The sequence below is a fragment of the Ranitomeya variabilis genome, chromosome 4 (assembly GCF_051348905.1).
Source record: "Ranitomeya variabilis isolate aRanVar5 chromosome 4, aRanVar5.hap1, whole genome shotgun sequence".
NCBI lineage: Eukaryota > Metazoa > Chordata > Amphibia > Anura > Dendrobatidae > Ranitomeya > Ranitomeya variabilis.
Window position 1 is genome coordinate 404,611,915 of NC_135235.1, and position 144,179 is coordinate 404,756,093.

Below are 144,179 nucleotides of genomic sequence, written 5' to 3' on the forward strand. Positions count from 1 at the left end.
TCCCCCCCCGTATGCATGGCTCATATTCACTCCCTTCCTATATGCATGGCTCATATTCCCCCCCCTGTACGCATGGCGCGGCTTACCGTCCTCCTTCATCCCCCCTCCCCTGTCCCCCTGTCCCTCTTACTCACCTGTCCCTCACCGCTCGGCCGCGCCGACGTCCCTCTGGCTCTGTCCCGACTCCCGGCGCAGCACCTTCTTCCTGCATGAGCGGTCATGTGATACCGCTCATTAAGGTAATGAATATGCACATATTCATGACCTTAATGAGCGGTACCACGTGACCGCTCATTCAGGAGCGCAGTAGAAGCCGAGACCAGGCATCGCTGGAGCAGGGTGAGTATCGTCTTCAAGGAGGGTGGGTGGGAGGCGGGCGGGGGTGAGCGGGGGGCGTGGTCGGTCGGGGGGTGACCCAGCTTTGATAAAAAAACAAAATAAAAAACAAACCTTGCTCAGGTTAAGCCCCATGCATTGTCCCCGCCCTAGGCACCTGCCCTCACGTGCCTAGTGGCAAATACGGCCCTGCCTGTTATGTCCCCACATGCTATTACTCTGCACTGCAAATATAGGGTTAATCTGCAGGTTAATTATGTTAAAATGCTGTGCACCTGTCTTACTGAAAGTGCGGCTACCGGCATAAAAAAAATAGCCACTCCCTCTCCTATATATTCTCGTCTCTGGCAATCTGGATTGCCAGTATTAAATCTTGTACTGCCGGGTGAAGGAGTGGAGTTTTTGCTGTTCGGTAGAGGCGTTTTTGGAGAATAGTTCTGTGACTGCTGGATGTTTTGGCTGTTTGCAATCCCTTGTCCTCTCCTATTTAGTTTCCCTACCTTTTCTACCTGGTGTGGGCTCTGTGGTCTGTGAGTCCACATTTGTGTGATTGCTATATTAAGATATCCCTGTATGTCCTTCCTTGTTTGACTGGTTTGTGTCTATACATACACTGTTCCTCACCACTTCCCTGGGAGGAGGAGGGGACAGATGGGGGGGTGATTCAGGAATACAGCAAGGTAGATGGCCCCAGCATCTTCACCATCAGAAGTAACCTTGGGAGCAGGGTTAGCTAGGGTACTCCTAGTATCAGGGAAAGGGTAGGAGCCCCTGGTCAGATCAGACAACAGAATCGTGACAACAAGTTTCCAAAAAGGAATTGTGATTGTCAGAACCCGACCAGGTGAGCACACTCTGCTTTTATCTCATCCTTTGTTAATTGGATAAGACCCTATTGCGCTTTTTGTCTTTCCAAATTTTTATTTCATTTGAGTAGGCAACAGAGCAGAATCCCGACAGTTGTAGTGCAGCGGGGTTGGTGCAGTGTGACAGATAGGCAGTGACCACAGGACCGTTCAAAACAAATGTCTTTTAATGTCCAAAGAAACTTACAACTGGAACACAAAAGGTATCCTCCAGATCGCTCCTGGAAATCAAGAACGTCCGTATCCGAGACTGGTTGCCATGAATGACTGCACTGCCGGGTCACGCTGGGGGGTGCCAGGCCTTTTGGCTCCATGTTGCTTCACACAGGCTAAGCTTTGCAGAGCCTACTGCTCTGCGAGTTTGCAAACCAAGACTGACAAACCCAATCCTTTGCTACAGGGTTTTTACAAGGAATTTGTGGCCATAGGCCACTTGTAAGACCTGGCCGGGAGGAAGCAGACCGCCCCAATACCATCCTGTAGTTTGCTCCAAAAATAAAAGCTCATGGTGGGTTTTCTTAAATCTGCCTTGGGCAAATAGCTTGCCCAAGACCAAAACTTACTTTTATTTTGCATTGCAATCACAGCTGTGCCTGTGACTGCAATCCACTCCAGAAGCCTCAATATGCTTTTATGCACATCCTGGGGGACACATAGCCACCCTCGCATAGGATCTCGCTCACTGCCTCACACAGTGTACATGTTGCACACAAACAGAATTAATCAATCTGCACAGTGACTCGGTGGTTAGCACTGCGCTGGGGGTCCTAGGTTCAAATCCCACCAGGAACAACATCTGCAAGGAGTTTGTATGTTCTTCTTGTTTGCTTGGGTTTCCTTCAGATTCTCTGGTTTTCTCCGACACTGAAAAGACATACTGATAGGGAATCTTGATTGTGAGCCCCAATGGGGATGGGAATGATAATGCCTATAAAACGCCGTGGAATTAATGTTGCTATATAAGTAAGTTAATAAACAATACCGAATCTGCAGTCGTAGAGTGAATGCAAAAAAAAAAACCCTTTAAAGCCTAAAATGTGCCTGAACCTCATTGAGATGAATGGCACTGATTTTTCATCTCCGAAATGTTTGCAAGAGATTCTTCATAATGGGAATTAATGCTTAATGTGCAGAACATCTATTTGAGATAACTTTTTAAGGTGCCGCTTTGTTGTGCATAATTTATGTCCAACCTCAGATAGCAGCATGCAAATCTACACTTTGCAATAGTGCAAATAATCATGGAGACCCTCATGTGATCTGAGTATGGAAATCAGCAGAAAAAGTAGTCTTGTCTTTCAGCATTGAGTACATGCTGTATAATCGTCTCCCCTCAGGGATGACCTTTGTCCACAGTAAAAATTACACATTTCCCCTCCCTCCAAAGCCAAATCCTGCCTGTCTGTCAGTGAGTGGCTCCCTGTGAAGGAGTGTGCAGGGAAGGAGCCTATAGAGGAGCAGAGCACATACACAGCCCATACCCCTATAGGTGTCCCAGCATATAAAACTGTGTGATGTGGCTGTGCCCACCCCGCCTCTCACCAGTCTGCCTGCCACCCTAGAGCCACCACACCAGTAAGTGCAATCTGTAGGGATTCCTATACTGTATGATTGATTGATTCTATATTCTATATACTGGCTGCATTAATACATATATCTAGAAGAAGCGCAGTGATGCTCCGCAGTTGGATATAAACAGATCAACCATATTGACGTGTATATATGTATGTAATGGGTGCGGTGACGTGCTCTACAGGGTGAGCTGTATCAGTGTAGAAGTTCTTGGTGCAGAGATCTGCAGGAATCATATTAGGGAGATGTATTTATTTTGGGGGAGGGGGTTCCTGGTAGACATCACACCTACACCCTGCTCTGCAGCCGGATGGTGTCTGGCGTGTTTTTGTAATGTTCCTGTTTCCCTTTTCATACAGACGTCGTGTTATTGGAAAGATGTGCCATGATCAGTGGGGTACAACCTCCAACTATTTTTGATCACCTAGATGGCTTTTTCATGGCGCAGTTTTGCACTGATTAATTTTAAGGATTGGTGATAGACCAGAATCTGCACTCTCCCCAATTGATCGGACGGTGATTGCATATCCTATAACTTTTAGTAGTGGGGAACCCTTTTTATGCAGCTAACCAGGATTAGAAAAGAAGTCTACTTGTCTAAAAACAGTGCCACTTTAATCCATGGATGTGACTGGTACTGCAGCTCAGCCCAATTTATTTGTGTGGGGTTGATCTATAGGCACCAAATTACAAAAATAGTGACTTACCTGGAGGCAATTGAATGTAGGCTACTGTTTGCCATTTAACACCAGGGAGAAGCTAACTGTTCTGTAATTATGTGCGTCTGGTCACAGTTCTTATTGGAGGCTGTATATAGAAATATAAGTCTTTTTCTACCATTCAGCTGTTTATTGTAGATACCGGGAAAGATGGACCCCCACATAACAAATGGGTGAAGTGACGGGACAAAACAGGAGCGGAGACTGTATATGGGTCAAAGCCCTTTTGGAATTGTATGGCAGCCACATTCATTGCCAGACAGCTACTTATATTATATAAAATAATAGCATTAAAGGGCCACTGTCACCCCCTCCAGCCGTTATAAACTAAAAGAGCCACCTTGTGCAGCAGTAAGGCTGCATTCTAACAAGGTGGCTCTTTTAGTTTTAGGTTCAAGTATACCCAAAACAAAGCGTTTTGATACTTAGCCACAATACCTGTCTCTAGCCAGGGAGGCGGGTCCTCACTCCCCAGCTTGAACCGTTACTCTGCCGTCACTCCAATCTTCATGGGCTTTCGGCGCCGCCCCCTCAGCGCTGTTTACGCTTCAAAACCGGCGCCTGCGCTGTGTACTACTGTGCTGCGCAGGCACAGTCTGCAAGCCTGGCTGGGACATCAGACGGCCAGAGCTTACTGCGCCTGCGCAGCACAGTATTACACAGCGCAGGCGCCGGTTTTGAAATGTAAACAGCGCTGAGGGGGCAGCGCCGAAAGCCCCTGAAGATTGGAGTGACGGCAGAGTAGCGGTTCAAGCTGCGGAGTGAGGACCCGCCTCCCTGGCTAGAGACAGGTATTGTGGCTAAGTATCAAAACGCTTTATTTTGGGTATACTTGAACCTAAAACTAAAAGAGCCACCTTGTTAGAATGCAGCATTACTGCTGCACAAGGTGGCTCTTTTAGTTTATAACGACTGGAGGGGGGTGACAGTGGCCCTTTAAAGGACTCAAAAAAACATCTCCATATGCCCTAAGGCGTCCCTTCCCTCGCCTAGAACAGAGTTTGTCCCTGCAATCAGCTTACATTGAGGTGGTCTCAAATCTTTCTTACTCTGACCATACCCATTAGATCAATCTATGTGCAAGCCTGAAATTGGAAACCCAGCAAACACAACCTAAACATAAAAAAACTCCATGCAGACATTTTTGTCTGGTCAGACTCAAACCCAGGACCCCATCTCATAATACTAAGTATCAAACTAATATTATTTCAATGTAGTTACCTGATCGAATAATCATGTTCCCAAAACATCATAAAATCTATGTATCGTAACCTCCTTGGGTGGCTCCTAGGTGGGTTGTAACCTCAAAGTGGTTGTGACATATAAAGTCTGGATGCTGAATACTTCATTCATGACGCTGGTGATAGATTTCATATTTTATATGGAGCTCATATTTAATACTTGATGAATCCCTTGTATTTAACAGATCACCAAACATGGCCCACCAATTTGCAGCACTCACTCCTGAACAGAAGAAGGAACTCTCAGAGATTGCTCAGCGTATTGTTAAAGGTGGCTGTGGGATTTTGGCAGCAGATGAGTCTACGGGTAAGTGTTTGTGATAGCAATAATGCCCTCCAGTGTAAAATAAAAAATAAAGGTCTGGCGCAAATCTCTTTAAAGAGGACCTGTTGCTTGCTAAAAAAAAATTAAGTTCTACTCTTTGTAAAAATTCTTGAGCTTCACTGATTCCGCTGTTCTATTCCATTTTAAACTGCATAACTTCACTGCACAGACATTCAAAATTTTTGCTTTTGGAGTGCACTATGTGAAATCTCTGCTTGTAGTGGAATTGGGCGTTTCTTCAGAGTCTTTTCTGGGGGAGTGCACTTTCATTCCTTCCTCCCAGACTTTGACAGTCACAACTCTGCAGCTAATCAGTCTCAGATTCTATTGAGCTGTGTCTGGGAGGAAGGGGTGAAAGTGAACGCCCCCAGTGAGGACTCAGAAGAAATGCCAGTTGAATTACAAGCAGATATTTCACATACTGTGATTTAAGGGCGCACCGAGATCGGACTACAGTGCTCGGACTGGCCGTTGGTTCTCTCAACTCGAGCATGACAGCTGCATAGAAATACATGAAGCTGTCACGCTTGGGTTAGGGAGAGTTGACTGCTAGTCCATGCACTGTGTTGCGATCTCCATCCGATTTTTACAGCCGTCTGAGGGCGCCCTATAAGCAACAAATGTGAATATCTCTGCAAAGGAACAAAGAAGCACAAAATAGAGAGCAGCAGAATATGGAGAGGTCATGGATTTGAATTTATTTTAGAAAGTGACAGATCTTCCTTAAGGACCTACTGGACGTGCCTTCAAAACTAGCTGAATGATCAGAGCAGAGCTTCTCTGTAGTGTGTTTCCACTAGGCGCCATTATTCACTTCATGCATTCCATCTAATGGAGAGGCTTTTTAATCTATTCTGTGACTTGACCTTGTAGTGAAATATCTCCACTCCTGATAGGACATAATAATAACAACCAACCTTTCCTCTCAGGGACCATGGGCAGCCGCTTAAAGCGCATCAACGTAGAAAATACAGAAGAAAATAGACGCCTGTTCCGTAATATTCTCTTTACATCTGATGCCAAGTTGAATGACAGCATTGGTGGAGTCATTCTTTTCCATGAAACACTATACCAAAAGTCCAACAGTGGTGTCCCATTCCCCAAACTTCTGAAGGATCTTGGCATTGTCGTAGGAATCAAGGTCCATCTTCTACCACTTCTTTCTTCTGTTGAGTGATGATAAGTGATGCCATCTGTCTGAACTATCTTGTCTGCCCTGTCTTTCACAGGTAGATAAAGGCACAGCTGTCCTCGCTGGGACTGATGGAGAGACTACCACTCAGGGTCAGTACCTAGATCTCTAAATAACTCTTCCGATCTGGTTTTTGCCAACATTCCTCCAAACTCTTGGTTGCTATAATTTCAGGTCTGGATGGACTTGGAGAGAGATGTGCTCAGTATAAAAAGGATGGTGCTGATTTTGCCAAGTGGCGATGTGTGCTGAAAATCACAGACCATGCACCCTCAAGCCTTGCCATCTATGAAAATGCTAATGTGTTGGCACGCTACGCAAGCATTTGCCAACAGGTAAGTCTTTTTTTTTTCCTTTTCTTACTTTTGCATCTCTTTTTTTTTTTCTATCTAGTGGCTCCTTATATTGGCTTCTGGTCTTATCTGTATTTCATCTGGCACAATTTCAGAAGATCACTCCTCTTGAACTCTGGCACGTATGTGCTGTACACGAGAGAAAGTGCTGATTAAGCAGCAATAGTGGCAGTTATTAACCCAACCAGACCTTGCATCTAATAGATAAAATGTGGCAAGCTCAGGGTTCTGATGGAGAAAGCATAGCTTATTGTGACAGGTTTGTGGGAGCTTGGTTTATACCTGTGTTCCCTATGAAATACCAATTTTGAAGCATCTTTCATTTTTAACACTACTTTGCTCTGTACCTTGGTTATACCGCCTAGGAAAGTAATAAAGAAATAACTATATGTTGCCATTCCATATGACAAACTGGTTGTGTTTGTATACACACAGTGTGTGGCTATGGCATCTTTGGAAACCATGTTTAGCCTATGCGGTTATTATGCTTTGGACAATCCCTGTTTGTTAACAGTACATGGTACCTCAATGCTGTAACCTCCAGCAATCAGCTATGATTAGTGAAGGAACTTAGAAGGAAGTATTCATTTTCCCAGCAGTGCCTCCGCAGGTGAAATGAAGCAGGGACCCGGCTTTGGTCCTCCTTGTAGTCTTTCTCTGATCTGGCTAATAAATGAGTAAACTTCTTTTTGTACAAATAAAAATTGCAACTTTTTGTCATATTACACCTTTATAAAGTTATTAAAGTATTATCAGCTGTGCCTACAAGGGTTAAGCCAGATTTACGAATTGCAACTTTCTAAAAAGTCACAAACTCCAGTACAGCAAGTGGGAAAATCAGCTTTTAGATAGAAGTGTTACATTTATCACATTGTGCAATACTTTGCGAAATTTGGCGCAAAACACCCACAAGTAAAACTAACTTCCTGTCGAATATGGTGGTGCTACATAAATAAAATTGTTATTATTAATATGATTATTCTTCCTAATTCTACATGTGTCTTTCAGAATGGTCTGGTGCCAATTGTTGAACCTGAAATTTTGTCCGATGGGTCACATGACCTACAGAGGTGCCAATATGAGACAGAAAAGGTAAGCCTGATCACATTTCCAGTTCCTTTCTTAACCATGTTGGGTGTTGTAGTTCATGGACAGTCTACATTCTTGTTAAACATTAACGTGTTTTTTACACATTCAAGGTGTAAGTCTGGGAACGATGCCAATGAGACTTTAGCCTAATGATCATGTTGGCAGAAAGTAGAGATTAATTCTAGCTTGTTATTGTCCAGAACACTAGCATTAATAATCTAAAGCCTTATTCACACATCTACGAAATACGGACCATGGTCAGATTGCCTCAGATGAGCTAACTGCTTCATATCATGGTCATAATCAGATCATGTCCGGTGACCTGCTGGCATGCCAGGTATTACAATCCAAGTATGGTTTGTTTCAAGGACATGTGAATTCGACCTAAATCATATAGTCAGTGGAAGACTCTCATTACGGCAACAATGAGGCCAATGACCTTTCACAGACAAATGGGTGTATTTACAGGGTCATCTGTAAGTTGTTTAAAAGTTGTCCGGCCGCTGGAACCCCAAGAATAACCTGCAATCTATAGGGTTCTTCAACAGCAAGTGGTCAATTATTCAGCAGCACCACAACAGGGAAAATAAAATATTACAGTGTCCATTGAAATCCAAGGGTTGTCCATGAAATGCATGGATGTGCCAGGCCCTCCAGTTTGAGAAATGTGCACTAGATCTACATGTGACATGTCAGATGATGGTGTCCAACTATCACATGTATGTAAGTATATGATCAATAAGTGGAGTAACCTCTTCATTCTGCTGATCATCAGGAGTCTCAGGGTTATGGATGCTGAATCAGTAGACATTCAAAAGTCTGTCACCCCTAGAATGTAAATTAATTAAAAAAAAAACGTTATATAGGGGACTTAGCCCCTATAAAGAACATATTAGCAGTGTACATTTCACTGTTGTAATTGGTTTGAAAACTAATTTATATGCAAATGAGGGGGCTTCAGTTCACCCTTGGTGTGGCCATGAGCTTGGTCCTTTTATATGCCCCCTCAATTTGCTTACTGAGCAGGCCCCTGACACAGACAGTGCAAGCTTGGCCAGTGTGAGCGCTGCCTAAACCCTAACCGCGGTGCTGCACATGCACACTGACGATGAAGGAGTCGCCAGCGAGCACACAGTGTCTCCCTTTCATTATTGCTTCCTGACAGCAGACACCGTTCACTACACTTCAACATTAGCAATTGAATGTGATTGATTGGGCTTATTGGCATAAGGCTGGGTGACCCTCTAATATTCTTGTCACTGATGTATGCGTTCTGGGAGTCGTGTAAATGAATGTACATCTCTTGGCACAGGTGCTGTCTGCCGTGTACGCTGCCCTCATCCAACATCACGTATATCTTGAGGGAACACTCTTAAAACCAAATATGGTTACAGGAGGACAATCCTGTCCCCAAAAATTCACCCCAGAGCAAGTCGCTATGGCAACTGTTACAGCTCTGAGACGAACCGTTCCTGCTGCAGTACCCGGTAATGAAGCCCCTCTGTCTCTTACTGAGTTTCCTAGATCATACTCTTGGACTACTTTCCAAATTCCATCTTTTTCTCTAAAAAACAATAAAAGTCTGTTATTAAGGGATCGGCTCAGGTGACCTATAGGGCAAAAGCCTTTTATATCAAGCCACGACATTGGGTTGATGAATCTGCCCCAATGTTTCTGAACATGTCTCTATAGGAATTTTGTGTTCCTACATCATCTTATAAAAATAATGTATTATGTCTCAAGAGCCAAGGAGCAGGTTCCTTCCTTCCAAAGAGTCACACTGACTGGCCCATTAAAAGGGATGTTCGCTTTGGATAATTAAGGTCCTCAGTGGTGAGTTGTGCCGCAGTAGACCTCCCACTAATCAGCTGTAATCTGTGGAAGAGTCTGGCTGCGTGGGTAGTCAAACAGATGGGCTTAGATGTGTCAGATCCTCAAGTGCAAGAGATGTTGTAACCACTTTGGGGGTCTACGTACGGGAGCATATTAATTAGGCAACTATCTGAATATGGCTTTTTTTAGCAGTAGAATAAAACCTACACAGGACTCTTTTACTTCTTCCTTCCTATTCTTTTATATTTCCTATCCTCTGATGTAAAATTTTATTCCTTCTGCTTTCCTCCTTGGTAATTATTTTTACATTGACTTTTTTCCAGGTATTTGCTTCCTGTCTGGAGGTCAAAGTGAAGAAGAGGCATCCCTCAACCTGAATGCCATGAATCGCTGCAATCTTCTACGCCCCTGGCGTGTGTCATTCTCGTACGGTCGTGCTTTGCAGGCTTCAGCACTTTCTGCCTGGCTTGGGAAGGTAGAAAATGAGAAGGCATCCCAGGAGGCCTTCCTCAAGAGGGCTAAGGTTTGTATCACTCCTTGCCCATTGGATGTGATGACACGATGATTTCGTGTCAGTTTGTACAATGTGATTGTTATTTACACACCACAATATTAACCCCTTTCTGCTACCGGACGGAATAGTACGTCCGATGACAGAACCCCCGCTTTGATGCGGGCTCCGTCGGTGAGCCCGCATCAAAGCCAGGACATGTCAACTGTTTTGAACAGCTGACATGTGCCCGCAATAGTCGTGGGCGGAATCGCGATCCGCTCACGCCTATTAACTAGTCAAATGCCGCTGTCAAACTCTGACAGCGGCATTTAACAAGCACTTCCGACCATTCAGCTGGAAATGTGCGCACCGCTGACCCTCGTCCCGTGATCGGGGGTCATCGGTGCGTCGGCATAACAACCAGAGGTCTTCAGCACACCTCTCTGGTTGTTAATGACAGGTTGCTATGAGCGCCACCCAGTGGTCGGCGCTCATAGCAATGCAGTAATTTTGCTACATAGGGGCGATCTGAGCATCGCCCCTATGTAGCAGAGCCGATCAGGCTATGCTAGCTTCTAGCCTCCCATGGAGGCTATTGAAGCATGGCAAAAGTAAAAAAAATGTTTTTAAAAATATGAAAAAAATAAAAAAAATATAAAAGTTTAAATCACCCTCCTTTCGCCCCATTCAAAATAAATCAATAAAAAAATCAAACATACACATATTTGGTATCGCCGCCTTCAGAATTGCCTGATCTATCAATAAAAAAGTATTAACCTGATCGCTAAACAGCGTAGCGAGAAAAAATTCAAAACACCAGAATTACGTTTTTTTGGTCACCGCAACGTTGCATTAAAATGCAATAACGAGTGATCAAAACAACAGATCTGTACCAAAATTGTATAATTAAAAACGTCAGCTCGGCTCCCAAAAAAATAAGCCCTCGTCTAACCTGAGATCATGAAAAATGGAGATGGGTATCAGAAAATTGCCCAATATATTTTTTTTTTTAGTAATGTTTGGAATTTTTTTTCACCACTAAGATAAAAAAATAACCTAGACATGTTTAGTGTCTATGAACTCATAATGACCTGGAGAATCATAATGGCAGGACAGTTTTAGCATTTAGTGAACATAGCAAAAAAGCCAAACAAAAAACAAGTGTGGGATTGCACTTTTTTTGCAATTTCACCGCACTTGGAATTTTATTCCCGTTTTCTAGTACACGACATGGTAAAACCAATGGTATCACTCACAAGTACAACTAGTCTCGCAAAAAATAAGCCCTCACATGACCATATTGATGGAAAAATAAAAAAGTTATGACTCTGGGAACGAGGGGAGCGAAAAACAAAAACGCAAAACCGAAAAAAGCTCCAGTCATTACGGGGTTAACACGTCTTATTAAGGGCAAGTTGTCCAGTTTTGTAGGTCTTCTAAGGCAATTTTCTATCCATGCCAAATATAATTGTTAGGATCATCATTATAGTAGAAAAGCTGATCAGGAGGCCATAGGTGACTAGAGGTTCCTTTTTTGCACAGTCTTGAAATGACTATAACACTTGACCGAGCTGTATGATTCAACCACTGACATTACCTTCCCACATCTAGATTCACCAGGGAATGACTGTTTCTTATGTGTATTGCAGATTAATGGCCTGGCATCTCTCGGGAAGTATTCTCCATCTGGATCTTCTGACACTGCCTCCTCCCAGTCTCTCTTCCAACCAAGCTATACCTATTAATCTTCCCTAGCTAGCTTTCTTTATCTAAGGGACTCTCTCCAAGTCCAAACACTGAGCCATTAATGTAGGTCGTCCCAAGCTAAATCATATCCCTTACAGTAAAAAGGTATTTCGGGTGCTATGTCCAAATCTTTAAAATTCCATGTAGTAATGGTATTTGGTGCCGCATCTTAATGATTTCCATACTGGAAGCAATGATAGCACCTTTATAGGTGAGAGGGGTGTGTAAGAGGCAGTGTTTCTGTATAAGACCCAAAGACACTGTATATTCAACCATCTCGGACTTTCGCATGGCTGCTATTTAAAGAATCACCAAAATGAATTGGGAACATGAAGCCATTAAAAACTTTTGTTAATAAACTCTAGTGTGTCTCATTGTTCCTGTAACAAAAGATCAGATATTGGAATTAATTGTATGATATGTACACCCAGTGTAATATATAGAACTCTTCTAGCATAGGGTATTCACATCTGAGCCTTTCATGGGTGAGACAGAAATACCTGTCTCTATGCACTGGCCACAAACAGTAGGAGCTCCGGAAACAGCTCAGTGGGTTGTGCTATACTGATTGCACTCTCATAGAAGTCAATGTAGTAACAGAAACAAAGTAGCACAGTGACATCTTGTGGCCAGTGCATAGAGGCAGATATGAATGACTAGGGGGTCTTTTTCTGTGGGATGCTGTTTCAAGTATTGCAAGTAACAATGACTTCTACTACTTGCAGTAACGTTAACGCTGCTCTGTTGGTGGTCGCTTAGCAGCTCTGCCACTACGAACAGGCTTGGTGCAATTACTCAGTTTCCCAGAGCCTTGGTGTTGCCCTAGTCTTCACTTTTAGCCCATATACAGGGATCTGGACTTAAACAAGGGTCCCTGGGAAAGCTCCACAGAGCCAGCTGCTGTTTGGAGCGCAAGCTGGCAGGAAGGATGGGCTGCACGGTGGCTCAGTGGTTAGCACTGCAGCCTTGCAGCGCTGGGGTCCTGGGTTGAAATCCCACCAAGGGCAACATCTGCAAGGAGTTTGTATGTTCTCCCCGTGTTTGCGTGGGTTTCCTCTGGGTTCTCCGGTTTCCTCACACATTCCAAAGACATACTGATAGGGAATTTAGAGTGTGAGGCCCATCGGGGACAGCGATGATAATGTATGTAAAGCGCTGCGGAATAAGATTGTGCTGTATAAGTAAAGCATAATAAATAATACATTAAAGGATAGTTAGGTATCAGAGGGCCGCAAAGGTGCAAAATTGTCAGACAGGAGGAATGTCAAGAACAAGTGGAGGTCAAAACAGGAGCAGACATCACAGACCTAATCCAGGGAAGCACAAAGCTATATCTAACAGCTTCTAGTAGCAAACTGAAAACTTTAGAAGTGTGTTGTACCCTCCACTTGGTAGGAGCAGGGAGCTGATAACTTCAGCTGGACAGCACACACATCCAAACTGTCAGACTGGACAGCATAGGAGGTCCCAGCTGCCCTAACCTTAGTGGCTGGACATAGCCTACGTCATCTAGAACTTCTGGTTCTGACATCTCCTCAATCACCAGCGCCACCCACAGAGTGAATATGGCGGCGCCTGGCAACAAATGCAGAAGACGTAGGTTCTGGAAGATGTGACAAACACTTGCACCATTGCCAAGGGCAAAAACTTGACATTGACACCAATGAAAGACAGCCAAGTCTCATCTTTCTAACATTTGCTTTAATTGAAACACTGATCATTACAGAATGTTGTTGTCTACTGGACAACCTGTGCTTAAAGGGAACCTGTCACCCCCCCCCCCCCAGGCAGTTTTAACTAAAAGAGCCACCTTGTGCAGCACTAATGCTGCATTCTGTCAAGGTGGCTCTTATACAAGCTGTACACTGACTACTTTACATTGTATCAAAGTGTCAGATCTTCAGCGTTGTGGGCAGGGGTGTACTCACTTTTGTTATATTCCGTATCATTAAAGGATTAATCATTCTTCACTCATTTCTACATAGAGAGGAGACAGGAGCAGGTAGGTACGGACTGGGACTGAAATTCAGCCCTGGCATTTGAAGTCACACCGGCCCATGCTGTCCCCGTCCCCAAGCACCAGATGGGATATATTAATAATATTACCCTGGATGGAGGAAAGCAAGATTTTCTACAAGACCAATATTTCTAATGATGCCAGAGGCCTGCTGGGGTAAATGACGGAGTCAGCAACTTTGTGCTTCATCATAACTCTTAACAGTGTGGGTGTCTTGAGAACACCGATTCTGTTAAGAACGTAGCAGACAAGGCGGCCCATCACCAGACAGGCCCTTCTGGCATTTCCCAGAATTTCCAGATGGCCAGTCCGGCCCTGGGAGCAGGTTATGTCACATCTACTGATTCATGCCGGGATCCATGTGTGATCGGTAGGTTGTGCGCACCTGTCCCATTCTAACAAGTGGGACAAGTGCACGATGCCTACAAGTCTCGCAGGTGTGAAAAGACAAGACACTACCTGTCCCGATCATTTCTTGATGCAAGTGAGTGGAATAGGACTGATATTTTAATAAATGAAAAGGGATTAGTTGTGTAAAATAATCTACTACAAAGTTGTGCGTCACCAGGTCCTTGATCATTGAGTCTCAACAGATATAAAAAAATTGAAGAGTGGCAGAACTTCAAACACGCAGAAAATATGTTTTTATGCTAAATCTACCTGTAGATCCCGTGATAAAATTATCACATTCTTGGAAACTTTATTCAGCATCTTGCCATCTGTTCTTGGGCAAAATTTTTGGGATGGTCGATTCAGGCAAGTTGTAAATTGTCAATAGTTGTGTGCAGTGATGAAGTTATGGCGGTCAGTACAGGTAATGGCTGCATGGAACTGTATGACATAAAGGAAGTTCAGTGCTGCTCTCCCTGAAAAGTACACTGCAGGACAAATTATGCCCTTAGAAAACAATTGAGTTACAAAGAATACTAGGATATATTTATTGATCAAGTTTTCACCAATAGACAACAATAGGGCAGTAACTACTCCAGTAATACAGTATGGAAAGGGCAGATGCTGGGATGATTGACTTCATGCTACAACACCTACAAGGTTTAAGGGAATCTCTCACCAGGTTTTTGCTAATCTGAGAGCAGCATAATGTACGGTCACAGATCCTGATTCCAGTGATGTGTCAATTACAGGTCTGCTTGGTGTAGTTCTGATAATCTGCTGATAAAACAGTGATTTTAGCACTTGAGGACTAGTAAACCCGATGCCAAGTAGTCCACTATATTCCGGAGCTGTGCATAAGCCCACCCCAACCACTGATTCCCTGCTGTTTATGCAAAGTGTACATAGAAAGCTGCCAATCAGTGGGGTGGAAGGAGTTTTACAGAGCTCAGCATTCAGAGAACTGGTAGATCTGCAGCAGAGAAAACAGAGATATTATCAAAACTACAGCAAGCAGCCCAGTTAGTGACATAATGCTGGAAACTGTCTCTCCGTCTACATTATTAAACTCTCACATGTAGGTAGCAAAAACCTGGTGACAAATCCACTCAAATGGGTTTCTCCAGGCATACAATATTGATTGTCTGTCCCTTGATAAGGAGTGCACAACATTTTTCGGTCCAAGGGTCATAATGCCATACTGAACCAATCCCAAGGGCTGCAAATTATTTTTGAAGAGGTAGTTACATGAATACAGGACCAAAACCATCATGAGTGCATTAATAGATGGCCGGAAACAAATTAAGTATTTGAGAAGGATTTGGACAGTTTCTGCTCAGTTTCTTCTCCAAAAAATCAGTGTGAACACACACTAACTTAAACTCAAAGTCTCAAATCTCTAGGTTTTGACGCCTCTTAAATTTTAACATGAAACAAGTTATGGATTGCTACATGTGTACAAGATAAGAAACACTGTCAACACATGAGTGCATTACCAGAACCACCATCAGTACATGAATTCAGCACCAGAACCACCATCAGTACATGAATGCAGTGTCAGTACATGAATACGGCATCAGAACCACCATCAGTACAGGAATGCATCATTATTTTACAACTTTGGAAAACTTCCAATCAAAGCACCACTCTAGCATTTTTTTATTTCAGTGCTGGTGTGGTGCTACTAATGAGAGATCCCTGCACCTAGTGTTATACTTCCCCTCACCTCTCCTCCTTTCAGCTACCCCCAGCACTCTGGTCCCGTGGAACCATCATGTGAATGTAACTTCTGACTAACCGGAAGTCAGAGATAATGGTCACAAGCTCTCTGTCACAATATAGCAGTTGGATTTCAAGAAACAATGGACTTTTACCATGTCCTTTAAGCCAGGGGAACCCTAGATTATAAATATTTATGAAAGATTTATGCTAAAAAAACAGAAGATGAAGGGGAAATTATTTACATAATCCTAAAACAGACAAACATTTAGTAGGTAACACCTGATAATTGCAACTAGCCCAAAAATGATGACATGATAATGGCTGAGGAGAAAAAGGTGATTATTATATCTGGTTAATAGTATTGCAGCTCGCCCGGTGCAAGGCTGTGAAAGAAATAGTTAGTGCACAGGTTAAAAAGAAGTAGGTAAAACTATTAATCTAGCCAGGGAAAAAAGACATGTAAACAAATGGTTACATTTTTTATTTTTTTGCCCTTAAATCAGAGCGTTATGTCACACAAAATACTTAATAAATAACATTTCTCATTGTTATGGAACACCCCAGCACCCAGAATATGTTGTGCAGTTATATGTATGTATAATAGGTTCCATGTTAGATGAATGTCCCTAATGCATCAGCCCACAGGCTGCGCCCCTGGGCAGAGGGGACAAGATATCCCCCTTCTGACCTCCCCCACCTTTGTAATTCCCACAGTAAATATCGGCAGACTCCGGCCACCTGCGGCTATTGTAATGTATGTCTGGCCTGCCGCTTTTCAATTGGCCTGCTCTCTGTATCTGTGTGATATATTCTGTGTCCTGTGAGTAAAGTGTGGTTACACTGGAAATACGTGGAGAAGCAGTGATCTTTTATACAGTATGCGCCCATGTAACCAAGCAATTCCAGCCAGCATCCTTCATTCAGACTCCAGCCAAAGCAGAGTGGACCTCCTCAAACACGGGGTGGTACTGAAAGAGGTACTCCAGCATGGTAGACCCCGTTACACTGGTGGCAGACAGCGGGATATGATACCCTGTCTACAGGAGGAAAGGAATGAATGGAAAACAACTACCAGAAGTTAAAGAGGACTACATTAAAAGATCTGGTGGAAGCCCGAGGGTTAATCGCAAGCAACAAATCAAAAGCGGATTTGATAGCAGCCATCATGGAACACGACAGTGCAGCGCCCCCCAATGTGAACATGGAGGAGACTGAATTCCAGAGGGAGGTAAAGAACCGACTGGCGTTCTATGGCCCAAACCCTGCAGTAGAGATCATACGAGAGGTGATGGCTGATGTGCGTACTGATCTGAAAGAAAAGATGGCCGTGTGGACCAGGATAGAGCTAGCCAAGATGGAGACGGCAGAGCGGACCAAAGTGGAGCTGGCCAAGATGGAGATGACAGAGCGGAGAGAGGAGAGTCAGCGAGCAGGGGGAGCTCTGGCCTCCGCCCAGGTACCTTCAACAGTAAGCCACAAAAAGATCCAGTCTAATGCCTTCTGACAGTTGGGGGAGGCAGAGGAAGACATTGATGGCTTTCTGCAGGACTTTGAGCGGCAGTGTGCCCTTCATCAAGTGAAGCCGGAGGAACGGGTTCAGATTCTGGCCAGCAAGCTGACAGGCCGGGCAGCGGACGCCTATCGCACGGTACCTGATGAGGACTGTATGGACTATGAGCGGATCAAAGTGATCTTGGCCCGGTATGCGCTGACACCAGAGGCATACCGCCAAAAGTTCAGCGGACTTATAAAACGCGTAACTGATACCCACGCTGAATGGGCCTGTAAATTACGGCGGTCACTGCTACAGTGGGTACAAGGGAGCCAAGCAACCACTAAGGAGGACGTCCTCCAGCTCTTCTTGTTAGAACGATTCTTTAATGGACTAACCCCCGAGACACAGGAATGGCTTCGGGACAGGCGGCCAACGACTCTTGAGGAGGCCGCTCGTCTGGCCCATGAACATCATGATGCCAGGAGGCCTTAGTTGTCCGGATCAAAAATAGTCACTAGGGGTCCGCCCATGGACCTGGAGGCCCCCAAACCACAGAAGATTGTCGGGGGACCAGCTACAAACCCGGCCTACCACAGTCCCCCTGGGGCGCGATGCCACACCTGCCATCAGCTGGGCCACCTGCAAAGACAATGTCCCAACCGGACTCAGCATTCCCAGTGGCCAAAGGCGGGAACAGCTACCTTCAGCCGGGCCACTGTACACTGCTACCAAGGCGAAGCTGACCCGGCATTGGGGGCTACGACTAACCAGGGGGTGGAAGAGATGGAGGAAGTGCTGCATGAAGTAGACCCCGTGCAGGCAGCCTGGGCAGACAATCGACAACAGCATTGACAGGTCGTGTGGGTTAATGGGAAACGTATGCAGGGACTAAGAGATTCCGGGGCAACTTTGACCCTTGTGAAGCCTCATCTCGTCCGGGACCAAGAGAAGACGGATCGGACAGTGGCAGTCCGTGTAGCAGGGGGAGCCATACATCGACTGCCCACTGCCAGGATTCACCTGAACTGGGGGGTCGGGGATGGCCTTGTTGAGGTCGGCTTTGCCTGCAGACGTCTTGCTGGGAAATGACTTGGGGCCCATGTTGTCTGCCTTCTCGGTTGCCCCTCTGGCTGAGACATATCCTGTGACCACCCGGAGACAAGCTTGAGCTGCGGAGGCGGAATCACACTCAGAGGAGGCCCAGGTAAGACATCCCAGCCCTACACGTATTCCCATAGCCAGACACATCTCTTGGGCCACCCCAGCTGAATTTAAGAGGGAGTTACTTGAGGATCCTTCATTGGAGGGATATCGTGGGAAGGCACAGGAGGGGAGAGGGGTACTGGAAGGGGAACAGTTTGTATGGAGGCAGGGACTCCTTTACCGGATCACAGAGCAGCACCACACAGGGACGAGCCCCACTATAAAACGACAGCTGGTAGTTCCCAAGAAGTATAGGCAGGAGTTACTGCGAATCTCTCATGACATACCCTTGGTCTGGCACTTCGGCGTCAGTCGCACCAGGCATTGTCTGACACAAAACTTCTTTTGGCCGGGGGTAACCTATGATGTTCGTCAGTACTGCCAGACCTGTGACAGTTGCCAGCGCATTGGCAAGAGGGGAGATCGATGCAAGGCCAAATTACGCCCCCTCCCCATTGTGGAGGAACCCTTTAGCTGAGTAGCGGTCAATCTGATAGGGCTGTTAGCCAAACCCAGTCCGTCAGGGAAAAGGTATATATTGACAGTGGTAGATTATGCCACACGGTATCCAGAGGCAGTTGCGTTACCTAACATACTGGCAGAGACGGTGGCGGCTGCCCTGCTCCAGGTTTTCTCACGGGTTGGATTTCCCCGGGAGATTATCTCGGACCAGGGTACCCAGTTTACAGCAGAGGTGACCAACCAACTGTGGAAGCTGTGCGGCGTAAAGTCCATTAGAAGCTCCACGTACCACCCCCAAACCAATGGGTTGTGTGAACGCTTTAACGGGACGTTAAAACAACTCATTGGGACTTTTACCAGGACCTACAGGGACTGGGAGAAATTCTTGCCACACCTCCTGTTTGCCTATCGGGAGGTGCCCCAAGAATCCACGGGGTTCTCCCCGTACGAACTGGTATACGGGAGGCGGGTAAGGGGACCCCTAGACTTAGTGCTAGAACACTGGGAAGGGGAGGGCATCATAGAAGGGGTACCTATTGTACCCTATGTGCTGGAATTCCGGGACCGCCTACAGGAGCTGACCCAGGCTGTACGTGGGAACATGCAGGTGACCCAGCGGCGCCAGCGCGTATGGTACGATCGGAGGGCCAGAGAACGCACCTTGGAAATAGGACAGAAGGTCCTGGTGTTAGAGCCCACTAGGCAGAACAAGTTCCAAGCTGCATGGCAGGGGCCCTACCAGGTAGTGGGGAAAAATAGCCGACACCACCTATAATGTCGCCGATTGTGACGACCCCAGGGTTATCCGCATGTTCCACGTGAATATGCTGAAGCCCTACCGGGAGCGCCCTGAAGAGGTAGTGGCCATCTGTGCACCTGAAGCAGAGGATTTAGCTGGACTTCCCTTGCCTCATGTCTTAGGCGAAAGGACTCAGTCCAAAACATGGGACCAGGTACACTTGGGTGAAGACCTATGTCCCCGGGAGAGACAGCAGGCGGAGGCGTTGTTGAGGCAGAGACAGAGGATGTTTTCGGGGAGACCAGGGTACACTCGCCTGGCACAATACAAGGTTGAGACCCAGGATCAGACCCCCCTGCGACAACTCCCCTTCCGCGTTCCGGAGTCTGTACGAGAAGGGATGCGACAAGAGATACAAGAGATGTTGCGTTTAGGGGTCATTGAAGAGTCAGATAGTCCCTGGGCATCCCCCGTAGTGTTAGTGCCCAAGAAGGATGGGACTACACGGTTTTGTGTAGACTATCGTAAGCTCAATGAGAAAACGGTGACGGATGCGTATCCCATGCCGCGTGTGGATGAGTTGTTTGACCGGCTGGCGGGGGCAAAGTATTTGACCACCATCGATCTATGCAAAGGCTACTGGCAGATTCCCCTTAGTCCTGACGCTATTCCCAAGTCTGCATTTGTCACCCCGTTCGGCTTATTCCAGTTTCGAGTTATGCCATTTGGGATGAAGAATGCCCCGGCGACATTCCAGAGGCTGGCTGACCTGGCTTCTGGATGGTCTCTAGGACTATGCTTGTGCCTACCTGGATGACATCGCCATCTACTGGTGCGACATGGGAAGAGCACCTAAATCACCTAGAGACAGTATTGGTCAGGATCCACAAGGCCGGAATCACCCTGAACCCAAACAAGTGTCACGTGGGCAAAGCAGAGGTTCAGTATTTAGGGCATTGGGTGGGAAGTGGGAAACAGCGACCAGAACCAGCCAAGATTGAGGCCATAGCCAAATGGCCCACCCCACGCACTAAAACCCAGGTCATGGCGTTTCTAGGGACAGCGGGGTATTACAGGAAATTCGTTCCCAATTACAGCAGCGTAGCCAAGCCCCTCACTGATCTGACCCGTAAGAACCAACCCCGCCAGGTAACCTGGACCCCAGAATGTGAGGAAGCCTTCCGCCAGCTAAAGGACGCCCTCACCAATACCCCTGTATTGGCCGCACCCTATCCAACTAAATGTTTCCTTGTTCACACAGACACTTCTATGTTTGGATTGGGGGCAGTACCGAGCCAAGTCGGGCCGGACGGCCAAGAACACCCGGTAGCATACCTGAGTCGGAAACTACTGCCCCGTGAAGTAAGCTATGCGGCCATTGAGAAGGAGTGCCTGGCGGTAGTATGGGCACTCAAAAAGTTGCAACCATATTTGTATGGACGACAGTGTTCCCTCTTAACGGACCTTAATCCCCTAGTCTGGCTTAATCGGTTCTCCGGAGACAACGCCAGATTACTGCGGTGGAGTTTAGCCCTACAACCTCTGGACTTCACCATCCACTACAGACCCGGCAAACAAAACGGTAACGCCGATGGACTAAGTCGACAAACGGAACTTGTACCAACCCCATAAACTTCCCATAAACGGTCATCCCCAAACCGATCTGTTAAGGATCAGACTGTGTATGCCGATCGCATCGCTGAAAAGGGGAGCTGTGTTACGGAACCTCCCAGCACCCAGAATATGTTGTGCAGTTATATGTATGTATAATAGGTTCCATGTGAGATGCATGTCCCTAATGCATCAGCCCACAGGCTGCGCCCCTGGGCAGAGGGGACAAGATATCCCCCCTTCTGACCTCCCCCACCTTTGTAATTCCCACAGTAAATATCGGCAGGCTCCGGCCACCTGCGGCTATTGTAATGTATATGTGGCCTGCCGCTTTTCAATTGGCCTGCCCTCTATACCTGTGTGATATATTCTGTGTCCTGTGAGTAAAGTGTGGTCACACTGGAAATACGTGGAGAAGCAGTGATTTTTTATATGCACCCATGTAACCAAGCAATTCCAGCCAGCGTCCTTCATTCAGACTCCAGCCAAAGCAGAGTGGACCTCCTGAAACACGGGGTGGTACTGAAAGAGGTACTCCAGCACGGTAGACCCCGTTACACCCATATGTCTAGTTTACATCAGCACAATTTTTGAAACAATTTCTTTTTGTTAGGAAGTTATAAGGGTAAAAAGTTGATCTCTAATTTTTCCAACAAAATTTACAAAACAATTTTCTTTAGGGTAAAAAAGTTGAAGAAAAAACATCTCACAGTGGCATTTGGCGTGCTGAAGCCCGGAACTTGTGTGGACACACGTGCAAACAATATAGGAAAAAAAAGAGTTGTTCCAGCATTATAAAATTCTATAGTTTAGTAGAACATCCGTAACTTAATCAAGTCCCAAGGTTCACATGACAGTTCCTGAAGTAACGCGTTTCAAACGCTCACAAGCATCCTTTATCAAAGCTACATATGGTGTGTCTCCCAATATACTTTAAAACTAATGTCACTAATGAGAACCATTTCTCGTGTCACATGATAAAGTAGAACAATACGCCATGAAAAATGGTTCTCGTTGGTGACATTATTGTTTAAGTATATTGGGAGACACACCATATGTAGCTTTGATAAAGGATACTTAATACAAAACTGTATGTCTGAGAAATGGAAGCCTAAACATTTTTTAAAAGGTTTTGTTCACTTTTAGAAATCACAGAAATGTTCACAGACCTCGTAACACTGTATGTCTGAGAAATGGAAGCCTACAAAATTTTTAAAAGCTTTTCAGCAGTTTTAGAGATCACAGAAATTTACTTCACACTACAGAATAGTGTATGGCTGAGAAATGTAGCCCAGCAAAATGTTTCAACGATTTTTGGGTGTGTTATATTACACAAAAGAGGACCTCAAAGCCCATAATACATGATGGATCAAAATATTTTTTCAAAAAAGGAAAAAAAATCTAAATTTTTTTCAGCCTCCACAAAAATCCGGCAAGTTGTGTTAGATTGCTGTTACATAAGTTTGGGGAGCCTTTGATGCAGTTTCAGAATTATTTTAAACAAGTGCCTGGGTAACTGAGACCCATTCAAACTAAGAGCTCATACACACATCAGTTTTTCATGGATAGCACTCGTACCTATGGCAGTCTATGGGGGTGTTCACATGTCAGATTTTTTCTTCAGATGGAGAAGTCGGTGCAGAATCGTGGAGACATGTTGGATATTGATCCAAGTGTCGGCTCACAATCGGCAAAGCAAATTTATGGGTCCGTTTTCACTGACTGTCTGTTTTCGCTGTATGCACATAATGTTTTTTTTTTATAGTTTCTGGAGACTTCAGCATGGATCCTGCCTGACAAAGCACTTAAAAGGAAAGAAAACAGAAAAGAATGAAGATATGCACAGCAATATCTAAGAGACATTGCTGTGCATGTTCCATCTTTTGACACTTCATTTGACTGGTTCAGGCTTCAAAATGGTGCCTCTGATGACAAAATGGTCCATCTGATGACTACAACTCATCGTGCAACAAACAAGCCCTCATACGTTTACATCGAGGGAAGAATAAAAGCGTAATGCCACTTTGAATGCAACAGTCAAAAAAAAGAAAGAAAAAGAACCAATGCTTTGTCATGAAGGCCAAAAATTGGTCAGTCCCGAAGGGTTTAAATATTAAACTAAATGGTGCTTTGATCATGTTTACTAAAGTATGGCCAAAGAGTCCTCAGCTGGCCTTGTTCCCGGCTGTTTTTCCACTTCTCTGGTCCATTATATGCGTTCGTGAAAACGTACTATTTTTTCTCAGTGTGCTGGATCCATTTTGGTCTGTGTCATCCATTTTTCTCGTATAATTAAAAAAGTGCTCTACAATAGCTTTTAATATCAAATGCTGGGTGATACACAGACAACACTGGGCTGATAAGTTATTTATTTTTTTTGCATGGACCCATTTAATTGAATGAGGGTGAATTTGATCCACAAATTGGTTCGAAAAATAGACAAGTCTCCACTTTTTTGTTAATGTGGACAATCGAACATATGAACATGCACATTACTAGGCCATAATGGGGATTGGTTCTGTCCGTGAAAACCTCAGATAGACGACTGAGGCCATATTCACATGTTCAGCATTTGGTCAGTATTTTACCTCAGTATTTGTAAGCGAAAACCAGGAGTGGCACAATCAGAGGAAAAGTATAATAGAAACCCGTCACCACTTCTGTATTATCACCAGCTCCTGTTTTTTCTTACAGATACTGAGGTAAAATACTGACCAAATACTCAACGTGTGCACGTGGCCTTGTGAGGAAAGCGGTTGTTATTTGAGAGATGCAATGGAAACCAGAATGGCCCCCTTGTCCATAATAGGGCTCCTGCCATTTTCTTTGTTCAGAAAGCCAACAACTAATGGTATTTAAGCAGACCTCATTATAGTCAATGAGGCCTTTCTGTTTATTACACACAAAATCACTTTCTAGAACATAACAGAGAACCTGAAGTCAGGAACGTGAACAGCGCTGTAAAGGATCAATATATTTGGTTGCAAATAGGACATAAATGAGACATAAATTATTCGGTGGTGGAATCGATGCGTGACGCTCTGCCCCTAAGTAACTGCACTGGACATAAAATACACGGCTATAGTGGAATATGAGCAGGATTATTGCAGCTTACATTTGCAAACCTGCTCTGAATACCTAATAGCTGAAATCTATTGGTTACTATGGTCAGCAGCAGCCCTTCTTCCTGCTTTGTGACTGGCTCTAAACATCTCCCTAGTTGCCATAGCTTTAGTTTTCAGTACAACCCTGTCAGAATGACTCCTCTGGTGTCAGGTAGGTTCTGCAGCTTCTCAAAGGTGTACTAAGATGGCCGACTCTAAGCACATGCTATGGGTATAGTGGGTGTATAAAGATGGCAGATAGGACTACGTTTCCCAGCATACACTGCATTCTTGTACTTCCTGTTTCCCCGGATGTAGTTTTATGCGACTGCAGGGGAATTGACTTTCGTGCTGACAGGGAGAAGTGGGAAATAGAAGTGTAATATTGTTATTGCATAGCTGTGTGGGGGAAATGAGCATTGTGCACGGGGTGGAGCGCGGGACTACAAGTCCCAGCATGCAGCGAGCTCTATGATCAGGAAACTGGAAGGGATTATTACATAGAGAGAGGGTTAATAATGTGCTATAGGGTACTTATAGGGGAGGATTACACTACAAGTCGCATCATGCTTACACCAATATCAGTAAGCCAGATTTTTTTTGGCATCATTAGTATTGACATAGTCTTAGTGAGGGATAAGAACTACAAGTCTCAGCATTACGTGACACTAGAACAGACAGCCAGGGCATCTATTGGATTGGACAGTGATGATACAGTGTGTGTATATAAATGTATATAGATATGTTGGAGAACTACAAGTGCCAGGTCATCTTGTGTAATAGAAGAGGGGCAGACGCTAATGTTTCCTTCCCCGCAGTGCACGATTACCTTTGGTTTCACATTGTACAATGTTTTTTTTGCAGAGATTATTACTGTAGAACGGCATCCCTTTCCCCTGTGGAGAAGGAGGAGGCGTCCATGAGGAGGCGCTATGGAGCATGGGGGCATCACCGCAATCTGATGATGGTGAGACTTATGTAGGAGCATTTATTGTGAATGGGGGGTGACACATGCTGGTGACAGGGTGGTCACCTGCGACACTATTTTGTTGCCATCTTTCACTAATGAAAAACCAGTGTCTTGTCTAGAAAACTAACTTTTGAGCAAGGTGGGGGAGAGGGTGGATTGTAACTTTGGATTACTATATATATATATATATATATATATATATATATATATATATATATATATACATACACACACACACACACACACACACACACACACACACACACACACACACACACACACACACACACACACACACACACACGAAGGGATATCTGGCTTTCAGGGGAAATTTATGGAAAATGTATAAACTTCACACTGCATTGATATTTTATCATGAAAGTAGGGCATTTAAAGGGAACTTGCACCAAGTCTGACTGGTATGAGATACGGCCACCACCTTTCAGGCCTGATATGCATTATTCTATAATGCTGTATATCTGCCCTCAAACCGACCTGCCAGACAAGAAAAAGACCTTTTATTGTGCTCACTTGCGGGGCTTTCCGGTCCGAGGGGTGTAGCAGGTCTTGTCCGGCGCCTCCCTTCTTGCGATGCCATTCTCCTTCTTGGTTCGTGTGGATGACGCGCCCTATGTCATCCTCACAATCTCCCCGGCATTGCGCTCCTGTACAGGCGTACTTATCTGTCCTGTTGAGGGCAGAGCAAAGTACTGCAGTGCGCAGGCGCTGGGAAAGGTCAGAGAGGCCCACGCCTGCGCACTTCAGTACTTTGCTCTGCTCTAGTCAGGGCAGATAAGTACGCCTGTACAGGAGCGCAATGCCGGGGAGACTGTGTGGATGATGCAGGGATGCGTCATCCACACAAAGCATGAAGGAGGACGACATCACAAGAAGTGAGGTGCCAGACCAAGAAGAGTGACACCCCTAGGACCACTCCGCAGGTGAGTATAATAAAAGCTCTTTTACTTATCTTTCAGATCGGGTTGGGGGTCAGATATACAGGATTATGGAATATATATTATACCTGAAAAGTGGTGGCTGTGTCTCGTATGAGTCAATCCTGGTGACAGGTTAGATTAAGTAGAAGCATGCATTGGTGATTTCCTCATATGAAACAATTTTTGAGACAAAAGCCAACAAGAGTGGTGAATATATCCCCCCAAATGTCAGTGTCTGAATAACTTGTCATGTGGCCTTGAGCATCAATTACAGGTTGACAACGATGTCTTGTGGTGTTCACAAGTCGAGTTGTTGTGTGTTGAGGGATGCCACTCTTATTGAAGGGCAGCCCTGAGATCATCGAGGTTCTTGGGTAGAGTGATAGGCCTCTACACAGCAACTCAGCTGATCCCATAGGTTTTCTATGGGATTCAGGTCTGGAGAAGGTGCAGGCCACTCCATTTGAGGTGGTCTCCAGAAGTCATTCCCTAGTGATGTGAACTCTATGAACTGGAGCATTGTCATCCATGAAGATGAAATCAGACCTGTGTTATTCATGCAGAGGCACAAAGACTGGATGAATGATGTTATTCAAGTAGTAGGAGCTTGTCTCTGTAACATTCACAAAGTGTAGGGCAGTTGTGTATGAGCTAGATACTCTTGCCCACACTGTAATGCCACCACCAGATGTTTCTCTGGTGACAACAAACAGTGGCTGATGCATAGCACTCAACGTGAATCGACTTTCATCAGTGAACAGCACTGAGGTTCACTGGCCCCATATCCAACACAGATGCTCCCTGGCCCAAGCAAGACGCGCGATGACGCCTGTGCCTGGTAGTGCAGTCAGGTACCCTTGTGGGTCGTCTAGCACGCAGACCACACCGATATATGGTCTGACATGACACTTGGGTGCCTCTCACCTCCCTTAAATGTGCCTGGAGTTGTGTGGCATTCATCATCTGGTTCTGAAGGGCACAATACAGCGGTCATCAGTGTGGGATGTGACCAAAGGACATCCACTTCTCTGCTTTCTGTGACTCTTCCAGTCTCTGTATTTCTGTTGCAACCTGCTGATGACTCTCTAAGCTCAGTGGCCACTACCGTCTGAGAACTTCCTGCTTGAAGCAATGGCGAGGTACTGTTGATCAATTGTTAGGTGTCGTCTTGGTCTCATGATGTCAAAATGTGAACAGCATGATGAGGACGACTGTATTATCACCAATTCTAATTGAACCCAGAAATTTATTGAGCGATTCATGGATCAAACTCCTGTTGTGAATTTTGTCATTAAGCTCCTTGTTAGAGAACAATAAGTTGTGGTAAAACTACTGAAACATTTAACAGTTGGACATGTGCATTCAAAAATTTTGAGAAGGTCACATTAAGTTCACCTGAAAAGGTTAAAGTGCATTTTAGGATCATCCTATATCTTAACCCAGTGAACCATTTTACACTTGCTGTCCCCCTGGCTAATAGAATATGCTGACCCATCGATTATATCCTGTTAGGTCATAGAACATAGATTATTGTAATGAGGACACCTTTAACATAAGGCGGTCCCTTATTTTACTATCTATTAGTCAGAGCAGAGAATAGGTATATAGAACATCTCTCTTTGGAGAGGAAACCTGAATGGCAATTAAAGGGTTGGTCCACTATAATGATCTTGATGACTGGTCCTTAATATGGGTCATTAATACCAGATCTGCGGGGGTCGAACACACCCACCAATCACCTGTTCAAATACTTTGGTGTGGATTTGCAGAACTTGGCAGCGGCCACTAAACAGTAGACAGAGCTGTGCTGTTAAGCTTCGCAACTACTGACAGCTGATTGGTGGGGGACCCTGGTATCATACTCCCACCAAGTTGATTTTTCTAACACTTCATTGGAGGACACAGGAAACCATGGGGTGTATACTGCTGCAACTAGGAAGCTGACACTATACACAAAAATAGCTCCTCCTCTGCAGTGTACACCCCACTGACTGGTACTAAGTTAGTCGGAACCCAAAGTACCACAGATCTAGTTAGGTGGCACTTCCATTAATGAATATAGTCCTACAGATAGAGGGCAGTCAATGCCAATTATGGAAAAAAATACACGTGTATTAAACACATAACATGATTACAAATCTTTTTCAATGGAGACAGCATATTGCCTGTAGGAAAGGTGTGCTGGATGGATGAATAATAGCAAAAATACAGGGCTCTGTATTTTTCTGGTACATACAATGAATATCACATCAGTCATCCGTTATGATAGGCGTTATATGTTGAACCTGATACTTAGTCTGTGTTTTCAGGTTTTTAGATACTGGGAAACACCGATCAACCAGCCTGAAGATGGAAATCCCGAGAGAAGACACTAAGTCCGCAGAAGGAGAACACAAACGATTCATTATTCCTTCTCAGGAACCTGAAGGACGCCCGGTGAGAAGATATCTTCACTATGATTGAATGTTAAATACATATATACAGTAAAGTGCCCAATTAATAGGTAGGTATCACTACCTACAGGGCAGTACGGTGGCTCAGTGGATAGCACAGCAGCCTTGCAGCGCTGGAGACCTGGGTTCTAATCCCACCTTGGACAACATCTGCAAAGAGTTTGTATGTTCTCTCCGTGTTTGCGTGGGTTTCCTCCGGGTACTCCGGTTTCCTCCCACATTCCAAAGACATACTGATAGGGAATGTAGATTGTGAGCCCCATTGGGGACAGCGATGATAATGTGTACAAACTGTAAAGCGCTGCGTAATATGTTAGCGCTATATAAAAATAAAGATTATTATTATTATTATCACTACTAGTCTGGTATTTAACTGCCTATAGACTTTTAATTAATGAAGTTGTAACATAAGGTAGGGATATGCAAATATCCTCTTCAGAGAGGACAAGGACAGCAACTCTGGCAATTCTAAAAGTCAATATAGACCCATGACTTAAGGTACCGTTACACTAAGCGACGCTCCAGCGATATAGACAACGATCCGACCTAAACTAGATCGCTGGAGCGTCGCTGTTAGGTCGCTGTAGAGACGTCAAACACAGCAGCTCCAGAACGATGCAGGAGCGATCCTGTGACGTAACGGCGACTCACTTATTGTTCACGCTCCATGTAAAAACATTGCTGGCATCGTTGCTTTTGCTGTCAAACATGACGATACACGCCGATCTAGCGACCAAATAAAGTTCTGGACTTCTAGCTCTGACCAGCGATATAACAGAGGGATCCAGATCGCTGCTGCGTGTCAAACACAACGAGATCGCTATCCAGGACGCTGCAACGTCACAGATCGTTGTCGTTCTCGTTGGAAAGTTGTTTAGTGTGAAGGTACCTTAAGGGTACCGTCTCACAGTGGCACTTTTGTCGCTACGACGGCACGATCCGTGACGTTCCAGCGATATCCATACGATATCGCTGTGTCTGACACGCAGCAGCGATCAGGGACCCTGCTGAGAATCGTACGTCGTAGCAGATCGTTTGGAACTTTCTTTCGTCGCTGGATCTCCCGCTGTCATCGCTGGATCTCCCGCTGTCATCGTTGGATCGGTGTGTGTGACACCGATCCAACGATGCGTTCGCTTGTAACCAGGGTAAACATCGGGTTACTAAGCGCAGGGCCGCGCTTAGTAACCCGATGTTTACCCTGGTTACCGTCGTAAATGTAAAAAAAAAACAAGCAGTACATACTCACATTCCGGTGTCCGTCAGGTCCCTTGCCGTCTGCTTCCCGCACTGACTGACTCCCGGCCGTAAAGTGAAAGCAGAGCACAGCGGTGACGTCACCGCTCTGCTGTTAGGGCCGGCGCTCAGTCAGTGCAGGAAGTGGACGCCGGGGGACGCGAAGGTGAGTATGTAGTGTTTGTTTTTTTACATTTTACACTGGTAACCAGGGTAAACATCGGGTTACTAAGCGCGGCCCTGCGCTTAGCAACCCGATGTTTACCCTGGTTACCCAGGGACCTCGGCATCATTGTCTGTATCGCTGCAGCGTCGCTTAGTGTGACGGTACCTTAACTCTTATTTGTCTAAGTGAGAAGCCTCTGGCAGAAGAGATGGTAAATGCGATGATTACCCGTTTCAATGTCTTGCCTGCTGCAGCCAACCAGGTTAGAAGCGTTTCTATTTTTGATTGCATATTGGTTATAGCTTTTGAGATAGGTAGCAAACGAGTATATCTTGATTTTATTGATAATTTTTTTCAGATTTTTTTTAAAATGCAAAACTAATAAAGGCAATGTTTTATGTAGTGTAAAATCAATGTAGTGTGAATCAAAAAACTAATGCAGAGCCTTGAAAAATCCCCCTTTGTGTTCTGTCACTAGGTGCGTTCCCTGTTTCAAGCCCGAGCTGCAGTTCAGCCGCCCAAGGTGGGCTCCTCCGGGAGTTATGCAGATTACATTTTTCAGAAGGAGTCTAAAGTGCCTGAACGGAAACCTCAATGCCAGAAGTCAGGTGTGGGTCCAGGACAGAAACCTCATTGTGAGGAGACGCATCAGGGTTTGGAACTGAAGGTCCAGTATGAGAAGACAGATTTCAGCTCAGAATCAAAGTCTCAAAGTGAAAGCACAGCCTTGGCCCTGAATCTACATGAAAAGGAAGATCCTCAGATCAGGACAGAAGAGGCAGCCATCCCAAATCCTAAGCCTGGAGGCGGGAGGAGCTGCATTGTGGTCAGCCCAAGACAGGTAACGCAGAATAGGGAACAACGTGTAGTAAAGCCTAGCTTTCATTCAGTTAGTCTACATTGCTGCACAATCCTAGGGCTGATTTCATAAAAGATCCTTAGAGGCCTCCAAGCTCTGCTTGCTTCCTTCATGGAGACATAAAGAGCAACATTCTGGTGTAGATACCACTAGGGGGAGCTCTCTGTATATTCAGTAATGCAGCCATTAGATGAAATCAAATTAAATGGTGGGTGCACTTTGCTTTTATTTCTCTTGTTCGGATACTTCTTAGCACCATGTCTCTAGATCCAAACAACAGGAGAAAATGCAGCTCCAACACTCCTCAAATGTGTCAATAGAACACAGCAATTCTTTATTAAAGGGGTATTCTTAAGTTACTGTCGTCAGAAGCACATCGCTTCCTGCTTTGTTGTTGGTGGTGTACTCCTAAAGATAGACAGGTCAGAGAAGCGGCATGGTTGCACCGCTGATCCGCACTGTGCGCTCTCCCAGGCTGATGGTAGAGGCAGCCGAAGAGAAGCGCAGGGACACTGAGACTGATTGAATCCACTGACCTGACAATCTTCAGAGCGGCAAGAGCGGGCAGTGAAGCAGAGAGCCTGTTTGTGCCATGTGTTCTTTGCCTAGTAACAAGCTGCAATTATAACATTTAAAATTCTTCAGAATGTGGAGGATTTTTAATTAAGGCTAAATTGCAAGGTTACGTGTTATTATAAGCACTTTGTAATTTTACTCATTTCTGGATGTGAGTTTGTCATTTAAAACGTGTGCTGTATAATAAATTCACAAACAGTAGAATCCTACAAGCCTGTGCGTTTCCAACCTACTGCATGTAAATATCAGGCTCTTAGGCTATGTGCGCACGTTGCGGATTTTGCTGTGGATCCGCAGCAGTTTTCCATGCGTTGTACGGTACCATGTAAACGTATGGAAAACAAAATCCGCAGTGCACATGCTGCGGAAAATACATTTCCGCACGGTATTTTCCGCAGCATGTGCACTGCGGATGTCAATTCTTTGTGCGGATTCCGCAGCGGTTTGCACCTGCTCCTCAGTAGGAATCCGCAGGTGGAATGCGCACAAAAACCGCAGGAAATCCACGGTAAATCTGCAGGTGATCCCCAGTGCATTTTACCTGCGGATTTTGCAAAATGGTGCGGAAAAATCCGCACACGAATTCGCATCGTGTGCACATAGCTTTAGTCATGGCATGAAAATCATAGCTGCAACAGCTTTCAGCAATTAGCCAGCTCCCTAAAAGCACTAGCCTTTTTTAACCGTCTCTGCTGCATTAGCCCGCTGTGTAGATAACTCTCACAAGCCGAATGCAAAGTCCTGGTAAGCACACTGCGTCCGCACTTAGCTAGAGGTGCAGCCACATTGGTAACTCTCCCTTATAAATAATCTCGAGGCAGATTCTCATGCAGATCAGAGTCCGGCCCAGAGCCTGGAACTGTTCATTGACATATTCCAATGAAATCCATGGTCAGATATCAAGGAATCATATTATTCAGCTTCCTAGGACCTACATGCCCATATAGACGACTTGCGAAGGTTGATCCTGCTGATGGATTCCCTTTTGCATCCCCATAGGACCCCGTTCACTTGACTGAGTCTAAAAGTCTGAAAACCATTTATCTGTGTTTTCTTACAGAGCCACTAGAAAAAAATGTCACGTGGTATGTTTGTGTTTTTCTCGTTTTTACATACTGGACAGATGCTTAGGCACCCATCTGCCCTGACTGTGGCCACCTGAGCGTTGGTGCCCGATAGTGGCCATTATTGCAATGTGTTAGGGTAGGTTCACATTGTGTTAGGGCGATCCGTTTAACGGATCCGTTACTAAGTGGCACTAACGCGATGTAACGGATCCGTCAATGCACCCATAGCCATCCATAATCGTAACGCATCCTGACGCATGTCAAATTCGGCATGCGTTAGCGATGATGTATTACTTTGTGACGCACCCTCGAACGCGGTCTACCACATTTTTGGGTACGTTAGGTCTAACGCACAGTGAACAGACGCGTTCCCTGTGCATAGACCTCTATTGCTAACGCATGCCGACGCAATGGTACCATGCGTTAACGCACTCGTAGAAACAAGATTTTGTGTATCAGCGTTAGCGCATCTGTTTAACGGCTCCCTTACACGGATGGCACTAACGCGATGTGAACCTAGCCTTAGCCCAGTGCTTATCCTGTAGGGCTCTCCCTTCCTGTGGTCTAGTAGATCCCATGATGGAGTGGCATATGATACGCTTTGGGTCTTTTACTAATCTGTCCTAATAGTAATTTTTTTTTTTTGCAGAGGGGTAACCCACTTCTGAAGCATGTTAGAAATATTCCTTGGGAGTTTGGAGAAATTGTGCCAGATTATCTACTTGGAGAGACATGTTGTGCTTTTTTTCTCAGGTGAATCAATAGTTGTTGCTTAAAATTTCATTCACTAGTAAGACTAAAGCGGTTGGCCACTTTATATATACTTTATAGAAAAGAGTTGGAATGGGAGGTATGACCATAACTCGCCTCTGAAGTGCCCCGCTGTTCCAGGTCTGTCAGTTGGATAGTCCCCATCAGTCCGGCATCTGGTCTCATGCTGGACAGCATTCACACCAACACTGCTGCTAGCCCCTGGCCTCAGCAGTCACGTACCATACAGGCCAACATCCCTGCTGAGGCCAGTGATTGGTTGCAGTGGTCACGTGAACCATATACCTGGCATGATAGATGCTGGACTGGCGAGTCATTGAAAAGTCGAATATCTGAAATTGATTTCTGTCTACTATGTTATCTCATTGCCTACTTATAGGCACATTTTCTATAATCACAGAAACACATGCAAACCATTGCAGTACAACCTTTCACCATCACTTACCTTCAGGACTGTGGAGTTGGAATCGGAGGTTTGGCTTACCGACTGCACAGCCCTGCTTACCTTATTGACCTAGTGCTCCTCAGCTTACAACATCCACTGGCACATAAGCACTGCCCAAAATTGTCAACTTGCTTGATGTAGAGTTTATAAAGAAATGTTCCATTTTCCATCCCTGTCAGTTTCTGCATACATTTCTGTTCTACTGTACAATCCTTTCCTCTTGTTCTAATCTAGTCTGCGATATCACAACCTAAATCCTGAATATATACACACGCGGCTGCGGTCCTTGGGTCAGTCCTATGCGCTCCGTGTTCTTCTGGTGCTGGTGGATGTGGTAAGCATGTAATCTCGGGCATTACTTAAATGAGGGGAAGCAGATTATGAAATCCTAAGTTATTTCTTTTTCTTCTGCACACTTTTACAGAAAGACCCCCATTTTACTCTAAAAGAGCTGGCAAAGATCTGTATCCTATCAGACTGTACACTGGTACTGAGCTGGAGGTAAGAGTGGGCTGCGTTATATGTGCACACAAATAGCCCACCGGGATTGGGCTGCATAGATGTAAATTCTATGGGCATAAAAGGGTTAATGCCAACTTCTGGTAGATAGATCTATAGTTGTGTGTATTTAGTCAAGTAAATTGCCATTTCTTATAGTCCAGAGGAGGCCGCAAGATACTTGGAGACGTACAAGTGCTATGAACAGAAGCCGGCGGATGTCCTCAAAGAAAGGACGGAAAGTGACTTCATGTCCAGGGTGAGCAGGACACTATAGGGGCACCTGGTCATTTACATTGCGGGTCTTGTGCTGTGGCTTGTGTGATATATATCTATATATATATATATATATATATATAGGTCATGCTTTTATATCTCTGATTTGTTACAGATCACAGACTGCCTAACCACCGTGAAGTCTGTGAACAAGACAGACAGTTGCACTTTACTCACCACATTTGGGGTCAGTTTTCTTTCACATCTCTTTACCTGTAGATCCCACAGTGTGTATGACTTGGTGACATTTATCCTGAGGTCATTGCTGATAAATTTTCTAGTTGTATCCGTTTCAGGGGCATCTGGGTGACAGTCAATATGGCTGCTACTGCAGCTGACACGGGGTTACCTGAAAATGAGTCTGTCAGCATAAGATGACTGTTCAAAGCAAGCACAGGTGCAACCGTGCAGGGTCCGGGCAGCTTGCTGGGCTGCACTTTCTGTAAAGCTAGGCCTGGCAATCACAGACAGTAGGATGGAGATAGGTGGGAAGGTGCACTGAGCGCATGTGCTTGGTTTGAACAGTTGTTTTGTGCCTGGCCATGTCACAATAGAGGAGCTAGGAACGTAGCCCTTAGTAATTATCCAGATTTGATAGTCAGGAGCCCAAAAAACCTGGCTACCAGTACATTTAAGACTTTGACAGAACAGGACCAAGATTTACCAGAAATTTTTAGACTTAAGGGGGAAATAGCCCTTAATGCCTTAAGTGTATGTGCACATGTTAAGCATTTGCTGCAAACACTGAAGTGTTGGGCCAACAAAAGCACAGCATAAAAGATACACATTTTTGATGCATTTTCTCATTTGGAATAGGTAAAACATGCTGCAATAAGCTGGATAGATTGACGTGCTGTAGATGTGAAACTGCTTCAAACCTACAAGGAAAAAAAATAAGTAGCGTATGCACAAGATTTTAGAAATACTCACTTTGCTGGGACAGTGAAATGCTGTGGTTTTCATGGCAATAATGGGACATAACCTAAGGATGAATACTTTTAAACACTGATAGTTTCTTGTGACTACCTTTTACTGGCCTGTTTGATAGGTGGCAGGTCCAAGCCCTGGAATCCCCACCATTCAATAAATGGGTAATTTGGGCTAAACTGTGGCAATAGCCACAGACTCGTAGGTGGTATAGCTCCTGATAGAAAAGTTTAGTCCGTTCATATTGATGGATCCAACCCACTAATGAAATGTCAATGTTGTAGGGCTTATAAACCTGTGCCGTACTCTTACTATGCGGCAGGTTAAGGGCAGTAATTGGTTAAATCTGTCAGTTCCACATTTTCACTATATGTGCATTGCTTAATGAACGTGTACCCTACAGACTCTCCGTGACCTTGCCAATGCATCTCGAGAAGATCTCTCTCTTTGTCCAGGTCTTGGACCCCAAAAAGTAAGTCTGATGTTAGATCTTAAATATGGGGAAACAGGAGTGTTGCATTGGGCTAATCTATATTCATGACTAAAGAAGCGCTCGCCTTGTTCATGTAGAAAAATACATCCAACCTGTATTTTTAGGTCTCCTGCATGGTCACGTAGGGCAGGGGTGGGGAATCTTCTTTCTACCGAGGGCCATTTGGATATTTATACCATCCTTTGGGGGCGTACAAGTAGCACACTAACTCTGCCCACAAAGTATGTCCTGATGCTGGCACTGGTGTCAGGACGTAATTATCTGTTGCATGCGCCGCAGTGAGTACTGGGTGCGTGTCTTTTTCTCCTCTTTCAGGTAACATCGGGGGCTTATCTACAACATTACAGAATGCTGTAGATAAGCCCCTGATGCCGGTGAGCTTACCTCACCAGCCATTTTGGGGGTGATAGGTTCCCTTTAACCAGCAGCTATGGGGTCAATCTACAGGTAATAGCGTACTGAACCTGCCGGGCACCCACACTTAAGAGCCCCTCCGTCTGGAGGTAATGAACTGTATTCCTCTGGAGTGAGTTTGGGGTTCGGTCCCCGCTTAGTGTATAGAAAGTGGCGGCTGTAACTGCACCCCCTGCACTGACTGACTGCCAACCCTATAGCGGATCCTGCTGTCAGTGCTGGGGTGCAGTTATAGCCGCCATTCTCTATACACAGAGCGGTGACTGAAATTATACCGGCACCACCCCTATGACTGGAAGCCAAATGCTGGCGGGTGGGGGAAATAAACATGGCTCTGAGTGTTGGCGCCAGGCAGGGTCAGCGCTAATAACCTGCACATTAGCCCCATAGCTGTAGGTTAAGCTACTTTCACACATCAGGTTTTTGCCGTTAGGCACAATCCGTCGAATATTGAAAAAACGGACCCATCGCAGATTGTGAAAAACTGATCCGACTAGCATATCCAGATAATTGGCTTAAAAAAAAATTGGAGCATGCTCAGTTTAAAAAAAACAGAATCTGGCGTCGGAATCTGTCATTTTCCGGATCCGGCACCAATAGGCTTCCATTCTAGCAAAAAGCCGGAAGCGCTGGTTCCGGCGCATCTGGCTTTTTGGCTGGAGACAAAAAAATGTTACTGCGTCCGTTTTTTCCAGACGCCGGAAACGACATTTTTGCCGGATCTGGCGAAAACCGGACGAAACGTCAGGTCATCCGGCGCAATCCAGTGCTATTAAAAGTCTATGGGAAAATAACGGATCCGGCGGCATCTTTCGGCAGATCCAGTTTTTTCATAATTTGCTGGATTGAGCCTGACGGCAAAAGACGGATGTGTGAAAGTAGTCTTAGTAGCGCTTTTTCACTTGGCTGATTCCATTTAAGGACAACTCCTGCCTGAACAACCGATTGCCAAGATTTCATCTTCCCTTGTAACCTCCATTCCTTTTTTTCCCTTGTAGGCTAAGAGACTGTTCGATGCTCTACATGAACCATTCTTAAAAGCCAAAAAGTAACTTCAAGTGACCTAGGACATGAAGGAAGAACATTACTTGTGTATGCAGTCAGTTATTCCTTAGCGATATGCACAGAACAAAGACTCATCAGTTTTTCAGATTATTTTATTGTGTACCAAATATAAATGGGATATGGTTTGTATAATAAATGTTCTATTACTTCTGAATCCTAAAGGAGTTTTAATCACAGTAGTTCGGAGTGTTTAGACAGGAAACTGAGAACACTGCCGGTACAGCCATTAACACACAGTCAGGCACATCATCTATAATATACACACACAAGTCTACTTAACAGCTTGGTACTAACACAAGTCCACAGATAGACGGCGGAGTCCCACGTAAGAGCTCCTGACCATTATGCTCGTTCAAGGTATTGCTAGATGAGACAGACAGACTTCGGGTACAAGAGGATGATGTTACCAGACCTGGGCCTTCCTAGTGCCAAAAATCAAGGCATTGTACTAGTGATATCGCTGCAGCGCTGTTTCCTTTGTGGTTATCAATGCTTTGTTCTTTTCTGTTTTTGCAACTGCTGTAAAACCGCACATTACGTGGCATCTTTAGGTCCTCTGTGACTACACTGTAATACTCCAAGAAATATATAGTATGTATGTTCAGCATTAGCAGATTTTCATGGGGCTTGTAGATTATGCAGGAATCATTAGGTTTGTGTAGCACAATCCCTAATAGTTCTTTGGATACTTGGCCAATGGATTTGTATTGTCCATAGCATTAAAAATTAAAACCAACTCTATTAAGACTCTCCTGCTGTTAGGTCTTCATATGAGCAGCAGGCACCAATGTCTCCATGGTAACAGACTACAAACAAATATTATGTAGTCTGATGCTGGAGCCGTGGTTCCTCTGTCGGCCCTCTACTTGTACAATAAGCTATAAGGAGGTAGGGGGCAAAAGAGAAGGTGTTATTTGTAGTCTGTTAAGGAGGCATGGAATTGTGGAGGAGCTGTGAACACAAAACATGAAAGGTGCATTTAACTATCTTCCCTTAAGGCAAGTCCTATTTATCAATATTTTATAGAGACTGCCAACGCAGGTAAAAGGCCTGTATAACAGAAGGTACGATTATATTAGCAATAGGACCAATAAAAAATATACAATACTCCACTGCGACAATACCCCTAGTGGTCAAACTAAGAAGTTGTAGGGAACATAAGAAAATAATGTGCAAGTAAAATGTGCTGCAGCGGAGATCTGTTTTTTCAGAATCACTTTACATTTTCCAACTTCAAAATATACAATCTACAAGCACATACTTTGCTATACTTCAGTGGCATCATGTCTTTCCATTCCATCCCGAGTGATAGCCAATCATTTACAGAGTAGTTGCTTCTATATCAAATTGCAGATTTCACGTGGTGGTAAGCAGCTAAATGTGCACAATGGCAGGTGGTGGGCATCTACACAGTATGTGCTCCTGTAAATGACTGCATACAACACTGTCCAGTAACAAGGTTGGATGAGAAATCACACCATTCTCATCCATTTACTGATATTGCAGATCAGCCAAGAGTGGTGCTATTGGGGGGGGGGGGGAGGGGTGTCAAATCCTTTTAATTGGGACCAGATAAAGCATAAGGGAAGCAGTTAAAAACATAGCTGCAGCTGTCCAAGCTAATCACAAGGATATACAATAAAGATAACATAAAACACACGTGACCATACACAAATAAGTTAAAACAGCCATTAAAAAACCTTCATATTAAAAAGTCCTTCGTGGGAGCTGAGTGTGACAGCTAACATATCGATAGTCAGGATCAGTATTACCCCTGGCATGAAGAGACATAAAATAAAAAATCTCCAACCCCTAAAAATCCCTGAGTTGGGTAATTTCTTCTTTTTTCTGTGAGGAGCAGTATGGCAAACAACATGGCACGTGCAGGAGTAATGGCTCCCATACTAAAGTGGTCAGTACACACCAGCGATCTTGTTCATCTAGGAGACAGCTGGCGTCCTGCATGTTTGCCAGGCTATGTACTAGTGTGTCCATCTCTATCCAGGTGATACATCATGCAGGATAGCTGTACGCTCATTAGGTAGACCACCACATACACATGCTGTGGCTCACCTGCATGGAGAACAGAAGGATTTGCCACCAAAACATCACATCCTTCTCTTCTTCATCTGTCTGGGCCCCCATACACAATATATGTTAGCCATGTATGTGGCCATTTAATGCCCCATTCTATCAAATAGAATATACTGTTTGGGTATGAATTAAAGAAAAAAATCACTGCAGTATGGGGATTAATTTGTCCTGGTCTACCTGATCATGTCAGAAAAAACTTAAAGGAAAGCTCTAAGAAAAAAATTAATATAGTGTGACACCCCCAGGGCAGAGCCTAAAGGGGTGAGGCATTACTCAAAGCACACCAAGGATAAGTGATGTAGTTCCCTTTCAGGTCCTGCAGTAGGGATATCCAGTTATGCTGGACTGTTCCTTTAATTAGAAAGCTAAACTGATGTAAAGGAAACTATATATGGTATACAGCCAGGAAACCTAATATATTGGAACTAGATATGAGCTATGATACATGAAGCATACCGCTGGCTATAGAGAGCATATCTTTGGATTGAAGGATTTTCGAGACCCCTCCCTGAAGTAAGTGAAGCTATCCATCTTTGTAATGACATAATACAAATTATACATAGGTCATATACTGTGGCTAAAACAGATGCAGCTTTCTATGCCATGGCACTGGGAGCAATGCCCCCCAACTCTAAGCAAACGCCTTTTAGATAACATTACTCTGAATTCGGGAATAGAGGTAAATGCGCCTCAAAATACTGGTTACTGGAACTGTAATAGCTGCATTAAACCCTGGTGCTTCAAGCTGGATCTGGTAAAAAAAATAAAAACATCAGAAAACATTTCAGATGGACTCTTATGACCTGCATTTGAATCCTGGCACCGCAACACCTGCCAGTGTGAGTAGTCCTTCTCATGGTCAGTTCCATCATGCCACCCGATAAGCCTTCATCAAGGAGTACTCTTTCCGACTAGCACGAGATGCCCAGAGGAACAGGGCTCCAGCCATTATCTGCAGAGGTGAGGAGACGCAAGCCAAGCAGAAGGACCAGCCATATTCTCCCTGGACCCCTGACGGAGGGGGCAGACTCTTCTGCAGCATATACACGCCACTGGAGAAACACAGAACCGCTCCCAATGTGCACACACCTGCAAGGCAGAGGCATGGTGGAGAGGAGTGGAGACTGAAGCACCCGGTGATAAGCATGAGAGTACAGAGAAAACCATTACCTACCTGCCAGTAGATGCAAGGCCCCAGTTCCCAGAGCCGGGTACAAACTGCGGCACACACAGCCAGCCAGACCGATAATGGCTCCAAAAAATATTAGGCCAAGTGCGACCAGAGGGAGCAGGAACTGGCAGCGCCACAGATCTGAAAAAAATGTATATGCTGAATTGTATCACACAAGGTTTTTATAGATTTTCGAGTTTGGACCTCAACTACCCTACCAAGATCAGCCATTGTCAGGAGGGTGAGGGCACTTACCATTACTACAAATCTACGATATTCCACAGATAGGAAAAGGTGGCACAAATATACACTATAAGCTTTGGTGAAACCTACTAAACTACTTCTTCTCATGGCCAGTATTAACTTTACCGGGCAAATAAGGTCAAGCTCACTGTGGACTCCCAGCGTCGATGACTAGAGTCCTAGGTAATACCCTAGTTGACTACATTCTCATGACTCGGACTCCCTGAAGCATCGGCCAAATGCTCACTCCCGTTATATGTGGTTACTTACATGTACGTATCAGGTCAATCTCAGTGTTGTGATTTCCGGGCTGAGTGTATTTTTCCAAGAACTGATCCGAGAAAGACAGTGAGACGCAGCGCAATTCAGAGGAGGCATCTGTTAAATAAAGGAGGATACAAGACAAGTTCACTGTACTGTTCATAAATGTATGGAGACAGAGGTCTATTAGACTAGCCTAAAGAATACTAGATTACCCAATAAATGGCCTCCTGTGTATACATTACCTTTCATGCCATTTATAGTTATGGACCCTAATTAACACTTTAAAGACTGTATACAGTAGCATGTAAAAAAGTTTGGGCACCCCTGGTCAAAACTACTGTTATTGCGAACAGTTAAAGCAAGTTGAAGATGAAATGATCTCTAAAAGGCCTAAAGTTAAAGAGGACACATTTCCTTTGCATTTTAGGCAAAAAAAAAATAGTCATTTTTTAAATTTGAAATATTACAAAATGGAAAATGAGCCGTTGCAAAAGTTTGAGTACCCTTGGAGATATGTGTGCTCAGATAACTGACCAAGGTTTCAGACCTTAGTCTGTGAGGGTTATAGCCTGTTCACCATCATCATTAGGAAAGGTCAGGTGATATTAATTTCCCAGATTTATAACAAAACAGCCTCCTCTAACCTTGTGCCAACAAACAGCAGCCATGGGTTCTTCTAAGCAGACGCCTAGCACTCAGAAAATGAAAATAGCGGAGGTCCACAAAGCAGGAGAAGGCTTCAAGAAGATAGCAGAGCGTTTTCAAGTTGCCCTTTTCTTAGTTTGAAATGTAATAAAGAAATGGCAGTTAATAACCGTGGAGGTCAAGATAAGGTCTGGAAGATCAAGCACAATTTCACTTAGAGCTGCTCGTAGAATTGCTAGAGAAGAAAATCAGAACCCCCAAGTGACAGCAAAAGACCTTCAGAAAGATTTAGCAAACACTGGAGTTGTGGTACATTGTTCTACTGTTGGACACCTGCAAAAATATAGTCTTCATAAAAGAGTCATCAGAAGAAACCTCTCCTGTGTCCTCACAGGGTCAGAAGTATTCAAAAGAACATCTAAACAAGTCTGATACATTTCAGAAACAAGTCCTGTGGACCAGTGAGGTTAAAATAGAACTCTTTGGACACAATGATCAAAGGTATGTGTGGGGAAAAAAGGGCGCAGAATTTCAGGAAAAGAACATCTCGCCAACCATTGAGGATCAATCATGATTTGGGGTTGTGTAGCAGCCAAAGGCACAAGGAACATTTCACAGGTGGAGGAAAGAATGGATTCAATGAAATTTCAAGAAATTCTTGATGGTAACATAACACCATCTGTAATAAAGCTGTAGTTTAAAAGAGGATGGCTTCTGAAAATGGATAATAATCCTAAACACGTCAAAATGCACAACAGACTACATCAAAAGCCGCAAGCTGAAGGTTTTACAATGGCCCTCACAGTCCTCTGATCGACTTGCAAAAGGTGGTGCTACTAGGTACTAACCATGCAATGTACCCTTAAAGGGAACCTGTCACCACGTTTTTGGAAGATGGGATAAAAATAGAGTTAAATAGGGGCAGAGGTGGGCGTTACATTAGTGTGTGTGTTATGCGTTTATTACCCACCTAAGTTGCCGAAATAACTTTGCAAAGTCTCCGTTTTCGCCTGTCAATCAGGCTGGTCAGGTCGCATGGGCGTTGTCTTCCCCCAGATTTGGCGTAGTTTTCCGTTGGTGGCGTAGTGGTGTGCGCATGCCCAAAGTCCGGAATCCTCTTCCAGGGGATTTAAAATAGCGCGGTGTTCGTTATTGCATTGGTGATCGGTGGGCGCGGCCATCTTCCTTTGGCCGCGCGTGCGCAGAAGCGGCGCTCTGCTGGCCGCGGCTTCAGGAAAATGGCCGCCGCGATATCCATCTGCGCACGCGCGGCATCCCGCGGCCATTTTCCTGAAGCCGCGGCCAGCAGAGCGCCGCTTCTGCGCACGCGCGGCCAAAGGAAGATGGCCGCGCCCACCGATCACCAATGCAATAACGAACACCGCGCTATTTTAAATCCCCTGGAAGAGGATTCCGGACTTTGGGCATGCGCACACCACTACGCCACCAACGGAAAACTACGCCAAATCTGGGTGAAGACACCACGCCCATGTGACCTGACCAGCCTGATTGACAGGCGAAAACGGAGACTTTGCAAAGTTATTTCGGCAACTTAGGTGGGTAATAAACGCATAACACACACACTAATGTAACGCCCACCTCTGCCCCTATTTAACGCTATTTTTATCCCATCTTCCAAAAACGTGGTGACAGGTTCCCTTTAAGTTTGCATTGGCCCATTTCCTTTTTGTAATTTTTAAAATGTAAAAAAGACAATATATTTTTTTTTTGCCAAAAATACAAAGGAAATGTGTCATCTTTAACGTTTCACCTTTTAGAGATCATTTCATCTTCAACTTTAACTGTTCACAATAACAGTAATTTTGACCAGGGGTGCCCAAACTTTTACACTGTATTAGTGTGGCCTGATTTACAGAGCGCTATGTTGGTGACAGAACTTCTTTCAGGAGAATCACTGGCTTTCCATTATTTTTTTCCTTATATAGTGAAGCATTAGTTATTTTTAAAGAATAATGTAGCTGCTGTTGTGTATAGCTATGATTGTAGATATGCCAGCTCTAGGTTGTCCGCCATCTTGATTCCATTTTTAACACTTGGCAATAATTCCCCTATTGCAGACTACATTTCTAATTAGGTCTCTGGCTTTGCAAAGGGGTCAATTCTCATCATATTACGCTTCCTCCTATCCAACTGCAACCAGTGATTGATAATTGAGATAGAACTACTGTTTCCTAATGTATACAGCAGAGTCTCTGTGTGGCCTTTGTGATGTATATATAGCAGCCTACGAGTCTCACATGTTCGGAGGCCGCAGTGTCTCCTACGCGACGACGCATGCTCGGCGGTCGCAGTGTCTCCTACGCGACGACGCATGCTCGGAGGCCGCAGTGTCTCCTACGCGACGACGCATACTCGGAGGCCGCAGTGTCTCCTACGCGACGACGCATGCTCGGAGGCCGCAGTGTCTCCTACGCGACGACGCATGCTCGGAGGCCGCAGTGTCTCCTACGCGACGACGCATGCTCGGAGGCCGCAGTGTCTCCTACGCGACGACGCATGCTCGGAGGCAGCAGTGTCTCCTACGCGACGACGCATGCTCGGAGGCAGCAGTGTCTCCTACGCGACGACGCATGCTCGGAGGCAGCAGTGTCTCCTACGCGACGACGCATGCTCGGCGGCTGCAGTGTCTCCTACGCGACGACGCATGCTCGGAGGCCGCAGTGTCTCCTACGCGACGACGCATGCTCGGAGGCAGCAGTGTCTCCTACGTGACGACGCATGCTCGGAGGCAGCAGTGTCTCCTACGCGACGACGCATGCTCGGCGGCTGCAGTGTCTCCTACGCGACGACGCATGCTCGGCAGCCGCAGTGGCTCCTACGCGACGACGCATGCTCGGAGGCCGCAGTGTCTCCTACGCGATGACGCAGGCTCAGCAGTCTCAAGTGTAATGCAGCTTCTGCCTGCCTCCTGCTGTTGATAAGTTTCTCCCTGCAAGTCCTTATTTGTGTGAAGTCTCTCGGAGAAATACAGTTTTTTCTGCTTACACAGAATAGGTATGGAAAGGCTGTCTTAGTAAGGGAATTTTTATCACTCTGTGCTATTCATTCTATGAACTCACTTATTATACTACTGCTCTCTTTCATTATATCTTCAGCTCCGTGGGAAAACATAGTGGGACAGGGAGGGCAGAATTGGATGAAGAGGGGAGGGTCCTGCGAGCTGCCAGAAGGGATTTAATAGGTGATGCTGTCACCTTAAACATCAAAGGAAGTCAGACCTGAGCATGTAATGGACAGTTAGTCACACCGTGATCCCATGATGTATCTGCTCATAATGGAGGGGAAAAGGATTGATGCAACTGACCGGAGATGAAACGCTATGACTTCTCCTCCCTGCAGTTTGCTTATAGGGGCATGTACTATTATAAACACACATCCTCCAAATACAAGACCATTCCTTTATCTGAAGTGTTCTATTATTTTTATTACAGTCTGAGCCCAGAAACAACGTTATTAGCTGGGAAACCCCTGCATAGGATGAATGATATTCAAGTCAAGGAACACTCGCCATCTCCAATGAGTACACCAAGGTGTACCCAAGCTTAGGAGGAAGCCCCTGAGGACACTCACCCTCGCTGTGCTGCTGGGAGAAGGTGATGCACTGCTGCCATAGCCCCAGGCTCCCGTTGCAGTGGTACAGAGCGTCCGTGTATGCCTTCTCATTGGCCCTTTCCAATTCAGTTAAGAATTCATTTGCAGCTGTTTCACTGACATTGTCGAGGACGGAGGAAGTGAAATAATGGTACCAGGAAACTGTGCCCACTGCTGCAGACAGGTAAATCACTGACAGGAGAGATAAGACACTGCCAATCACCAGAGCTGTGGCAAAGCGGTTATCCATGGTGTTCTTCCCTGGTCAGCGAGCTGGAGGGAACATCTGTCAGATCAAGAGGGGAAAGAGTTACTGTACAGAAAGTGGAATCTGTGCCACCAGCAGGTGGCATCGTCTCCCCACAGCCTCCATTCCGACTAGCCACATCTCTGCTTGCAGTCAATGAATGGCATCCCGAGAAGTCATGACCGGCTGGGTAACATCTCAGCTAGTGGTTAGCAGGACACGATCAGAGAAGCATCCAACCACTGAATGGCCACCGCTCACTGATATCACACAGAGATCTCGTACATTGTGAGAAATTAGAAAACAGACCAACAAATCTGAACCAGAAGGGGCAGGACCAAGCTTGTAAGTGCTCCGCTACCCGAACACGGAGCCCACACCGATGCAAGAACCGGGCCCTGTACGAATGGAGCGGGGGTCGACCACGCACACTGCCGCTCCATGCATTCTCTATGGGACCCCCAGATATAGACGACCTTCAACACCCCCATAACAAAGACTGATAGACCACCGCTCTATTCACATAGGCCTCCAGGGCTTGTGTTGGGGGGGTCTCAGACATTGGACCCCCAGCAATCAGAAACTTATTCCCCGTCCTTAGCATAGGGGATATCATACAATTCTCTTTAAGAGCCCAGGTCATAAGGGAAACTGTAACACGACCCCAAAATGTGCTAAAAGTGAGCCATCAGTCCCATGACTGGAGACCACTCGACTTACTAAGACGAGTGTTTACTGGGACTTGTAGTTCCCCAGACTATACTCGCACCCTTTCATACTGTGCAGGACATGAGCACACACATACCATGAAGAAGACAGATACATAGCTCGTTACTCCGCGTAACTTAGACACAGGAGCCTCACCCTCGCAATCAGCTTCGTCGTATGGCTTCTTCCGGGTCACCTGGTGCAATGCATTTTGGGAAGGATAGTTCTGCCTATGACTACGCAGCACGCAGGCGCAAGATCCCAAGGACCCAGCGGAATAATTACAAGAGAGTACACACCGCCACCTGCTGGTGAGAGACGGAAGTACCACGACTACGCTGGCTGATCGCGTTATGTACGGCAGATTATTAGCCCAGTTTCTTTTTTCCTGTTTTTTACAAGTTTAACTACAAAAATATAAAATTACAATAATGAAATACAATGCAGCAAGGCGCCCGGGTGTGAATACGCTTAAAAGCAGCTGCAAAAGTCATAAAAACTGGCACAAAAATGGGCATCAAAGTGGGCACTGAATGAGTTTGGGCCATTGCTCTTCACCAATACACAGATAGTGATGGCCTGCATCAAATTCAGCTCACTCCAGCCTGGCCCAAATGGGTTTTAACGTTTTATTCCACTTTTTTTGTCCAACGGTATACTGAAAAACCATAGTTTGCCATGTTTTTTTTTTTCATTTTTCTTACAGCGTTCACTGAAGGGGTTAACTATTATAACAATTTTATAGATCAAAACATTCCAGACGTGGCGATGCCAAATATGTGTACTTCTTCGTTTATTTATTTTTTACATAAAAATGTGTATTTATTGGGATAATCTTTTTTACTATTTTTTTAAAAACCTTTTTACTTTGTCCATCTATGGAACTTTCATTTTTTTTTTCTTTTTTAACTTTGATCACATATAAAAGCATTGCAATGATTTATACCTGTACAGAAGCATCATTGTCTATGGGACTGCTGGAGACTTCAATGCACAGCCACCACTCCATTCTAACAGGGCATATCACAGCCTGGTCCTCGTCGTCTGTCCTCCATAGGTCCTGACATACACGAAGAAACATGCGAGGGGAACGGCGGGACACTTGATGCCGTCCAGGGGTCCGCTCCTCTACTAGGATCACTTTCCTGCTCAGTCGCACCACAACACTAGGAGCTTGGCCATAGGAAATGGGTTATTTAGGTTTTTGCTTCCATTAGTCCATGTGATTGTGCGTAATCATTTGTGTCTGGGGCCATTTTACTTTGTAGCTATCATTCGGTGCTAGGTGCTAAATCATACATCATTGGATATGGGGTATGACATAGGTACTGGGCGATTATTTTTTTATAGGTTTGATTGTCACGTGTATAGGCCTAGCCGCCTTTTAAATACGGACTGCGCACTGATGCCATCCGTGTGCTGTATGTGTCTTTCTCCGACCCATATTGGCCCCTTTTGTCCATGCTTCTGGAAAAAATGGACATGAACAGCCCCCTAGATTACAATCTGTACGTGTTCTATCTGTGAAAAAAACAAACAAATGCAACACGGACATCTGAATGAGGCCTTACTGGTATACCTGCTGCACCAAGTACCCATCTTGTCTTTTTCATCTTTTTGTGTTTTATTTTTAAAGGGAACCTGTCAGTAGGATCCCCCTAAGCCGTCTATATGGGCATCTAGGTCATAGAAAGCTGATGGTTCCATGATATCTACGATCTGATGTCTTATTCCAGAGAAATGAACATTTTTCCTTATATGTAAATGAGCTGCTCCAGGCTATGGGCCGGACATAGATCTGTATGAGACTCCGCCTCCAGAGCTTATTAGAAATGAAAGGCGGCGTTACCAGGGGTGTGAGACATGTAATGACAGACAGTCTGATCTCACTGCAGAGCTGTGTGTGATTATACCTCACACATCTGCAGGTTCTCCTACTGCTTCCAGCTCACAGGCAGACAGGGTTGTAATATTGTTACAGTACAGCAGAACTGTGAGAACTGCAGCCGCTAATGCACTTGTGAGGAGACAAAGTTCAGTTTATGTTCTGTGTTAGTTACATGTCTCAGACTGGTAACAATGGGCGGACATATCATAGGTGCAACCTGAGAGGTTGAGGGCCCATTTCCACCTCCAAAACAGGTGGAAGTGGACATCATGATGCACTATTGGACTGCCAAAGGCCCATATACTTTTCTTGCACAGGGGCCTTTTCTGTCGGTGTCCGCCAGTGCCGGTAACGCCTCCTTTCATGTAAAATAAGCTTTGGAAGCAAATTCTCATGCACATCAGTGTAACAATACATCGGATCGCCGATATCGAGATCATTATTCAGTTCCCTGTGCCCTACACGCCCATATACACGGCTTAGGGGGGTTGATCCTACTGACAGATGCCCTTTAAGTGGTGCTCTATGAATTTACAAATTGATAATGAGGATGCATTTTTTATATCATGAAGGTTGACATTTCTTCCTTTATAGGTGTTTTCATGCCTCTTTATGTCTTTGGCATTAAATTAATAAGATTGATAATTGGTATTTATAGTTTTATGTTTTATTACTTTTTACAATAAAAAAAGTTTGAGGAAAAAATACTTTCCTTTGTGTTTCCAGTTTTCTGGAAGATTTTTACGTTTTTTTCATTTTATAGGACCGGAGATGTGTGAGGGTTTTTTTGTGTGTAGCTGTAGTTTTTATTAGTACTATTTAGTGGTGGTACTTGCTGAGAGGGAGCAATATTACCATGTGGAGGCACAAATAAGGGTGCAGTTTTAGTGGTGTGCGGCGTTATTACTGTGAAGGGCACTAAAGAATGGTGGGTAGTATTACTGCAAATGGCAATGTGGGGATTATTATTGCTAATGCTGATGTTTGTGTAGAAGTGTGGGGAAAATGAGGAGGGTGATGGATAAGCTTGTGTGTTACATTCTGCAAAGCTAAAATAGGCGTGGAAGAAGTGATCATCGCTGATTGGACCAGATGGAGAAGAAAAATGAAAAAAATAATGACTACAATTTGGGAGAATATCATCTATGAGAACTGGATTCTTCTGTACAATATTAACTTTTAAAATCTGGTGCCAATATTGTGTTTGACGAGCTCAACATCAGAAAAACATCTGATGACCACTGCAGACAATCACAGGCCGCAGAGGGGCTGCTGATGGTGGAACGGTGATGTCTCCTTTTCCTGAATAAGTGCAGATGACGGACTGGCCTGCACTGGATACAACTGAGTGCTGGTAGGCAAGTAGCAGTTTTTAATTTTTTACTGACCCAAGTTCCTGGGGAGATGATCTTTTTGTCTGAACAATCCCTTTTATCTTTGCATTTGGAAAGCAAATACATGAATAATAAAAATATAATTATATGCAACAGAATCAGGCAGATGAAGAGTAGCCAGGGCCCCAGGCAGTTTAGAGGGTGTAAGCACCCCAGCACCAATGTATCACATGACATGTCACATGATTTCCTTGAGAGATCATGTGATAGGTCACATGATTAACATATCATACATGGTGCACATCCGCAGATGCAAAACTATAGAGTAGCGCGCATGTGGCGGTGCGCATATTTTTTCCTTTATGTACAGCACTAAATATAACATAGCGCTATATATAATAGAGTATACTATGTAATAAGAAATGGCTCTATATCACAAGAGAATGCTATATAATATGGGATGGTTCTAAATATAACAAAAAGGAATGCTATGTAATATGGGACTGATCCATAGGCGGATTATAATGAGAGCAATCTAGACTACAGCTTGGGGACCAAGGCTCCGGGGTGTCCATGGCCAGATTGCCCTCATTATAATATTTTGTGTGCCACCATAGGCGGAGCTAATCCCCGGGCAAGGAACTTTTCTGAAGCTCTGCTGCTGGCAAGAGAGAATGGCAGCACAGCTTCAGGGGTGCTCCGATCGTCTTTTTTGTGGCGTGCCTCAGCCAGCGTGACAACATCAAGAAGAAGTGGAGCTGCAGGAAATTGTAGGCAGAAGTATTAAGTGAATGAAATAGGGGTGGGAGAGGGGAATTATAATGAATTGAGGGTAGGGGATGGGAGAAAGACATGACATAATGAGTTTGGGGGGGCATATAAATATAATGAATTGGAGGGGAATTTAGCTATAAAGAATTGGGGGAGTGGGAGGTGCACAATGGTGGGATGTTGAGGACATAGGAGAATGACTGGTAATAAGTTGCAGAAAAGAGTACAGTGGCTAATTTATTTATATATGGGGGCGAAGCGTCTAATGATAGTGAACGGTTGGCACAGTAGCGGATTATCAATTTGCATTTGGAAGGAAGGGTTGCGTAATAAATAAGTATATATTAATAGTTCATGCACGTCTGTTTTCAGTGGTGCAGTGTGGAGGATTTCGTATTTAGGAAACAAATGTGTGCACACATATACAGTCATGGCCAAAAGTATTGACACCCCTGCAATTCTGTCAGATAATGCTCAGTTTCTTCCTGAAAATGATTGCAAACACAAATTCTTTGGTATTATTATCTTCATTTAATTTGTCTTAAATGAAAAAACACAAAAGAGAATGAAGCAAGAAGCAAAACATTGATCATTTCACACAAAACTCCAAAAATGGGCCAGACAAAAGTATTGGCACCCTCAGCCTAATACTTGGTTGCACAACCTTTAGCCAAAATAACTGCGACCAACCGCTTCCGGTAACCATCAATGAGTTTCTTACAATGCTCTGCTGGAATTTTAGACCATTCTTCTTTGGCAAACTGCTCCAGGTCCCTGATATTTGAAGGGTGCCTTCTCCAAACTGCCATTTTTAGATCTCTCCACAGGTGTTCTATGGGATTCAGGTCTGGACTCATTGCTGGCCACCTTAGAAGTCTCCAGTGCTTTCTCTCAAACCATTTTGTAGTGCTTTTCGAAGTGTGTTTTGGGTCATTGTCCTGCTGGAAGACCATTACCTCTGAGGGAGACCCAGCTTTCTCACACTGGGCCCTACATTATGCTGCAACATTTGTTGGTAGTCTTGAGACTTCATAATGCCATGCACACGGTCAAGCAGTCCAGTGCCAGAGGCAACAAAGCAACCCCAAAACATCAGGGAACCTTTGCCATGTTTGACTTTAGGGACTTTGAATGCCTCTTTTTTTCTCCTGTAAACTCTATGTTGATGCCTTTGCCCAAAAAGTTCTACTTTTGTCTCATCTGATCGGAGAACATTCTTCCAAAACGTTTTAGGCTTTTTCAGGTAAGTTTTGGCAAACTCCAGCCTGGCTTTTTTATGTCTCGGGGTAAGAAGTTGGGTCTTCCTGGGTCTCCTACCATACAGTCCCTTTTCATTCAGACGCCGACAGATAGTAAGGGCTGACACTGTTGTACCCTCGGACTGCAGGGCAGCTTGAACTTGTTTGGATTTTAGTCGAGGTTCTTTATCCAACATCCGCACAATCTTGCGTTGAAATCTCTTGTCAATTTTTCTTTTCCGTCCACATCTAGGGAGGTTAGCCACAGTGCCATGGGCTTTAAACTTCTTGATGACACTGCGCACGGTAGACACAGGAACATTCAGGTCTTTGGAGATGGACTTGTAGCCTTGAGATTGCTCATGCTTCCTCACAATTTAGTTTCTCAAGTCCTCAGACAGTTCTTTGGTCTTCTTTATTTTCTCCATGCTCAATGTGGTACACACAAGGACACAGGACAGAGGTTGAGTCAACTTTAATCCATGTTAACTGGCTGCAAGTGTGATTTAGTTATTGCCAACACCTGTTAGGTGCCACAGGTAAGTTACAGGTGCTGTTAATTACACAAATTAGAGAAGCATCACATGATTTTTCGAACAGTGCCAATACTTTTGTCCACCCCCTTTTTATGTTTGGCGTGGAATTATATCCAATTTGGCTTTAGAACAATTCTTTTTGTGTTTTTTTCATTGAAGACAAATTAAATGAATATAATAATACCAGAGAATTTGTGTTTGCAATAATTTTCAGGAAGAAACTGAGTATTATCTAACAGAATTGCAGGGGTGTGAATACTTTTGGCCATGACTGTATATATATATATATATATATATATATATATATATATATATATATATATATATATATATATATATATACACACGCACATACATACATACATATATACAGTGGGGCAAAAAAGTATTTAGTCAGTCAGCAATAGTGCAAGTTCCACCACTTAAAAAGATGAGAGGCGTCTTGTCATGATTCCCCAATGGCATGGGAACATCAGAAACACAAAAATAAAAGACTAGCTCTCGGGTGATGGAAACTCAAGCTGACCGTTACCTAAATCTACCACACAACTAACAGTAGCCAGGAAGCATTCCTACGGCTGCCTAGATGCCATGCGCCAGCCGGAGAACTAACTACGCCTGGAAGAGGAAGGAACAGACCTGGCTTACCTCTAGAGAAATTCCCCAAAGATGATAGTAGCCCCCACGTATATTAACGGTGAGTTCAGAGGAAAAGACATACACAGTATGAAGGTAGATTTAGCAAAGCGAGGTCCACTTACTAGATAGAGGAAGGATACAAAAGAGGACTTCACGGTCAGCTGAAAAAACCCTTTCAAAAAACCCATCCTGAAATTACTTTAAGACTCCTGTGTCAACTCATGACACAGGAGTGGCAATTTCAGTCCACAAGAGCTTCCAGTAACAGGAAATGACAAAACTGTAAACTGGACAAGAAAAACAAAACAATAAGGACAAGAGTCCACTTAGCTGATCAGCAGACTAGTAGCAGGAACATGCAACTGAAAGACTCAGGTTACAATGATGACCGGCAAGGAAGTGACTGGAGAGCAAGGCTAAATAGGGAACTCCCAAAACTGATGGAAGCAGGTGAGCTGAGGCAGAAAAGCACACACAAGTCTCCAGTACCACCAGCCACCACCAGGGGAGCCAAAAAGCGGATCACAACAGCGTCTGTAATTTACATCATAGGTAGACCTCAACTATGGGAGACAAACTGAGAAAAAAAAAATCAAGAAAATCACATTGTCTGTTTTTTTAACATTTTATTTGCATATTATGGTGGAAAATAAGTATTTGGTCAGAAACAAACAATCAAGATTTCTGGCTCTCACAGACCTGTAACTTCTTCTTTAAGAGTCTCCTCTTTCCTCCACTCATTACCTGTAGTAATGGCACCTGTTTAAACTTGTTATCAGTATAAAAAGACACCTGTGCACACCCTCAAACAGTCTGACTCCAAACTCCACTATGGTGAAGACCAAAGAGCTGTCAAAGGACACCAGAAACAAAATTGTAGCCCTGCACCAGGCTGGGAAGACTGAATCTGCAATAGCCAACCAGCTTGGAGTGAAGAAATCAACAGTGGGAGCAATAATTAGAAAATGGAAGACATTCAAGACCACTGATAATCTCCCTCGTTCTGGGGCTCCACGCAAAATCCCACCCCGTGGGGTCAGAATGATCACAAGAACGGTGAGCAAAAATCCCAGAACCACGCGGGGGGACCTAGTGAATGAACTGCAGAGAGCTGGGACCAATGTAACAAGGCCTACCATAAGTAACACACTACGCCACCATGGACTCAGATCCTGCAGTGCCAGACATGTCCCACTGCTTAAGCCAGTACATGTCCGGGCCCGTCTGAAGTTTGCTAGAGAGCATTTGGATGATCCAGAGGAGTTTTGGGAGAATGTCCTATGGTCTGATGAAACCAAACTGGAACTGTTTGGTAGAAACAACTTGTCGTGTTTGGAGGAAAAAGAATACTGAGTTGCATCCATCAAACATCATACCTACTGTAAAGCATGGTGGTGGAAACATCATGCTTTGAGGCTGTTTCTCTGCAAAGGGGCCAGGACGACTGATCCGGGTACATGAAAGAATGAATGGGGCCATGTATCGTGAGATTTTGAGTGCAAACCTCCTTCCATCAGCAAGGGCATTGAAGATGAAACGTGGCTGGGTCTTTCAACTTGACAATGATCCAAAGCACACCGCCAGGGCAACGAAGGAGTGGCTTCGTAAGAAGCATTTCTAGGTCCTGGAGTGGCCTAGCCAGTCTCCAGATCTCAACCCTATAGAAAACCTTTGGAGGGAGTTGAAAGTCCGTGTTGCCAAGCGAAAAGCCAAAAACATCACTGCTCTAGAGGAGATCTGCATGGAGGAATGGGCCAACATACCAACAACAGTGTGTGGCAACCTTGTGAAGACTTACAGAAAAAACGTTTGACCTCTGTCATTGCCAACAAAGGATATATTACAAAGTATTGAGATGAAATTTTGTTTCTGACCAAATACTTATTTTCCACCATAATATGCAAATAAAATGTTAAAAAAACAGACAATGTGATTTTCTGGATTTTTTTTCTCAGTTTGTCTCCCATAGTTGAGGTCTACCTATGATGTAAATTACAGACGCCTCTCATCTTTTTAAGTGGTGGAACTTGCACTATTGCTGACTGACTAAATACTTTTTTGCCCCACTGTATATATACACACATACATACATATATATATATATATATATATATATATATATATATATATATATATATATATATATATATATATATAAAGAACAACAGCATATGTACATGAATCTAGGCCATGTGAAAACACAGACAAACATTCAATATGAATTATACTTCTCAAAAATATTTTTCACACAAATTTTTTTGCAAATTTTTTTTTCATAAAACTTAGGCTGGTTTCACACTTGCGTTTTGATCTGCGTTTTTTTAGACGCATGCATTTTTGCATGCAGAAAAAAACGTGGCGTTTTGACGCGTTTACATGCATTTTTTCCTGCATTTGCGTTTTTGAAACGCATGCTGAGAAGTGTGTGACAGCTGCCAATCATCAAAATCAACTAGAAAACCCACTAAAAACAGAAATAGCTAGGGTTAGGGTTAGGATCCCTAGTAACCCTAGGGATCCTAACCCTAACCCTAAGGGTTTGGGTTAGGATCCCTAGGGTTAGGGTAAGGGTTAGGATCCCTAGGGTTACTAGGGATCCTAACCTTAGGGTTTTCTTGTTTTTTCTTGTGTTTTTCTATAGAAACGCATGCGTTTAAAAATGCATGCAAACGCATGTGCTTAAAAACGCATGCGTTTACATAGACAGCAATACATTTTTTTGCCGCGAATAAACGCCGCTAAAAATTACTACAGGTTGCATTTCTGCAAACAAACGCACGCATAAAAAAACGCATGCGTTGCCAAAAACGCGTCAAAACGCATGCAAAAAAAGCATGCGTTTTTAATGTTAAGTATAGAAAAAAAAAGCATGCGTTTTTTAGCGCTAAAACGCAGCGGACAAAAACGCAAGTGTGAAACCAGCCTTACAGTAATAGATGAAATGAAGATTCTTAGCGCATAAATTGGCCAATTCATGTGTGCCCATCAACCACGGCAAGGTGATCTCCTTCTGATGGGTCCTACTCTACCATACATACATTTTTTTCCTCTATTTAGTTATTGGATGTTGACAGCATCCAGACTGATCTTGCACTCCTCCCATTGACCTTGCAGGTGGTGGTAATCAACTCTACCTGCCCATAAATTAATCCCATGATCCGAAAAGGAGGGGTTTAAAGTAGGCAGAGCATTAGCACTTCAATTATTAATGCTGACATAGATTACCTAACAAGGTATGAAGCGACACATTAGTGAATACAAGTAAAAATATCTTTATTGACATATTATTTTAAAAGAGACGTCTCACGTCCATCCATATTGTCAGTCTTTTCTTTCTTCCTTTTTTTCCTATAGGGATACTAATTCAAGTATAGCAACATTAGATATATATATATTGCCATCTGGGTCTGGATCACCCCCTGTTTTTTGTTTTGGAGGTCCAATTTTTTCCATCATACTGTCTTTTAAAGATTTGTAATTTTAAAATAATATGTCAATAAAGATATTTTTACTTTTATTCACTAATCTGCCCATAAATTGTAGGTTTAGCCCAGAGTGACATGTTTGTCCATAGTTGTAGGCTGGTGGCCTAAAAGTGGCATGTATGGTAGAGTAGGACCATCAGAAGAAGATCAATTAAAATTTGTTAAAAAAATATTTGAGAAGTATAATTCATATTGAATGTTTGCCTGTGTTTTCACATGGCCTAGATTCATGTACATGTGCTGCTGTTCTTTTTTATCTACAGGTCCTTCTCAAAAAATTAGCATATAGTGTTAAATTTCATTATTTACCATAATGTAATGATTACAATTAAACTTTCATATATTATAGATTCATTATCCACCAACTGAAATTTGTCAGGTCTTTTATTGTTTTAATACTGATGATTTTGGCATACAACTCCTGATAACCCAAAAAACCTGTCTCAATAAATTAGCATATCAAGAAAAGGTTCTCTAAACGACCTATTACCCTAATCTTCTGAATCAACTAATAAACTCTAAAAATATGCAAACGATACCTGAGGCTTTTAAAAACTCCCTGCCTGGTTCATTACGCAAAACCCCCATCATGGGTAAGACTAGCGACCTGACAGATGTCAAGAAGGCCATCATTGACACCCTCAAGCAAGAGGGTAAGACCCAGAAAGAAATTTCACAACAAATAGGCTGTTCCCAGAGTGCTGTATCAAGGCACCTCAATGGTAAGTCTGTTGGAAGGAAACAATGTGGCAGAAAACGCTGTACAACGAGAAGAGGTGACCGGACCCTGAGGAAGATTGTGGAGAAGGACCGATTCCAGACCTTGGGGAACCTGAGGAAGCAGTGGACTGAGTCTGGTGTGGAAACATCCAGAGCCACCGTGCACAGGCGTGTGCAGGAAATGGGCTACAGGTGCCGCATTCCCCAGGTAAAGCCACTTTTGAACCATAAACAGCGGCAGAAGCGCCTGACCTGGGCTACAGAGAAGCAGCACTGGACTGTTGCTAAGTGGTCCCAAGTACTTTTTTCTGATGAAAGCAAATTTTGCATGTCATTCGGAAATCAAGGTGCCAGAGTCTGGAGGAAGACTGGGGAGAAGGAAATGCCAAAATGCCTGAAGTCCAGTGTCAAGTACCCACAGTCAGTGATGGTGTGGGGTGCCATGTCAGCTGCTGGTGTTGGTCCACTGTGTTTCATCAAGGGCAGGGTCAATGCAGCTAGCTATCAGGAGATTTTGGAGCACTTCATGCTTCCCTCGGCTGAAATGCTTTATGGAGATGAAGATTTCATTTTCCAGCACGACCTGGCACCTGCTCACAGTGCCAAAACCACTGGTAAATGGTTTACTGACCATGGTATTACTGTGCTCAATTGGCCTGCCAACTCTCCTGACCTGAACCCCATAGAGAATCTGTGGGATATTGTGAAGAGAAAGTTGAGAGACGCAAGACCCAACACTCTGGATGAGCTTAAGGCCGCTATTGAAGCATCCTGGGCCTCCATAACATCTCAGCAGTGTCACAGGCTGATTGCCTCCATGCCACGCCGCATTGAAGCAGTCATTTCTGCCAAAGGATTCCCGACCAAGTATTGAGTGCATAACTGAACATTATTATTTGATGTTTTTTTTGTTTGTTATTAAAAAACACTTTTATTTGATTGGCCGGTGAAATATGCTAATTTATTGAGACAGGTTTTTTGGGTTATCAGGAGTTGTATGCCAAAATCATCAGTATTAAAACAATAAAAGACCTGACAAATTTCAGTTGGTGGATAATGAATCTATAATATATGAAAGTTTAATTGTAATCATTACACTACGGTAAATAATGAAATTTAACACTATATGCTAATTTTTTGAGAAGGACCTGTATATGATGCGGTTTGCAGCTTGCACGTGTTCACATTAGGAGTGCTGGTTGTTATGTATATATATATATATATATATATATATATATATATATATATATATGTATATATATATATATATATGTCAGATGAGACATCAGCGGTAAATTACTGGCTGTCTCGGTTACTGCATAGTTTGCTGCACTTATCACTGTACCCCTGAAAACAAAAAAGGTCAAATATATGTATACTTTGGTTTCCTGAATAAGAAATCTCCCACACTGTGCCAATGAATACAGACGTGCATCCATCATTAATATATAACTAGTTATTATGCAACCCACCATTTCAAATGTAAATTGATAATTCACCACTGTAAACCCGTTAATTATAGCCACTTTTCCCTGCCCAATAAATATATGAATTAATTAGCCACTGTACTCTTTTCTCCGATTCATTACCCATCACTCTCCTGCGTCCTCAATGGCCCACCACTGTGCACCTCCTGCTTCCCCAGTTGATTATAATTACATGTCCCCAATGATTCATTATACACTGTTCAAAAAAATAAAGGGAACGCTAAAATCCCACATCCTAGATATCACTGAAATATTCCAGTTGTAAATCTTTATTCATTACATAGTGGAATGTGTTGAGAACAATAAAACCTAAAATGACCAACGTAAATCAAAACTAATATCCCACGGAGGTCCGGAGTTGGAATGATGCTTAAAATCAAAGTGGAAAATGAAGTTACAGGCTGATCCAACTTCAGTGGAAATGCCTCAAGACAAGGAAATGATGCTCGGTAGTGTGTGTGGCTTCCACGTGCGTGTATGACCTCCCTACAATGCCTGGGCATGCTCCTGATGAGGCGGCAGATGGCCTCCTAAGGGATCTTCTCCCAGACCTGGACTAAAGCATCTGCCAACTCCTGGACAGGCTGTGGTGCAACGTGACGTTGGTGAACGGTGCGAGACATGATGTCCCAGATGTGTTCAATCGGATTCACGTCTGGGGAATGGGCAGGCCAGTCCATAGCTTTAATGCCTTTATCTTGCAGGAACTGCTTACACACTCCAGCCACATGAGGTCTGGCATTGTCCTACATTAGAAAGAACCCAGTTACATAGTTACATAGTTACATAGTTATTAAGGTTGAAGGAAGACTAAGGCTACTTTCACACTAGCGTTAACTGCATTACGTTTCAAAACGTCTTTTTTCAGAAAAAACGCATCCAGCAAAACTTTTTGCTGGATGCGTTTTTTTCCCATAGACTTGTATTGGCGACGTATGGCGACGGATTGGCATACGTCGTGTACGTTTTACGACGGATGCGTCGAAATTTGGCGACACGTCGTCTCAAAAAAACGTAGATTGTAACGTTTTTTGTCTCCGCCTAAAAAACGTGTCGCGACGCATCCTGCGGCATACGTCGTTGGCTGCAATGGAAGCCTATGAGCGACGGATGCGTCGGGACACGTCGTACGACGCAATGCAGCGCTGCAATACGTTTTTTTTACACTGAGCATGCTCAGAAGAAGTATTTTGTTGCCAATTGGTCAGACACCCCCAAATCTATATAAACCTGGCCTGGGCCTTGAACCCCACATATGCCAGCAAGACACAGAGAAGCAAAGAAGCCTGCCAGCAAGAGCCAGCCTGCCACAAGACCCCAGCCAAGCACAAGACCCCAGCCAGCCTGTCACAAGACTGCAGCCAGCCTGCCACAAGACTCCAGCCATCCTGCCACAAGACTCCAGCCATCCTGCCACAAGACTCCAGACATCCTGCTACAAGACTCCAGCCACCATAGCCAGTGTGAGTATTGCAATTTTAGTGTGCATCTGTGTGCCTGTGCATTTCTGTGTGTATGAGGTACTACTGACTACAGCAAGAGCTTAAAACCTGAAGAGAACCTGAGGCCTGCCATCGTCCTGCACCAGCCAGTGCCATGCTAGAGTCCAGATCCACCATGATGCCAGCCACTGTGAAGACCTGCTGCTTCAGCCAAAGGATTGTCAGCCTTTTGTATGTGTGTGTGTGTATGCGTCTTCTGATTGGTTTCACCTTTCTGCCTTTGTTGTACATATGTGTATTTGCATAAAGCTATGTGCGTGCATGTGTATGTGTGCATTTTTGGACGGCTGTGTGCTTTTGTACCATGTGCCTGCACCATATTATGCCTTTGCCAATTTTATGCCTGTTCATGTGGGAGGGTATGTGTCCATGTGCAGGATTGCATCAGGATGTGGTCAGGATTTTCCATCAGTATTTGTACGCCAAAACCAGGAGTGGGTGATAAAAGCAAAAGTGTGCCTGTTTTCGTATTATACTTTACCTAATTTTTACACTCCTGGTTTTGGCTTACAAATACTGATGGGAAATCCTGCCCAAATTCTGATGCGATCCTGAATGTGGACACATACCATGCATGTTTTTTGGGTACGTCTTGTTGATGGCATGTGCATTTGTCCATGCTGTATAATTGGTTATTTGCCTTTTTCTGATGTATTGACTGTATAGTGGTCTGTGCAGCATGTGGTTTAAATTTTTTTTTTTTTTTTTTAAATCTGATGTGTTTTTTAAAAAAAGTCTAGCGGTGTGCAGCTTGTGGTTTGAATGTGTGAGTGTGGGGTTTTTCTATTTAATAAAAGTGTTGAATTTTTTTTTATTACAGTTATAACCATTTGCAGTTGAAGTACTTGTATTTAAAATAAAGAGCATGTCAGCTCCTTGTGATTTTTAAAAAAAAAAGTGCAAAAAAAAAATTATAATAAAATGTTTATTAAAAAAATGTCCGTAGTATTATTTCATAAAGGTAAATTTAAAACTGGTGTATGTACCAATGGTTACACATGCAATACAGGGTTGGTTGAGGGCTCATTTTTTTTAATAAAGGTTAACCTGTAAAGTATTTTTTTTTTTTTTTTGGGGGGGGAGAGGTTATTTATTTTAAATAAAATGTGTCAAATATATTTTTTCATGGTGTTAACATTAAAAAATTTTGTTTTTTGGGACATGGAAATGAATGGTATAACGTGCAACTTTTTGGGGGGGTTTTGGTGTTCACCTGTATGAACATTTCTGACATCATTTTAGTAGGGTGTTTATCATTGAACATTACCTAGTTCAGGGGGTGGTCTAACTATAGATCCATTATACATATAACAGATAAACCAGGACCGCAGCCGCTGCCCACCAGGACACAGCCGCTGCCCACCAGGACCACAGCTAAAGAGCTAGAAGTAAGTTTTGAAGACCCCAATCTGCTACTTCAATGTGTCGAGCAGATTGCAAGTGTGTCTTTAACTTACAGAACCACCAGGACACAGCCGCTGCCCACCAGGACACAGCCGCTGCCCACCAGGACACAGCCACTGCCCACCAGGACACAGCCGCTGCCCACCAGGACCACAGCTAAAGAGCTAGAAGTAAGTTTTGAAGACCCCAATCTGCTACTTCAATGTGTCGAGCAGATTGCAAGTGTGTCTTTAACTTACAGAACCACCAGGACACAGCCGCTGCCCACCAGGACACAGCCGCTGCCCACCAGGACACAGCCACTGCCCACCAGGACACAGCCGCTGCCCACCAGGACCACAGCTAAAGAGCTAGAAGTAAGTTTTGAAGACCCCAATCTGCTACTTCAATGTGTCGAGCAGATTGCAAGTGTGTCTTTAACTTACAGAACCACCAGGACACAGCCGCTGCCCACCAGGACACAGCCGCTGCCCACCAGGACACAGCCACTGCCCACCAGGACACAGCCGCTGCCCACCAGGACCACAGCTAAAGAGCTAGAAGTAAGTTTTGAAGACCCCAATCTGCTACTTCAATGTGTCGAGCAGATTGCAAGTGTGTCTTTAACTTACAGAACCACCAGGACACAGCCGCTGCCCACCAGGACACAGCCGCTGCCCACCAGGACACAGCCACTGCCCACCAGGACACAGCCGCTGCCCACCAGGACCACAGCTAAAGAGCTAGAAGTAAGTTTTGAAGACCCCAATCTGCTACTTCAATGTGTCGAGCAGATTGCAAGTGTGTCTTTAACTTACAGAACCACCAGGACACAGCCGCTGCCCACCAGGACACAGCCGCTGCCCACCAGGACACAGCCACTGCCCACCAGGACACAGCCGCTGCCCACCAGGACCACAGCTAAAGAGCTAGAAGTAAGTTTTGAAGACCCCAATCTGCTACTTCAATGTGTCGAGCAGATTGCAAGTGTGTCTTTAACTTACAGAACCACCAGGACACAGCCGCTGCCCACCAGGACACAGCCGCTGCCCACCAGGACACAGCCACTGCCCACCAGGACACAGCCGCTGCCCACCAGGACCACAAAACGATGTCCTCTTCTGACAGCCCTCCTCCACAGCAACAGCGTGTATCGGTAAGTTAACACAAAATTTTTTTTTTTTTTTAAATTTCTTTAAATTAAATTTTTATGGATAACTACATGCATACATTATGTTTCAACAGGAAGCTGAATCAGATGAGGAGCTGTCAGAAGGGGGCGAGACGGGTGGAGAGATGCAAGTGGAGGAGGAACCAAGTGTAAGTAGTGGTGAAACAGTTGCTTCGCACATCACACTGCACCATACACAAAACAGATTACTAAACACCTGCCTACCTTAACTGAGAATTTGTTTCCTTCATTTCAGGCTGCTGCTGCTGCTCCTGCTGCTGCCGCTGAAGGCTCTCCCAGACAGTCCCAGAGTCGGCGGACTCGTCGCCACGGTCGGCCATCAGTGAGTTTTTTTTTGGGGGGGGAGGGGGATTCTATTGGTACTTTAGTATTTCAGTGTACTAATTTGTTTGTTTTCCTTTTTTTTTTTTTTTTTGACACAGGCTTCACAGCGTGCTCCCGCAGAAGAGGAGGATGATGATGATGACATTGACATCGATTGTCTCATCGAGGAGGTTCGCGAGCGGGAGCCGCTGTGGAACATGGCTGACCGCAGGCATGCTGATACCGGTGTCACCCGTCGGCTCTGGGACGAAGTGTGTCGCAACCTGTTTCCAAGGCGGGAGAGCCTTCATCCTCAGCAGCAGAGCAAACTAGGTAAGTATTCACTTTCCAGTGATGTTTTGAGCTGACTGTAATGTATTGCATTTACCAATTTTTTGTATTTTCTTTTGATTCTTGTCTTCACAGTTGGAAAGGTTAGGAAGCGGTGGCGGTCACTGAGGGATCGCTTTAAGAGGGAATTCAATGATGAGATGAAGGCCCCGAGTGGCTCTGCAGGAAGGAAGAGGAGCAGATATAAATATGGCCAGGCCCTCTCCTTCCTGAGGCGAACCATGCTAAGCAGAGTGTAAGTATTCTACAGCCCAATTATAACCATGTTAACCTGTCTACTTAGTTTGCTTTCAGTCAGGGCTTTTTCATTCCAATGTATTAATTTCTTTTGTTTTTTCTTTCACAGCACCTTCTCCAGCCACCGGGCGCCTGCATCTTCCTCTGCGCCCTCTGAAGCGATCCCTCCTGAGTCCGCCACTGAGGGCCACGTCGGTAGGCCCCACACCTCTGTCCCCTCCTCTGACCCCTCTGTCCTCTCCTCTGACCCCTCTGTCCCCTCCACTTCATCCGCCCCAAGCAGTGGAGCATTATTGCAGGCTTCATTGCTCGCATCTGATGCTGAACAGTTAGCGTTCCCTTTACCCCACCCCTCTGATCCTGCCACCTCGACACCACCATTAGGTTCGTGGCGGCAGCGCCAGAGGGGTCAGGAAAGGAGCTATGCTCCTGAGTTCTTACACCTGAATGCATCCTTCCAAGGCTCTTTCAAAATTTTGGGAGAGCAAGTGACTGCTGGTTTCAACATGGTGCAATCACGCATCAGTGAAACAAGCCAGGAAACCAGCAGTCGCTTGGATAGGCTGCATTCAGCTGTAAGTCCCGATCCGGCCAACCTTTTTTTCCAATCCATGCTCATGAGCATGGAGAAGCTTTCTTTTGAGCAACAGATGCGGGTAATGAATACCTGCCATAATGCTGCACTGCAGGCCATTAATGAATCGACCCACACACCTCACCACACCTCCACTCCAATTCCACACCAGGCCCCATTTCCACACCATACCCCCCATTACCAAACCCAGCCCCAATACCCACACCAGCAGCATTACCAAACCCAGCTCCAATCCCCACACCAGCACCATTACCAAACCCCACGCCACTCCCACTACCCTACCCAGTCACAATACCCGACCCAGTCCCCACAACAATCCCGGCCCCTAGACCAAATTACTTCCCCAATGTTTTCCTTACTGAACTTTTCTCTTCCACCTACCCCAACACCACCCCCCTCTGGTCAGCCTCTTGGTTTAACCCCCACTTCCACTGCACCCCAAACAAGTAGGGTTTCCCCACCTATCGACGTGGTCCAACCTTCCGGCACATCCTCCTCTCATATCTCCACCCAACACTTTGAAAATTTGTAAAGTGTGTAAATAAGATTCTAAAAAATGTTCTAATTTTTCTATAAAAATGTTGGAAAATATATATATATTTTTTTTGCAAAACAAAAAAAAAAAAAAAAAAAAAAGAGTTAAAATAAAATTCGGATTACAATTCTACTCTTTGTGTGTGTGTGGATTTATTAAGGTAATATAATAAAAAAAGGTTTAATAAAAACAAACACCAGACATGTAAAGGGTATAACATAATGGTTTTACTAGCAAGAAAACCACGCTTTTGGGCCTTTTTTTTGGGGGGGGGGGCAGAAACACTTTTTTTACATAACCAAAACACATGGGAAACAGGTTACACATGGGAAACAGGTTACACAATCATGTCTTGCCACGGGATCCGCCCGACAGGTGAGACAAAATAATCGGCAAACTGGTCCCTCATCCTTGTAACTGAACTTGTAGAGCGAACCGAGCTGCTGCGGTAGTCCCACAAGGTGGTCTCCAACTCTTCATCATCCAAGGAAACGGGCTCCTTTGACAGGACAAAGTTGTGGAGCACCACACAGGCTTTAACTACCTCGTCTATAGTTGTTGTTTTCAGCTTGATAGCCGTCAGCAGAACTCGCCACTTCGCCGTCAATATGCCAAAGGAACACTCCACTACTCTTCGTGCTCTAGTAAGCCGGTAATTAAAGACCCGCTTGGTATGGTTTAAGTTCCGGCTACTGTACGGTTTCAGTAGGTGCAGCGACAGTTGAAAGGCTTCATCACCTACAAAGACATATTCCAGGGCTGGGTCATTTGTTCCTGGCAGTGGTCTGGCTGGCGGGAAATCGTAGCTCTCTCCATAAAGGCAACGACCCATCGGAGAGTTTTTAAACACTTGCGAATCATTGGACCGTCCATACGCTCCAATGTCCACGGCAAGGAACCTGCAGTTGGCGTCTGCAATAGCCATAAGGACGATGGAGAAATACTTCTTATAATTATAATACTCCGATCCTGTTCCTGCCGGTTTCGCAATCCTTATGTGTTTCCCGTCAACTGCACCCACACAATTAGGGAAATTGCAAATTTGCTGAAACTCTTCAGCACTTCGCAACCAGATTTCCGTGGATGGTTGGGGGATATACTCTGGTTGCAAAGTGGTCCAAACAGCCCGACATGTGTCCTTCACTATTCCAGAGATAGTTGAAATGCCCAGCCTGAACTGATAATGGAGCGAAGTCATAGATTCACCCGTAGCTAGGAAACTTTATAAAAAAAAAAAAAAAAAAAATGTTAAAAATTGTTTGTCTGTGCAATTTTTTATAATATGGCACTGTTAATTTTTTTTAAAATGACAGGAGACCCAATAAAACCAGCATGAATCCGGTGTAAAAAAACAGTGGAATGTCCGCCAAGAAAACCCAAATTACATGCTGCAGAAAATAGTGCGCAATATGTCAGCGCAGTATTGTCTGCAGCATGTAATATAACATTCAAAATGACCAATGACAGGAAAAAAGCAGTTGCATGTCATCAAACCCAAAAAACCCAAAAAAAAAAAAACTGCAGAAAATGCAACGCAATATTTCAGCGCAGTATTTTCTGCAGTCTGTTATCTAACATTCAATATGAGCAATGACATTTAAATAAAGCAGTTGAATGTCCGCCAAGAAAACACAAACTACATGCTGCAGAAAATAGTGCGCAATATGTCAGCGCAGTATTGTCTGCAGCATGTAATATAACATTCAAAATGACCAATGACAGGAAAAAAGCAGTTGCATGTCATCAAACCCAAAAAAACCAAAAAAAAAAAAAACTGCAGAAAATGCAACGCAATATTTCAGCGCAGTATTTTCTGCAGTCTGTTAACATTCAATATCAGCAATGACATTTAAATAAAGCAGTTGAATGTCCGCCAAGAAAACCAAAACTACATGCTGCAGAAAATAGTGCGCAATATGCCAGCGCAGTATTTTCTGCAGCATGTAATATAACATTCAATATCAGCAATGAAATAAAAAAAAGAGGCTTACCGCAGGGTCACCATCAGCCGCTCCGCCGGTGTGATGGCAAGCCTCATCCTTGTATCCTGTCTTCGGATGACATCCTCCAGTTTTGCAAGCAAAAAATCAAAATGTTCAATCCTCATCCGCACGTAGTTGTGGAATTTGTGTGGATTGTGCCGCAACTCCAGGTACAGAGTGGACTGGACACCCCGGGTCATCCGTAGTTGATTAATCGGATGAATCCACATTCGTCTTCGTCTCCGTTGCTGCAGAAGCATCCTACGCCTTTCCGCTGCCGCCTCCTTCTCCCGCACTATGATATCCAGGCGATTTGTCTCAAAGATAACGTCGGTAACCAAACTAGCAATCCTCCCAAGAACACCTTCCATCGCTGCCACAAAACTAAAACCCACAAAGATGGGCTGTAAATACAGTACTATATAGTTTTTCAAATTTTCCAGTAGCCAATCAAATTTTGGGAGCCTCCCCTTTTAAAAACGGATCCGTCGGAAAAACGGATACAACGGATGGTAAAACGGATACAACGTATGCAACGCATCCAGTATTTTCGACGGAAACGTTTAGCGGATTTGCGACGGATCCGTCGAAATGCTGGATGCGTGGCATACGTTTGTCACCGTTTTTCAATTTTTTGACGCATCCGTTTTTTCGGCAAAAAAACGGATTTGCGACGTAATGCAGTAAACGCTAGTGTGAAACTAGCCTTAGTCCATCTAGTTCAACCCATAACCTAACCTAACATGCCCTAACATGTTAATCCAGAGGAAGACAAAAAAAACCCATGTGGCAAAGAGTAAGCTCCATATTGGGGAAAAAAATTCCTTCCCGACTCCACATACGGCAGTCAGACTAGTTCCAGGATCAACCGCACCAGCATATGGTCTCACAAGGGTTCTGAGGATTTCATCTCGGTACCTAATGGCAGTCAGGCTACCTCTGGTGAGCACGTGGAGGGCTGTGCGGCCCTCCAAAGAAATGCCACCCCACACTATTACTGACCCACTGAAGGATATTGCAGGCAGCAGATTGCTCTCCACGGCATCTCCAGACTCTGTCACATATGTCACATGTGCTCAGTGTGAACCTGCTTTTATCTGTGAAGAGCACAGGGCACCAGTGGCGAATTTGCCAATCCTGGTGTTCTGTTGTAAATGCTAAGCATCCTGCACGGTGTTGGGCTGTGAGCACAACCCCCATCTGTGGAAATCGGGCACTCAGACCATCCTCATGGAGTCGGTTTCTAACCGTTTGTGCAGACACATGCATATTTGTGGCCTGCTGGAGGTAATTTTGCAGGGCTCTGGCAGTGCTCCTCCTGTTCCTCCTTGCACAAAGGCTGAGATAGCGGTCCTGCTACTGGGTTGTTTGTTGCCCTCCTACGGCCCCCTCCACATCTTATGGTGCACTGGCCTGTCTCCTGGTAGCACCTCCAGCCTTTGGACACTACCCTGACAGACACAGCAAACCTTCTTGCCACAGCTCACATTGATGTGCCATCCTGGATGAGCTGCACTACCTAAGCCACTTGTGTGGGTTGTAGAGTGCGTCTCATGCTACCATGAGTGTGAGAGCACAACCAACATTCAAAAGTGACCAAAACATCAGCCAGAAAGCATTGGTACTGAGATGTCTGTGGTCCCGACCTGCAGAATCACTCCTTTATTGAGTGTGTATTGATAATTGCCAATAATTTCCATCTGTTGTCTATTCCATTTGCACAACAGCATGTGAAATTGATTGTCAATCAGTGTTGCTTCCTAACTGGACAGTTTGATTTCACAGAAGTTTGATTTATTTGGAGTTATATTCTGTTTATTAGTGTTCCCTTTATTTTTTTGAGCAGTGTATTTACATGCCCACCTCCCCCCAAATCATTAGGTCATGTCCTCTGTAAACTCCACATGGAAGGGTGTGCGAGTGTTCATCTTCTGTATGAAACAGGATGTAAAATACTGCAGGAAGTGCTACCACGAAGCAAGTTTCAATACTGCATAAAACAGGATGCAAAATGGTGCCCGCAGTACTGGGAAATCCACGTGACCACTTATAATTGAACAACAGCTGACAGATTACTTCTACTGATGACCCAAATTGGACTTGGAAAATTCTTGACCAAGTTCTTTTATAAGTTTAAGAGACATACCTGGTTTAATTGCCTTGTGGCCTTAGGACACAAGTCTGCAGTCACTGTATGTGATTGCATATACTTATGAATCCTCACAGGGCGCACTGTGAGGATTCTCTGGGGCCGGTATCGGAAGCAGGCAGGCGTGCAACTGCAAGTATGCAATTTGCATACATTCAGTCAGATGCTCAGTAGACATGCGCGATCTCGCTCAATACAAGTGGGTTGAGTGAGTCAGGTTATGTTTAATTGGAATGTGGCCAGGCGTCTGCAAATTGCAAACGTGAGGTCACGTGATTGATCATTCCTGGCACCTGAGAATCCTCAAGCTGGGAGTATTCACAAGTCTGCAGTCATATACAATGACTCCAGACTTGTAACCCAAGTCCGGGCAATCCCTTTAATGTCTACCATCTGATACTGAAGAAAGAGACTTTTGGTTTCTTGTTTAGGTTTCCCGTTTAGGGTTTGCCGCTAAGGGCTAAGGTTCTAGGTTTTGCCCAGAAAAGTCCTATGACAATTCAGCAAGACCTCATAAGTGTGATCAGTAAGGATGCAGCTTACATCCCCACTGATCCAATGATTGAGATTGTACGATGTGTACGTGTTCACTCGCCAGAACTACAGAAGATACAGAAACGTCTACCTTCAGTGGGAAGACTCTAAAATCACCTGCAAATAGAGTGCTTGGATATGAGAGACCGCTATCCAGAACACATGACTTATAAAGAATTTGGCCCAAAAACCGCCAGCGAATACCACAATATGAAAGAAAAAAAGACTTCAATAAATAACAAATGATAAATCAGGGCCATAGTGAGGAGACTGATATCAATTGAGGTACACAGTCTCAGAACATATAGTGCTGGGCACTAACTATACAAGCAATGGTCCTTCTAACATTACCAGCCAGGTAATACCAGGGGCACTCCAAATAGCACTGGAGAGAGACACAGTAAGGTCAGTGTATCTAGTTTGTTACTTTCTGGCTCCTTGTAGATGATGCTCCAGCAGAGATTTGCCCCAGACATAAAATTCCGCAAGTGCCCTTTTTTTTTTTTTTAATACAGAAGCTACAGATGCATCTACTGAGCTACTAGCTGAGCCCTACTGACAGATCTCCTTACTATCCGGTCTAGGTTTGCCCTCGCTATTAGACAGCATTAGTAAATATGGGCTAATGATTGAAGTGTGTCATCATCCAGAGGTCATTCTGCATCACGGGTTTGTCCCAGGTGCAAGTGGAGCGCCCTGCCAGGGCAGCGGGGTACTTGATACCAGGTCAAGTCTTAAAGGGGATTAAAGGGGATGACACGGTGGCTGCGAACCGGTCCGTGGCCCTGGGCGTCCAATTAAAGGGAAAGGTCTTTAAGAGGCGTCCAATTAAAGGGAAAGGTCTTTAAGGGGATTTGTAATGTCTCTGCAGCGCCCCAGAGTCCTGGTCGTTGCAGTACTGTGGCTCCGCCACTAAGGGGAGCTATGGTACGTCTGATGGCACTGAAGGAGTTCATCTGATCAGGTATCACAGACACCAATACATTTCACAGTCGGACCTCCAGGGGGAGCTAAGGGTTCTATTCACTAGGCCACTCCCCACCATTGTGGGTAAACTGGGGGTCAGGCAGGAAGTTAGATCAGAAAGCTGACTGGGTTGGAACCAGGCAACATTTTGTGGCAGAGGGTGTTGTGGGGGAAAGATTCGGTAGGGTCTCTGTCAGGGGTGGGATCCTGACAGAGGCTTGGCAACTTGAGCGAACGTAACGGGACCGTGCCTGCTCAGGATAGGGGCGGTGCCCAAGGAAGGATCAGAAGCGAGATAGATTGTGCTGAGTGAGAAACGAGATCAAAGCAACAAGGAGAATTCCAGTAGGAGTCGTGCTGAAAAGATCGAGGCAACATCCTACTGAGGCGCATAACCGGCGGCCGGAACGCCGAGGGAGTATTACAATATTCAGCTTCAAGCAATACTCTAAACAGCAGCAGGACAGTCAGTCTAAGGCAGGCTGTCTCACTTAAATCACCTATGCAGTCTTGGGGGGCAACTGGTGGAGAGGGGCGACTCTAGGGTCCCGGAAGAGCTCCGAGCCTACCCGTCAAACGGGTGCCGTCCTAACCGTAACATCAGGGAGGGACAAAGGATTAGCAGAACATCATCTAATCGAGTTGTGAGGGAACTTAAGAAACGGACACAACAGTTGTGGGGACTTTCCGTAAGCACAGCAGGGAAGGACCACAACACATAGCGCTAGCAGGAAGGCACAGATTTCCACCTGCAAAGAGAACTCCAGAGGTGCCATTGGACCGGCCGGACTTGCGCAGCCTGGTTATCCGGATTCCGGACTGAGGACCCAGAGATCTTCAGTAAAGAGGTAAAGAGACTGCAACCTGGTGTCCTCGTTATTTACTGCACCGCACCACTACAACATCACCACCACCATCATCTACCCACATCTATTACTGTACGCCCCTCAGCAGGGTTACGGACCGGGTCTAGCCACCGTGACAACCCCAGAGCAGAGACTCAGAGGCCCGGTACCGGGTACCCCTCGGCCCTGCGGTAGTGGGGGCGCTACATCTCTGTTTGTGACGCCACCTGTGGTGTTTGGTCAGTAGGGACCGACGCTGCTTAAAGGGGTCCTCTGGGGTGATGTTGTTGCAGCAAGATGGTAATGCTTCCCACAGGTTCAGCGGGGTCCCCAGGGCTTCCCAGGTGTATGACAAGATAGTGTAAGCCGATAAATGCACAAAGAACGAGGACACAGGTTTGCAAGTCTTTACCTGGTTTACTGATGGTAGTAGTAGTCCTCAGTACCAGGTGTAGGGTAGCTGTGGTCCGGCTGGCTTGGAGGCAATAAGAGATCCCTTTACCAGGTGAGGTCCGTACGCTTTTCCTGCTAGCGCCGTTTAGTTAATTAGGGCCTTCCGCTTGAAGCTCAGTGCAAGTCCTCTCTCTCCTGTCCTAAGCCAGATGTCTGTACCATAGGCAGTTTGAGCCTGTTAATAGGATCTCTTAGATGACCCGGCTCTCATAGTCACTGCCACACCTCAGACTTGTTATGGGCAATTGACATATAGTACTTTGCCCTCCGGTTCTGTCGCGTGTCCTGGAGAACAACACGACCTCAGGCTCCCGGTACCCGACTTCTGCACTCTGACTCTGAGGGTGTCCTTCCGCTGTTCCCCTCCTGAGCCCTTTCCTCCTCTATGCTTCTTTCCTCTAAGCTCCTCCACAATTCAACTCTCCTTCTCTTTCCAGGGGTAGCAGCTCCCTCGTGGCTGCTCTGCCTCAACGTCTGCTCCAGACGTCTTTCAGCTACTGGAGACCAACTGTCTCCCTCCACTGTCTCTCTCAGACTCCCAGAGACTGACTGGCTCATCCTCCAGACCAGGATACATAAAGTGTCAGGGAGCTCCCCTGAATCCGGGTCCTGAGCTCCCCCTCCTGGCCCAGATTCAGATTGTGTTGAATGCGAGTGCCTTAGGCTTCTTTCACACTTCCATTTTTACAATCTCCACAGGATCCGTCAAAATGTTGAAAAGACGGATCCTGTGCAGATTGTAAAAAACGGGTACACTGGGTCCGTTTTTCTGATAGACCCGTCGAGGCTATGTGCACCTGTTGTGTATGCGTCTTTGCAGTGGTTTTATGCTGTGAAAATGCATACACAACCCAACCCAAGTTAAAAATAATACAAAAATAATAAAAAGTTGCAATATTCTTACCTTCCGGCATCCCGCGCAGCGTTACCGATGCTCGCGATGCTCCCAGCAGCTGGTGTTCCCAGTAATGCCTTGCGTGCAATGACCTCTGATGAAGTAGCGGTTCCCATCCATGGGAACACTAGCTGCCGGGAGCATCGGTAACGCTGCGCGGGACGCCGGAAGGTAAGAATATTGCGATTTTTTAATTTTTTTATTTTTAACATTATATCTTGTTACTATTGATGCTGCATAGGCAGCATCAATAGTAAAAAGAGAGAGTGAGCAAGCGAGAGAGAATTTCCCTGACTAGAAATTCTTCCTTGCATGCTCAGTTTAAAAAGACGGGACCCGTCACTGGATTCCTACTTTTCACAGTCAGCGACGGATCCTGCGTCCATAGGCTTCCATTATAGCCAACGATGGGCAGCGCAGGATCCGTCGCTGAGCGATTTTCCAACGTGCAGAAAAAACGTTCCTCTGAACGTCTTCTCCGCCCGATGGACAGCAGTTTTCTGACTGATCCAGTGCACGACAGATGAAACGGATGGCCATCGGTCACAATCAGTCGCTAATACAAGTCTATGGGAAAAAAACAGGGTCCAGCAGAAAAATTAGCTGGATCCTGTTTTTTCAAAAAGCGACGGTTTCGACGGGAGCTAAAAGTCAGAAGTGAAAAAGAGGCCTTACCTGATAGATAGGATCCCCTTTGCCTCCAAGCGTGACATCACCCTCCCCGAAGAGAAGGCAACATCACTGCAGCAACCGGTTAGCTGGGGGTGCTGCACAAGGAATACTCAGGTCTCTGCTATGGATGAATTTGGTGTAGGTCCTGTTTACTTAGCGTTTCCATAATTTAGTAAGTGGGGATTATTGTCATGCTCTTTGTCATTATTATTTGACCTCCCTTATGAGCACCCATCCATCTATTAGCTTGAACCTTTGTCTTTTTTACTATATTTGTTCACAATCATCCAATGCCATTGAAGTGATTGTATTGCCTTACAGTTTACTTTGTTAAAATGTGCAAATATAGTGCTGCTGCAATTATAGTGCTGCTGTAATATCTATCTATCTACAGTGGGGAAAATAAGTATTTGATATACTACCGATTTTGCAAGTTTTCCCACCTACAAAGAATGGAGAGGTCTGTAATTTTTACCGTAGGTACACTTCAACTGTGAGAGACAGAATCTAAAAATAAAAACCAGAAAAACCATGAAAAAGGAAAAAAAAAGCAGCACCAGTATATATATATATATATATATATATATATATATATATATATATATATATATATACACACACACACACATACAAATGGGTGTGCGAAGCTTCCCAGGCATAAGCTTAATCTGAATAGAAGAAGCAAAAAAATTGAAGTAGCATTCCTAAAATAGTGAAAATTATAGGACTCATGGGGTAATGTTATGGTTCATAGTGTGAACCTTTCTAAAGCTTGAGAAAGGTTCACACTATGAATCTAAATGTCGAATACATGGTCCTTTAAAGTCTTATAATTTGCATTATTTTTGGAGTGTTGCTTCCATTTGTTGTATCTATCAATCAATTATCTATCACATATCTATCTCTCTATCTGTCTATCTATTATCTATCATCTATCTATTATCTGTTATCTAACTATCACATATCTATATATTATCTATCATCTATCTATCATCTAACTATCTATATATTATCTAACTATCTATCACATATATATCTATTATCTATCGATCTACAGTGCCTTGTGAAAGTATTCAGCTCCCTGGAACTTTTTAACCTTTTCCCACATATCATGCTTCAAACATAAAGATACCAAATGTAAATTTTTGGTGAAGAATCAACAAGTGGAACCAGTTGTGATGTTGAACGAAATTTATTGGTTATTTTAAATTTTTGTGGAAATTCAAAAACTGAAAAGTGGGGGGCGTGCAATATTATTCGGCCCCTTTACTTTCAGTGCAGCAAACTCACTCCAGAAGTTCATTGTGGATCTCTGAATGTTGCAATGTTGTCCTAAATGCCTAATGATGATAAATATAATCCACCTGTGTGTAACCAAGTCTCCGTATAAATGCACCTGCTCTGTGATAGTCTCAGGGGTCTGTTTGAAGCACAGAGAGCATCATGAAGACCAAGGAACACAACAGGCAGGTCCGGGATACTGTTGTGGAGAAGTTTAAAGCCCGATTTGTATACAAAATTATTTCCAAAACTTTAAACATCCCAAGGAGCACTGTGCAAGCGATCATATTGAAATGGAAGGAGTATCTTACCACTGCAAATCTACCAAGTCCCGGCCGTCCCTCTAAACTTTCATCTCAAACAAGGAGAAGACTGATCAGAGATGCAGCCAAGAGGCCCATGATCACTCTGGATGAACTGCAGAGATCCACAGCACAGTCAGTCCATAGGACAACAACCAGTCGTGCACTGCACAAATCTGGCCTTTATGGAAGAGTGGCAAGAAGATAGATATTTCTCAAAGATATCCATAAAAAGTGTTGTTTAAAGTTTGCAACAAGCCACCTGGGAGACACACCAAACATGTGGAAGAAGGTGCTCTGGTCAGATGAAACCAAAATCGAACTTTTTGGCAACAATGCCAAACGATATGTTTGGCATAAAGGCAACACAGCTCGTCACCCTGAACACACTATCCCCACTGTCAAACATAGTGGTGGCAGCATCATGGTTTGGGCCTGATTTTCTTCAGCAGAGACAGGAAAGATGGTTAAAATTGATGGGAAGATGGATGGAGCCAAATACAGGACATTCTTGAAGAAAACCTGTTGGAGTCTGCAAAAGACCTTAGACTGGGACGGAGATTTGTCTTCCAACAAGACAATGATCACAAACATAAAGCAAAATCTACAATGGAATGGTTCACAAATATACATATCCAGGTGTTATAATGGCCAAGTCAAAGTCCAAACCTCAGTCCAATCGAGAATCTGTGGAAAGAGCTGAAAACTGCTGTTCACAAACGATCTCCATCAAACCTCACTGAGCTCGAGCTGTTTGCCAAGGAAGAATGGGCAAGAATTTCAGTCTCTCGATGTACAAAACTGATAGAGACATACCCCAAGCGACTTGCAGCTGTAATCGCAGCAAAAAGTGGCGCAACAAAGTATTAAGTTAAAGGGGCCGAATAATATTGCACTTCCCACTTTTCAGTTTTTGAACGTCCACAAAAATTTAAAATAACCAAAAAATTTTGTTGAACTTCACAATTGTGTTCCACTTGTTGTTGATTCATCACCAAAAATTTACATTTGGTATCTTTATATTTGAAGCATGATATGTGGGAAAAGGTTGAAAAGTTCCAGGGAGCCGAATACTTTCACAAGGCACTGTATCTATTATCTATCTATCATATATCTATCACATACAGTATATATCATCTATTATCTACCTATGTATCTATCCTGTATCTATCTATCATCTATTTATTTATCTATGTACAGTTGTGCTCAAAAGTTTACATACCCCGGCAGAATTTTTGCTTTCATTGCCTTTTTTCTGAGAATATGAATGATAACACCAAAACTTTTTCTCCACTCATGGTTAGGGGTTGGATGAAGCCATTTATTGTCAAACTACTGTGTTTTCGCTTTTTAAATCATAATGACAGCCCAAAACATTCAAATGACCCTGATCAAAAGTTCACATAACCTGGTGATTTTGGTCTGATAACATACACAGAAGTTGACACAAATGGGTTTGACTGGCTACTAAAGGTAACATCCTCCCCGGTGACCTGTTTGCTTGTAAACAGCGTGTGTGCATAAAAGCTGAGTGAGTTTCTGGGATGCAGACAGACTCTTGAATTTTTCATCCAGCCACTGATGTTTCTGGATTGTGAGTTATGGGGAAAGCAAAAGAATTGTCAACGGATCTACGGGGAAAAGGTAGTTTAACTGTATAAAACAGGAAAGGGATACAAAAAGATATCCAAAGAATTGATAATCAGTGGCTCTGTAAAAACAAAACCACAGTCAGGTAGACCAACAAAACTGTAGCCCACAACTGCAAGGAAAATTGTCCGGGATGCAAAGAAAAACCCACAAATAACATCAGCTGAAATACAGGACTCTCTGAAAACTAGCGGTGTTGCTGTTTCAACATGCACAATAAGGAGGCTCTTGAAGAAAAATTGGCTGCATAGTCGACACTCCGGAAGAAAGCCATTACTGTGCAAATGCCACAAAGTATCTTGCCTACAATATGCAAAACAGCACAGAGACAAGCCTCAAAACTTCTGGAACAAGGTAATTTGGAGTGATGAGACCAAAATGTAACTTTTTGGCGACAACTATAAACCTTACATTTGGAGAGAGGTCAACAAGGCCTATGATGAAAGGAACACCATTCCTACTGTAAAGCACAGAGGTGGATCGCTGATGTTTTGGGGATGTGTGAGCTACAAAGGCACAGGTATCTTGGTCAAAGTTGAAGGAAAGATGAATGCAGCATGTTATCAGCAAACACTGGAGGCAAATGTGCAATCATCAGCCTGCAAGCTGCGCATGGGACATACTTGGACATTCCAACATGACAACAATCCAAAACATAAGACCAAGTCAACCGGTCATTGGCTACAGCGGAACAAAGTCAAGGTTCTGGAGTGGCCATCTCAGTCTCCTGACATTAATATCTTTGAGCCACTCTAGGGAGATCTCAAGCACGCAGTTCATGCTAGACAGCCCAGGAATTTACAGGAACTGGAGGCTTTTTGCCAAGAAGAGTGGGCAGCTTTACCATCTGAGAAAATAAAGAACCTCATCCACAACTACCACAAAAGACTTCAAGCTGTCATTAATGTTAGAGGGGGCAATACACGATATTATGAAATGGGGTATGTGAACTTTTGATCATGGCCATTTGAATGTTTTGGGTTGTCATTATGATTTAAACCACTAACCATGAGTGGATAAAAAGTTTTGGTGTTATCATTCATATTCTCTGAAAAAAGGCCTAGAAAGCAAAAATTCTGTCGGGGTATGTAAACTCTTGAGCACAACTGTATCCATCAATCTATCCGTCTAAGACTCAATGAAAAAGTAGAGATATGAGGTTCATACTTGTGCATGTTTAAACTCACTACCTGGTCCACAGTTCACAAGTTCCTATGACATGTCTCTTAATACGGAATACTTTGCAAGAATTCCTGAAATGAGGGACATCACCTAGTCACTCTTAGCACCTGCATAGCATATACTCTACTCTAAGGGCACCATCCTAGTACAGGGCCGTGCTTAGCCTCCACAATGCTCAAGTTATTAAAATAAGCTTGAGATAGGTTCCAGGAGGACCTGCTCATTGTTGTTTTTTAGACGTGTATTAATAAGAACATCTCTACTTTTTCTTTGATTCTTTGTAGTGATGTCATTTTTGAATGATATTTACCATCGAATAGGTTGAGGCTTGAAAAGAATTTTCACCCATTGCTGTTGCAGTGCTTCTTTTTTTCTACATATCTATCTACCGTAACAGGGAAAAGTGAGTGCCCCATCCCTCGTGCACTGCAGAAGTGCAGTCCCGCGCCCAGGCATCCCCGTTGCCACCAGCAGAGACTGTGCATAGAGACGTGCAGTATGCCCGCTGACCCTGACATAGCAAGGTGCTGAACGCTACAGGCCCATGAGTACTGTGCGTGGGCCACCTGAGAGACCACGGGTGTGTGACTTATCTGTGCCCTGACCCCCCTGGTGTATAGTTGCTGAGCCTCATTAGAAATAAGCCCTCAACCAGCCCCAGATCACGGAAAGTGAAGATGCCACAAGTCTCGGAAAAGGGCGCCTTTTTTTTTTTAAACCAAAGTTAGGATTTTTTTTCACCACTTTAAAAAGAACCTAGTCATGTTTGGTGTCTATGAACTCATAATGACCTGGAGAATCATAATGGCAGGTCAGTTTCAGCATATAATGAACATGGTAAAACCAAAAAAACAACTGTGGAATTGCACTTATTTTGCAGTTTCACCACACTTGGAATTTTTTTCCCATTTTCCAGTACCCGATATGTTAAAACCAATGATGCCTTTCAAAAGTACAACTCGTCCTGCAAAAAAACAAGCCCTCACATGGCCATTTTGACAGAAAAATTAAAAAGTTATGGCTCTGGGAAAAAGGGGAACAAAAAAGCAAAACACAAAAACGAAAATACCTCCGGTCTTGAAGGGGTTAATAGCCCCTAATGGTGACGTTTCAGTTCAGACTTTTTCAAATTGGTGTGCTGCCTACATTTTCTTTATTATATTGAAGGCTTGGCCTTTACCTGGGAAGCTGGGTGCCTCACTGCTGATTATTTGGTGCAGTGACTCCATCTGCCTCATAAGTGAGGGGTTCCATAGGGGGTTTTGTCTGAATTGCGGCTTTGGGGAATTTACACGAAAACCCCGACATAAGCGATCTGCGGAGAACGCAGGATAAATGCGAGCCGAGCCTTATTCCGATTTTTGGGAGGTAGAATGAACAAATAGACAGCAGTGCAAGAGTAGTTCTTATTTTTATTTTTGCACGGTTCACCATGCGGTATAAGTAGATAAAGCGGATTTATTCTTAGTGTCTGTGCAATTATAGCGATACCAGATTTATAATAGTTTATTTTAGGTTTTACTGCTATCACACAATAAAAATGCTTCTTTATAACAAGTAGTTTTTTGTTGCCATATTTTGGATGCTGTAACTTTTAAATTTTTTGTTTAACAGAGCTGCATGAGGGCTTATTTTTTGTGGGACGAGTTGCAGATTGTTTTGGTACCAGTTTGGGGTACATAATATTTTTGATCACTTTTTATTCAGATTTTTCAGACACAGAACGAACAAAAACCAGCAATTCAGTTATTGTTCTTTTTTTTTTTTTTTGTACCGTTCACCATGCAGTAAAAGTGATAACACCGATTTGTTCGTCAGGTCGGTCCGATTACAGAGATACCAGATTTATATAGTTTTTTATGATTTGCTATTTTTAGACACTAAAAACAATATTTTATAAAAATGAATTTGTTTTTGCATCATCATATTCTAAGAGTTGTAACTTTTTTATTTTTTTGCCGAATGAGCCATATTATGGCTTGTTTTTTGCGCGGTGGTTTGGCATTTTCATTTACACCATTTTCTTTACATATGACTTTTTGATCGCTTTTTATTCATTTTTTTTATGAGTCAGTATTATGAAAAGGCAACATTTTTGGCATGTTTTTATTATTTTTTTACGCCGTTCTCTAAATGGAATAAATAACGTGCCAGTTTTATAAAGCGGGTCGTTGCAGACCCTGTGATACCAATTATGTGTATGTTTTTTGTTTATTTTTGTTTCATCACAAACGCTGTGTTTTGAGTGGCGAAATGGATTTTTTGTGATTTGTGTGCACTTTTTGTGCTTTTTTTTTTTTTTTACATTTTTCACTTAGTCCCACTTTCAGACATGTATAATTTTTACTTTGATCACAGGTCTCATATACTGCAGTACCAGTGTACTGCAGTGCATGAGAGCAGTCAGTCAGTGACTGACACATGACCTCAGGGTACTGTGGTAACCATTGGGACCTGCAATTCTCATCGTGGAGGTCCGTTGGTTACTATGGGGGTCTTGTGACCCCCTTGCAACAACTTAAATACTGCTGTCGCGATTGACAGCAGTATTTAAGGGGGTAATCGGCCCCATCTTACTGAGTTATTAACATAGTTTAGATTTAATGTATTCAGTGTTTGCATATATCTTGGCTCTTACAGAGTGCTGCGGTGTTTCCTTTATATATATAATGCACCTAATCACACTTAGATAAGAAACCCTAACCAGCACCTCCTATCTTTCTATCTATCACATTTCTTTGCTGTGCCCAGTGATAGGGTCATTGCCTGTCTGGCATTTCCAGATACCCTGCAGACAATGTTCCTCCCATCATCCTGCCCGCTCTTCTCGGTGAGTGGGGGTGAGTAGTAGTATACTGTTACCTATTAGCCTGAAAGGTAAAAAGTTTCTTTTCTCCTTCCTTCCTGTTGCAGCAGGCAGGCGGGTTGTCTGCGGCTCTCCCTCATGATATTGAGTCATACTCTACCCTCCCTCTCCTTTTTTTCTTATTTAAAAAAAAAAAAAAGCCACAGACTTGTATAAAAAAAGCAAGCCCTTAAGAACTAGCAGGGTGTGGTGAAGAGCTCCACTGAATACAGCAAGGAAGAAAGAGTAAAGACAAGCAAGGTGAGCGTTAGGGGGCTAAAAACCTGCATTGGGGGGATAGTGCGATAAGGTAGTACTACGTAGCTACATCCACTGCGCATAGTGTGCAAACCTTGCCCATGGGCAATGGGTCCAAGCAAAAAAGACTCCACCGTTTAGTCCAGGGACCAGCCTGCAGCTGTTTGAGCTGTTCATTAATCTATCCATCTCTTTTTACAGAGTCAAGATGTACGGAGGTGCCACTGCAAAGTAAGTAAGAGCTCAGTCTGCAGACTGTGTGTGAGCCTGTCACCCGATATCCTCACAGCCAGATACACAACACCCGGCAGGAGAAACATGATGGCTTACCAGGGCGCACCTACTTCAGAAAGAATAGGCAATTCATGTTGCATATACAGGCTTGTCCGACACTCCTTTTTCAGATCTTAAGAAGTGCCTTGGGGGAGTGATGTGAAGGCGTCACTGACATGAGAGGCTAAGGTTGTAGTTGGGTGCACGGACATTTGTACTTCATTCTCTGAAAAGATGAGGTTTTGGTCTTCGGACATTTTTAATCCTTGACACCTTTCACCAATTTACGTGACTTTCCGATGTTACAGCAAAAATCAATATTTCCAGCCTAACATTATTTAGTAACAGTTTTTAATCCCTCTTCACTTCATCTGTTTCTCAATCTCCTACTACATTTCTATTTCCTCCCCTCAATTCTTCCGCTACCCACCCAGCCGGTTTCCTTTTTCACTGAATAACCTCAACTTGTCTCTTCTTGCTATCCCACTTCGCAAATCACATTCATTCTAATGAGCCTTTCACCTAACCACCAATGACTTAAAGGGGTTGTCCACTGAAAACAAGCTATTACCCATCCAAAGGATAGGTGATAACATGCTGATTGCAGAGTGTCTGAGTGCTGGGACCTGCACCAAACTAAGAACTTTTATCTCTGTTGCAAAATTGGAGTGGCAGGTTGGACACCCAACCACTGCTAGCTTCCCTCTCTATAGGGCTGCCAGAAAAACCAAAGCCCAGTGCTCGGCGACACAGTAGGTTACACATGCACATTGCAATTCCTGCTAAAGAGGATAAAAGTTCCCCTTTCTGCGGATTTGTGGAGATCCCAGCTGTCAGACCCCCATTGACTGCTATCACCTGTTTAGTGGCTATTTTCACTGAACTTAACAGTTGGCTGTGTAGGATCTATGTACGGCCCCTTCAAAGCGGTTGACCTACCATTTACATATCACATCCACTATATAGATATTAAAAAAAAAAATATGAAAATTTGACGTTGCACATTGTTAACACTCCCCCCCAAAAAAAAACTGTTGGGTGAAGAGTTCTGACGGTTTCTTACATAGTGTAGAGCTACCTGGTTGTCACAGTATATAGCAATTTGTAGGTCCTTCTAATGAGCTGAGCGCTGGTCACACACTCCCTCCAGACAGTACTTGGCATAGGGAACCTGAATCAGTGGCCATTAGAAATGACATGGAAGGTATTTCATTCTTTTGGCTTCACTGCAGTGAACTAAGGGCATTATTCAGCTCATTAGAAGGACCTTCACATTGCTATATACTTTTAAAACCAAGTGACACCATCTTATTTAAGTGATTGTCATTATTCTACACTGGATCGTTAGTTTTAAATCATATTAATCTTGTATATGAAATGGTGGGCCAACCCCTTAAAGAACCCCTATAAGGACCTTCAATGTCATTCACTTTCTACCATTGTTCAGTATTAGGCAGTAAGTTTACTTTGTCTGACTTAGCACATTTTTAATGGAAGTATCTTTATACCGTCTACATTTTTTTTTTCTTTCCAACCATAGAGATCTAAGATTTCCCTCGTCGATAGCTGAACCAGGGCTCCAGATATTCCGCATAGAAAAGATGAAGTTAATTCCTGTGCCCACTGAGAGTCATGGCGTGTTTCACTCCGGAGACACCTACCTCCTGGTCTTTAACTCACCTGAAGGCAGCTACATCTACGTCTGGAACGGTGAGGTTCTGTTCTTATGTCCCTTTGAAGGAATAGGATATTATATTGTAAATGTAAAAAATGGTCAAAATTCTGACACTATTCTGAAGGTCAGTGGGTAGGTTGGGGTTAAATGAGAATTTCCAGGAGTGCACACTTAAAAGTTTTAAAAATTAACTGACCCAAAATTTGTTGAACAGTGCACATTTTACTTATAGTCCCTTTTACTGTTAAAACCCATAGAGGTATTCTGCATACTCAATATTATTAGATATTTTTAGGGAATATGTGTGTTACAAATTGGTATTCTCTTAAATCATCAGTTAAAGGGAATTTTTCAGCAGAATTTTACCCTCTAAACTATATATGTGCACATGTAGAACTTTCAAAGACCAATCGAGACAAGAGCTACATACGCATATAAGTAGTTTTGAGAAGTGAAATCGTGCTGTCAGTTTCCCTTTAAGCTAGTGATAGGATGCATCATTTCTGGTGTCTCGCTTTCACCTATATCTTTATGCTTCATGGCAGGAAATGGAACCTCGGTAGATGAGAGGGCTGCTGGCGCCATCTACAGTTCTCAGCTTCACATGCACTTGGGTGAAAAACCTACTCAGAACCGTGAAACACAGGGTAACGAGACTCCAGAGTTCATGTCGTTTTTTCCTAGGGGAGTTACTTATTTGGTAAGTGAGAGTGACATATACTGGGTAGATTGTACCCCCATCATTTAAATTGTGCACAAATTTAATTAAATGCTGTCTTACTTGTGCCTGTGTTACATTATACATTTCCTTACCTCCAAACAAAAGCTTTCGGCACGCGTAGCGCGTCGTGTCAATTTTTTAGACCACTCCCCTAACCACACCCATGTCCACTCCACCACAACACCCATTCAGCATTGCCGATTACATTGTTTTGTGAACCATAATCTAAAACAGAATAAGTAAATATTTATTTCCAACAAGTAATGAATTAACCCCTTTCTGACATATGTCGTAATAATCTGTCCATGAGCCCTGGGCCTATTTGACCAGGGACGGATTGTTACATCATCTCGATCGCCCACGTACACGAGCTGTGCGTGGGCGATCTCCGCTGGGTGTCAACTGATTCTGACAACTGACACCCAGCGCTAAGTGCCAGGAGTGGTCACACACCGTTCCTGGCACTTTAACCTCCAAAATGCTGCAATTGAATGGGATTGCAGCATTCCGGGAGCTGGCAGAGGGACAATAGCCCATCTGCCTTTGGATCGGAGACCCCATGGGGTCCTGATCGTTGCCATGGTGATCCGATGTCGCCATAACAACATCCAGGTCACCAAAGTTAGGAAAGTTGCTGATCATGTGCAGTGCATGATCAGTAAGCTTCTCTGTCAGTGCAGAGCTGACAGTTTGTACAGCATGGGGATGCTGCTGCATCTCCATGCTGTACAAGCGATCAGCCTGCAAAAAATGATAGTCCCATAGTGGGACAAAGTAAAAAAGTAAACAAATGTTTTTAAATAATTGTAAAAATATAAAAAAAAATCTAAAAATATTGTATGCATAAATATTTGTATGCAAAAAAATATATAAACAAAAAAGTACACATTTGGTATTGCCGTGTCCGCAACTACCCGATCTATCAAACTGTCCCACTGGTTAACCCCTTCAGTGAACATAAAAAGATAAATAAAAAACAAAACAAAAAACAATGCTTTATACTGCCGAAAAAAAAGTGGAATAAAACGCGATCAAAAAGACAGATATAAATAAACATGGTACCGCTGAAAATGTAATCTTGTCCCGCAAAAAACAAGCTGCCATACAGCTCCATGAGCGGAAAAATAAAAAAATTATAGCTCTGAGAATAAAGCAATGCAAAAATACCGTAAATTATTTTTTTCTATAAAATTGATTTTATTTTGTAAAAGCGCCAAAACGTAAAAAAATTATATAAATGGGGTATCGCTGTAATCGTTCTGACCCGAAGAATAAAACTGCCTTATCAATTTTACCACACGCGGAATGGCATAAACTCCTCCCCTCCCCCCAAAAAATAAAATCCTTAATTTCTGTTTTTAGTTAATTTTGCCTCCCAAAAATTGGAATATAAAGCAATAAAAAATGTCATGTGCCCAACTATGGTACTAATGAAAACATCAACTCTTCCCACAAAAAAATATGGAAAAATTATAGCTTTCATAATATGGTGATACAAAAACTATTTTTTGCAATAAAAAAGCATCTTTTAGTGTGTGACAGCAGCCAAACATAAAAATCCGACAAATTTGGTATCGCTGTAATCGCACCCAAAATAATAAAGTCGCCTAATCACTTATACCACACATGGAATGGCATATAACATAAATAAAACCAGTTCTTCACCTGCGGTTCACCTCTGGCAGAAGATTCTCTATAATGAGGCAGATGGAGGCACTGTGATCCGGCTGTGTCCATCTTTTTATGATTGCATAAAAGTGTTGTCGGCCACAGTTTTGTGCACTTCTGAAAAGGACACTGAACAGAGGACAAATGGAGTCCAGAGTAACTCTGCTGCCTCATTATAGTGAATGGATCCCATGGAGGTTTCATCTGAATCACATCACTCAGAGATTTATATGGAAACCCCAAAGTAAGTTTTCAGCGTAGAGCGCCGGATAAATGTAATGTCAAACATTATGTAAAATGTTCCCAATAAAAGCTTTAACTTAATCCACAAAAAAAGCAAGTCCCCACTCAGGTCTGTCATCTGTTAAGGGAAATATAGGGGGCTTCCACGTTACTGGTAGTACAAAGGCTCTGGAAAAGCAAAAAGGCTCCTCACTTGCCAAAAGAAACTCAGCAAATTCTCTGTTCCCAAATCCAAATGCCCCCTCCCTTCTGAGTCCCACGGTGTATCTAAACCACATATTGCATCAATGTTTGGCATTTCTGAAGTGATGAGAGCCTGCCTAAGTTACGGGTGCATGCCTCCAGAAGCACAGGCTGGGCATAATGTACAGGTGACTACAACGTACTGGTCACTACAGCGTACTGGTCACTACAACGGGCAGTTTGCTATTTTCACTCTGCAACATTCATTGCTGCTTGTTTCTGGAAAATACCCATGGAGTCAAAATAGTCACTACACCTGTAGATAACTTCCCCAAGGGGTATAAATTCCAAAATGTGGGGGGATTCTGCTCGTCTAGCAATTAGGGGCTCTGTATATGGAGACTGAAAACTGTTCTAGGAACATCAGCGCTCTAGGAGGCAAATAGCGCTCTGTTCCTCCCGAGTCTCTCTGTATGGCTAAGTAGTACTGTACAGCCACATATGGGTATTGCCACATTCAGTAGAAATTGTGGGACAAATTTTGGTGACATTTTTACCCACTTTTGTGAAAATGTAAAATCTGGGGCAAAAACAAAATTTTGGTGGTAAAAATGTAGTTATTTTTTCTTCACTGTCCAATGGTATAACATTTTGGGACACTCCGTGCTGTTAATATGATCACTGCACCCCTAGATGAATTCATGAGAGGTATAGTTTGTAAAATGGGGTCACTTATGGGGGGGTTCTGCTGTTCTGGCAACTCATGGGCTCTCCCAGTGGGTCATGGCATCTGCAAACCATACCAGTAAAATCTGGTGCTCCTTGCCTTCTGGGCTTTGATCTGTGCCTAAAAAATATTTCTCGGTTACATGTAGGGTGTTGGCGCTCAATGGATCTCAGTTTCTTGTAAAAAAAAATTCCTATTAGCCCTTAGAAAGATTAAAAACTTGGGTCTAAAACAACATTTTAGTGGTAAAAATGTAATTTATTCTTTCTTCACCGCTTAATGGTATAAAATTTTGTGAATATGATCCCTGGACCCCTAGATGAATTATTTGGGGAGTGTAGTTTGTAAAATGAGTTCACATATAGGGTGTTTCTACTGTTCTGGAACCTCAGGGGCTCTGGCAATGTGACATGGCACCCTCAAACCATTCCAGCAAAATCTGATCTTCAATATGGCGCCTCTTCCCTCCCGAGCTTTGCACTGTGCCTCAAAAGTAGTATTCCTCATACTGTATATAGGGTATTGGCGTACTCAGGAGAAATTGCACAACAAATTGTATGGTGCAATTTCTCCTATTACCCTTATGAAAATGCAAAATTTGGGGCTCAAATATTTTTGTGAGCAAAATGTGATTTTATTATTTTCACAGCTAAATGTTATAAGCTTCTGTACAGCACCTGGGGGTTCAAGGTGCTCACCACACATCTAAATACATTCCCTGAGGGATATAGTTTCCAAAAATGGGGTCACTTGTGGGGGTTTCCACTGTTTAGGCTAATCTTTCGTATCACTGGTGATCAAATGCTCTACCTGCAAAACAGGAGACAATTGTGTTTTCTCCTCAGGGTCACCTCCAGCAGAAGCAGCAACAGCTCCTGTGTCCTCCGTTCTGGCTGCTATCTGTGTCCTCATGTGTACCTGCTTCTTCATTGCTGTGACGGACTGTCATAATATGCAGGAACATGGGGACTTGGAGAGAAGCCACAACGGAGCACACAGGAGCTGCTTCTGCTGGAAGTAATTGTTCTTCTTCTGGCTGTAGAAAATACCTCAGTCCAAGAGAACGTAAGCAGTATGAAGAACTGAGCTCTCTGAACAACGAGAAGAGGGGTAGACAGAGGGGATGTGTCCATATACAAGAGGGGGCATGTCAGCTGCTTCTCACTAGTACCATGTGGGAAAAGAAGCTCCTGGCCGGGACTGCGGGGTGGAGTCTCAAAATCAGGACTGTCCTGCTACATACGGGACAGTTGGGAGCTATGCATTTCACAGCTGGCAAAGAATTGTACATATGTTTTATAGACTTTCTTGCAAATTCTCTCTTCAGAGAGGAAGAGGGTTGGAACTCTTGTGCCACTTATAGCAAGTAGCAATTGTAAAAGTCGTTATCGACTCCCTATTGAGCCTTGTCACATGACTTAGGATAAAAGCCAAAACCAAAATCTCAATTTGCAGACATGGTGTTTTGGGGTTCTGCCCGTTGTCAGTGCAAAGTCCGTTTGGCTGGGTGAGAGGCATCTGAATTGAAGGTGTATTGTTTCTTGTAACATATAAAACTACGCACATGTATTAGAAGTACTGTGGTTTATTTCATAGACAGAATCTCAGACCACTCTGTGAGCTGTAAGGTTTTCTTCACTAGCTGTCATTCCAGCTTTTTTGAGAGGCAGACTTTATTACTTTGTTGTGTAATCCAATGAAAATACAATACCTATAGGAACCCAAGAAATTCTTTTTATCTGGCATCAATGGGACTTGATAGGTTTATCACATTTTTTCCGATATGGGATTCCAGATTAAAGAAACCGTACTGATAGTGACTGATCATTCCCAATCATTTCTGTATGTTACAGGATGGAGGAGTTTCTTCAGGTTTTCAACAACCACAAAAGGATGCAGTTGCTCCTGCCAACCATCTGTACCATGTGAGGGGAAGGAAACAGATTCGGGCTACAGAGACTGACTTGACATGGGAAAGTTTCAATACTGGAGATTGCTTTATTCTGGACACTGCAAAGGTAATAGTAATATGCTGTGATCATGGGTGTGGAGGAGTCTGGTGGTGTGATCTAACTTCTAAAGGGGAATTGGAAAGTAGAGGGCACTGCCCTTACTGTAAAGAATAACATACATAATGACACCCCCTTGTCATTATTGTAGGCCAAGGAGTAAACAGATCATTGGATAGATTGTTCTGTCTCCTTATATATTTGTACATTGTAGTAAAGTCACCCCTAAGCCTTAGTTTTTCCAAACTGAATAACCCCAAGTTTAATAAACTATTTTGATATCACAGTCTATCCATTACCTTAATAACCTTGGTTGCTCTTCTCTGTATCTGCTCTAGTTCAGCTATGTCATTGTTGTATTTTGGAGACCAAAATTATGCACAGTATTCCAAGTGTGGAGGCACTAGTAACTTGTATAGAGGCAAAACTGGTCATGAATATGTAGGTTTCTTTTAATGCATCCCATGATTTTATGTGGTTTGGCAGCAGCTGCCTGGCACTGGTCACTAGTCACTAAAGTTCAGTTTGCTGTCCACCCATATACTAAAGCCTTTTTAAGTGACAGATTTATTCAATGTTTTACCATTTAGAATGTAATTGTGCATTTTGATTCCTAGGCCATAGTGCATGAGCTTACAATTATGTATAAGCCCAATCTTTCATTTCTTTAAACATGTCTGTGCTATTTAATTATCCTCCTTTGTGTTGATTTCCTTGCAGAGCTTAGTATCTTCAGAAAATATTGAAATTCTACTCTTTATGCCCTCTACAAGGTGATTAATAAATAGGTTTAAAAGAAGAGAGCCCAATACTGATCCATGTGGTAAACTACTGTTCACGGTGACACAATCAGTGTGTTCCATTAATAACCACTCACTGTTTCCCATTAATAACCACCCACTGTTTCCCATCACTGAGTCAATCGTTAACCCAATTACACATATTTTACTTTTAGTCCCATAGTTCTCATTTTATCTGCCAACCACCTTGGATCAAATGTCTTTGAAAAGTCCAGATAGCCAACATCCAAGTCCTTATCCCGGTGTAGTGTGGAAGTTATCTCATCATAGAAGCCGATCTGGTTAGTTTTAATGGAGCGATCCCCAATCAAACAATTTTAGGCTGTGTTAGGTTATTTCTATTGAGATGCTTGAGAATAGCATTTCTTACAAAAAATATTGCTGACAATAAAGGTTATTTTTACAAGTCTAAAATCTCTGGGCTTTTTTTTTTTTTTTAACCATTTTGGATATTGGCACCACATTTGCTGTGCACCAATCCTGTGGTTCAGAGCTTGTCGTTCTGGAATCCTTGAATATTAGATATAAAAAGGTATCTAATTCCTGCAGAATTCCGGGTCCTCTGAACCCAGTGATTGAGGGCTGTTTTAGTGGGGTTTGTTTTTCTAGGTGGCACTGCACTATTTGCTGCTTATGCAAGTAACAAGTATTGTAGAATCTATGGTATCCCTAAACAGGTCATCTGCCATAGAATTTTTCTGTGTAAATGCAGAAGGGAAGATTTTTTAAATAGGCATTGGCCTGTCAATCACCCTCTTCCGCCACAAGGCCATTTCTGAAAATAGTGTGATACATGTTTTCAGGAAATGCTCTCCTGTGTTATTGAGTTTACACTCATAATTTAAAGTCCCCCCCATTTGTGTGATCATCATGGAGATGTCGTAAGATGCGGTTTATGGCTACAATCACAGTGATGGTGAGGATTCTCAGGTCAGATAAACTTTCAGGCAGAGGAGACAGCTGTCGATAAGCTTCATAGCCTGCTGCCATAAAGGGATTTACACTGCTATGTACGATTCTGACTGATACTCAGGAGTGCAAAACTCCAGTCCTCATGGGCCAGTGTCTGTCATATACAGTAGCATCATATCATAGGGTCTTGTGTGCAGTGCAATACTAAGCCTATGTAGTACATTATATTCTCACAGGTTCAAGTCCTCTTTTTAGACTAGCAAGTATTGTAAAGTCTAAACAAAAAAAAGTTTAAAGTGTTAAAAATAAGAAATAAAAAATGGTTTGATTAAAAAAAGTCACAAAAACACCACATTTGGTATCACTTTGTACCTATACTATTATTTATCTCCGTTCATTTAACGACGCAAAAAAATAAAAAATCAATGCTAGAATTACTTTGTTTATGCTGCCTTGTAAAAAAAGAAAATAAAGTGATCAAAAAGTTGCATGCAAAAGTTTAAAATAGATTACAATGCTTTAAAAGTGGCAGAAAATCTCTACCTCCATCTGAGGACTTTGCATTACATTGACTTTCATAAAGTAGTCATTACTCATTTGTAATTTATCTGTTCCCTTGTTCTGAAAGGAAATGGGGGGGGGGGGGGGGGGAATGCATGCTACTTGCACGGGGGCGATGCATTCGGGCTGACGCTGGGCACTGTGGCAGTCACTAGGCAGTCGATACAATTGCTTATTTGTAATACACATGATGGACCCCAGAAATTACAGGGAAGTCAGCTCAGATAATCCTTAGTCTCCTTGTGCAGACCTAGCCCAGGAACCAGAGGGTTGCTGTAAGTCTTATGTGATCATAGATCCACAGCTATAAATAATTAGAGATCGTACTATATATTTAATACCCGGGTAAAAATACACAGCATTTTTTAATAGTATTTTTAGGCAATGATTATGGGTTTGCTGTGACTCAAATCTGTCATTTAAAGGCACAGCAGGGCAGATTCAGATTGCTATGAACCCTAATATCTTCAGGTTAATAGCGTTTTTCATGTGACAGGTTCCCTTATAGGCAGCGAGTACTCTTTGTACCGAATCTACAGTGTGTTACTTATGTACAGACGGCTGGCACTCAGGCAGCCTCCACATCTGGGTGGACACAACCTTGGTGCAGCCTGTGCACCGAGAGGTATAGGGGCCTGCTTTCAGCTCCAAAGTCTCAAGCAACTTTTGGCACAGACACAAAGGGGTGCATTGTGAGGAGCTACTTTGTACTGCAAAAGGGTCTATATACGATTCTTGAAAAGGGGCTTTATTCTGCCTGCTCCATGCAGCTACTGCCACAGCCCCCTCTTCTGTCCCAAGCTTTAAGCTCTAGATGTCCTGGCCAGAGGCTATAGGAGTCAGCACATGGCCTATTCTTACGTAGAGCCTGGGAGTAGGGTCAAAAAATAAATCAATGAGTAGCAGATATCACACTAAGGCCGGGATCACACTTGGGAGTGCAATGTGAGAAACTCACGTGAGTCTTTCACATAATTTCTATGTAGCTGAACGCTCTGGTCCAAAGTGGCGGCAGCAGTGCTGGGTATTGATGCGAGTTTCTCGCATTGCACTCGCAAAATTGACGCTGGCCTAACACGAAGTGCTTGTTCTTCAACACATGCAGCCTCCGCCGTTCCCGTCACCCCCTCCTTCACCAATTTCCTTTTTAAAGACCCAGTGAAGAAGGGAATCTGTCAACAGGTTTTTGCCACCTAATCAGAGAGCAGCATAATGTAGAGGTAAAGACCCCGATTTTCGGGATGTGTCACTTACTAGGCTACTTTGTGTAGTTTCGATAAAAATCATGGTTTTATCAACAGGGGATTATCACTAGAGGACTAGCAACCCTGCTGTCAGGTAGTCCTCCATATTCATGAGCTCTGTATAACCCCACCCCCACTACTGATTGGCAGCTTTTGGTCCATGTAGAGTGTATACAGAAGGCTGCTAATCAGTGGTGTGGGCAGAGTTACACAGAGCTCAAGATTAAGAGAACTGGTAGATCTGCAGCAAATAGGTGATTTTATGAAACCTACAACAAGCAGCCGAGTGACACATCATTGGAATCAGAGTCTCTGTCCCTACATCATGCTGCACTCAGATGGGGCAATAAAAACTTGGTTTGAACAGTTATTCTGTTCCCACAGAATCCCTTAAATGGAATCTATTACCAAGTACAGGCGCTAGGTGCACCATGGCGTGATCATTCATTTTCATACACCTTCCCACCTGCTTGTTTTTCCCTCAACCTCTCCCCCCCAATCTTCACCCTCTTTGATTGACCGCTCTGGCTTTATGGATCCAGAGAAAGGAAGAGATAAATGGAAAACAAGCGGATGCAACGGTGTATATAAATGATTGGGACAGCCATGATGCACCAATGACCCGTATTTGGTTTGAACAGTCATTCTGTGCTGACAGAATCCCTTTATTAGATTTACCAACCAGCCATGCTAGAGACCTATTGTCCTCCCAGCACCACCTCTGTGGGTCACCAGCTCCTTATAGTACAGATGCTAATATCTGTTAGGACACCAGATTCAGATCTTACGGTGCAGTCCACTTATGGCTCCCCTGTCATCTGCTCAGCATTCAGTCTCAGGCGTAGATACTTCATACACAAGTCTGATTGTAAAGTGTAAAAAAAAAAAGCTCTTACAGGCATCATTGACGCTTGGAGAGGAGTTATTGCGACCTATGACTAGAATCAAAAGCTTAGTTTTAAACATGTTTCCAAACCAAAGTGCAAGAAAAGAGTGCACACAAGTAAGAAGAATATTATTATTATTTATTTATATAGCACCATTGATTCCATGGTGCTGTACATGAGGGGTTACATACAAGTTACAGATATCACTTACAGTAAGCAAACTACCAATGACAGACTGATAGAGGAGAGAGGACCCTGCCCTTGCGGGCTTACATTCTACAGGATTTTTGCGAAGGAGACAATAGGTTGGGGGTTGCAGGAGCTCCGGTGTTGGTGAGGCGGTAGCTTCAGTAGTGATGAGGAAGCAGCGGGGTCAGTGCAGGCTGTAGGCTTTCCTGAAGAGATGGGTTTTTAGGTTCCGTCTGAAGGATCCGAATGTGGTTGATAGTCGGACGTGTTGGGGCAAAGAATTCCAGAGGATGGGGGATATTCGGGAGAAGTCTTGGAGGCGATTGGATGAGGAGCGAATAAGTGTGGAGGAGAGAGGGAGGTCTTGGGAGGACCGGGGATTACGTGAGGGAAGATATCGGGAGATTAGGTCAGAGAAACATGGAGTAGACAGGTTATGGATGGCTTTGAAGGTCAGTATTGGTAATTTGAACTGGATTCCACAATGCTTTACATCCAATTTCCAATTGATCATGAAGGTGGCAATAATCAAGTAATTTCGTAAGACAGTCTGAGAAACTCCTTTTATCTCATGAAGATGAACCCTGTCCATGTATCCTAGTAGGGTCCTCATTAGTGCGAGCAGAGAGCCAATAGCTTAATGCTCTTCCCCTCAAATACTGACTATGTGATGGTGCCATGGGTCTAATAACACAGACATTGTTCTCATTACTCCCTAGGTTATTTATGTCTGGTCAGGGTCTCAGTCAAACATACTGGAGAGGAACCGAGCACAGGATCTGGCCAATCAGATACGAGACAGCGAACGTCGTGGAGCTGCAAAGGTGGAAATTATACAAGAAGGGGAGGAGCCAGAAGAAATGATTCAGGTATGACCCACTGCCCAACATGGGCTTGTCGAGAAAGGGAAAACCCAAAGGATGAAAAGCACATTTGGGTTTTTCAAGCACACCAGAAACGGGAATAGCCCAACTGCATTTCTATTGCCATGATATGCCCCAAACCCCAAAATAAGGTGCAAAGTGCTTATAAAGAAAAAAAAAAAAAAAAAAAAAAAAAAAGCAAAACACATTGCAATTTACATATTAAAAATGCTCAATTTTTCAAGAGCAAAAAGGAATTTGTACATTTTTACTTCCTTACTGCTTGTTGCCTAAGTTAATTGGCTACTGCTGCAGACTGTTGAGACATGCACAGTACTTGCAATTTTTTTTTTTTTTTTTTAAATTAGAGTTAGTAATGCTGTGAAGCTGGCCAGGATAGCAGGACTGCACGGTTAGCTCCCAACCCGGTCAGCTTCAGTGCAACAGTGTTCCTCCGAAACTCCAGGGGCAAAGCAGTCTATGCTTGCAGCATCCGAGCACGCATAGATTGGGCCACTAACCCTATGAAACATGAAAGTACACCGGCCAGCCTGAGGAGTGATCCTGCCAAAGAGACGACAAACCTTTAACCCCACTTAAAAGCTAGGGGAAAAAATAAATAAGGGAGGGTGAAGTTTTCAGAAATGTTTAGTTTGCCAAAATTACAACTCTCACAACTAAAGGCCCCAATTCTTATTAGACAAGTGTCAACAGGTTTGGATAGCAGTGTAATGTGTACGGGAGGCGCTCAGACAACAGATTGTTGAGGTAGATGTTGATTGGACTAGTCCAATATTGGACTGCCATTTGCCTCGTTCTCCTGGAGATGAGCTGCTGCCAGCCACTTCTTATGGAGAACACAGGAGTGCTCCTGTGTATGGAGAAGCCAGCAGAGATGGCTGGATGCCAAACGATTGTTCAACCTATAGCCATCTAATGTGGATGGCTGGCTTAAAAGCACCCCTCCAGCATTTTTTTTTACTGCTATAGTGGTGCTTTAGGCTACTTTCACACTAGTGTTGTTGGCTGTACGTCGCAATGCGTCGTTTAGGAGAAAAAACGCATCCTGCAAAGTTGTCTGCAGGATGCGGTTTTTCCCCATAGACTTACATTAGCGACGCATTACGACGTATGGCCGCACGTCGCAACCGTCGTGCGACGGTTGCGTAGTGTTTTGGCAGACCGTCGGCACAAAAAAGTTACATGTAACTTTTTTTGTATGTCAAGTCCGCCATTTTCGACCGCGCATACGCGGCTGAAACTCCGCCCCCTCCTCCCCGGACCTTACAATGGGGCAGCGGAAGCGTCGTAAGACTGCTTCCGCTGCCCACGCCGGGTATTATTTTCACAACGCGCATCGGCACATAGGGCCGACGCATAGCGACGGCCCTGTGCCGATGCTAGTGTGAAAGCAGCCTTAAGCGCAAGTCCCCTGCCCCCAGTCATATACTTCACTATTTTTCAGCACCGCTGTGGACCAGCGGCGCCATCTTATGAGTAAAGCTTGTGAGTGGCTGGAACTCAGAAGCTGTACCACAAGCTCTCAGTGCAAGTCTACAAGAGCCAGAACGAGGCTCTCAGACTAACATTTATTAGTGACCTCCGGAGCCTTGCCTGAAACACCGGAGTAGACAGGTGGTCACCAAAATAACAAATGCAGTAGACTTTCTGGAGCAGCGGCGAAAATAGATGTAAAATGAAGACAGGTGAATATCAGACAGGGGACTTGGATTTTAAGAGTCACTACAGCTGTGAAATATTTTAATAAAAAAAAAAGCAAGAGTGGTAGTGAAATATATAGTCCACTAAATGGGCAATATATACCCAAAAGATATATTATGTATTGCCACCTTCAAGCAGATAATAATCAGAGACAATTTGTGTAATTTCTAGATTTTGGGGAAAAGACCAGAATCTCTCAAAGAAGGATGTGCCGAGGATGACAAAGAAGCAGATAAAATACATACAAGAGGAGCTGTGCTTTATCAGGTATACACCAAGTGATGCTTTAATGTGGCACTAAGTACTTGCTACAGTCTCACAGGCGTTGTCAAATGGCACAGGTGTCAAATGCAAGCGGCAAGATGCAGGTGTCTCGAGTGGCTGATGGGGCAATCTTCCGAAAAGAGCAGTTAATATCAGATGACTGTTTCATCCTGGACACTGCGGGGAAACTCTACGTTTGGAAAGGTATTCACGGCTTTTAATGAGCAGCAATCAAAGCTCATGTACTTTTAAGCAAACCATCACAAAGCAGAACCGTTACTCTAGGCAGACTAGCAGTTGAGCGACTGATCGACAAAGTAAATCTACCTTTTCACACTATGTAATGAACTTTAAACCACATTGCTTTTTTACGTAGGAGAAAAAAACCCCTCTAGAAATCATATAGGTAGTCCTATCATTATTAACCAGCAACAGGCCAGGGTAGGTCATTGTAAAGTCCAGTGACATCTGGTGACTAGTGATGAGCGAACAGGTTCAGATAAGGCATTATCAGAGTATGCTTGTGCACCATCAGAGTGACTTCAGCATGCTCAAAAATGTTAGCATCCCCGCAGCTGCATGTCTCGCGGCTGTTAGACAGGCAATCTCTGGAGGTGATGCAGCTTTCGGTTAGGCAATCTAAGTTTACAGGGCAGTTTTGGCTGATGTCACACCCAGTAATCGATTTGATCAGTTTGTTTTCTTTTGCTTACTCACTTGGGAAGGAGAAAATATATATATATATATTATATATATACACACACTCACCGGCCACTTTGTTAGGTACACCTGTCCAACTTCTTGTTAACACTTAATTTCTAATCAGCCAATCACATGGCGGCAACTCAGTGCATTTAGGCATGTAGACATGGTCAAGACAATCTCCTGCAGTTCAAACCGAGCATCAGTATGGGGAAGAAAGGTGATTTGAGTGCCTTTGAACGTGGCATGGTTGTTGGTGCCAGAAGGGCTGGTCTGAGTATTTCAGAAACTGCTGATCTACTGGGATTTTCACGCACAACCATCTCTAGGGTTTACAGAGAATGGTCCGAAAAAGAAAAAAAATCCAGTGAGCGGCAGTTCTGTGGGCGGAAATGCCTTGTTGATGCCAGAGGTCAGAGGAGAATGGGCAGACTGGTTCGAGCTGATAGAAAGGCAACAGTGACTCAAATCGCCACCCGTTACAACCAAGGTGGGCCTAAGAGCATCTCTGAACGCACAGTGCGTCGAACTTTGAGGCAGATGGGCTACAGCAGCAGAAGACCACACCGGGTACCACTCCTTTCAGCTAAGAACAGGAAACTGAGGCTACAATTTGTACAAGCTCATCGAAATTGTACAGTAGAAGATTGGAAAAACGTTGCTTGGTCTGATGAGTCTCGATTTCTGCTGCAACATTCGGATGGTAGGGTCAGAATTTGGCGTAAACAACATGAAAGCATGGATCCATCCTGCCTTGTATGGAGCATCTTTGGGATGTGCAGCCGACAAATCTGCGGCAACTGTGTGATGCCATCATGTCAATATGGACCAAAATCTCTGAGGAATGCTTCCAGCACCTTGTTGAATCTATGCCACGAAGAATTGAGGCAGTTCTGAAGGCAAAAGGGGGTCCAACCCGCTACTAGCATGGTGTACCTAATAAAGTGGCCGGTGAGATATATATATATATATATACTAAAAAAAAAAATGGATTCACCTCTATCCACACACACGGGAAAAGAAGTATTTGATACACTACTGATTTTGAAAGTTTTCCCACCTACAAAGAATGGAGGGTTTGTTTTTTTTTTGTTTTTTTTTTACACTTCAACTGTGAGAATCGCTCTAAAAAAAAAAAAAAAAAAAAGTAAATATCAGTTTTACATGGATCTAAAACAAAAGAAAAAAAACCTGACATTTATCAACCTTAGAAGGCTATTCCTAAGCATTTTAAAGATTGGGTTGTCCAAGTGGCTGATAAGCTCCCTTCTAGAGAGTGTAATAATTTAAAGGGATTGCCCACCAAACAAAAGTTTATTTTATTATTATTCCAAGTTGTATTGATTAATTTCCACAATTGATTGTGAATAAATAAAATGTTCCTGTGCTGAGATAATCTTATACATGTGCCCCTGCTGTGTACTGTGTAATGGCTGTGTCTGACTGTACAGTGACATGAGAGTCAAAACAAAAGAAAGTCAAAACCGCACCCTTTCATATATAAATTGAAGGTCTCAGTGGACACAATGGCGCATGTCCAAAACCAGGGAGCCCATCCCAGCCAGAATCAAGACCACAAAGAACAAAAAGACAACGCCACAATGGATGGTGAAAAAATAGGAGCTTACATTTATTCTGCCTCCTGTAGCGACGTTTCGGTCAACAGTGCTTGATAAAGGTCTGTTGACTGAAACGTCGCTACAGGAGGCAGAATAAATGTAAGCTCCTATTTTTTCACCATCCATTGTGGCGTTGTCGTTTTGTACAGTGACATGGTCTGATCATACCACAGATCCTGGGCAGGGGAGGAAGCAAAAAAGAGTGTACAGACATTACAGCATGGAAGCACAGGTGATTCTTTCTGTGAGATTAAACATTTCCTGAGTATGTAAACAATGTTTTACTTGAAAGAAGAAAAAACTCGCGATCCAGTGCTGCATTGTCTGTATATTCTCTTGCTTCCTCCCCTGCCCAGGAGCTGTGGTATGATGTGGTATGGTTCGTGCACAGTCAGACACATTACACAGTACACCGCAGGGCCACATGTATAAGATTATCTCAGCGACAGGAACATTTTATTTAACCTCATCCAATTGTGGAAGTTATTATTCTAAGATCTATTGATTAAAATGAACTTTTGGTTGTGGGAAAACCCTTTCACCTGCATTATAAAATTTTTAACAAAATCAAGACACTTCACATATCACCACAAGGCATAAGTGTTAAATTGAATCTGTATGCATAATTTGACACCCCAAACTATTTACAGTATATGCAAGTCCAGCAGTACCTTCACCTAGCTAGGACATTCTTGAGTTATTGAGAAATCAGTGTTTGAATGGATATGCCATTTTATGTCTGAAACCTCTGGCTCTATTACCCACCCAGCATCTTCTACTCCTGCTTGACTGACTGCTCCTTGTCCTGACGTCATACAGCATAGAGGCTATCAGTTAAGTAGGAGAAAGCAAGGCTTGAAAGGGCATAGAGCTGGAACAGGGGTGGATTAAGGGTAGCCCGGGGCCCGGGCTGTTCAGACACTGTGGGCCCCCCGGTCATGTGACTGGGTCATCATATACCTGAACCAGATTATTCCAGAAAAATAGTTGCTGTGTGAAACTATACAGTCATGGCCAAAAGTATTCACACCCCTGCAATTCTGTCAGATAATACTCAGTTTCTTCCTGAAAATGATTGCAAACACAAAGTCTTTGATATTATTATCTTCATTTAATTTGTCTTAAATGAAAAAACACAAAAAAAATTGTCCCAAAGCCAAATTGGATATAAAATTCCACACCAAACGTAAAAAAGGGGGTGGACAAAAGTATTGGCACGGTTCGAAAAATCATGTGATGCTTCTCTAATGTGTGTAATTAACAGCACCTGTAACTTACCTGTGGCACCTAACAGGTGTTGGCAATAACTAAATCACACTTGAAGCCAGTTGACATGGATTAAAGTTGACTCAACCTCTGTCCTGTGTCCTTGTGTGTACCACATTGAGCATGGAGAAAAGAAAGAAGACCAAAGAACTGTCTGAGGACTTGAGAAACCAAATTGTGAGGAAGCATGAGCTGTTATGACCCCAGTGGACAGGGTCTCAGAGGAACGTGTAAGTCTGCGAGATACAAAAATCCAGGTCATAGGGCTGTGGTAACTGGGTTGACCAAATAGCTACTCCTAACGCCAACACTAGAAGTAGCCGGGGATCATGCCTACGGTGATCGCTAGATGACTCGCGCCAGCCGGAGAATCTAACTACCCCTAGGAGAAGAAAACAAAGACCTCTCTTGCCTCCAGAGAAAGGGACCCCAAAGCAAGATACAAGCCCCCCACAAATAATAACGGTGAGGTAAGAGGAAATGACAAACACAGAAATGAACCAGGTTCAGCAAAGAGAGGCCAGCTTACTAATAGCAGAATAAAGCAAGATAACTTATCTGGTCAACAAAAACCCTATAAAAATCCACGCTGGAGATTCAAGAACCCCCGAACCGTCTAACGGTCCGGGGGGAGAACACCAGCCCCCTAGAGCTTCCAGCAAAGGTCAGGATACAGATAGGAACAAGCTGGACAAAAATACAAAACAAAACCAAAGCAAAAAGCAAGGAAGCAGACTTAGCTTGAAATACAGGAACCAGGATCAAAGGACAAGAGCACAACAGATTAGCTCTGAATTCAACGATGCCAGGCATAGAACTGAAGGTCCAGAGAGCTTATATAGCAACGCCCCTGAACTAACGGCCCAGGTGAGCATATAGGAGAAGACAGAAGCTCCAGTGTCAAATCACTAATGACCACTAGAGGGAGCAAAACGCAAATTCACAACAGTACCCCCCCCTTAGTGAGGGGTCACCGAACCCTCACCACGACCACCAGGGCGATCAGGATGAGCGGCGTGAAAGGCACGAACTAAATCGGCCGCATGAACATCAGAGGCGACCACCCAGGAATTATCTTCCTGACCATAGCCCTTCCACTTGACCAGGTACTGAAGCCTCCGCCTGGAGAGACGAGAATCCAAGATCTTCTCCACCACGTACTCCAACTCGCCCTCAACCAACACCGGAGCAGGAGGCTCAGCAGAAGGAACTACAGGCACAACGTACCGCCGCAACAAGGAACTATGAAATACGTTGTGGATAGCAAACGACACAGGAAGATCCAGACGAAAGGATACAGGATTAAGGATTTCCAATATCTTGTAAGGACCAATAAAACGAGGTTTAAATTTGGGAGAGGAAACCTTCATTGGAACAAAGCGGGAAGAAAACCACACCAAATCCCCAACACGTAGTCGGGGACCCACACCGCGGCGGCGGTTGGCAAAGCGCTGAGCCCTCTCCTGTGACAACTTCAAGTTGTCCACCACAAGATTCCAGATCCGCTGCAACCTATCCACCACAGAATCCACCCCAGGACAGTCAGAAGGTTCCACATGACCCGAAGAAAAACGAGGGTGGAAACCAGAGTTGCAGAAAAACGGCGAAACCAAAGTGGCGGAACTAGCCCGATTATTAAGGGCAAACTCAGCCAACGGCAAGAAGGTCACCCAATCGTCCTGATCAGCAGAGACAAAACACCTCAAATAAGCCTCCAAAGTCTGATTAGTTCGCTCCGTCTGTCCATTAGTCTGAGGATGGAAAGCAGACGAAAACGACAAATCAATGCCCATCCTACTACAAAAGGATCGCCAGAATCTGGAAACGAACTGGGATCCTCTGTCTGACACAATATTCTCAGGGATGCCGTGCAAACGAACCACGTTCTGGAAAAACACAGGAACCAGATCGGAAGAGGAAGGCAGCTTAGGCAAAGGAACCAAATGGACCATCTTGGAGAAGCGATCACATATCACCCAGATAACAGACATGCCTTGAGACACCGGAAGATCAGAAATGAAATCCATGGAGATATGTGTCCAAGGTCTCTTAGGGACAGGCAAGGGCAAGAGCAACCCGCTGGCACGAGAACAGCAAGGCTTAGCTCGAGCACAAGTCCCACAGGACTGTACCAATGACCGCACATCCCTTGACAAGGAAGGCCACCAAAAGGATCTGGCCACCAGATCTCTGGTGCCAAAAATTCCTGGGTGACCTGCCAACACCGAGGAATGAACCTCGGAAATGACTCTGCTGGTCCACTTATCAGGCACAAACAGTCGGTCAGGTGGACAAGAATCAGGCCTATCAGCCTGAAATCTCTGCAACACACGTCGCAGATCTGGAGAAATAGCTGACAAGATAACTCCATCCTTAAGAATACCAACAGGTTCAGCGACTCCAGGAGCATCAGGCACAAAGCTCCTGGAAAGAGCATCGGCCTTCACATTCTTTGAACCTGGTAAATACGAGACAACGAAGTCAAAACGGGAGAAAAACAATGACCAGCGGGCCTGTCTAGGATTCAGGCGTTTAGCAGACTCGAGATACATCAGATTTTTGTGATCAGTCAAGACCACCACACGATGCTTAGCACCCTCGAGCCAATGACGCCACTCCTCAAATGCCCATTTCATGGCCAACAACTCCCGATTGCCCACATCATAATTTCGCTCCGCAGGCGAAAACTTCCTAGAGAAAAAGGCGCAAGGTCTCATAACAGAGCAACCAGGGCCTCTCTGCGACAAAACGGCCCCTGCTCCAATCTCTGAAGCATCCACCTCAACCTGAAAGGGAAGCGAGACATCAGGCTGGCACAAAACAGGCGCCGAAGTAAACCGACGTTTCAACTCCTGGAAAGCCTCCACGGCAGCAGGAGCCCAATTAGCCACATCGGAGCCCTTCTTGGTCATATCCGTCAAAGGTTTCACAATGCTAGAAAAATTAGCGATAAAACGACGGTAGAAGTTAGCGAAACCTAAGAACTTCTGAAGACTCTTAACTGACGAGGGCTGAGTCCAATCAAGAATAGCTCGGACCTTGACTGGGTCCATCTCCACAGCAGAAGGGGAAAAAATGAACCCCAAAAAGGGAACCTTCTGTACACCAAAAAGACACTTTGAGCCCTTGACAAACAAAGAATTTTCACGCAAAATTTTAAAGACCATCCTGACCTGCTCCACATGCGAGTCCCAATTATCAGAAAAAACCAGAATATCATCCAGATAAATGATCAAAAATTTATCCAGATAGTTCCGAAAAATGTCATGCATAAAGGACTGAAAAACTGAAGGGGCATTAGAGAGCCCAAAAGGCATCACCAAGTACTCAAAATGACCTTCGGGCGTATTGAATGCGGTTTTCCATTCATCACCTTGCTTAATGCGCACAAGGTTGTACGCACCACGAAGGTCTATCTTGGTGAACCACTTGGCACCTTTAATCCGGGCAAACAAGTCAGACAACAGCGGCAAAGGATACTGAAATTTGACAGTGATCTTATTTAAAAGCCGATAGTCAATACAAGGCCTCAAAGATCCGTCCTTTTTAGCCACAAAAAAGAATCCCGCACCAAGAGGGGAAGAAGACGGACGGATGTGTCCTTTCTCCAGAGACTCCTTGATATATGAACGCATAGTGGTATGTTCAGGTATCGACAGATTAAACAGTCTTCCCTTAGGAAACTTACTGCCTGGAATCAAATCTATTGCACAGTCACATTCCCTATGAGGAGGCAATGCACTGGACCTGGACTCGCTGAAGACATCCTGATAATCAGACAAGTACTCCGGAACTTCCGAAGGCGTAGAAGAAGCAATAGACACAGGCAGGGAATCCTCATGAATACCACGACAGCCCCAACTTGACACTGACATAGCCTTCCAGTCCAGGACTGGATTATGGGTCTGTAACCATGGCAGCCCCAAAACAACCACATCATGCATTTTATGCAAAACAAGAAAACGTATCACCTCGCGGTGTTCAGGAGTCATGCACATGGTAACCTGTGTCCAATACTGCGGTTTATTTTCTGCTAATGGCGTAGCATCAATACCCCTAAGAGGTATAGGATTTTCTAATGGTTCAAGAATAAAACCACAGCGCTTAGCAAATGAGAGATCCATAAGACTCAGGGCAGCACCTGAATCTACAAACGCCATGACAGGATAAGATGACAGTGAGCAAATCAAAGTTACAGACAGAATAAACTTAGGATGCAAATTACCAACGGTGACAGGACTAACAACCTTAGTTATACGTTTAGAGCATGCTGAGATAACATGTGTAGAATCACCACAGTAGTAGCACAAGCCATTCTGGCGTCTATGAATTTTCCTCTCATTTCTAGTCAGGATTCTATCACATTGCATCAAATCAGGTGTCCGTTCAGACAACACCATGAGGGAATTTGCGGTTTTTCTATCACATTGCATCAAATCAGGTGTCCGTTCAGACAACACCATGAGGGAATTTGCGGTTTTGCGCTCCCGCAACCGCCGGTCAATTTGAATAGCCAGGGCCATGGTATCCTTCAGACCTGTGGGAATAGGAAAACCCACCATAACATTCTTAATGGCTTCAGAAAGGCCATTTCTAAAATTAGCAGCCAGTGCACACTCGTTCCAATGTGTCAGCACGGACCATTTCCGAAATTTTTGGCAATACACTTCAGCCTCGTCCTGGCCCTGAGACATAGCCAGCAAGGCTTTTTCAGCCTGAATCTCAAGATTGGGTTCCTCATAAAGTAAACCGAGCGCCAGAAAAAACGCATCAATATCAGCCAATGCCGGATCTCCTGGCGCCAACGAAAAAGCCCAATCTTGAGGGTCACCCCGTAAGAATGAAATAACAATTTTTACTTGTTGAGCAGAGTCTCCAGACGAACAGGGTCTCAGGGACAAAAACAATTTACAATTATCCCTGAAATTCCTAAACTTAAATCGGTCTCCTGAAAACGGTTCAGGAATCGGTATCTTGGGTTCAGACCTAGGATTTCTGATAACATAATCTTGTATACCCTGCACACGAGCAGCAAGCTGGTCCACACTTGTAATCAAGGTCTGGACATTCATGTCTGCAGCAAGCTTAAGCCACTCTGAGGTAAAGGGGAAAAGAAAAAAAAAAGAAAAAAAAAAAAAAAAGAGAGAAAAAAAAAACTCAAAATTTTCTCTCTTATAATCCCACTTCTGCAATGCATCAAACATTCAATACTGGCCTGGCATACTGTTATGACCCCAGTGGACAGGGTCTCAGAGGAACGTGTAAGTCTGCGAGATACAAAAATCCAGCTCATAGGGCTGTGGTAACTGGGTTGACCAAATAGCTACTCCTAACGCCAACACTAGAAGTAGCCGGGGATCATGCCTACGGTGATCGCTAGATGACTCACGCCAGCCGGAGAATCTAACTACCCCTAGGAGAAGAAAACAAAGACCTCTCTTGCCTCCAGAGAAAGGGACCCCAAAGCAAGATACAAGCCCCCCACAAATAATAACGGTGAGGTAAGAGGAAATGACAAACACAGAAATGAACCAGGTTCAGCAAAGAGAGGCCAGCTTACTAATAGCAGAATAAAGCAAGATAACTTATCTGGTCAACAAAAACCCTATAAAAATCCACGCTGGAGATTCAAGAACCCCCGAACCGTCTAACGGTCCGGGGGGAGAACACCAGCCCCCTAGAGCTTCCAGCAAAGGTCAGGATACAGATAGGAACAAGCTGGACAAAAATACAAAACAAAACCAAAGCAAAAAGCAAGGAAGCAGACTTAGCTTGAAATACAGGAACCAGGATCAAAGGACAAGAGCACAACAGATTAGCTCTGAATTCAACGATGCCAGGCATAGAACTGAAGGTCCAGAGAGCTTATATAGCAACGCCCCTGAACTAACGGCCCAGGTGAGCATATAGGAGAAGACAGAAGCTCCAGTGTCAAATCACTAATGACCACTAGAGGGAGCAAAACGCAAATTCACAACAATGAGCAATCTCAAGGCTACAAGTCCATCTCCAAAGACTGAATGTTCCTCTGTCTACCGTGCGCAGTGTCATCAAGAAGTTTAAAGCCCATGGCACTGTGGCTAACCTCCCTAGATGTGGATGGAAAAGAAAAATTGACAAGAGATTTCAACACAAGATTGTGCGGATGTTGGATAAAGAACCTCGACTAACATCCAAACAAGTTCAAGCTGCCCTGCAGTCCGAGGGTACAACAGTGTCAACCCGTACTATCCGTCGGCGTCTGAATGAAAAGGACTGTATGGTAGGAGACCCAGGAAGACCCCACTTTTTACACTGAGACATAAAAAAGCCAGGCTGGAGCTTGCCAAAACTTACCTGAAAAAGCCTAAAACGTTTTGGAAGAATGTTCTCTGGTCAGATGAGACAAAAGTAGAGCTTTTTCGGCAAATGCATCAACATAGAGTTTACAGGAGAAAAAAAGAGGCATTCAAAGAAAAGAACACGGTCCCTACAGTAAAACATGGTGGAGGTTCCCTGATGTTTTGGGGTTGCTTTGCTGCCTCTGGCACTGGACTGCTTGACCGTGTGCATGGCATTATGAAGTCTGAAGACTACCAATAAATTTTGCAGCATAATGTAGGGCCCAGGGTGAGAAAGCTGGGTCTCCCTCAGAGGTCATGGGTCTTCCAGCAGGACAATGACCCAAAACACACTTCAAAAAGCACAAGAAAATGGTTTGAGAGACAGCACTGGAGACTTCTAAGGTGGCCAGCAATGAGTCCAGACCTGAATCCCATAGAACACCTGTTGAGAGATCTAAAAATGGCAGTTTGGAGAAGGCACCCTTCAAATATCAGTGACCTGGAGCAGTTTGCCAAAGAATAATGGTCTAAAATTCCAGCAGAGCATTGTAGGAAACTCATTGATGGTTACCGGAAGCGGTTGGTCGCAGTTATTTTGGCTAAAGGTTGTGCAACCAAGTATTAGGCTGAGGGTGCCAATACTTTTGTCTGGCCCATTTTTGGAGTTGTGTGAAATGATCAATGTTTTGCTTTTTGCTTCATTCTCTTTTGTGTGTTTTTTCATTTAAGACAAATTAAATGAAGATAATAATACCAAAGAATTTGTGTTTGCAATCATTTTCAGGAAGAAACTGAGTATTATCTGACAGAATTGCAGGGGTGTGAATACTTTCGGCCATGACTGTAACCTGTCAAACATCCATTGATCTAGTCAATTTACCCTTCAGTTAGGAAGAAAAAAAAAACCACAATGCTATCACCATAAGTGCCAGTATTCACAGGAGATCTGTACTTAGTATGCAGTGTCTGTGTAGAGGTTATACAGTGATCACCGGTGACATTATACACAGGAGCTCTGTATATAATGTATAGGTACTACAGTGATCACTGGTGACATTATACACAGGAGCTCTGTATATAGTATACAGTGTATTTTGTCAGTGTATAGGTAACACACTGACTCACCAGTGACGTCTCTAGCTGAAGTCCTTCATCTTTTATCCAGCACAAACCGCCATCACTTCATCCAGCCAGGACTCGTCTCTGCAGGAAATAACACAGTTATCTCGAGCTCCGCTTGCAGAACACATTATTTAATTTTTCCCAACTTCTACATTATACCACATGAAGAAAAAGAGGCAACATAGTGTCACTCTACGCAGTAACAGGACCGCCCCCCATTTAAAACAGTGTCCTCAAAAAATAAAATATACATCACTGCAGTAATAATATCCCTTAATTAGCCCATATGGTAATAATAATATTCCCCATCCTGGCCCCCGTGTATCTCATTCCTGGCTCCAGCCATATGTTCTCCCATCCTGCCCTCATGAGTAGGGTTGAGCGACCTTGACTTTTTTAGGGTCAAGTCATGTTTCACGAAACCCGACTGTTGGAAAAGTCGAGTCGGGCGAAATCGGCCGATTACTGCGCAAAGTCGAGGATCGGCCGGAACACGAAACCCTATGCACGTCAATGGGGTGTTTTCTCTCCCTCTCTCCCTCTCCGTCCCAGCACAGAAAATTCTCTCTCTCTCTCCCTCCGTCCCAGCACAGAAAATTTCGTTTTACACATTCCAAATCGCTACTGCGCACAAGCGATAAAATGATGATAGGCGTGCACGCCCTAACCCCTATGTCATCACTCTGCCCACGCTCCTTCATTGGCTGTAAAAATGGCGCTAAACGCGTCATACGAAACGCAACTTTGGCGCCAAGATCGCGTACCGCATGGCCGACCCCACACAGGGATCGGGTCGGGTTTCATGAGACGCCGACTTTACCAAAAGTCGGCGACTTATGAAAATGAACGATCCGTTTCGCTCAACCCTACTCATGAGTATCCATTCTGCCCCATATGATCTCCCCATCCTTCCCCATCAGTCTCCATCGTATCCATCCTGCCCCATGATCCTGCACGATCTGTCTCCAATCATGCCCCGTATCTACATTCTGCCCATGTCTCCAATCCTGTCCCATCTGTCTCCAGTCCTACCACAGTGTGTCCAGCATCCTGCCCGCAATGTGTCCAGCATACTGGCCCGAGGCCCCCGGATTGCCATTAGCAATAAAAAATAAATAAATAAATAAATTCTCCTCACCTGTCCGGGCTCCTTCTGCGAAGCATCTCCCTCCAGCAGCGTGCACTCACCGGCGACTGACAATGACGTCAGACGCCGGCGACATGCGTGCTGTGGCTGATGTCAGCTGCCAGCCTCCGATTGGCTGGCGGCTGTTAACTATTTACGTGCGGGCTCGCGCCCGCACATCAATAGTGTTTAACTGCCGCAGCGCCGGTAGGGGCCCGGTGAGCAGATGAGACTGGGCCCGATGCGGGCCCCCTCTGCCCACCGGGCCCATACGCCAGTCAGGGCAGTAATGCCCTGATGGCGGCAGGCAATCTGAGCGGTAACCCAGGGCCCCCCACACCACTGGGCCCTGGGCTACCGCCCAGATTGACCCTATTATAATCCGCCCTTGAGCTGGAGTGACAGAGGCTTCAGATCTACAATTAGTTCTTCAACCCCATTTACATACCAACTCAAACAATGATTTCTCATTAATGGAGGAACGAGTAAAGGTATTTCTGGACTAGTTTTTGAAAGATCTACATGCAGATAAATACTCTCTTTTGTGAAATCCTACAGACTGTTTCCCTTTAATATCACTCTCCCTGCATTTCCAAATATGTCACATTATGATAATGGACAGGATAATTAATAATCAGGAAATTTGGATGTACTGGGGATCAAATGAAAATGACACTAACAAGCAGGGTGATTTTTGCAGGGAAAAAAGCAAATAAAGAAGAACGGGACCAGTCACTGGAGATAGCCAATGAGTTCCTGACACTAATGAAATATTCTCCAAAAACTCAGGTGAGCCAGTCGTTCCAACTAAATTCCAGCTTAGCTTCTGTGTTACATCTCTACAGCTCCTTGCATCACACATCTAGATTTGTGTCCCTCTATGTATGCAAATCTTGCAAATCTATCAAAAGGCACAAACTAAGACACGTGTAAGTACGGTATATAGCAAATTATAAAACGAATTGCAGAAGGAGAGAAAAAAAAATGCTGGGGGTCGGTGAGTGAGGAGAGCAAACAAGTTTCCCTCTGTAATGACACCTTATTACCTGCTAGATAATGTCTTATTCCAGAGAAGTCCATATATTTTTTAATATGCAAATGTGCCATTAAGATCAATGGGCCGGAAGTTGATCTGAGAATCTGCCTCCAGAATTTCTTTTAAAGGGAGTCTGTCACCCCCAAAATCATATATGAGCTGCGGCCACCTCCATCAGGGGCTTATCTACATCATTCTGTAATGCTGTCGATAAGCCCTCGATGTAACCTGAAAGATAAGAAGAAATAAAGCTTATATTAAACTCAGCCAGGGGCGGTCCCGCTGCGGTCCGGGTCCGATGGGAGTCGCGATCCGGGTCCAGCGCCTCCTATCTTCATCAGATGACTTCCTCTTCTTGTTGCGGCTCCGGCGCAGGTGTACTTTGTCTGCCCTGTTGAGGGCAGAGCAAAGTACTGCAGTGCGCCGGCCTCTCTGACCTTTCCCAGCACCTGCACACTGCAGTACTTTGCTCTGCCCTCAACAGGGCAGACAAAGTACACCTGCGCCGGAGCCGCGGCAAGAAGACAAGAAGAGGATGTCATCTGATGAAGATAGGAGGCGTTGGACTGGACCGCGACGCCCATCGGACCTGGACCGCAGCGGGACCGCCCCTGGGTGAGTATAATATAACCTTTCTTTCTCATCTTTCAGGTTACATCGGGGGCTTATCTACAGCATTACAGAAAGCTGTAGATAAGCCCCCGATGCCGGTGGCCGCAGCTCATATATGATTTTGGGGGTGACAGACTCCTTTTAACTAGAAGGGGGCATGACCAGTGTAGATCAGGAGAGCAGACTGTCACACTGATAAGGTCCCCCTTATTTACAAGAGGCTCTGGAGGCAGAGTCTCAGGGAAATTAATGTCTGGCCTATAAAATCTTCACATCCAATTTACAGGTTAAGATAAATATTGACTTCTGGAATAAGACATCATATTGCAGATAAGGTATCATTTTATTCAACTTTATGACCTGCATGCCCATATAGACGGCTTAGGAGGGTTGGATCCTCCTGACAGATTCCCTTAAGTGTCAAAATCCATTAGCATTAGGGATCCTTTTTGAACTTGCTATGGAGCTCAATATCTTGTTAAACATTTATTATTTTATTTATTTATTTTTTTTATCCTCAGGTCCAAGTAGTGTCTGAGGGTAACGAGTCACCGCTCTTCAAACAATTCTTCAGCAACTGGGTGTGATCTCCACAATGTAACCAAGAAGGGTCTAAGCCAGCTCCATCTGGAATAGTACAACGCGCATCAGCTGTGTGTGTGTGTGTGTGTGTGTGTGTGTGTGTGTGTGTGTGTGTGTGTGTGTGTGTGTGTGTGTGTGTGTGTGTGTGTGTGTGTGTGTGTGTGTGTGTGTGTGTGTGTGTGTGTGTATATATATATATATATATATATATATATATATATATATATATATGTGTATGTATGTATGTATGTATATATATATATATATATATATATATATATATATATATATATATATATATATATATCTCCATGTTACTGTAAAAGTCAGAAGGACGGTAAAACCTAGGATTTACCGGTCAATCTGGACATTCACCGAGGCAGTCGGTAAAAGCTCAAAATGAAAAGTAAAATTGGACTTTTGCCGGTGAAGTCTTGGTAAATGTTAACATTTCTCAACAGCGTTGGTAAAAGTCAGATGTATTCCATATAAACGAACGATTTTGGACTTTTACCTGGGCGATTTGGTAAATCTTTACATTTACCAGCATGTGTTGGTAAAAGTAACTTTGAGTCACAGAATTCTGACTGACCAGCAGATGATGGTGGTAAAAGCTAACTAAACGCTCTTTTTATTACACCCGCCGTGGTAAATGTGCACATTTACTAACTGCGCTTGGTTAAAGTCAGATGTTCCATCTTCACACTAGATATTTCTGACTTTTACCAACGCTGTTGAGAAATGTTAACATTTACCAAGACTTCACCGGTAAAAGTCCAATTTTACTTTTCATTTTGAGCTTTTACCAACGGCCTCGGTGAATGTCCAGATTGACCGGTAAATCCTAGGTTTTACCATCCTTCTGACTTTTACAGTAACATATATATAATATATAATCAGTACTGGTGACTAAAACAGAGGAGGAGGACGACTCAAACACTCTGCAGACTGGGACAATTTATCCTGCACATTAAACATTGATTACAATCTTTGTATCGAGTTTATCGTTATTCACTGGGACCCCAAGTGTTTGCTACCTACCAGCTGTAGTAACAATGATCTATCCAACATTAACAATGCATGAAAGCTAGCACCTGTCTGATACTCCTCATGGCCTCCTCAGCATTCATTGCATGCTTCACTACCCAATCCTTGAGATAATTAGACAGGAGCACATTTGATTCTCAGAGGCCACACTTTTTTTTGTAACTAATCTTTATTTCAAGAAAAAAAAAAATATAGCAAAAGAATAAAACAGTTGCTGTATGACTGAAATACCAAGATGAAAGTAAATAACTAGCAGTAAGATCAGAGCCTTTAAAAAGGAACACTACAGGATAAGACAAGTTCAGGGCTTTACTTTCTCAGTGACATTCAGAGAATTAAAAATTAACCTATTTTGCACATTTCGATACATTACACCAGAAATGTCCAACCTGTGGCTCCCTACCACCTGCAATCCCACTTTGGAATAACTGAAGAGTCCAAGGTAAGAGACCACTGCATTAGACAATCTGTTGAGACAACTCTCCTTTTGATCACCGGTAAAAATGGTGATTAAGCAAGTCTCTGCCCAATTTTGTGTGACCAAGGTATAGTCACTGTATACTGACATCTGCTCCCGTTTCTCCTCACAGAGGTTGATTGAGGCATGGCTTCGTAGAATTATGGCAAGTCTGAATCACGCCTCCTGTCTTGCTCTGGCTGTAAATAGACACAGCATAGTTCTCATAGGAGTTGGTCTATCCCACACCAGTGGAAAGGCAGGGGAGGAGTGATTCACACCAACCCCAGCACCCCCCATGCCCAGCAATGAAGAAATTGGGGTGCCGATCTCTGGCCATTATGTATAGTGACAAAAAAAATGCAGGCCATTGAGTGTCTTTAAATGCTCAGAGAATAGTTTTAGAGGTTGTGCAGTACATTGGAGTTCTCAGAGCTAATTTGATCCAATACACAAATTCTCTTCCTTAAAAGGAAATCTGGGCTAAATATATGCAGCTTTATGACTTGTTCATGACCTGAGGGGGTGGTGCATCAAGTGCCTGGAAAGCTCCTTTAAGTCCCTGCAAAAATGGTAATAGGCAAGGCTACCACAGTATTGCCACAAATAACCAAAGACTCTATAAGCAGTTTTACAATCACAGACCAGAAAAATAACTGCTTGAGGTTTAGGACATCAGATCAGATTTTCTCTAAAAACAGCTTTGTCATCGCTAGATGTATAGACCATGTAAAACGATGTCATCACGAGGGACAAATGCATTTATTTTGCATTCAGATACATCTACTGTGCAAAACCACTTTTAACTTTAAGAGCACCAGCAGAAGCAACACCAAGAGGAGGAACGTGACAGCAATGACGACTCCTGGGAAGGTTGAGGTCAGGTTCTGGAGACTAGTCACTCCTGAGGAGACATTTGTAAGACCGCATTAGTACCTTGAATAATGGTTAGCCTTGGTTAAAAGTTTAGTTACCTAATTCTTGCTCCCGATGGAAAACCAGGGGTCCAGTTGTGCCCACCACGTACAAAGTAGCATCACTCTGAGCACGGCGACCTATGAAAACAGTTTTGCTTAGGTTAGCATCAAAGCCCACCACTGTAGGGAAGGAGCCATTGACCACGTTAGCGGTTGACTTGACAAGTGCCTAGTTCGAAACATTCTAGTTGGATGCATAAAAACTGGTGGAGATTCAGTGGCATGTAAAAGTTTTGGCACCACTGGTCAAAATTACTGTGATTAGGGAAAGTTAAGCAAGTTGAAGATTAAATGATCTCTAAAAGGGCTAAAGTTAAAGATGACACATTTCCTTTGTGTTTTAGGCACACAAAAAAAAAAAAAAGTTTTGTTTTTGTTAAAATGTTTTTGTTTCTTTAATGGGATGATGCAAAAGTTTGGCCACCCTTGGAGATGTGTGCGCAGATAATTTTGACCAAAGTTTCATACCTTAGCCTGTTCGTGAACAAGCTATAACCCCATCATTGTTAGGAATGGCCAGGTGATGCAAATTTCCCAGTTTTATAAAAATCCAGCCTCCTATAATCTTGTGCCAAAAAATTGTAGCTATGGGTTCTTCTGAGCAGCTGTTGATCACTCTGAAAATGAAAATGGTGGAGGCCCACAAAGCAGGAAAAGGCTATAAGAAAATAGAAAGGAGTTTTCGAGTTGTCTTTCCTCAATTCGAAGTGTAAACAAGACAGACATGGTAGTTAACAGGATCAGTGGAGGTCAAGATAAGGTCTGGAAGACCAAGCAAAAATTTAAAATGAGAGCTGCTCGTAGGATTGCCAGAGAGGCAAATCGGAACACCCGCCTGACTGCATTAGACCTTTAGAAACATTTAGCATTCTCTGGAGTTGTGGTACATTGATTCTACTGTTCAGAGACACCTGCACAAATATGGTCTTCATGGAAGAGTTACCAGAATAAAACCTCTCATGTGTCCTCAGTATAAAATTCAGCTTAAGGCCGGCCTCACACTTGGCGTAAGACAATACGCCACGTATTATACGTCCGTACTACGGCCGTAATACGGAGAAATGTTCCCAAAATATTGATCCGTAGGCAGGGTGTGTCAGCGTATTTTGCGCATGGCATCCTCCGTATGTAATCCGTATGGCATCCGTACTGCGAGATTTTCGCGCAGGCTTGCAAAACCGACATCTAATGGATTTATGTGCTCAAATGTTAGGGAAAACATATATACAGTGTATATATATATACATATATATATATATATATACATATATATATACATATATATACATACATACACACACACACACACACACACACACACACACACACACACATACATACATATATATATATATATATCATTGAGACACATATATATATATATATATATATTCTGTATTTATATTTAATTCAGCGCGATATCTGTGACCAGCCGGTAATTCAATTGCCGGCTTTTCATTTCTCCTGCACAAACCCGACATGATATGAGACATGGTTTACATACAGTAAACCATCTCATATCCCCTTTTTTTTGCATATTCCACACTACTAATGTTAGTAGTGTGTATGTGCAAAATTTCAGCGCTGTAGCTGCTGAAATAAAGGGTTAAATGGCGGAAAAAATTGGCGTGGGCTCCCGCGCAATTTTCTCCGCCAGAATGGTAAAGCCAGTGACTGAGGGCAGATATTAATAGCCAGGAGAGGGTCCATGGTTATTGCCCCCCCCGTGGCTACAAACATCTGCCCCCAGCCACCCCAGAAAAGGCACATCTGGAAGATGCGCCTATTCTGGCACTTGGCCACTCTCTTCCCACTCCCGTGTAGCGGTGGGATATGGGGTAATGAAGGGTTAATGCCACCTTGCTATTGGAAGGTGACATTAAGCCAGATTAATAATGGAGAGGCGTCAATTATGACACCTATCCATTATTAATCCAATTGTTGGTAAGGGTTAAAAAACACACACACACACACGATTAAAAAGTAGTTTAATGAAATAAACACAGCGGTTGTTGTAATAATTTATTGTTCTCTCAATCCATCAGGAACACCCTCGCTTGGAAAAATAATAAACGCACAAGATACATACCCTCAGCTGAACCGTCACGTCCCACGAAGTAATCCATCTGAAGGGGTTAACTAATATTACAGGCAGGAGCCCTGCAAATGCAGCTGTGCTCCGTGCCTGTAATCCCCGGCGAATGAATGAAATGTAGGTCATTGACCTACATTTCCTTCAGTCGCGGTGATGCGCCCCCTGGTGGATGTCCTCATATGACCTGGAGCGTGGGAAAAAGTTCCCAGGCTGCAGTTCATGAGAACATCCACCAGAGGGCGCCTCACCGCGACTCAATGCAAGTACAGATCCTGCTTTCCTTTCAGCACCCGGGGGATTACAGGCACGGAGCACAGCTGCATTTAGCAGGGCTCGTGCCTGTAATATTAGTTAACCCCTTCAGATGGATTACTTCGTGGGACGAGACGGTTCACCAGAAGGTATGTATCTTGTGCGTTTATTATTTTGCCAAGCGAGGGTTTGCAAATGGATTGCGAGAACAATAAATTATTACAACAACCGCTGTGTTTATTTCATTAAACTACTTTTTAATCATGTGTGTGTGTGTTTTTTAACCCTTACCAACAATTGGATTAATAATGGATAGGTGTCATAATTGACGCCTCTCCATTATTAATCTGGCTTAATGTCACCTTACAATAGCAAGGTGGCATTAACCCTTCATTACCCCATATCCCACCGCTACAGGGAGTGGGAAGAGAGTGGCCAAGTGCCAGAATAGGCGCATCTTCCAGATGTGCCTTTTCTGGGGTGGCTGGGGGCAGATGTTTGTAGCCAGGGGGGGGCAATAACCATGGACCCTCTCCTGGCTATTAATATCTGCCCTCAGTCACTGGCTTTACCATTCTGGCGGAGAAAATTGCGCGGGAGCCCACGCCAATTTTTTCCGCCATTTAACCCTTTATTTCAGCAGCTACAGCGCTGAAATTTTGCACATACACACTACTAACATTAGTAGTGTGGAATATGCAAAAAAAAGGGGATATGAGATGGTTTACTGTATGTAAACCATGTCTCATATCCTGTCGGGTTTGTGCAGGAGAAATGAAAAGCCGGCAATTGAATTACCGACTTTTCACTAACAGCGATGCGTATTTCTCGCAAGTCACACTGCTGGTCCGTGTGGAATCCGTATTTTTCTCGCCCCCATAGACTTTCATTAGCGATTTTTTTGCGCAATACGCTGACAAACGCAGCATGCTGCGATTTTGTACGGCCGTAGAAGACCATATAATACTGAACCGTAATATACGGCTAATAGGAGCAGCCCCATTGAGAATAATTGTGCCGTTTATTTTGCGAGTTTTACGGACGTAATTTCTGCGCTCTTACGTCCGTAAAACTCGCTAGTGTGAGGCCGGCCTTAGAAGTATGCAAAAGAACATGTAAACAAGGCTGATACCTTTTGGAAACATGTCCCGAGAACCAATCAAGTTAAAATTGAACTCTTAGCCACAATAATCAAATGTGTGGATATTAAAAAAAAAAAAAAAAAAAAAAAAAGGCCACAGAATTTTAGGAAAAGAATATCTCGCCTACCATTAATAAAGTTGTCTACTGCTTGGACAGCTTATACCGCTTATATATTTTTCGTTTTTGTAATTTTTAAAATTTAAGATGCAATGAGCTGATGCAAAAGTTTGGGCACCCAGCTTGGTTAGTACCTAGTAGCACCCCCTTCTGCAAGTAGCACAGCTTGTAAACTTTTTTTGTAGTCAGCCAAGAGTCTCTTCGTATTTTTTGTTTGAGGAATTTTCATCCACTTTTTCTTGGCAAATACTTCCTCTTCTGTGAGATTTCTAGTGCTAAAGTGCTAGGCAGCTGCTCAGAAGAACCCATGGCTACAATTTTCAGGCACAAGGTTAGAGGAAGCTGGATTTTTATAAAGTTGGGAAATTTGCATAGCCTGGCCTTTCCTAATGATGATGGTGAACAAGCCATAACTAACAGGCTAATTAAGGTCTGAGACCTTGATCAAAGTTATCTGAGCACACAAATCTCCAAGGGTGAAGCCGCCCATATGAAAAAAAAAAAAAAAAAAAAAGTATATATAAATGTATATATATATATAAAATATAATTTTTTTTTGTACAGACCAAAAGTTTGGACACACCTCATTTAAAGATTTTTCTGTATTTTCATGACTATGAAAATTGTACATTCACACTGAAGACATCAAAACTATGAATTAAGGCTTGTGGAATTATATACTTAATAAAAAAGTGTGAAACAACTGAAATTATGTCTTATATTCTAGGTTCTTCAAAATAGCCACCTTTTGCTTTAATGAATGCTTTGCACACTCTTGACATTCTCTTGATGAGCTTCAAGAGGTACTCACCGGAAAAGGTCTTCCAACAATTTTGAAGGCGTTCCCAGAGATGCTTAGCGCTTGTTGGCCCTTTTGCCTTCACTCTGCAGTCCAGATCACCCCAAACCATCTCAATTGGGTTCAGTCTGGTGACTGTCATCTGGCGTAGCACCCCATCACTCTCTTTCTTGGTCAAATAGCCCTTACACAGCCTGGAGGTGTGTTTGGGGTCATTGTCCTGTTGAAAAATAAATGATGGTCCAACTAAACGCAAACCAGATGGAATAGCATGCTGCTGCAAGATGCTGTGGTAGCCATGCTGGTTCAGTATGCCTTCAATTTTGAATAAATCCTCAACAGTGTCACCAGCAAAGCACTGCCATACCATCACACCTCCTCCTCCATGCTTCACGGTGGGAACCAGGCATGTAGAGTCCATCCGTTCACCTTTTCTGCGTCGCACAAAGACATGGTCGCTGGAACCAAAGATCTCAAATTTGGACTCATCAGACCAAAGCACACAGATTTCCACTGGTCTAATGTCCATTCCTTGTGTTCTTTAGCCCAAACAACTCTCTTCTGCTTGTTGTCTGTCCTTAGCAGTGGTTTCCAAGCAGCTATTTTACCACAAAGGCCTGCTGCACAAAGGCTCCTCTTAACAGTTGTTGTAGAGATGTGTCTGCTGCTAGAACTGTGTGGCATTGACCTGATCTCTAATCTGAGCTGTTGTTAACTTGTGATTTCTGAGGCTGGTGACTCAGATAAACATATCCTCAGAAGCAGAGGTGACTCTTGGTCTTCCTTGGGGACACTTTCAAAGTTTTCCCAATTTTTCAGACTGACTGACCTTCATTTCTTAAAGTAATAATGGCCACTCGTTTTTCTTTACTTAGCTGCTTTTTTCTTGCTATAGTACAAATTCTAACAGTCTATTCAGTAGGATTATCAGCTGTGTATCAGACTTCTGCACAACACAACTGATGGTCCCAACCCCATTTATAAGGCAAGAAATCCCACTTATTAAACCTGACAGGGCACACCTGTGAAGTGAAAACCATTTCCGGTGACTACCTCTTGAAGATCATCAAGAGAATGCCAAGAGTGTGCAAAGCAGTCATCAAAGCAAAGGTGGCTACTTTGAAGAACCTAGAATAGAAGACATATTTTCAGTTGTTTCACACTTTTTTGTTAAGTATATAATTCCACATGTGTTAATTCATAGTTTTGATGCCTTCAGTGTGAATGTAAAATTTTCATAATCATGAAAATACATCTTTAAATGAGAAGGTGTGTCCAAACTTTTGGTCTGTACTGTATGTACAGACCAAATGAAAATTAAATTACAAGATTACAAGATTAAAATACAAAGGAAATGTATAATCTTTAACTTTGAATAAACTGTAGGAGAGATCAGCGCAATAGGGTCTTATCTGATGACACATTTCATTTAATTCAAATTGCACTAACCTGAGATCTATTGGTAAGGCATATAGATCTTAATGAGGATCCCAGCTACAGGAGACCGTATCAATATGACAAGATACCAGGTACTCTTGTGGTTATGTCCCGAGGAGTGGTCATTTGAACTTTGAAACGAGTTGAATTAAACCACTTTTGTTTATTTGAACACCTTAACTTTTTATCATTATCGGCACTAAATCCACAAAATCCTCTATCTTGTCATCTTTAACTTTAGCCCCTTTGTGGAGATCAAATGCTTTTTTTTTTTCTTTTATAACAACGCACACTAGATTGGCAGCTTTCTACCTACGTTTAGGGGGTAGAAGGGTAGTAGAAGAGGTCGTGGCAACAGGGGAGTTGATTGATATTGTTTGTTCTTGACTTGTGTGTGATTGAGAAAGTTCCATTTTATTCCTAAGGCCGGTATTGTGTCTTGGTTCTCCTGGAGGCTCTACCTCAAGGCTGCCCCTGGGAAAAGGGGGAGGTCTGTCCACTAGGGGGACCATTTCCAGCATAGGGATACAGTTTGCACTACACAGGAAAACATAGTTAATTTATGGGATTATCCCACTAGTTTGGAGGGGTTAGATTCATTTATAGGGGGAAGCACTTCCTACAGTAGAGTATTCATCAATAACTGAGTGAGCAGCTTAGAACAGTCAGGTGTGTGATGTAGTTCTGAGGAAAGTGCTAGAAAAATGATGGTTCTAAGAAAAACTGATGCAGCAGAGGCTGAAGGGTTCTTGCAGTACAAGTCTCCTTAAGAGTAGGAAGTCAAGTCACACGCTTGGTGTGGATGGCGGGACAGTCTTGGGCCTAGGGTGCGGAAGAGACATTGAGCGTCAAGTCTACCTCCCTGATGAGGAAGAGATCAACCGGGTCACAGTGAAAGAAGGATGGTGAGTCCTAGGGAGACTTATGCTGGATTGGAGGCTTCTGGACCAACAGAAGATGTTGAGGCGTGGCAGGTTGGCCAGGATGGAGGCATGGACTGATTATACACAAGACCAATGGAACATCACCAAGAAGGAACAGTCTCAATATGTATGCCGCAACTGATTGTATCCATATTACACAGTAAAGCCGAACCTGTTGAACCAGACCTATGGCCTCCTGTCATATCTGTAGCAGCAGCTGGATCTGATCCCATGGATGGCGAAGTACCCAGAACTACTGAAGTACAAGACCAATGTCACATTCACCACACACACCTGTCTGACTCCTGTTTAGCAGGAGGGTTTCAGGCCAAAGAGGGGTTTCAGGCCAAAGAGATGTCGGTTCCAGCCCACAGCAGAATTGCCCTGTCCCCTCCAAGTGGCACTGTGAGCAGGGTTACTTGAAAGGGGAGGACAGGGCTGCTTTTCTGTATGCCAGAACTGACTTCTCTTTGTCCTAAAACCCCTCTTCTAAACAGGAGTCAGACAGATGTATGGTGCTGTGGAGTTTGTTCTTCACTCACTTGTCGTTCAGGAGTTCTTGTCACCTCCCCATCCATAGGACTGGGTCTGGCTGCAGCTACAGATATGACAGGAGACCACAAGTCTGGTTCAACAGGTTAGTCTGTCCTGTGTAATATGGATATAAACAGTTGCAGCATACATATTGAGAGACAGTTCTGTCCTGGTGATGTTCCTTTGGTCCTTTGTATAATCAGTCCTTGCCTCAGTTCTGCCCGACCTGCACCCACTTCAACATGTTCTGTTGGTCCCAGGTGGTTCTTATCAGGCATAAAAGTTTCCCTGAAGCTCAGCATACTTGGCTTTTGCTGTGACCCAGCTGACCTCTTCCTCATCAAGGAATGAGCTTTTTTCCTCTCATCTTCCTCATCAGGGAGACAGATAGGACACTCAATGTCTCTTCTGAGCACTAGGCCAAAGACTTTCCCGCCGTTCACATGAAGCATGGGATGTGAATTCCTACTGTTAGGAAACGTTCTGCCTCTACTGCATCAGTTTTCTTAGTGCCCATTGACCCCATCATTTTCTAGAACTTTCCTCAGCACTACCACACATCTGACTCTCCAAAACTTCTCACTCAGCTCTTGACTAATAATCCACTGCAGGAAGTGCTTCCCCTATAAATTAATGTAACCCATCCCAACAAGTGGGCCAATCCCATGAATTAACTATATGTTTTCCTGTGTAGTGCAAACTGTATCCCTATGCTGGTAATGGACCCTCTAGTGGACAGACCTCCCCCATTCCCATGGACAGCCTTGAGGCAGAGTCTCTAGGAGAAGCAAAACACAATACCGGCCAAAGGAATAAAGTAGAACATTGTTGATCACACAAACCAACAACAAACAATTTCAATCAACTCCTGTTGTCACAACGTTGTCTTCTACCCACCCTACATATGCACAGTGTACACAGAAAGCTTCCTATCAGTGGTAGAGGCGAGGTTATACAGAGCTCATTAACATGGAGATCTACATAATAGTAAATTTACTAGTCTTCTAGTGATAAATCACTTTTAGTTGCAGATCAAAACTACAGCAAGCAGCCAAGAAAATGACATTGCTGTAATCCAGTTCTATGCATTATGCTGCTCTCAGATTAGCTGGTAAAAACCTGGTGACAGATTCCCTTTAAAACTGACCTTACAGCGGCATTTTGCTCCATAAACTACAGACACTGTCAGGTTGGCACCATTATACTGATTACAATGATACATTGGTTGATGAAATCCATCTTGTGGTTGTGGTTTAATCTTTATTTGTAGTTTTCAGTTAATGAGCTTCTTGTGCTTCAGGGTGGCCAGTAGGGATTTTTATGTGGTACTATGGTTACATATGCATCTGTACGGGCTTATGACAGGTCACTGATCCTTCAATGACCTGCCCCCTATTTTACATGTGGCATATACTACGGTGGGTTTAGAAAAAAATTAAAAAAGTAAAGTCAGCAAAATGGTGCCGGTAGCGGTGCCTGTGCTGTAGCATAATCCATGCCTTTATGCCTACATTAGGGTGATAAAAAAAATATAAAATTGGATCTATCAAAATTGCGCCGGCGCAGTAGCATCTATCGCGTTCTGGTAGATGCTACTGCACAAGCACCATTTTGATGAAGCCATTTTTTTTTTTACCCCACAATAGTATAGACAAAGTATAGAGACATATGGATATGTGTCATACTACAGTTCAGGTGCCGCTGCCAGCTCTATTTTGATGAAGTTACTTTTTTTTTTTTTTTTCTAACCCCACAATACTATATGTAGCATGTAAAATAGGGGGCAGGTCACTGAAGGATCAGTGACCGGTCATAATAGGAATATGTAAGCAGAGGACCACAGGCTGCCCCGAAGCACGAGAATCTCATTAACTGAAAACTTCAAATAAAGATTAAACCACAAGATGGATTTCATCAACCCAGGTATCATTTTAATCAGTATAAGGCTGGGGTCACACTCGCGAGTGTCATGCGAGAAACTCACGCGAGTCTCTCGCATCAATACCTGGCACTGCCGCCGGCACTCGGGACCAGAGTGTGCGGCTGCATAGAAATACATGCATCCGCGAAGTCCTGTCCCGAGTGCCGGCAGGTATTGATGCGCGGGTTTCTCACATCACACTCGTAAGTGTGACCCCAGCCTAACAGCGCCAACCTGACAGTGTCTGTAGTTTACTGAGCAAAATACTGCTGACAGGTTCGCTTTAATACAAAGTTTCACAAAAAAAGTTTAGAAAATAGCGGCACTCACCAGTTTGCTGATTCAAAGTGTTTAATCCATGTGCAGATTAATTCAAACACATACTGAGAAGTAACAAGGGTGCGGGGAGTGCAGGAGGACGACGGCCGTTTCGTGCAATCAGCACTTCTACGGGTCCATGTGCGATAAAATGATGTAATTTCCTTTTATACAGGTTACATCAACAATAAAAAAACAACAAATTACTGACATTTTATGAAAACAAATACAAAATTTGTATCAAAGACATTCTTCAACTATATCAGTATATATTTTATCATATGCTTACTGAACATTGACGAAATTTATAGGAATACGGCCATATCTAATTTATCATTTAGGCCTAACGGACCCTGAGCGTTGGCATTTATAATCCATTTTCCCTCCTCCCTCAAAAGGAGCCTGTTATGGTTACCTCCCTGAGGCGGGAATTTAACTACTTCCAGACCAATGTGAGGACATCACAGACACTGCTCCTTGTCACAGTGCGACATCAAGTTTACTAGCGGGAAGAGAGCGTGCGCGTGAGTTTTTTGCTAACTGTAACATACGTGACGAATTGGAATTAATTGGGACAAAAACCCTTGAGATGAAGATTGGCGCCCTAGCCGAAAAGGAAATTAAATTATTTTGGACAATCAAATCTTTAAAATCATATGTGGAATGCAATCGTGTCCCAAGAGGACTCCGTGTTTATAAAGAGATCTCGCAATTTAATAATAATCCCAGCTTCCAGCAAGCTTGGGAGCAAATTCATTTAAAATGTTCCCTAAATCTTTTAGAGTTGGTCATAAAACAAAATGAAAAGGAATACATTATCCTATGTGAACAACTAGAAAAATCAAAGAGAATTAATGTCAAGAATAACAGAAGAACAAAACTTAATGTTTTTGAAAAAATTTGAAAAGAAATTAATTGGGATACAAATGGATACAAAGGAAAAGAAGAAAATTAAATTCTTGAGAGATAAAAACGACTATAGCTCAGGCCAAATCTTCATGTGGAATAAGAATAAGCAAAGAAAAAATTCTGGGAACCGCTACACTGGCAACAAAAATAAATATAAAAAGAAATCCTCAGGTGATGGATGGATTACTGATTCTGATTCTAGCGGAGTGGAGGAATCTAATGGAGACAGAGAGGAAGCTACCACTTCAACTCATACTGAAACCCCTTTAGATGTGGGACACGTAGGGGCCGGCGTAAACGCAAAGAAAAAACGAAAAACTGTCGTGGAGGAGATGACCACCCCAGATAATGCTCTTCAAATTATAAATCTCTCCACAAACACTTTAACCACCGATCAGGTCAAATTACTTTCACGAGGTCTAAACTTTTGCATACCTGAGGATTTCAACTTAACGGAGTTTAAAATAGATTTTTATAAGGACATAAGAAAATTGCATCTGCATAAATATTACAACAATGCGGAAAATAAAAAAAGGAAATCAGGATGTTGTCTCAACTGATGTCCCAGCAACTATAGGCAACTTGGGCTTTATAGCTTATCTTCCCAGTAACATTCAAGATCTAGAAGACGCTCGCCTTTTGATGAGCATTAATGAGGATTGCGATCTAGCTACACAAGATGAGGGAATTAAGGACTGCATGGCACCATTTAGAGGAGGAGTTCAATCAACATTCATGCCTCCAATTTCATCCACAAACGTAATTGATGCATTTCATAATGCGGTATTAAAAGACATTGAAGCAATTATTTATCCGAAGACAGCCAAGAATCTCTCGCAGGGTGAGGTTAGAGCTCTACGTGAAATACAATCTTGGGAGGATGTGGTGATTAGAAAATCAGATAAGGGTGGCAACTTAAGGCCCCGTCTCACATAGCGATTTACCAACGATCACGACCAGCGATACGACCTGGCCGTGATCGTTGGTAAGTCGTTGTGTGGTCGCTGGGGAGCTGTCACACAGACAGCTCTCTCCAGCGACCAACGATCAGGGGAACGACTTCGGCATCGTTGAAACTGTCCTCAACGATGCCGAAGTCCCCCTGCAGCACCCAGGTAACCAGAGTAAACATCGGGTTACTAAGTGCAGGGCCGCAATTAGTAACCCGATGTTTACCCTGGTTACCAAAAAAAAACAAACAGTACATACTCACCATCTGATGTCCGTCAGGTCCCTTGCCGTCTGCTTCCTGCTCTGACTGAGTGCCGCCGTACAGTGAGAGCAGAGCGCAGCGGTGACGTCACTGCTGTGCTCTGCTCTCACTGTACGGCGGCACTCAGTCAGAGCAGGAAGCAGACGGCAAGGGACCTGACGGACATCAGATGGTGAGTATGTACTGTTTGGTTTTTTTACATTTACGCTGGTAACCAGGGTAAACATCGGGTTACTAAGCGTGGCCCTGCGCTTAGTAACCCGATGTTTACCCTGGTTACCAGTGAAGACATCGCTGGATCAGTGTCACACACACCGATTCAGCGATGTCAGCGGGACCTCAACGACCAAAAAAAGGTCCAGGCCATTCCGACACGACCAGCGATCTCGCAGCAGGGGCCTGGTCGCTGGTACGTGTCACACATAGCGAGATCGCTACTGAGGTCGCTGTTGCGTCACAAAACTTGTGACTCAGCAGCGATCTCGCTAGCGATCTCGCTATGTGTGACGGGGCCTTAAGTCATTTTGGAAAAGTATTACTATACCAGTGAGGCATTATCACAATTGAATGATGCAGAAACATCAACTGCTTGATGGCAACCCCACGTGCAAATACAAAGAAAAATTAAGGGTTTTGCTCAATAAATATGTGGAAAAAGGTGTTTTGAGAAAAACAAGGGCAGGAAAACTCATACCAGAGTGCCCAAATATTCCTCACTGGTATAGCATTCCTAAGATACACAAATGTGCAGAAAGACCTCCCGGACGCCCGATAATTTTGGGGTTGAATTCTCTAACAGAACCCCTCTCTCAATTCTTGGACTGGTTGTTAAAACCGCTATTGAAAAAAAATCCTGCTTTTGTGAAAGACAGTGGTGACTTTTTATGTGCTCTTAGAAATGTGGATTGGCAGAGTAGTTTTTCACTTGCCTCTATAGACGTGGTGAATCTCTATACAAGAATTCCTCAATCGAAGGGAATTGAGGCTATAGAAAAAAATCTTAAAAAACACTGGAAAAGATGATATGTTTATTTCCTTTGTCACAGAAAGTCTTACATTCGTTCTGTCTCAATGCTTTTAAATTTATTGACAAATGGTACGCACAAAAAACATGGTACGCACAAAAAACGGGCACCGCGATGGGCACACCGGTGGCATGCGTTTTCGCCAATTTATTCCTCGTGGCTTTTGAGGAAAAGTACATCAAGTATAAATAATCCATACTTAAAATTTATTCGTACTTACCTGCGGTTCGCAGATGATATTTTCATCACATAGGACGGAACAGATTGTGACTTTAATAATTTTGTATCATATTTAAATGTAAATAATGAATAAAATATGCGTTCTACTGCGTGTTTTGGTAAAAACTCTTTGGAATTCTTGGATGTGAAAGTTGATGTGCTAGAGGGGGAAATTAACACTAGTGGATTTAGAAAGCCCACTGCGACAAATAATGTGCTGCATTATGAAAGTGCTCACCCGGCTCATACAAAAAACGCAATCCCCTACAGCCAAATGGTGAGGTTGAGGAAAATCAATAATAGTAACAAAAAGTATAAAGAGCAAATAGTTGAACTTAAAAGACGGTTTAAAAACCAGAGGATATCCAGCAGAAGTTTTAGATCAGGCAGAGAGTCGGGCGGATAAATTGTTACAATCCGAACTACTTAAAAAACGAACAGCAAAAAGTTGGATTCAGGATGACAAAGCTATCCGTAAGTTTAATTTTACATTTAAACACAGTCCAATGGACAAAGCGATTCATGTAGCAGTGAGAAAAAACTGGCATATTTTGCAAAATGATAGGGACTTAGTAAAAATTACAACACTTGACCCACAATTTGCGTATAAACGCACTAAAAACCTTGGTGATCTATTGGTGCACAATAGGTTATTGCCAGCACAAAATAATTGGCTAACAAAGGATTTACCAAAAGGCAACTTTGAATGTAAAAATTGCAGATTTTGTCATTTGCACAAATTGGATAATCCATTAAAAATCGGAGGGATAGTTCACAGGATACGGGACTTTATCACATGTAAATATGTGGTATGTGATTTTTTTTGTCCGTGTAATTATTTTTATATTGGAAAGACAATACGTTCCTTGGCTACCAGATTTAGAGAGCATTACAATTCAATAACGACAGGCAAGGGCTGCATGCGGCTTATAAAACACATGCAAGAGCAGCATAATAGCAACCCTGAATTAATGCAATTCGCTGGTCTGGAAGTAGTTAAATTCCCACCTCAGGGAGGTAACCATAACAGGCTCCTTTTGAGGGAGGAGGGAAAATGGATTATAAATGCCAACGCTCAGGGTCTGTTAGGCCTAAATGATAAATTAGATATGGCCGTATTCCTATAAATTTCGTCAATGTTCAGTAAGCATATGATAAAATATATACTGATATAGTTGAAGAATGTCTTTGATACAAATGTTGTATTTGTTTTCATAAAATGTCAGTAATTTGTTGTTTTTTTATTGTTGATGTAACCTGTATAAAAGGAAATGACATCATTTTATCGCACATGGACCCGTAGAAGTGCTGATTGCACGAAACGGCCGTCGTCCTCCTGCACTCCCCGCACCCTTGTTACTTCTCAGTATGTGTTTGAATTAATCTGCACATGGATTAAACACTTTGAATCAGCAAACTGGTGAGTGCCGCTATTTTCTAAACTTTTTTTGTGAAACTTTGGATTTCTGGTGCTCATCTTTGTTCAAGTATTGCAATACAGTTGCTTTTTGTCGTCTGCACGTGAATGGAGAAATTTGATTGAAAGATCTCCTGCTGTGAGTCACATGGACCTAGTGCCATTCCACTCCTGAAGATCGAAACGACAGGTTCGCTTTAATGAATGCCAGAAAGCATGATGCATTAACTTACTGCGTGTGAGATTAGCACAGTCGGATGTGCAGCTTTCAGATGAGGATGGCACACAAACCGAGACACTACAGAAGAAATAAACCTACAAAATAAGGATCACAATGGTCATTGAATATAAAAACAAGTTTGTGACATGACTAAGGCTACTTTCACACTAGCGTCGTACTCGGCCCGTCGCAGTGCGTCGGGCCGACGTACCGACGCTAGCAGTGAATGCGCCGCACAACGGGGGCAGCGGATGCTGTTTTTCCACGCATCCGCTGCCCCATTGTGAGGTGCGGGCCGAGTTCCAGCTGCGCATGCGCGGTCGGAAATGGCAGTCCGTCGGCAGCAAAAAACGTTACATGTAACGTTTTTTGCAGCCGACGGTCCGCCACAACACGGCGCAACCGTCGCACGACGGTTACGACGTGTGGCAAAGCGTCGCAATGCGACGCTAATGCAAATCAATGGTGAAAAAACGCATCCTGCAAGCATTTTTGCAGGATGCGTTTTTTCAACCAAACGACGCATAGCGACGTGCAGTGCACGACGCTAGTGTGAAAGAGGCCTAAGCAGTTAACCTGGTTTAACCCTTTTGCGCCACAGCCTGGTTTTGCCTTTGTGACGGGCCAATTTTTACAATTCTGACAACTGTCACTTTAAGAGGTTATAAATCTGCAACGTTTCAACATATCCCATGGATTCTGAGATTTCTTTTTGTGATATATTGTACTTCATGATAGTGGTAAAATTTGTTCAATATGACTTGCATTTATTTCTGAAAATATCGGAAATTTGGCAAAACTTGAAAAATTCACAATTTTCAAGTTTTTAATCTTTATGCCCTTAAACCAGAGAGATATGTCACACAAACTAGTTGATAACCAACATTTCCCACATGTCTACTTTACATCAGCACAATTTTTGTGTTATGAAGTTATGTGTTAAATTGACCAGCGATATATATCGATATATATATATATATATATATATAAATTTTCCAGTATCTCATTTGTTGAAAAACGACTGCTTGGGCACATGGTAGGGCTGGAAAGGGAATGAGCACTATTTTGGCTGCAATAGGTTGCAGATGCCATGTCCCGTTTGATGTGCCCCTGACATGCCAAAACAGAAGAAATCCCCACAGATTATCCCATATTGTAAACTATACCTCAAGGAATTCATCTAGGGGAGTAGAGAGTATGTTTAACCCTCAGGAAATTCACTAACATGTATAAAATTAAGTATTAAATTAAAACTAAATATTACTATTTTTTTCTACTAAAATATCGCTTTGACCCCAAGTTTGCAATTTTCTAAAGGGGTAATAGGAGAAATTGCAAAACAAATTGTACTGTTCGTTTTCTCCTGAGTGCATCAATACCCCATAAATGGTCGAAAACTACCTTTGAGGCACAATGCAAAGTTCAAAAGGGAAGGAGCGCAATATTACAGTGCAGATTGGTTAGGGTTCAGTGATCATATTGACACCACAAGTGCCTCGTAGAATTTTATACTATTGGGAAGTGAAGAAAAAAAAATTAAATTTTTACCACAAAAATTGTTTTAGCCCCAGATTTTACATTTTCACACTGGGAAATGGGTAAAAATGGTGCCAAAATGTGTGTCACACAATTTCTGCTGAACTTGGCAATACCCCATATATGGCTGAACAGTACTGCTTAGCCAAACAAAGACTCTGGAGGGGCAGAGCGCTATTTGACTCGGAGAACAAATTATAGAATAGTTTCCGGACTCCATATGAAGAGCCCCTAAATGCCAGAAAAGCAGAAGTGACCCCAGTTTGGAAATTACACCCCTTTGGGAATTTATCTACAAGTGTAGTGTTGATTTTGACTCCATAAGTGTTTTCCAGAAACAAGAAACAGTGGATGTTGCTGAAGGATAATTGCAAACTGCCATTGTACTGACCAGTACGTTGCAGTCACCAGTACGTTATGCCCAGCCCGTGCCTCTGGAGACATGCACCCATAAATTAGACAGGCTCTCTTCACTGCAGAAATGCCAAACATTTAGGTACACTGTGGGGCTTAGAAGGCATTTGAATTTGGGAGCGCAGAATTTCTTTTAGGGGGTGAGGAGCCATAACGCTTTGCCTTTCCGTTAACAGATGATGGACCTGAGTGGGGACTTGCTTTTTTTTTGTGGATTGAATTGAAGCTTTTATTGGGAATATTTTACATAACGTTGGGGATCACATTTATCCAGTGCTCTATGCTGATCACTTTGGGGTTTCCATCTAAATCTCTGAGTCACGTGATTCAGTTGAAACCCCCAAGGGATCCATTCACTATAATGAGGCAGCAGAGTTACGCTGGACTCAGTCTGGCCTCTGTTCAGTGGTGTCCTTTTCAGAGGTGAACAAAACTGGGTGACTGCAATTTTATGTATGACTAAAAAGACGAACACTGCCAGATCACAGGTCCTATGACATCCACAGTACCTCCATCTGCCTCATTATAGAGAATCTTCTGCCGGGGGTTCCGTCTGAATTACACCGGAGTTTCCGTGTAAATCTCTGAAATACGTAAGTGTAGCGCCCCCACTGCCGCAGGGCCGAGGGGTGCCCGGTACCGGGCCTCTGAGTCTCTGTTCTGGGGTTGTCACGGTGGCTAGACCCGGCCCGTGACCCTGCTGAGGGGCGTACAATGAAGGTGGAGGTATGGTGATGATGTTATGATGTGGTGCAGGTCGCAGTATATAACGAGGACACCAGGTTGCAGTCTCTTTACCTCTTTACTGAAGGCTTCAGGATCCTCAGTCCGGAATACGGTTAACCAGGCTGCGCAAGTCCGGCCGGTCCGATGGCACCTCCAGAGTTCCCTTTGCAGGTGGAAATCTGTGCCTACCTTCTTGCGCTTGTGTGTTGTGGTCCTCCCCTGCTATGCTTACGGGATAGTCCCCACAACTGTTGTGTCTGTTTCTGAAGTTCCCTCACAACTCGATGTTGTGATATGGCTAGGACGCACCCGTATGACGGGTCGGAGGTCTTCCGGGACCCTAGTGTCGCCCCTCTCCTATTGTTGCCCCCTATGTCTTCTTAGGTGATTTGGGTGAGACAGCCCGCCTATAACTGACTGTCCTGCCGTAGGTTTGAAGTTAGGCTTGGAGCTCTATACTTCCTCGGCGTTCCGGCCACGCGCCTCAGTAGGATGTTGCCTCGTCTTACAGCACGACTCCTACTGGTGTTTCTCCTTGTTGCTTTGATCTCGTTTCTCACTCAGCACAATAAACCCCGCTTCTTGTCCTTTCTTAGGGCACCGCCGCTGTCTCGTGCAGGCGCGGTCCCGTAACGTTCTCTCTGTTCGCTAGGCCTCTGTCAGGATCCCACCCCTGACAGGGACCCCTCCGAGTCTCTCCCCGCAACACCCTCTGCCACAGGGTGTTGCCTGTTCGATTCCCAGTCAGCTTCTGACTAACTTCCTATCCAACCCCCAGTTTTACCAGATTGTGAGGAGTGGCCTAATACATAGTACCCTTAGCTCCCCCTGGAGGCCAGACTGTGAAGTGTATTGGTGTTTGTGATACCTGGTCAGGTGAACTCCTTCAGTGCCATCAGACGTACCATAGTCCCCCTTAGCGGCAGAGCATCAGTACTGCAACGACCAGGACTCTGGGGCGCTGCACTCCCCCCCGGTTAAATCCAGTACTCCTGGACTGGGAAGAAAACAACAATACATATCAGCAAAAAGACATACAATTTTGGAAATGCAATAACAATAAGCAAATTTGAACAGAGCTTCCCTTTATGGGAGGTGAGGACACTTGAACGTTACAAACATGGTTAAATACTTTAAATACCTTACTATAAATAACTTTTCTTACCCAACCGAGTATCCTACTAAGTGCAAAATTTTGAACAATAATTTAACGTTGCCTTTAAGGACGTACACGCTGAATCCACTAAAGACCTTCTTATAAAACACTATAAGGCTAATCAACTTTTCCTTCATTTTCCATCTGTATATCTGCCCCAGGCCTACTGCCTCTCATTCTGTTGCAGGACCGCCCCTTTCCGCCTGGGCCTACTGCCTTTCTGCTGCTATACACAGTATAGAACGTATCATCCATCTCTCAGTTCAGGATCACCGAGCCATCTCTGTATGGCTCCAAAGAGGACTCACCAACTAACCCCGTATGGGTTCACTTCCTGTCCTCATTCTCTGACACATCATTAAACATTTCTTACTATCAACTGTCTGACTACATATAACTTTACATGTAAGCATTATCACTATTTCTCTTTAAGGCATCATGATACTTTAAGTGCTATCGATGAACGTCCCCTTTAAGAAGGGACCAAGTCTCTATGAGGTAGTGCAACTTCTCAAGCTGCAAGTCCGTATGCAGTAAGGACTCCGATGCCGTTTCCAGGAACAGTTTCTTCGCAAAGAGTCCTTTCTTTTGTAAAACCAGTAGAGGGCACCTTTAAGAAGGTGCAAACTATTTACAATGAGTTTGTAATCATGCAGTGTTCATGATCCAGCAGTTCTTTCAACAATAATAAAATAGGAAACAAACACAAAAAGCAGAAGAAGGGATCCCGGGTAAACAAAGGGATCCCTTTAAGAGTTACCCTGATCGGGTTATAGCAAGAAGACAAACAGTTAACTATTTACATGTAAGGAAGATTAGAGCATTTACTTGAACCAGTCAGGAGGCAGCACCGGCGGAGGCAACCCCTTTGGATATTGCCCGCCGCCTGGTACTGCGTAAGGGTGAGTGTTGTCCCACCTGGGGGTCTGCGTACCCACCGTCTTCCGTTCTGGGGCAGCTGGTGCACTGACCACCGGAGAAGACGCCCCCTTGGCCACGACAGTGGTTGAGGTGACAATGTTGCAGGTCGTGGTTTTGATGAGGGTGTACGTCGGAGTGACCTCGGTGGTCTTGGTGATGATTATGGGCTGACCACAAGGGGGCACCTTTGCTACGGGGGTCAGCTTCACTGGTACCTTGGTCGGGGGTGTCACGAGGTTTTGCTCCTTATGGACATTTAGGGCGAACCACCCCTTTTCCCCCAAAGTGCCTGGTGTACGTAACTTCGTCCCCCGGGTAGAGATCCCGGTCTGGATGGCCCTCTCTGAGACGAGACTCCACATCCCGCCGGTTGACAAAGACTTCGGCGTACAGGCCCGGCTCTTTTATAAAGCCCCAGCCTCCGCGGAGCTTGAAGGCGACAACGGTGCCCTGCCTGCGCGGGGCCTGGTGAGCGATGGAGTCCTTGCGGGCTCGGTCCTTGACCGCCAAGTCCTTTTGGTGGTAGGCCTCTAGCCCGGCCTGGTACGCCCCTTTCCTTCTCCTCCCACTGCTGTTCCAGCTGGGCCTGGTATTCCTCCCAGCTCAGGGCCTGCACCATCTCCCCTTCCCGTGTCTTCACCCCGGGGAACCCCATGAGGTTGGGTCCTAGGTTCACCAAAGGGCACACTGTACGCTCCGCATGGACCTCACTCAGCGGGGTAATTGGTGGAATCGGGGCTTTCAAGAGGTGTTCCATACCCGTTGTCTCCTCCCACGGTAACAAGTGCTGGAGTCTATGGGTCCCAGGGAGAGGGGGTGCCGCGACGGGGCCTATCAACAGACCCTCAGCCAGCGGGACAGGGTCGGCGGACTCACAAGTCGGTGCGTGCCCCTCCTCCTCGGTCGACTCCGCTGGCGGTATGGTCAATGGAATCGTCGGCTGGGGTTCCGGCAGCAACGCAGGATCCGACGTTAGAAGGTCCTCCGCTGGCGCCTCCGTCCGCAGCTGGAGGAGTTGTTCAATCAGGCCCTCCATCTCCATTTGCAGGAGGCCGGCCCCAATCGCGGAGAGCTGGCCGCTGGGCTCATCCGGGTGGCTAGGGGAGTCTTCGGCTTCAACCCCGCATTCCTGGTCTGAGCGACTCGTCATGGCGTCCTCCGCATGGGTCGCTTCCTGGTCTTTTTCCCGCTCTCTCCTTCGTGGGCGGTTTCGTTTTCTGTCTCCGCCCACCATTGAGAATCAGGAGGCGGATCTCGGCTGCTGACGGACACGTCCTCACGGTGCAGAAGTATTTAGACTGGCGGCCATTGTCTTTCGCGCTCTTCAGCTGGTCCACGCCTACTCCACGCCCCTCTTCTTCTCCTGCGCTCTCCTCAGCACTGTAATGGCGGCAGTTTTTGGCGGCAAGTGGCACTGCACAGTCTTTGCAGTAAGTCACAGTCCAAGCACAATAAAGCACCAGTTCCAAGGCACACATGACCTGATTCTTCAGGCTTAAGTAGATCCTGTTCGTGACGCCAAATTGTAGCGCCCCCACTGCCACAGGGCCGAGGGGTACCCGGTACCGGGCCTCTGAGTCTCTGCTCTGCGGTTGTCACGGTGGCTAGACCCGGTCCGTGACCCTGCTGAGGGGCGCCCAATGAAAGGTGTGAATGGTGGTGGTAGTGCGGTGCAGTGCTGGTCACAGTAAATAACGAGGACACCAGGTTGCAGTCTCTTTACCTCTTTACTGAAGGCTTCAGGATCCTCAGTCCGGAATATGGTTAACCAGGCTGCGCAAGTCTGGCCGGTCCGATGGCACCTCCATAGTTCCCTTTGCAGGTGGAAATCTGTGCCTACCTTCTAGCGCTTGTGTGTTGTGGTCCTCCCCTGCTGTGCTTACGGGATAGTCCCCACAACTGTTGTGTCTGTTTCTCGTGTTCCCTCACAACTCGATTCTGATGTTCTTCCTCGTCCCCCAGATGATATGGCTAGGACGCACCCGTATGACGGGTAGGCTCGGAGGTCTTCCGGGACCCTAGTGTCGCCCCTCTCCTATTGTTGCCCCCTATGTCTTCTTAGGTGATTTGGGTGAGACAGCCCGCCTATAACTGACTGTCCTGCCGTAGGTTTGAAGTTAGGCTTGGAGCTCAATACTTCCTCGGCGTTCCGGCCAGCGGCTGCGCGCCTCAGTAGGATGTTGCCTCGTCTTACAGCACGACTCCTACTGGTGTTTCTCCTTGTTGCGTTGATCTCGTTTCTCACTCAGCACAATAAACCCCGCTTCTTGTCCTTTCTTAGGGCACCGCCGCTATCTCGTGCAGGCGTGGTCCCGTAACGTTCTCTGTTCGCTAGGCCTCTGTCAGGATCCCACCCCTGACAGGGACCCCTCCGAGTCTCTCCCCGCAACACCCTCTGCCACAGGGTGTTGCCTGTTCGATTCCCAGTCAGCTTCTGACTAACTTCCTATCCAACCCCCAGTTTTACCAGATTGTGAGGAGTGGCCTAATACATAGTAGCCTTAGCTCCCCCTGGAGGCCAGACTGTGAAGTGTATTGGTGTCTGTGATACCTGGTCAGGTGAACTCCTTCAGTGCCATCAGACGTACAATAGCCCCCCTTAGCGGCGGAGCATCAGTACTGCAACGACCAGGACTCTGGGGCGCTGCATGTGCAAACCACATATATCCTGGGGGGGGGGGGGGTCAGAAAACCTAGATAGACCTCTGTGCGGATTGCTGCATTTACTGTTTGAGATGATCATAATCAAAACGGTCATCCTTTAAGTTAAAAAAAAACAAAAACACACACACACGTTATTTAACGTTAGCCGGTTTTTCTAGAACCCATGACAGCGTACCTGAGAGAGGGATTCGCCCACCAAGGACAGGAAACCCACTGAAATAAAAGGGCGGTACCTCTCCCCCTCATCAGTTTGGTTACAGAGCACGAGAGGACCTCCAGATTAATTATATACATAACCAACACCATATCATAAAATCACCTATCTATAGTGCACACCCATATGGTGATAAAAGGGGGAGGGGTGAAATATATGGGTCCTGTCATGGGTTCTGGAAAAAATGGCTACCGGCAAGTAACCTGTTTTCCCTTCAACCATGACAGAACACCTGAGAGATTTCTGGAGAATTGAAACACTTTAGGGAGGGACCACCGCTTGTAGCACCCTTTTACCAAAGGTCAAGTCAGCCGAAGAGGACAGATTCAGTCTGTAGTGCCTAAAGAAGGTATCGGCCTTACAAATCTGATCAATCAATACTTTTGCTCTCTGCAACCAGGAGGTTGCCACAGCTCTGGTGGAGTGAGCCTTGATACCTTCAAGAAATGGAGCACAACTCGCAGAGTAGAACAAATTAGTGGCCTCCCTGATCCATCTGGCAATGGTACCTTTGGATACCCCATATTGTGACGCCCCAGGGTCCTGGTTGTCAGAGTGACATTGCTTTCCTTCCGGGGAGAGGGATGTTACGTTTGGAAGCGATGAAGGAGATCTTTTATCAGCTAACCACAATGCATACAACATGTTCACAATCCAGGCCAGAAGGGGGAGCTCTAAACCTGTTTAGGGTGAACTCCCCTATAACTGCATTCTGATCAGGAGGAATAGGGTCAGAGAGTTCAGATAGTGCCAGGAGGCAGACTAGAGCAGTCTGAGGCAGGAAGAACGTATAAGGGGCTGTGTAGTCTGAAGTACTGCAGCTCCTGGAAAGAGATACAGAAAGCTGAACATTGTTCATTGAGCATGCAGGAGAGCAAAGCACAGGAGAGTGACATCAGGGGAAACCAGCTGCAAATGAGCGACCCCCCTCTGAAGCGCAGACCACCGGTAGCCGGATTACCAAGGTTGTAAGGGACTCTAAGACTTACAGCAGAGACTGGCAGGACAGCTGAATTGCAAGTTACCTGTCCACCACACACACACACCGGAAGACACAGTGACACACAGAGCCTGGGGCGTGCTAGAGTCCCTGTAAAAAGGCTCAAGTCACCAGTCATACTGGTCCTATCCTATATGGGGGACAGAGAGAAGAACTGTGAGGACCTTATCTGAAGCCATAGGCAGTAAGGGACTGCAACACCACCGCGCTAGAGGAAGGCTTTTAACTCCACCTGGTAAAGGGGACTCTGGATTCGCTTCCAAGCTGGCCAGACCCTGCCTGCCCTGTGTTCTCGTACCCTGGACTGTGGCTGCCTGAAGTCTTCAGTAAACCAGATAAAGAGACTGCAAACCTGTGTCCTCATTCTTTACTGCACAATTCACCATCTTCCATCTACACACTGGGAGCCCTGGGGATATACTTCACCTGTGGGAAGTTATACCATCTAGCTGCCATAACATCACCCCAGAGGACCCCTTAAAGCAGCGTCGGTCCCTACTGACCGAATACCACAGGTGGCATCACGAACATAAACTCTAGTCACCAAATCCCTTTAAAGACTTTCCCTTTTACATTGGCGCCCAGGGCCACGGACCGGGTCGCAGCCACCGTGACATCCCCCTGTGAACACCGGGCCCGGTACTGGGTACCACACGGCCCTGGCAGGCGACTCAGTATCACTTTCTGCTACCCTGAAAGGCTACGAACAGGGACTGGGTTTTCCTCCACTGACTGGTCATAGACTGGGCTGTGAGGTATGAGCGTATACAATCCCAGAAATTGAGGTCTGGACCTCCACTCTGATTATGGGCCTCATGACCGACAGCAAAGAAGTCTGCTCTTCTCTGATAATTTTAGAAGTCCATGGTTCACATAGGTGATTCTGCCAGGTATCTGGTAGTTTGATGTTACAGATAGCACATCTTCTACCCTTTCCTGACTTCTTGCTATCCTTCTTAGGCCGGCGTCACACTCCGCGTAAGACAATACGGTCCGTTTTTTACGGCCGTAATACGGAGAAATGTTCCCAAAATAGTGGTCCGTATGTCATCCGTAGGCAGGGTGTGTCAGAGTATTTTGCGCATGGCATCCTCTGTATGTAATCCGTATGGCATCCGTACTGCGATATTTTCTCGTAGGCTTGCAAAACCGACATCTAATGGATTTATGTGCTCAAATGTTCGGTAAAACATATATACAGTATATATACATATATATTCTGTATTTATATTTAATTCAGCGCTATATATGTGAAAAGCCGGTAAATCAATTGCCGGCTTCTCATTTCTCCTTCACAAACCCGACATGATATGAGACATGGTTTACATACAGTAAACCATCTCATATCCCCTTTTTTTTTTTGCATATTCCACACTACTAATGTTAGTAGTGTGTATGTGCAAAATTTGGGTGCTGTAGCTGCTAAAATAAAGGGTTAAATCGCGGAAAAAATTGGCGTGGGCTCCCACGCAATTTTCATCCACCAGAGGGCGCCTCACCGCAACTCAATGTAAGTACAGATCACCCAGCTTTCCTTTCAGCACCCGGGGTTTTTACAGCCACGAGCAGTGCTTTAGCGCAGCTCCTGGCTGTAAAATGATTCAACCCCTTCAGATGGATTTACTTCGTGGGACCTGACAGTTCATCAGAAGGTATGTATATTGTTGGTTTATTATTTTGCCAAGCGAGGGTCTTCCGGATGGATTGAGAGAGCAATAAAATACTAAAACAACCTGTTTGTTTATTTCATTAAAATACTTTTTAATAACGTGTGTGTTTAACCCTTTCATACAATTGGATTAATAATGGATAGGTGACATAATTGACGCCTCTCCATTATTAATCTGGCTTAATGTCACCTTACAATAGCAAGGTGACATTAACCCTTCATTACCCCATATCCCACCGCTACACGGGAGTGGGAAGAGAGTGGCCAAGTGCCAGAATAGGCGCATCTTCCAGATGTGCCTTTTCTGGGGTGGCTGGGGGCAGATGTTTGTAGCCAGGGGGGGCCAATAACCATGGACCCTCTCCTGGCTATTAATATCTGCCCTCAGTCACTGGCTTTACCACTCTGGCGGAGAAAATTGCGCGGGAGCCCACGCCAATTTTTTCCGCGATTTAACCCTTTATTTTACAAGCTACAGCGCCCAAATTTTGCACATACACACTATTAACATTAGTAGTGTGGAATATGCAAAAAAAAAGGGGATATGAGATGGTTTACTGTATGTAAACCATGTCTCATATCCTGTCGGGTTGGGGAAGGAGAAATGAAAAGCCAGCAATTGAATTACCGGCTTTTCACTAACACCACTGCGTATTTCTCGCAAGTCACACTGCTGGTCCGTGTGGAATCCGTATTTTTCTCGCCCCCATAGACTTTCATTGGTGTATTTTTTGCGCAATACGCTGACAAACGCAGCATGCTGCGATTTTGTACGGCCGTAGAAAGGCGTATATTACGGATGCGTTATATACGGCTGATAGGACCTGACCCATTGGGAATAATTGGGACGTTTGTTAGGCGTGTTTTACGGACGTATTTTATGCGCTCTTAAGTCCGTAAAACTCGCTAATGTGACGGCAGCCTTAGGAGTTGCCAAGACAGGTGTCCCCCCATCCCCTTGAATACACAGAATAGATGCCATGTGTTTCTATGTGTGGGGTAAGGGCTTAGGGTGGGTGTCTTTTTACAAGCTTACTCACATGCCACTGGCTCTGTTCCAAGCCAATATCAGTCTTCGTAGAATCCTCCATGTCCTAAGCACACAGTAGGGGAGCACACACACATTTTAGGACCCTATTTATACGACACCCATCTCTGATCTCTTTTGGCGATGTCCTCGCAGGATACGCCTTCCTGTGTTCCACCTTGGAACGCACGCTGGCTGCGACCCGGAAGTGCTCTGCCCGGCTTGCAGAGATGACGTAGCCAGAAGCACGCCCGCAGGGTTTCAGCGTGCCGGAGGCAGACATCGGAACAGAGAGCCCCCGGGCAGGAGGAAGCGGCTGGTAACTCAGGAGCAGCGCTTCACTGAGGAAGGCTGAGGGACCCCCCATCGGAGGGTGTCAACGCAGATATCTTGACAGCACGAAGGGAAAGGCTGGGCCCCCCAATCCACGCTAATCTGCCCGTTGCAGCCAGGGATAGGAGCTTCCTCTCGTCATTCCTATCCTCACTGGGACAGGATAAAACACTGAGGGGTGAAGATGGGAGGGTTCTTTTAACCTCTCGTTTCCTGTCACAGTGAGGATAAGGAGGACATCCACCATGGTGCTGTCAGGATCGGTTAACTGGAAAATACATTTTTTCCTGTATGATTTCCATAATATACTAAAAGGGGTTGTCCAGGATTTTTTTTTTTTTTTTTTTTTTTAAAGGCCTTAAAAGTAGGAAATGTAAAATTGAACAACATATACTGTTCCAAAACCGCTGCTCCAGTTAATTGGCCTAAAAGAGGACGTAGACACTGTAGTGAATGGGACAATGACAAAAATTCTCTGCACCATCACTACTAGGTTACTAGGTAGACACAATACCATATAACTAGACAAAGCAATGAAAAAGGTTGAGAACGGCATGATTGCCAACATGCCTGTAGGCCAATTTACTGGATTTATATATAACCAGTGTTACAGAACCCCCCAGCACCAAGAATATGTTATGCAGTATATGTATGTATAATAGGTTCCATGTGAAATGCATCAGTCCACAGGCTGCGCCCCTGGGCAGAGGGGACAAGATATTCTCCTTCTGACCTCCCCCACCTTTGTAATTCCCACAGTAAATATCGGCAGGCTCCGGCCACCTGCAGCTATTGTAATGTATGTCTGGCCTGCTGCTGTTCTATTGGCCTGCCCTCTGTATCTGTGTTATATGTTCTGTGTCCTGTGAATAAAGTGTTGTTAGACTGGAAATACGTGGAGAAGCAGTGAGATTTTATATGCACCCATGTAACCAAAGAATTCCAGCCAGCGTCCTTCATTCAGAATCCAGCCAAGGCAGAGTGGACCTCCTGAAACACGGGGTGATGCCTAAAGAGGTACTACAACATAGTAAGTAGACCCCGTTAAACTGGTGGCAGACAGCGGGATGTGAGACCCCTTCTACAGGAGGAAAGGAATGAATGGAAAACAACTACCAGAAGTTAAATAGGACTACATTAAAAGATCTGGTGGAAGCCCGATGGTTAATCGCCAGCAACAAAACAAAAGCCAAGATGGAGATGGCAGAGCGGAGAGAGGAGAGTCAGCGAGCAGGGGGAGCTCTGGCCTCCGCCCAGGTACCTTCAACAGTAAGCCACAAAAAGATCCAGTATAATGCCTTCCGACAGTTGGGGGGAGGCTGAGGAAGACATTGATGGCTTTCTGCAGGACTTTGAGCGGCAGTGTGCCATTCATCAAGTGAAGCCGGAGGAACGAGATCAGATTCTGGCCAGCAAGCTGACAGGCCGGGCAGCGGATGCCTATCACACGGTACCTGATGAGGACTGTATGGACTATGAGCAGATCAAAGAAGTGATCTTGGCCCGGTATGCGCTGACACCAGAGTCATACCGCCAAAAGTTCCGCGGACTTATAAAACGAGTAATCAATACCCACGCTGAATAGGCCTGTAAATTACGGCGGTCACTGCTACAGTGGGTACAAGGGAGCCAAGCAACCACTAAGGAGGACGTCCTCCAGCTCTTTTTGTTAGAACGATTCTTTAATGGACTAACCCCCGAGACACAGGAATGGCTTCGGGACAGGCGGCCAACGACTCTTGAGGAAGCCGCTCGTCTGGCCGATGAAAATCATGACGCCAGGAGGTCTCAGTTGTCTGGATCAAAGATGGTCACTAGGGGTCCACCCATGGACCTGGAGGGCCCCAAACCACCGAAGATTGTAGGGGGACCAGCTACAAACCCGGCCTACCACAGTTCCCCTGGGGCGCGATGCCACACCTGCCGTCAGCTGGGCCACCTGAAAAGACAATGTCCCAACCGGACTCAGCATACCCAGTGGCCAAATGCGGGAACAGCTACCTTCAGCCGGGCCGCTGCACACTGCTACCTAGGCGAAGTTGACCCAACATTGGGGGCTACGACTAACCAAGGAGTGGAAGAGATGGAGGAAGTGCTGCATGAAGTGGATCCTGTGCAGGCAGCCCAGGCAGATAACCGACAACAGCATCGACAGGTCGTGTGGGTTAATGGGAAACGTATGCAGGGACTAAGATTCCGGGGCAACTTTGACCCTTGTGAAGCCTCATCTCGTCCGGGACCAAGAGAAGACGGACCGGACAGTGCCAGTCCGTGTAGCAGGGGGAGCAATACATCGACTGCCCACTGCCCGGATTCACCTGAACTGGGGAGTCGGGAATGGCCTTGTTGAGGTCGGCTTGATGGAGGATTTGAACGCAGATGTCTTGCTGGGAAATGACTTGGGGCCCATGTTGTCTGCCTTCTCGGTTGCCCCTCTGGCTGAGACATATCCTGTGACCACCCGGAGACAAGCTTGAGCTGCGGAGGCGGAATCACACTCAGAGGAGGCCCAGGTAATACATCCCAGCCCTACACGTATTCCCATAGCCAGGCACATTTCTTGGGCCACACCAGATGAATTTAAGAGGGAGTTACTTGAGGATCCTTCATTGGAGGGATATCGTGGGAAGGCACAAGAGGGGAGAGGGGTACTGGAAGGGGAACAGTTTATATGGAAGCAGGGACTCCTCTACCTGATCACAGAGCAGCACCACACAGGGACAAGCCCCACTGTAAAACGACAGCTGGTAGTTCCCAAGAAGTATAGACAGGAGTTACTGCGAATCTCTCATGACATACCCTTGGCCGGGCACTTCGGCGTCAGTCGCACCAGGCATCGTCTGACACAAAACTTCTTTTGGCCGGGGGTAACCTATGATGTTCGTCAGTACTGCCAGACCTGTGACAGTTGCCAGCGCATTGGCAAAGAGGGGACATCGATGCAAGGCCATATTACGCCCCCTCCACATTGTGGAGGAACCATTTAGCCGAGTAGCGGTCGATCTGATAGGGCCGTTAGCCAACCCCAGTCCATCAGGGAAAAGGTATATATTGACAGTGGTAGATTATGCCACACGGTATCCAGAGGCGGTTGCGTTACCCAACATACTGGTAGAGACGGTGGCGGCTGCCTTGCTCCAGGTTTTCTCACGGGTTGGATTTCCCCGGGAGATTATCTCGGACCAGGGTACCCAGTTTACAGCAGAGGTGACCAACCAACTGTGGAAGCTGTGCGGCGTAAAGTCCATTAGAAGCGCCCCGTACCATCTGCAAACCAATGGGTTGTGTGAACGCTTTAACGGGATGTTAAAACAACTCATTGGGTCTTTTACCAGGACCTACAGGGACTGGGAGAAATTCTTGCCTCACACCTCCTGTTTGCCTATCGGGAGGTGCCCCAAGAATCCACGGGGTTCTCCCCGTTCGAACTGGTATACGGGAGACGGGTAAGGGGACCCCTAGACTTAGTGCTAGAACACTGGAAAGGGGAGGGCATCATAGAAGGGGTACCTATTGTACCCTATGTGCTGGAATTCCGGGACCGCCTACAGGAGCTGACCCAGGCTGTACGTGGGAACATACAGGAGGCTCAGCGGCGCCAGCGCGTATGGTACGATAGGAGGGCCAGAGAGCGCACCTTGGAAATAGGACAGAAGGTCCTGGTGTTAGAGCCCACTAGGTAGAAGAAGTTCCAAGCTGCATGGCAGGGGCCCTACCAGGTAGTGGGGAAAATAGCCGACACCACCTATAATGTCGCCGATTGTGACGACCCCAGGGTTATCCGCATGTTCCACGTGAATATGCTGAAGCCCTACCGGGAGCGCCCTGAAGAGGTAGTTGCCATCTGTGCACCTGAAGCAGAGCATTTAGCCGGACTTCCCTTGCCTGATGTTTTAGGGGAAAGGACTCGGTCTAAAACCTAGGCCCCCGGGAGAGACCTAGGCCCCCGGGAGAGACAGCAGGCGGAGGCGTTGTTGAGGCAGCGACAGAGGATGTTTTCAGGGAGACCAGGGTACACTCGCCTGGCACAACACAAGGTTGAGACCCAGGATCAGACCCCCCCCTGCGACAACCCCCCTTCCGCTTCCCTGAGTCTTGTCGCATCCCTTCTCGTACAGAGATACAAGAGATGTTGCGTTTAGGGGTCATTGAAGAGTCAGATAGTCCCTGGGCATCCCCCGTAGTGTTAGTGCCCAAGAAGGATGGGACTATACGGTTTTGTGCAGACTATCGTAAGCTCAATGATAAAACAGTGACGGATGCGTATCCCATGCCGCGTGTGGATGAGTTGTTAGACCGGCTGGCAGGGGCCAAGTATTTGACCACCATCGATCTACGCAAAGGCTACTGGCAGATTCCCCTTAGCCCTGACGCTGTTCCCAAGTTTGCGTTTGTCACCCCGTTCGGCTTATTCCAGTTTCGAGTTATGCCATTCGGGATGAAGACTGCCCCGGCGACCTTCCTGAGGCTGGCTGACTGGCTTCTGGATGGTCTCCAGGACTATGCTTGTGCCTACCTGGATGATATCGCCATCTACAGCGCGACATGGGAAGAGCATCTAAATCACCTAGAGACAGTATTAGACAGGATCCACAAGGCCGGAATCACCCTGAACCCAAACAAGTGTCACGTGGGCAAAGCAGAGGTTCAGTATTTAGGGCATTGGGTGGGAAGTGGGAAACAGAGACCAGAACCAGCCAAGATTGAGCCATAGCCAAATGGCCCACCCCATGCACTAAAACCCAGGTCATGGCGTTTCTAGGGACAGCGGGGTATTACAGGAAATTCGTTCTCAATTACAGCAGTGTAGCCATGCCCCTCACTGATCTGACCCGTAAGAACCAACCCCGCCAGGTAACCTGGACCCCAGAGTGTGAGGAAGCCTTCCACCAGCTAAAGGACGCCCTCACCAATACCCCTGTATTGGCCGCACCCGATCCAACTAAACGTTTCCTTGTTCACACGGATGCTTCTATGTTTGTATTGGGGGCAGTACTAAGCCAAGTCGGGCCGGACGGCCAAGAACACTCGGTAGCTTACCTGAGTCGGAAACTACTGCCCCATGAAGTGAGCTATGCGGCCATCGAGAAGGAGTGCCTGGCAATAGTATGGGCACTCAAAAAGTTACAACCATATTTGTATGGACGACAGTTTTCCCTCCTAACGGACCATAATCCCCTGATCTGGCTTAATCGGGTCTCCGGAGACAACGCCAGATTACTGCGGTGGAGTTTAGCCCTACAACCTCTGGACTTCACCATCCACTACAGACCCGGCAAACAAAACGGTAACGCCGATGGACTAAGTCGAC

General features: G+C 44.4%; 6 protein-coding genes across 9 annotated transcripts in view; 4 read left to right on the forward strand and 2 right to left on the reverse strand.

Annotated features, from left to right (window-relative positions):
- The first annotated feature begins 2,639 nt into the window (after positions 1–2,639).
- ALDOB (aldolase, fructose-bisphosphate B) lies at positions 2,640–12,124 on the forward strand. Its single transcript, XM_077251099.1, has 9 exons — positions 2,640–2,777; positions 4,920–5,041; positions 5,989–6,200; positions 6,289–6,343; positions 6,426–6,586; positions 7,613–7,696; positions 9,006–9,180; positions 9,850–10,049; positions 11,669–12,124. The coding sequence occupies exons 2-9, from the start codon at positions 4,930–4,932 to the stop codon at positions 11,762–11,764; spliced, it is 1,095 nt and encodes a 364-aa protein (XP_077107214.1). The 5' UTR covers positions 2,640–2,777; positions 4,920–4,929; the 3' UTR covers positions 11,765–12,124.
- Positions 12,125–24,823: 12,699 nt separating this feature from the next.
- On the forward strand, positions 24,824–37,814 carry ERCC1 (ERCC excision repair 1, endonuclease non-catalytic subunit). Of its 2 annotated transcripts, none has more exons than XM_077251101.1 (11): positions 24,824–24,885; positions 25,373–25,475; positions 28,726–28,852; positions 30,750–31,112; positions 33,423–33,526; positions 34,224–34,323; positions 34,414–34,490; positions 34,647–34,746; positions 34,879–34,950; positions 36,094–36,162; positions 37,596–37,814. In XM_077251101.1, exons 3-11 carry the CDS (start codon positions 28,766–28,768, stop codon positions 37,647–37,649), a joined length of 1,026 nt encoding a protein of 341 aa, XP_077107216.1. In that variant the 5' UTR covers positions 24,824–24,885; positions 25,373–25,475; positions 28,726–28,765; the 3' UTR covers positions 37,650–37,814. The 2 variants fall into 2 exon arrangements, with proteins under 2 accessions (XP_077107216.1, XP_077107215.1); XM_077251100.1 differs by having other exon boundaries at positions 24,857–25,092.
- On the reverse strand, positions 37,739–46,926 carry CLDND1 (claudin domain containing 1). 2 transcript variants are annotated; one of them, XM_077251104.1, is made up of 5 exons: positions 46,803–46,926; positions 45,671–45,977; positions 41,441–41,548; positions 40,931–41,068; positions 37,739–40,845 (listed from the first exon to the last, which is right to left on the reverse strand). In XM_077251104.1, the coding sequence occupies exons 2-5, from the start codon at positions 45,939–45,941 to the stop codon at positions 40,625–40,627; spliced, it is 738 nt and encodes a 245-aa protein (XP_077107219.1). In that variant the 5' UTR covers positions 45,942–45,977; positions 46,803–46,926; the 3' UTR covers positions 37,739–40,624. The 2 variants fall into 2 exon arrangements, with proteins under 2 accessions (XP_077107219.1, XP_077107218.1); XM_077251103.1 differs by having other exon boundaries at positions 46,744–46,854.
- A 15,690-nt stretch (positions 46,927–62,616) lies between these two features.
- On the forward strand, positions 62,617–65,135 carry LOC143764953 (uncharacterized). Its single transcript, XM_077251105.1, has 6 exons — positions 62,617–62,785; positions 62,875–62,949; positions 63,057–63,143; positions 63,244–63,457; positions 63,551–63,710; positions 63,822–65,135. Exons 1-6 carry the CDS (start codon positions 62,741–62,743, stop codon positions 64,837–64,839), a joined length of 1,599 nt encoding a protein of 532 aa, XP_077107220.1. The 5' UTR covers positions 62,617–62,740; the 3' UTR covers positions 64,840–65,135.
- A 15,541-nt stretch (positions 65,136–80,676) lies between these two features.
- CAPG (capping actin protein, gelsolin like) lies at positions 80,677–110,284 on the forward strand. Its single transcript, XM_077251106.1, has 10 exons — positions 80,677–80,859; positions 81,058–81,087; positions 82,670–82,839; positions 83,350–83,504; positions 88,200–88,364; positions 93,668–93,817; positions 95,705–95,800; positions 95,875–96,001; positions 108,656–108,744; positions 110,125–110,284. The coding sequence occupies exons 2-10, from the start codon at positions 81,065–81,067 to the stop codon at positions 110,188–110,190; spliced, it is 1,041 nt and encodes a 346-aa protein (XP_077107221.1). The 5' UTR covers positions 80,677–80,859; positions 81,058–81,064; the 3' UTR covers positions 110,191–110,284.
- Positions 110,285–111,389: 1,105 nt separating this feature from the next.
- The window catches only part of LOC143764955 (zona pellucida sperm-binding protein 1-like), a 150,159-nt gene continuing 117,369 nt past the window's right edge, over positions 111,390–144,179 (reverse strand). The window contains exons 10-12 of one of the 2 annotated variants that reach the window (XM_077251107.1): positions 127,222–127,303; positions 112,664–112,744; positions 111,390–112,593 (exon numbers count right to left, since the gene is read on the reverse strand). In XM_077251107.1, coding sequence (XP_077107222.1) covers positions 112,463–112,593; positions 112,664–112,744; positions 127,222–127,303 — 294 coding nt within the window. In that variant the 3' untranslated portion in view covers positions 111,390–112,462. The remainder of the gene's footprint in view (positions 112,594–112,663; positions 112,745–127,221; positions 127,304–144,179) is intronic. The other variant, XM_077251108.1, reaches the window with a different exon arrangement.

Coding starts and splice junctions, on each gene's coding strand:
- ALDOB (XM_077251099.1), top strand. CDS start 4,930: ATGGCCCACCAATTTGCAGCACTCACTCCTGAACAGAAGAAGGAACTC. Junction 6,344..6,425: donor TGGAGAGACTACCACTCAGG/GTCAGTACCTAG, acceptor CTATAATTTCAG/GTCTGGATGGACTTGGAGAG. Junction 10,050..11,668: donor CCTTCCTCAAGAGGGCTAAG/GTTTGTATCACT, acceptor TGTGTATTGCAG/ATTAATGGCCTGGCATCTCT.
- ERCC1 (XM_077251101.1), top strand. CDS start 28,766: ATGGAAATCCCGAGAGAAGACACTAAGTCCGCAGAAGGAGAACACAAA. Junction 31,113..33,422: donor TTGTGGTCAGCCCAAGACAG/GTAACGCAGAAT, acceptor TTTTTTTTGCAG/AGGGGTAACCCACTTCTGAA. Junction 36,163..37,595: donor CAGGTCTTGGACCCCAAAAA/GTAAGTCTGATG, acceptor TTTCCCTTGTAG/GCTAAGAGACTGTTCGATGC.
- CLDND1 (XM_077251104.1), bottom strand. CDS start 45,941: ATGGATAACCGCTTTGCCACAGCTCTGGTGATTGGCAGTGTCTTATCT. Junction 41,549..45,670: donor CTCCCAGCAGCACAGCGAGG/GTGAGTGTCCTC, acceptor TTTATTTAACAG/ATGCCTCCTCTGAATTGCGC. Junction 40,846..40,930: donor GGCCTTGCATCTACTGGCAG/GTAGGTAATGGT, acceptor TCTGCCTTGCAG/GTGTGTGCACATTGGGAGCG.
- LOC143764953 (XM_077251105.1), top strand. CDS start 62,741: ATGTCCTCTTCTGACAGCCCTCCTCCACAGCAACAGCGTGTATCG. Junction 62,950..63,056: donor AAGTGGAGGAGGAACCAAGT/GTAAGTAGTGGT, acceptor CCTTCATTTCAG/GCTGCTGCTGCTGCTCCTGC. Junction 63,458..63,550: donor TCAGCAGCAGAGCAAACTAG/GTAAGTATTCAC, acceptor TTGTCTTCACAG/TTGGAAAGGTTAGGAAGCGG.
- CAPG (XM_077251106.1), top strand. CDS start 81,065: ATGTACGGAGGTGCCACTGCAAA. Junction 82,840..83,349: donor CTACATCTACGTCTGGAACG/GTGAGGTTCTGT, acceptor GCTTCATGGCAG/GAAATGGAACCTCGGTAGAT. Junction 83,505..88,199: donor CTAGGGGAGTTACTTATTTG/GTAAGTGAGAGT, acceptor TGTATGTTACAG/GATGGAGGAGTTTCTTCAGG.